Genomic DNA, 116,725 nt, shown 5'->3' with positions numbered 1-116,725 from the left:
TAGTTGGAGACCAGAGTCCTAGAGAGGAGTCCCCCCCCCCCGGGGGAAGGACAGCCCGGAGTGCGGGAGGAGTAGTTGGAGACCAGAGTTAGAGAGGAGTCCGCCCCCCCGGGGGAAGGACAGCCCGGAGTGGGGAGGAGTAGTTGGAGACCAGAGTTAGAGAGGAGTCCGACCCCCCCCCGGGGAAGGACAGCCCGGAGCTGGGGAGGAGTAGTTGGAGACCAGAGTTAGAGAGGAGTCCCCCCCCCCGGGGGAAGGACAGCCCGGAGTGGGGAGGAGTAGTTGGAGACCAGAGTTAGAGAGGGAGTCCGCCCCCCCCGGGGGAAGGACAGCCCGGAGTGGGGAGGAGTAGTTGGAGACCAGAGTTAGAGAGGAGTCCCCCCCCCCCGGGGGAAGGACAGCCCGGAGTGGGGAGGAGTAGTTGGAGACCAGAGTTAGAGAGGAGTCCCCCCCCCCCGGGGAAGGACAGCCCGGAGTGGGGAGGAGTAGTTGGAGACCAGAGTTAGAGAGGAGTCCCCCCCCCCCGGGGGAAGACAGCCCGGAGTGGGGAGGAGTAGTTGGAGACCAGAGTTAGAGAGGAGTCCCCCCCCCCCCCGGGGGAAGGACAGCCCGGAGTGGGGAGGAGTAGTTGGAGACCAGAGTTAGAGAGGAGTCCCCCCCCCCCGGGGGAAGGACAGCCCGGAGTGGGGAGGAGTAGTTGGAGACCAGAGTTAGAGAGGAGTCCCCCCCCCCCGGGGGAAGGACAGCCCGGAGTGGGGAGGAGTAGTTGGAGACCAGAGTTAGAGAGGAGTCCCCCCCCCCCGGGGGAAGGACAGCCCCGGAGTGGGGAGGAGTAGTTGGAGACCAGAGTTAGAGAGGAGTCCCCCCCCCCCGGGGGAAGGACAGCCCGGAGTGGGGAGGAGTAGTTGGAGACCAGAGTTAGAGAGGAGTCCCCCCCCCCGGGGGAAGGACAGCCCGGAGTGGGGAGGAGTAGTTGGAGACCAGAGTTAGAGAGGAGTCCCCCCCCCGGGGGAAGGACAGCCCCGGAGTGGGGAGGAGTAGTTGGAGACCAGAGTTAGAGAGGAGTCCCCCCCCCGGGGGAAGGACAGCCCGGAGTGGGGAGGAGTAGTTGGAGACCAGAGTTAGAGAGGAGTCCCCCCCCCCCGGGGAAGGACAGCCCGGAGTGGGGAGGAGTAGTTGGAGACCAGAGTTAGAGAGGAGTCCCCCCCCCCGGGGGAAGGACAGCCCGGAGTGGGGAGGAGTAGTTGGAGACCAGAGTTAGAGAGGAGTCCCCCCCCCCGGGGGAAGGACAGCCCGGAGTGGGGAGGAGTAGTTGGAGACCAGAGTTAGAGAGGAGTCCCCCCCCCCGGGGGAAGGACAGCCCGGAGTGGGGAGGAGTAGTTGGAGACCAGAGTTAGAGAGGAGTCCCCCCCCCCCGGGGGAAGGACAGCCCGGAGTGGGGAGGAGTAGTTGGAGACCAGAGTTAGAGAGGAGTCCCCCCCCCCGGGGGAAGGACAGCCCGGAGTGGGGAGGAGTAGTTGGAGACCAGAGTTAGAGAGGAGTCCCCCCCCCCGGGGGAAGGACAGCCCGGAGTGGGGAGGAGTAGTTGGAGACCAGAGTTAGAGAGGAGTCCCCCCCCCCGGGGGAAGGACAGCCCGGAGTGGGGAGGAGTAGTTGGAGACCAGAGTTAGAGAGGAGTCCGCCCCCCCGGGGGAAGGACAGCCCGGAGTGGGGAGGAGTAGTTGGAGACCAGAGTTCGAGAGAGTGGAGACCAGGTTAGAGAGGAGTCCCCCCCCCCGGGGGAAGGACAGCCCGGAGTGGGGAGGAGTAGTTGGAGACCAGAGTTAGAGAGGAGTCCGCCCCCCCGGGGGAAGGACAGCCCGGAGCGGGGAGGAGTAGTTGGAGACCAGAGTTAGAGAGGAGTCCCCCCCCCGGGGGAAGGACAGCCCGGAGTGGGGAGGAGTAGTTGGAGACCAGAGTTAGAGAGGAGTCCCCCCCCGGGGGAAGGACAGCCCGGAGTGGGGAGGAGTAGTTGGAGACCAGAGTTAGAGAGGAGTCCCCCCCCCCCGGGGGAAGGACAGCCCGGAGTGGGGAGGAGTAGTTGGAGACCAGAGTTAGAGAGGAGTCCCCCCCCCCGGGGGAAGGACAGCCCGGAGTGGGGAGGAGTAGTTGGAGACCAGAGTTAGAGAGGAGTCCCCCCCCCCCGGGGGAAGGACAGCACGGAGTGGGGAGGAGTAGTTGGAGACCAGAGTTAGAGAGGAGTCCCCCCCCCCGGGGGAAGGACAGCCCGGAGTGGGGAGGAGTAGTTGGAGACCAGAGTTAGAGAGGAGTCCCCCCCCCCCCGGGGGAAGGACAGCCCGGAGTGGGGAGGAGTAGTTGGAGACCAGAGTTAGAGAGGAGTCCCCCCCCCCGGGGGAAGGACAGCCCGGAGTGGGGAGGAGTAGTTGGAGACCAGAGTTAGAGAGGAGTCCCCCCCCCCCGGGGGAAGGACAGCCCGGAGTGGGGAGGAGTAGTTGGAGACCAGAGTTAGAGAGGAGTCCCCCCCCCCGGGGGAAGGGACAGCCCGGAGTGGGGAGGAGTAGTTGGAGACCAGAGTTAGAGAGGAGTCCCCCCCCCCGGGGGAAGGACAGCCCGGAGCGGGGAGGAGTAGTTGGAGACCAGAGTTAGAGAGGAGTCCCCCCCCCGGGGGAAGGACAGCCCGGAGCGGGGAGGAGTAGTTGGAGACCAGAGTTAGAGAGGAGTCCCCCCCCCCCGGGGAAGGACAGCCCGGAGTGGGGAGGAGTAGTTGGAGACCAGAGTTAGAGAGGAGTCCCCCCCCCCCCCGGGGGAAGGACAGCCCGGAGTGGGGAGGAGTAGTTGGAGACCAGAGTTAGAGAGGAGTCCCCCCCCCCCGGGGGAAGGACAGCCCGGAGTGGGGAGGAGTAGTTGGAGACCAGAGTTAGAGAGGAGTCCCCCCCCCCCGGGGGAAGGACAGCCCGGAGTGGGGAGGAGTAGTTGGAGACCAGAGTTAGAGAGGAGTCCCCCCCCCCCCGGGGAAGGACAGCCCCAGTGGGGAGGAGTAGTTGGAGACCAGAGTTAGAGAGGAGTCCCCCCCCCCCCGGGGGAAGGACAGCCCGGAGTGGGGAGGAGTAGTTGGAGACCAGAGTTAGAGAGGAGTCCCCCCCCCCCCGGGGGAAGGACAGCCCGGAGTGGGGAGGAGTAGTTGGAGACCAGAGTTAGAGAGGAGTCCCCCCCCCGGGGGAAGGACAGCCCGGAGTGGGGAGGAGTAGTTGGAGACCAGAGTTAGAGAGGAGTCCCCCCCCCGGGGGAAGGACAGCCCGGAGTGGGGAGGAGTAGTTGGAGACCAGAGTTAGAGAGGAGTCCCCCCCCCGGGGGAAGGACAGCCCGGAGCGGGGAGGAGTAGTTGGAGACCAGAGTTAGAGAGGAGTCCCCCCCCCCCGGGGGAAGGACAGCCCGGAGTGGGGAGGAGTAGTTGGAGACCAGAGTTAGAGAGGAGTCCCCCCCCCCCGGGGGAAGGACAGCCCGGAGCGGGGGAGGAGTAGTTGGAGACCAGAGTTAGAGAGGAGTCCCCCCCCCCCCGGGGGAAGGACAGCCCGGAGTGGGGAGGAGTAGTTGGAGACCAGAGTTAGAGAGGAGTCCCCCCCCCGGGGGAAGGACAGCCCGGAGTGGGGAGGAGTAGTTGGAGACCAGAGTTAGAGAGGAGTCCCCCCCCCGGGGGAAGGACAGCCCGGAGCGGGGAGGAGTAGTTGGAGACCAGAGTTAGAGAGGAGTCCCCCCCCCCGGGGGAAGGACAGCCCGGAGTGGGGAGGAGTAGTTGGAGACCAGAGTTAGAGAGGAGTCCCCCCCCCCCGGGGGAAGGACAGCCCGGAGTGGGGAGGAGTAGTTGGAGACCAGAGTTAGAGAGGAGTCCCCCCCCCCGGGGAAGGACAGCCCGGAGTGGGGAGGAGTAGTTGGAGACCAGAGTTAGAGAGGAGTCCCCCCCCCCGGGGGAAGGACAGCCCGGAGTGGGGAGGAGTAGTTGGAGACCAGAGTTAGAGAGGAGTCCCCCCCCCCCCGGGGGAAGGACAGCCCGGAGCGGGGAGGAGTAGTTGGAGACCAGAGTTAGAGAGGAGTCCCCCCCCGGGGGAAGGACAGCCCGGAGCGGGGAGGAGTAGTTGGAGACCAGAGTTAGAGAGGAGTCCCCCCCCGGGGGAAGGACAGCACGGAGTGGGGAGGAGTAGTTGGAGACCAGAGTTAGAGAGGAGTCCGCCCCCCCGGGGGAAGGACAGCCCGGAGTGGGGAGGAGTAGTTGGAGACCAGAGTTAGAGAGGAGTCCCCCCCCCGGGGGAAGGACAGCACGGAGTGGGGAGGAGTAGTTGGAGACCAGAGTTAGAGAGGAGTCCGCCCCCCCCGGGGGAAGGACAGCCCGGAGTGGGGAGGAGTAGTTGGAGACCAGAGTTAGAGAGGAGTCCCCCCCCCCCGGGGGAAGGACAGCCCGGAGCGGGGAGGAGTAGTTGGAGACCAGAGTTAGAGAGGAGTCCCCCCCCCCCGGGGGAAGGACAGCCCGGAGTGGGGAGGAGTAGTTGGAGACCAGAGTTAGAGAGGAGTCCCCCCCCCGGGGGAAGGACAGCCCGGAGTGGGGAGGAGTAGTTGGAGACCAGAGTTAGAGAGGAGTCCCCCCCCCCGGGGGAAGGACAGCCCGGAGTGGGAGGAGTAGTTGGAGACCAGAGTTAGAGAGGAGCCCCCCCCCGGGGGAAGGACAGCCCGGAGTGGGGAGGAGTAGTTGGAGACCAGAGTTAGAGAGGAGTCCCCCCCCCCGGGGGAAGGACAGCCCGGAGTGGGGAGGAGTAGTTGGAGACCAGAGTTAGAGAGGAGTCCCCCCCCCCCGGGGGAAGGACAGCCCGGAGTGGGGAGGAGTAGTTGGAGACCAGAGTTAGAGAGGAGTCCGCCCCCCCGGGGGAAGGACAGCCCGGAGCGGGGAGGAGTAGTTGGAGACCAGAGTTAGAGAGGAGTCCGCCCCCCGGGGGAAGGACAGCCCGGAGCGGGGAGGAGTAGTTGGAGACCAGAGTTAGAGAGGAGTCCCCCCCCCCCCCGGGGGAAGGACAGCCCGGAGTGGGGAGGAGTAGTTGGAGACCAGAGTTAGAGAGGAGTCCGCCCCCCGGGGGAAGGACAGCCCGGAGTGGGGAGGAGTAGTTGGAGACCAGAGTTAGAGAGGAGTCCCCCCCCCGGGGGAAGGACAGCCCGGAGTGGGGAGGAGTAGTTGGAGACCAGAGTTAGAGAGGAGTCCCCCCCCCCCCCCGGGGGAAGGACAGCCCGGAGTGGGGAGGAGTAGTTGGAGACCAGAGTTAGAGAGGAGTCCCCCCCCCGGGGGAAGGACAGCCCGGAGTGGGGAGGAGTAGTTGGAGACCAGAGTTAGAGAGGAGTCCCCCCCCCCGGGGGAAGGACAGCCCGGAGTGGGGAGGAGTAGTTGGAGACCAGAGTTAGAGAGGAGTCCCCCCCCCCCCGGGGGAAGGACAGCCCGGAGTGGGGAGGAGTAGTTGGAGACCAGAGTTAGAGAGGAGTCCCCCCCCCGGGGGAAGGACAGCCCGGAGTGGGGAGGAGTAGTTGGAGACCAGAGTTAGAGAGGAGTCCCCCCCCCGGGGGAAGGACAGCCCGGAGTGGGGAGGAGTAGTTGGAGACCAGAGTTAGAGAGGAGTCCCCCCCCCGGGGGAAGGACAGCCCGGAGCGGGGAGGAGTAGTTGGAGACCAGAGTTAGAGAGGAGTCCGCCCCCCCGGGGGAAGGACAGCCGCCGCCCCCCGGGGGAAGGACAGCCGCCGCCCCCCGGGGGAAGGACAACCGCCGGCCGGCACCTTGGGCAACAAGGGCTCGCGGGTGGGCGGGGCTATGACCTCACCCGCGCGCTGAGGCGGTTGAACGGCCGATCAGGAGCCACGTGACCCCGGAGCTGGCGGCGGCCTTTTAACACAGTGGGCGGGGCCCCCAGGCGTTGCGGGCTGCGATTGGTGAGCGCAGCTGTCAATCTACGAGTCGCAGCCAATAGAAGAGACGGACTCACTGAGGGACTTTAAGCGCGGGCTGCGTGGCCGCAGTGCGCATGCTCGGTGCTGCTCGCAGTCCCCGGATGAGGCTCCGGTTTGTGGAAGGAGATAAAATGGCGGCGGGACTGAGGAGCGGCGGATGGTGCGGTGAGTGTAGATCAGAGAATCTCCGGCATTTACAGCAGCGCCGGCCCCTCTCAGGCAATCTCTGGGAACCGGGGGTCGAAGCGGGGCCCGGGGGGGGGTGTTTGGGTTGACGTGCGCTCTTTGCGCTGCCTGTGTTTGTCTTCCGATTGCTCCCGCGAGGAGACTCGGTGTTCGGCGCCTTCCCGGATGCTTCTCCCCCACTTTGTGCGGTCTTGGGCCAGGGAGTCCCAGGTGTCAGTGGGGATGTTACACTTTTTCAAGGAGTCTGAGGGTGTCCTTGAAGCGTTTCCTCTGCCCACCTGGGGCTCTCTTGCTGTGTCGGAGCTCCGAGTAGAGCGCTTGTTTTGGGAGTCTCGTATCGGGCATGTGGACAATGTGACCCGTCCATCGGAGCTGATCGAGCGTGGTCAAAGCTTCGATGCTGGGGATGTTGGCCTGAGCGAGAACAACGATGTTGGTGCGTCTATCCTGCCAATAGATTTGCAGGATCTTGCGGAGGCAGCGTTGGTGGTACCTCTCCAGTGCTTTGAGGTGCCTGCTGTACATGGTCCATGTCTCTGAGGCATACAGCAGGGCGGGTATCACTGCTGCTCTGTAGACCATGAGCTTAGTGCCGGGTTTGAGGTCCTGGTCTTCAAACACTCTCTTCCTCAGGCGACCGAAGGCTGCACTGGCACACTGAAGGCCGTGTTGGACTTCGTCATCGCCGTCTGTCCTTGTTGACAGGCTCCCGAGGTATGGAAAGTGGTCCACGTTGTGAGACTATGCCCCGAGACTATGCCCCCTAGTTCTAGACACTCCAGCCCGGGGAAACAACCTCTCGGCATCTACCCTGTCAATCCCCTTCAGAATCTTACATGTTTCAATGAGATCACCTCTCATTCTTCTAAACTCCAGAGAGAATTGGCCCATTCTACACAATCTCTCCTCATAGGACAGCCCTCTCATCCCAGGAATCAATCTAGTGAACCTTCGTTGCACCGCCTCCAAGGCAAGTATATCCTTCCTTAGATAAGGAGACTAAAACTGTGCACAGTACTCCAGGTGTGGTCTGACCAAGGCCCTGTACAATTGGAGCAAGACTTCCTTACTCTTATACTCCAACCCCCTTGCAATAAACGCCAATATGTCACTTGCCTTCCTTATTGCTTGCTGTACCTGCACGCTAGCTTTCTGTGTTTCTTGCACGAGGACACCCAAATCTTTCTGAACACCAACATTTGAAAGTTTCTCACCATTTAAAAAAATTATGTTTTTCTATTCTTCCTACCAAAGTGAATAACCTCACATTTCCCCACATTACACTCCATCTGCCACCTTACTGCCCACTCAGTCTTATCTATATCCCTTTGCAGAGTCTTTGTTCTCCTTACCGTCCCACCTAGATTTGTATCGTCAGCAAACTTGGATACATTACACTCAGTCCCTTCATCTAGGTCATTAATGTAGATTGTAAATAGCTGAGGCCCCAACACTGATCCTTGTGGCACCCCACTAGTTACAGCCTGCCAACCTGAAAAAGATCCGTTTATCCCTACTCTGTTTTCTGTCTGGTAACCAATCCTTGATCCATGCTACTGTATTACCCCCAACCCCATGAGCCCTAATCTTGTGCAATAACCTTTTATGTGACACCTTATCGACTGCCTTTTGGAAATCTAAATATACTACATCCACTGGTTCCCCTTTATCTACCCTGCTAGTAACATCATCAAAAAACTCTAAATTTGTCAAACACGATTTCCCTTTCATAAAACCATGTTGACTCTGCCTAATGTTATGATTTTTCTAAGTGCCCTGATACCACTTCCTTAACAATGGATTCCAGTGTTTTCCGAATGACTTGTGTCGGGCTAACTGGCCTGTCGTTCCCTGTTTTTCCTCTTCCCTCCTTTCTTGAATAGCGGTGTTACATTTGCGACCTTCCAATCTGCTGGGATGATTCCAGAATCTTGGGAATTTTGGAAGATCAAAACCAATGCGTCCACTATCTCTTCAGCCACCTCTTTTACAACCCTAGGATGTAGGCCGTCGGGTCCAGGGGATTTGTCGGTTTTCAGTCCTATTAGTTTCTCAAGTACTTTTTCGCTACTCATATGAATTACGTTAAGTTCCTCACCCTCATTAGACCCTTGGTTCCCCACCATTTTTGATATGCTTTTTGTGTCTTCTACTGTGAAGACAGATACAAAATATTTGTTTAACGTTTCTGCCATTTCCTTATTCCCCATAATCATTTCTCCTGTCTCAGCCTCTAAGGGACCAATGTTTACTTTTGCTACTCTCCTCCTTCCTACATACTTGTAGACAATCTTACAATCTGCTTTTAGATTTCTTGCTCGTTTTCTGTCATTGCATTTTTTCCCTTTTTTATCAATTTTTGGTCACTCTTTGCTGGTTTCTGAAACTCTCTCAATCCTCAGGCTTACTATTATTCTTTGCAACATTATAAGCTTCTGTCAATCTAATGCTATCCTTACCTTTAGTTAGCCATGGTTGGATCACTTCCCGTGGAGTTTTTGTTTCTCAATGGAATGTATTTTAGTTGAGAATTATGAAATATTTCTTTAAATGTTTGCCACTGCTTATCTACCGCCATACCTTTTAATCTATTTTTCCAATCTACCTCAGCCAACTCGCCCCTCATACCTATGTAATTGGCTTTATTTAAGTTTAAGACAATAGTTTCGGACTTAGGCAAGTCACTCTCTCAAAATTAATGTGAAGTTCTAACATAGTAAAGGATCCAGTGGGGCAGAGTGATCATAATATGAGGTTGCTAATTAACCCGGTCTTATTACACAATACAAGTTCTAACATTGTTGGTTCCATGACATTTTGTTCCAGGAAAATGTCCCGAATGGATTCCATGAACCCGTCCTGCAGACTCTTGCTCCACAGCCCTGTAGGTTACGGCTCTTCAAGTGTACACCCAAGTACTTTTTAAATGTGCTGAGGGTCTCTGCCTCTACCACCCTTTCAGGCAGTGAGTTCCAGACCCCTATCACCCTCTGGGTGGAAAAAAATTACATCTGCTCTGCACCCTGTAGTGGATGGACTGGGGAGAAAGGTCTTTACTAGCCGAGGCATAGAATATAAGAGCTGGGAGGTAATGAGTGAACTGTATGGCTAGGCCGCAGCTAGAATACTGCGTGCAGTTCTGGTCAACACATTACAGGAATGAAGTGATTGCACCAGAGGGTGCAGAGGAGATTTATGGGGATTTTGCCTGGGCTGGGGAATTTTTGCTATGTGGAAAGATTGGATAGGCTGGGGTTCTTTTCTTTGGAACAGAGAAGGCCAAGGGGAGACTCGATTTGAGGTGTATCAATTTATTAGGGGCCTAGATTGAGTGGATAGGAAGGACCTATTTCCCTTAGTGGAGAGGTCAATAGCCAGGGGGCATAGATTTAAAGCAGATGGTCAAAGGATTAGAGGGGTTTTAAGGTGAGTTTTTTACACCCAGAGGGTGGTGGAGGTCTGGAACTCACTGCCTGAAAGGGTGGTCGAGGCAGAGAACCTCATCACGTTTAAAAACTGCTTGAAGTGCCGTAAGCTACACGGCTACGGACCAAGTGCTGGAAAGTGGGATTAGAGTGGATAGATCTTTGTCAGCCGGCTCGGACAAGATGGGCCGAATGGCGGCCTTCTGTGCAGTAAGTTTCTATGATTGTGTAACCCGGGGAGGATGGGCCCAGTGAGATCAGACAGTGTGTAACCCGGGGAGGATGGGCCCAGTGAGATCAGACAGTGTGTAACCCAGGGAGGATGGGCCCAGTGAGATCAGACAGTGTGTAACCCGGGGAGGATGGGCCCAGTGAGATCAGACAGTGTGTAACCCGGGGAGGATGGGCCCAGTGAGATCAGACAGTGTGTAACCCGGGGAGGATGGGCCCAGTGAGATCAGACAGTGTGTAACCTGGGGAGGATGGGCCCAGTGAGATCAGTCAGTGTGTTACCTGGGAAAGATTGCCCCAGCTTCGGTTTGCCTAAAGCACAGGGAAATTGTACATTTCTATCCAGAACCTTGGTGATTTGCTGGAAGCCCAGGCGGGCATGGCGGGGATCTGAGAAAAGGGACAACATCAGACCGAAGGACTCTGACCCAAACTTTTATTTTTATGAAGCAGAAGAAATGTCTATATTACATTACTTCACACTGTTGATATTGTTCTTTTCTGTCCTGCCATAATTAGATTTCCTGGTGAAAGACTGAGTGATTGAGAGGTTCACAGCTGAGAGTAAACCGGGATTGTAGACTGAGGAACGACAGCAGGTGAACCAACACAGGATTGTGAGCACCAACCGGAGAGAACTCTTCCGATTCAGAGATCGATTGGGGAAAAAGGTCAGAGAGTGTCCCATTGACTCAGATACACACTGGTCCTGGAGATGGACTGGGGAGAAAGGTCAGAGAGTGTCCCATTGACTCAGATACACACTGGTCCTGGAGATGGACTGGGGAGAAAGGTCAGAGAGTGTCCCATTGACTCAGATACACACTGGTCCTGGAGATGGACTGGGGAGAAAGGTCAGAGAGTGTCCCATTGACTCAGATACACACTGGTCCTGGAGATGGACTGGGGAGAAAGGTCAGAGTCCCATTGACTCAGATACACACTGGTCCTGGAGATGGACTGGGGAGAAAGGTCAGAGAGTGTCCCATTGACTCAGATACACACTGGTCCTGGAGATGGACTGGGGAGAAAGGTCAGAGTCCCATTGACTCAGATACACACTGGTCCTGGAGATAGACTGGGGAGAAAGGTCAGAGAGTGTCCCATTGACTCAGATACACACTGGTCCTGGACATGGACTGAGGAGAAAGGTCAGAGAGAGTCCCATTGACTCAGATACACACTGGTCCTGGAGATGGACTGGGGAGAAAGGTCAGAGAGAGTCCCATTGACTCAGATATTGAAATAAAGAGTTAATTATTTACAACTAAAACAATACAAATATAATATTTCAACAATTTTAAAACATTACTATCAATTTAAAAGTCCATTTTCAGTCGGTCGACCGGATATCTTGTTCGTGTCGACCTTGTTAACCCTGGTGAAATTCCTTGCCCTCCCACACCAGGAGACACTGAAGTATCTTCTGCAGGAAGGCTATCCATATCCCGATTATCAACGGTTTCCGGATTGGAAATCCCATCGGGAGGTAAACTGGGACGGTCATGAACATCCATCGAAGGCTGACTAATAGAAGTATAATTATCTGCAATAGGATTGGAAATATTTGTAGTATCTGTAACGACATCCACATTATCTGAATCATGACTATTGTTAATATCCTCAGAAGAGGGCTGGCCACCACAAGGAGCCAAGTCTTTAATTGAAACAGTACTTTCTTTCCCATCTTGGAATCGAATATGAACATATTGGGAATTTGCCTCCAACAGCTCCACCTCCTCCACTAAAGGATCATATTTTGGCAATCTAACATTGTGTCGAAGCAGCACAGGTCCCTGCATAGTAAGCCATGAAGGTACCGAATATCCCGTAGTAGATCTCCGTGGATAATTAAAGAGCCTTTCATGGGGGGTCACATTAGTAGCCGTTGAAAGCAATGATCTAATGGAATGCAGGGCATCAGGCAGTACCATTTCCCACTGTGTATTCTTAAGGTTCCGGGATGTCAAAGCCAACATAACTGCCTTCCAGATCACCCCATTGTATCGTTCGCACTGTCCATTACCCTGGGGATTATACGGGGTAGTTCTGCTAGTAGAAATTCCCCGACTCTGAAGGTATTCCTTCAACTGGGAAGACATAAAAGAACTTCCCTGATCCGAATGGATATACGCAGGCATCCCAAAGATGACAAAAAGTTGAGTCAGACATTTGATAACTGTAGCAGCTGATACATCTGCGCAAGGAAAAGCAAAAGGGAACCTTGAAAACTCATCCACAACAGTAAATATATATCGATTTTGAGTCGTTGAAGGAAGAGGCCCCTTAAAATCGACGCTCAAACGTTCAAAAGGAGAAGTAGCCTTTATAAGATGAGCTCGTTGAGGCTTAAAGAAATTCGGTTTACACCGAGCACAGATAGAACATGATGAAGTCATCCGCTTGACGTCTTCAACTGAAAAGGGCAAATTCTTACCGCGTACGAAGTGTATTATCCTCGTAACCCCAGGATGGCATAAGGCATTGTGAAGATTAATAAGCGTATCTCCGTGAATCACAGAACAATAAGCCCTCGACAGCGCATCAGCAGCAACATTATCCTTCCCCGGACGATAAACTATATCAAAATGGTAGCATGCCAACTCAATCCTCCACCTCCATTATTTTATCATTCTTGATCGTTCCAAAATGTTTGACATCAAACATAAAGGACACAGATTTTTGGTCAGTTACCAACGTAAAATGTCGCCCCGATAAATAATGTCTCCATTTACGCAGTGCTTCTACTGTTGCATACGCTTCTTTCTCTATTGAAGAATGTCTTTTTTCACTATTGTTCAAGGTACGTAAAAAAAAGGCCACAGGTCTTCCATTTTGGTTCAGAGTAGCCCCAATTGCAAAATCAGAAGCGTCCGTCTCAATCACAAAGGGAACCTGCTCATCAATAGAATGCACAACTGCTCCAAGGATATCCTTTTTAAAATTATCAAAACACGTCCTGGCCTCCCATGATAGAGGATATGTCGTAACCCGAATAAGGGGCCGGATCTTCTGTGAAAAGTTTGCAATCCAATTAGAATAATAAGAAAACAGTCTAACAACTCGTTGCAAAGCCTTAGAATTAGTAGGACAAGGTAAGTCAATCAATGGTCGCAGACGTTCTGGGTCTGGTTTAATCTTGTTTCCCGAGATAATATACCCCAGTAGATTTACCTCAGTGGTCAAAAAGATACACTTCTCTTTATTGAAAGTTAAACCAACTTTTTCCGCAGCTTGAAGGAATCTTTCTAAATTAGAATCATGCTCCACCCTTGATTTGCCACACACCGTGATGTGATCTAAGTATGAAAAGGTGTCGGAGAGAGAGTTATCACTTATAAAAGCATCCATTGCCCGTTGAAAACAAGCAACACCATTAGTAACACCAAATGGTATTTGGCAAAACTGATACAGCTTTCCGCCAGCCTCAAAGGCCGGATATGGTTGATCCCTCTTAACAATAGGAATCTGATGATAAGCACTCTTTAAATCAATAGTGCTAAAAACCTTATACTGAGATACTTTGTTGATAAGCTCATCAATCTTAGGCAAAGGGTACGCATCTAATTGAGTATACCTATTAATAGTTTGGGAGTAGTCTATCACCATTCGTTTCTTATGTCTCTCGTTAGTGGTGACAACTACCTGTGCCCGCCAAGGCGAACAACTAGGTTCAATGATTCCTTCCAATAAAAGACGTTGAACTTCAGAATGAATAAATTCTCTATCCTGACTGCTATACCTTCTTGACTTGGTAGCAATTGGCTTACAATCCGGCATCAAATTGGAAAAAAGTGATAATGGAGAAATGGAAGAGGTTAATCCACAAATAGATAAAGGTGGCTTAGTCCCTCCAAACGAAAGACTGAGAGACTCGTGTAATTGAAGCACATCATGACCAATCAAAATATCCGCACAGAGATTAGGCAGAACAGATAGGCGTATATCAGTATACGTATTACCTAGAAGAATCAATTTCACAAGGCAACAACCAGCTACTTGTGAAGTGAGAGTCGTCTGAGCCATACACACCTGATAAGTAACAGGCGAAATTTTCAAACGCTTCTCCTTCACAAACTGAAGACTTATAGATACGGGCAGTACCGAGAGTTTTGTAAGGGCCTTCACTTCTAACCCATTAACTTGGGCCGTAACTATAGCTTTGTTTAGGCCATGAGCAAATGCAGCAGAAATTGATGCAATAAACGCCCTATCTAAAGGCTGAATAGTCGCAGAGGAGGTAATTGAACCTGATGATTTACAAACACGTGCATAATGACCTCTCTTGCCGCATTTACTACACACAGCCTCCCGAGCAGGACACTTCAGACAAGGGTGCCGGACGTTCCCACAAAAATAACACTTCTGAATCCTAGAGGCAACAGCCGCCGAAGTAGAAACTGTTTCAGAATCTAGTAAACCACTCCTATTAAGTCCACATAATTCCTTTTCATCCGGAACTGCCGAAACCACAGTCACAGGCCGTTTAAAAAGAGCATAAGAATCCGAACTTCTCTGAGCCACATCCAATGTAGAGGCTTGCTCGAAAGCACTCTTAAGTTCCAAAGTCTTCTTTTCTAACAACCGCTGACGAATTGATCGAGACAGTAATCCATTAATAAAAGCATCCCGTACCGATTCTTCCTTATATTCTTCAGCCGTCACGGTCTTATAATTACAGTTAGCACTAAGGTGCCGAAGTGCTTGTAAATAAGTATCCAAAGATTCTCCCACCTGCTGCCTACGGGCAGATAGAAGGTGACGTGCAAATACCTCATTCTTTGGTTTAACAAAAATCTTTTCCAATGTAGAAATAGCCAATTCGTAAGTTTCACAGTCCAAAATATACTTATACACATCCGCAGCAATGTAGTTGATCAGCATATTCAGCTTATTTAGACACCCAAAAAGTTTTTTAATGTACGATACCAGTGTTTCCATTTATCATCCACTCCTGCAGAATTAGGGTCAGCATTGAATCGTTCCGGTTGAAGATATCGCTCCATTCTGACTTAAAGTTAATAAATTGAAATAAAGAGTAGATTTGCCTTTCTAAATCTAGGCTTTATTAACTTTAAAAATCCAGTAGCAGATCTTTCAACACCCAGTCCCAACCAAGGCTGCAGAGAACTGAATTTAAGATGGCCACCACAAATCACATGACATCAACTACCAATGAGTTTACAGCATATAGCTCAAGGCAGGAAAGAAACAACCAATTACAATACTTCTTACTAAACATAAAGAATAATCACCACAGATACACACTGGTCCTGGAGATGGACTGGGGAGAAAGTTCAGAGAGAGTCCCATTGACTCAGACACACACTGGTCCTGGAGATGGACTGGGGAGAAAGGTCAGAGAGAGTCCCATTGACTCAGATACACACTGGTCCTGGAGATGGACTGGGGAGAAAGGTCAGAGAGAGTCCCATTGACTCAGATACGCACTGGTCCTGGAGATGGACTGGGGAGAAAGGTCAGAGAGAGTCCCATTGACTCAGATACACACTGGTCCTGGAGATGGACTGGGGAGAAAGGTCAGAGAGAGTCCCATTGACTCAGATACACACTGGTCCTGGAGATGGACTGGGGAGGAAGGTCAGAGAGAGTCCCATTGACTCAGATACACACTGGTCCTGGAGATGGACTGGGGAGAAAGTTCAGAGAGAGTCCCATTGACTCAGACACACACTGGTCCTGGAGATGGACTGGGGAGAAAGGTCAGAGAGAGTCCCATTGACTCAGATACACACTGGTCCTGGAGATGGACTGGGGAGAAAGGTCAGAGAGAGTCCCATTGACTCAGATACACACTGGTCGTGGAGATGGACTGGGGAGGAAGGTCAGAGAGAGTCCCACTGACTCAGATACACACTGGTCCTGGAGATGGACTGGGGAGAAAGGTCAGAGAGAGACCCATTGACTCAGATACACACTGGTCCTGGAGATGGACTGGGGAGAAAGGTCAGAGAGAGTCCCATTGACTCAGATACACACTGGTCCTGGAGATGGACTGGGGAGAAAGGTCAGAGAGAGTCCCATTGACTCAGATACACACTGGTTCTGGAGATGGACTGGGGAGAAAGGTCAGAGAGAGTCCCATTGACTCAGATACACACTGGTCCTGGAGATGGACTGGGGAGAAAGGTCAGAGAGAGTCCCATTGACTCAGATACACACTGGTCCTGGAGATAGACTGGGGAGAAAGGTCAGAGAGAGTCCCATTGACTCAGATACACACTGGCCCTGGAGATGGACTGGGGAGAAAGGTCAGAGAGAGTCCCATTGACTCAGATACACACTGGCCCTGGAGATGGACTGGGGAGAAGGGTCAGAGAGGGTCCCATTGACTCAGATACACACTGGTCCTGGAGATGGACTGGGGAGAAAGGTCAGAGAGTCCCATTGACTCAGATACACACTGGTCCTGGAGATAGAGTGGGGAGAAAGGTCAGAGAGAGTCCCATTGACTCAGATACACACTGGTCCTGGAGATGGACTGGGGAGAAAGGTCAGAGAGAGTCCCATTGACTCAGATACACACTGGTCCTGGAGATGGACTGGGGAGAAAGGTCAGAGAGTCCCATTGACTCAGATACACACTGGTCCTGGAGATGGACTGGGGAGAAAGGTCAGAGAGAGTCCCATTGACTCAGATACACACTGGCCCTGGAGATGGACTGGGGAGAAAGGTCAGAGAAAGTCCCATTGACTCAGATACACACTGGTCCTGGAGATGGACTGGTGAGAAAGGTCAGAGAGAGTCCCATTGACTCAGATACACACTGGTCCTGGAGATAGAGTGGGGAGAAAGGTCAGAGAGAGTCCCATTGACTCAGATACACACTGGTCCTGGAGATGGACTGGGGAGAAAGGTCAGAGAGTCCCATTGACTCAGATACACACTGGTCCTGGAGATGGACTGGGGAGAAAGGTCAGAGAGAGTCCCATTGACTCAGATACACACTGGCCCTGGAGATGGACTGGGGAGAAAGGTCAGAGAGAGTCCCATTGACTCAGATGATGTCCCCACACTATTACTGCAGATTTCGTTCCCCCAATCTATACATAGCTTAAAATCCCCCATGATTACTATATTACCCTCGCTACATGCACCTCTAGTTCCCTGAATTATACGCCGCCCTACATTACAACTACAGTTTGGGAGCCTATAATCACCTCCAACCAATGTTTTCTGCCCCTTGCTGTTTCTTGGCTCCACCCAAACTGATTTATTTACTTTATTTTTGGAGCTAAGATCATTTCTCCCTACTGTCTTTATCCCATCCTTTATCGATATGAGACCAAAACTGTGCCCGGTACTCTGGGTGTTGTCTCACCAAAGCCCTGTCCAATTGTAGCAAGACTTCCTCACTGTTGTATCCCAACCCCTTGTAATAAAGTCCAACATGCCATCCGCCTGCCCAATTGCTCGCGGTACCTGCATGCTAACTTTGTCTCCTGTACGAGAACACCTAAATCTCTCTGAACACCAACATTTAATCATTTTTCACCATTTAAAAAAGGTTCTGTTTTTCTGTTCTTCCTACTAAAGTAAATACGCACACATTTCCCCACATTATATTCCATCTGTCACCTTACTGCCCGCACACTTAGACTGCCCATATCCCTTTGCAGGCTCTGTGTCCCCATAGCTTACTGTCCCACCTAGCTTTGTATCAGCAGCAAACTTGGATCCATTGCACTCGGTCCCTTCATCTAAGTCAGTAATATAGATTGTAAATAGCAGAGGCCCCAGCACTGATCCTTGTGGCACCCCACTAGCCTGCCAAGCTGAAAATGTCCTGTTTATCCCTACTCTCTGTTTTCTGTCAGTTAACCAATCCTCTATCGATGGTAATAGTCATAACGGCACAGAAGGAGGCCATTCGGCCCATCGAGTCCGTGCCGGCTCTCTGTAGAGCAATCCAGTCAGTCCCATTCCCCCGCTCTATCCCCGTAGCCCTGCAAGTTTATTTCCCTCAAGTGCCTGTCCAGTCTCCCCTTGAAAACATCGAGTGTCTCCACTTCCACCACTTCCGTCGGCAGCGAGTTCCAGGTCCTCACCACTCACTGTGTAAAAAGGTTTTTACTCACATTCGCCCCCTGTATCTCTTGCCCAAAACCTTAAATCTGTGTCCCCTAGTCCTCGTACCATCAACTAGTGGGGACAGCCTTTCCCTGTCTAGCCTATCCAAACCCATCATAATCTTGTACACCTCGATCAAATCACCCCTCAACCTCCTTTGCTCTAATGAAAACAGATCCAGCTTCTCCAACCTGTCCTTGTAACTAATATATTCCCCTCACCCCATGAGTCCTTATCTTGCACAGCAACCTTTTATGTGGCACCTTATCAAATGCCTTTTGGCAATCCAAATATTTGACATCCACCAGTTCCCCATTATCTATCCAGCTAGTTGCATCCTCAAAAAACACTAATAGCATGATTTCTCTTTCATAAAACCATGTTGACTCCGCCTGATCATATGATTTTCTAAGTGCCCTCTTACCCCTCCCTTAATGATGGATTCCAGCATTTTCCTGACGCCAGGCTCACTGGCCTGTAGTTCCCTGCTTTCTCTCTTCCCCTTTTCTAGAATAGCGGGGTTACTTTTTCTACCTTCTAATCCACTGGGACTGCTCCAGAATCTAGGGAATTTTGGAAGATCACAACCAATGCATCCACTCTCTCTTCAGCCACCTCTTGTAGAACCCTAGGATGTCGGCCGTCAGGTCCTGGGGATTTGTCGGTTTTTAGTCCCATTAGTTTCTCAAGTACTTTTTTTCTCGCAGGAACTGAAAGTAATTGATGTCAGTCCTTTCATTAGTCCCTTGGTTCCCTGCCATTTTTGGTGCGTTATTTGTGTTTTCTACTGTGAAGACAGATACAAAATATTTGTTTAAAATCTGCCATTTCCTTATTTCCCATTATAATTTCTCCTGTCTCAGCCTCTAAGGGACCAATGCTTACTTTTGCTACTCTCCATGTTTACTTACTTTCAGAAGCTCCTACAATTTTTAAATGTTTCTTGCTGATATACTCAGTCGATTTTTCTCCCTTTTTATCAATTTTTGGTCATCGTTTGCTGGTTAACAGAATTAAACTTCCCAATGCAATTTCACACACTAAAGATCTGCTTCTGTAAATAGCATTCAGGTACATTTATCGTTTATTACTCGCTCAGGAACAAAGAGTTCGAGGTTGATAGCATAGAAACTTGGGACCAGACAGCACAGAATGAGGCCATTGGGCACAACGTGCCTGTACCGGCTCTTTGAAAGAGCAGGCCAATGTGTCCCACTCCCCTGCTCTGTGCCCAGAGCACTGCTAATGTTCTCCCCTTCGTGTATTTCACTAATTCAGGTTTAAAAGTTACTATTGTCTCTGCTCCCATCACTCATTCAGACATTGCATTCCAGATCATAACACGATGCCTAAAAACAATCTGATCTTACCTCCCCTCTGGCGTTTTGTCAATTACATTAAATCCGTCTCCTCTGTTTACCGACCCTTCTGTCAGTGGGTACAGTTGCTCCTTATTTACTCTATGGAAACACCTTCATGATTTTGAGCACCTCTATTAAATCTCCCAATTAACATTTTTCTGCTCTAAAGAGAACCTGCGAGGAGTTGGCAGCAGCAGCGAGGAGGCATAAATACAGCGGGAGGCCGAGGACAGCGCGGACCTGCGAGGAGTCTGCAGCAGCAACGAGGAGGCATAAATACAGCGTGAGGCCGAGGACAGCGCGGACCTGCGAGGAGTCGGCAGCAGCAGCGAGGAGGCATAAATAGAGCGGGAGGCTGAGGACAGCGCGGACCTTCAAGGAGTCGGCAGCAGTGAGGAGGCAGATACAAGTCCGGCGAATTCCAAAAGTACAACAAAATCGAGGAGAGACGTCACAGGACTGCAGGAAAGAGTCTGAGAGCGGGAGCAGTCAAACTACAACTGCAAAACCGCTAAAGTGACGTCGCAACCAGGGAAGGAGCTGATTGGGAAGTAGGACCTGATGAATATTTCTACAGTCCTGTCGTTAAAGTAAAAGTAAGGTTTCTAGTTTAGCGTAAGTAGTGTTTAAAGGGAAGTAAGGTCCCTAGTGTATTTAATATTCTTTAAAGGGAGTAAATTAGGGGTAGGACATGGCAGGGCAGCTCGGCAGTGTGGAGTGCTCCTCCTGTGCTATGTGGGAAGTCGGGGACACTTTCGGTGTCCAGGGCGAACATGTGTGCAGGAAGTGTCTCCAGCTGCAGCTACTCGAAATCCACGTTTCTGAGCTGGAGCTGCGGCTGGAGTCACTGTGGAGCATCCGCGAAGCTGAGATCTTCATAGCTCGTCTAACGAGGTGGTCAGACGGAATGGGTGACCGCCAGACAGAGTAAAAGAACTAGGAAGGTAGTGCAGGGTCCATCTCCCTCGCCAACAGATTTTCCGTTTTGGATACTGCTGGGGAGATGCTTTCTTGGGAATGCAGCAAGAGCCCAGTCCGTGGCACTACGAGTGGCTCAGCTGCACAGGAGGGGAGGAAAAAGAGTGGGAGAGCAATAGTGATGGGGGATTCTATCGTAAGGGGAACAGATAGACGTTTCTGTGGCCGCAGACGTGACTCCAGGATGGTATATTGCCTCCTTGGTGCCAGGGTCAAGGATGTCACTGAACGGCTGCAGGGCATTCTGAAGGGGGAGGGCGAACAGTCAGAGGTCGTGGTTCACATTGGTACCAAGGACATAGATAGAAAGCGGGATGAGGTCCTGCAACAAGAATTTAGGGAGCTAGGTAGCAGATTAAAAAGCAGGACCTCAAAGACTGTAATCTCTGGATTACTCCCAGTGCCATGTGCTAGTGAGTATAGGAATAGGTGGATAGAGCAGATGAATGCGTGGCTAAAGAGTTGGTGCAGGAGGGAGGGCTTTAGTTTCTTTGATCACTGGCTCTTTTTCTGGGGAAGGTGGGACCTGTACAAGTCGGACGGTTTGCACCTGAACCGGAACGGGACCAACATCCTTGCAGGGAGGTTTGTTAGTACTGTTGGGAGTTTAAACTAACTTGGCAGGGGGATGGGATACAGAGTGGAGCTACAGTAGAGGGTGATGCACAGCCAAATATAGAGGAAAAAACAGGTCAGCCTGGAAGGCAGAGCAAATATGTAACGGCACAAGGGAGCATGGCAAGGCTGGATGGCATTTATTTTAATGCAAGGAGTCTTGCGAGTAAGGCAGATGAATTCAAGGTGTTGATGAACACATGGGAGTATGATATTGTTATCACAGAGACATGGTTGAGGGAGGGGCAGGACTGGCAGCTCAGTATTCCAGGGTATAGAATCTTCAGGCAAGACAGGGGTGTAAAAGAGGAGGGGGTGTTGCAATATTAATCAAGGAGTCAATTACTGCTGTAAGGAGAGATGATATCTTAGCAGGTTCTCATTGATTTATCTCCAGAAGGTTCCTGAACACTGGCGCTAGACTGATTCGCCTGTCGTTCATTGGTTTACCACACGCTCCGTTTTTAAACAAGGGGGTAACATTTGCAAATCCCCAGTCCTGTGGCACCACTCCCCTATCCAAGGAGGATTCAAAGATTGTGGCCAGAGCCTTCCTTCTCTCAGTAACCCAGGATGCATCCCATCCAGACCATGACACTTCCACTTTGAGCGCTGTCAACTGTTTCACTACATCCTCTTGGTCTATTTATATCCTGTCCAATTTCACTACCACCCTCTCCTTCACTGTAACATTGGCAGCATCCTCTTCTTTAGTGAAGGCAGATGCAAAGTACTCATTCAGTACCTCAGCCATGCCCACTGCATCCACCAGAAGATTGGCCTTTTGGTCCTTAATCATCGCACCTTTCCATTGACTCTCCTTTTAGGCTTTACATGTTTAAGAAAGATTTTAATGTTCCCTATTCTACTCCCACTAATCTTTCCTCAGTTTTTCCGTGCCCCTCTTAGTTTGTTTTTGATTTCTCCTCTGTACTTTCTGTATTCAGCTTGATTCCCTACGGTGCTGCTGTTGTTGTCGTGTGTTTATTATACCAGAGTCTGCGTGTGTCAAACAGCAGAAAACTCCATCTTACAAGGTCTCAAATTTGGTTATAACTTAATGCCGGCGAATAACATCAACTTAAGTTTGGAGAAATTACTGATCCGGGACTGAATCGCTTTCACATTTCCCCAGTGGGGAAAGGGAAGGACGCTGACTGAGTTTGTTAGACACACAGCGGGACATGTGCACACGTGGAGAATTATAATTGTAAAACAGCAGTCAGATCAAACCAGTTATGTATTTAAGAGGTTTCCAGATACTGTAAGACCCCTAAAGATATTACGTCACCAATCTGCTTAAAGTGACCCCACTGTTAATATTAGTGGAGCAGTGGTGAATGTCCTCGCCTCCGACAGTGCTCATTAGTCAAGTGCTGACACCATGAGCCATGTCCTCGGCTTTATTACAGGAGGAATAGCGAATAGCAGCAAGGAAGTGATGTTCAACTGTTAGAACAGACTGGTTAGGCCTCAGCTGGAGTCTGGTTTTCAATTCTGGGCACCACACTTTAGGGAGGATATCAAGGCCTTGGAGACAGTGCAGAAGAGATTTGAGAGAATTGCACTAAGGATCAGGGACTTCAGTTCTGGGGAGAGACTGGTTTGTTCTCTTTAGAGCAGAGTTGGTTAAACGAAGATTTTATAGAGCTGTTGAAACTCATGATTGGTTTTGATGAGTAAATAAGGAGGAACTGTTTCCATTGGCAGAAGGGTCAGTAACCAGACGATGCAGATTTAAAGTGAGTGGAGAAAGAGCCACAGGCGAGGTGAGGTAACATTGTTACACAGCGAGTTAGTGTGATCTGGAATGCATTGCCCGAGAGGGTGGTGAGGTAACATTGTGTTACACAGCGAGTTAGTGTGATCTGGAATGCATTGCCCGAAAGGGTGGTGAGGTAACATTGTGTTACACAGCGAGTTAGTGTGATCTGGAATGCATTGCCCGAAAGGGTGGTGAGGTAACATTGTGTTACACAGCGAGTTAGTGTGATCTGGAATGCATTGCCCGAAAGGGCGGTGAGGTAACATTGTGATACACAGCGAGTTAGTGAGATCAGGAATGCATTGTCCGAAAGGGTGGTGAGGTAACATTGTGTTACACAGCGAGTTAGTGTGATCTGGAATGCATTGTCCGAAAGGGTGGTGAGGTAACATTGTGTTACACAGCGAGTTAGTGTGACCTGGAATGCATTGCCCGAAAGGGTGGTGAGGTAACATTGTGTTACACAGCGAGTTAGTGTGATCTGGAATGCATTGCCCGAAAGGGTGGTGAGGTAACATTGTGTTACACAGCGAGTTAGTGTGATCTGGAATGCATTTCCCGAAAGGGTGGTGAGGTAACATTGTGTTACACAGCGAGTTAGTGTGATCTGGAATGCATTGCCTGAAAGGGTGGTGAGATAACATTGTGTTACACAGTGAGTTAGTGAGATCGGGAATGCATTGTCCGAAAGGGTGGTGAGGTAACATTGTGTTACACAGCGAGTTAGTGAGATCTGGAATGCATTGTCCGAAAGGGTGGTGAGGTAACATTGTGTTACACAGCGAGTTAGTGAGATCTGGAATGCATTGTCCGAAAGGGTGGTGAGGTAACATTGTGTTACACAGTGAGTTAGTGAGATCTGGAATGCATTGTCCGAAAGGGTGGTGAGGTAACATTGTGTTACACAGTGAGTTAGTGAGATCTGGAATGCATTGTCCGAAAGGGTGGTGAGGTAACATTGTGTTACACAGCGAGTTAGTGAGATCTGGAATGCATTGTCCGAAAGGGTGGTGAGGTAACATTGTGTTACACAGCGAGTTAGTGTGATCTGGAATGCATTGTCCGAAAGGGTGGTGAGGTAACATTGTGTTACACAGCGAGTTAGTGAGATCTGGAATGCATTGCCCGAAAGGGTGGTGAGGTAACATTGTGTTACACAGCGAGTTAGTGAGATCTGGAATGCATTGCCCGAAAGGGCGGTGAGGTAACATTGTGTTATACAGCGAGTTAGTGAGATCTGGAATGCATTGTCCGAAAGGGTGGTGAGGTAACATTGTGTTAAACAGCGAGTTAGTGTGATCTGGAATGCATTGTCCGAAAGGGTGGTGAGGTAACATTGTGTTACACAGCGAGTTAGTGTGATCTGGAATGTATTGTCCGAAAGGGTGGTGAGGTAACATTGTGTTACACAGCGAGTTAGTGAGATCTGGAATGCATTGTCCGAAAGGGTGGTGAGGTAACATTGTGTTACACAGCGAGTTAGTGAGATCTGGAATGCATTGTCCGAAAGGGTGGTGAGGTAACATTGTGTTACACAGCGAGTTAGTGAGATCTGGAATGTATTGTCCGAAAGGGTGGTGAGGTAACATTGTGTTACACAGAGAGTTAGTGTGATCTGGAATGCATTGTCCGAAAAGGCGGTGAGGTAACATTGTGTTACACAGCGAGTTAGTGTGATCTGGAATGCATTGCCCGAAAGGGCGGTGAGGTAACATTGTGTTACACAGCGAGTTAGTGAGATCTGGAATGCATTGTCCGAAAGGGTGGTGAGGTAACATTGTGTTACACAGCGAGTTAGTGAGATCTGGAATGCATTGTCCGAAAGGGTGGTGAGGTAACATTGTGTTACACAGCGAGTTAGTGTGATCTGGAATGCATTGCCCGAAAGGGCGGTGAGGTAACATTGTGATACACAGCGAGTTAGTGAGATCTGGAATGCATTGTCCGAAAGGGTGGTGAGGTAACATTGTGTTACACAGCGAGTTAGTGTGATCTGGAATGCATTGTCCGAAAGGGTGGTGAGGTAACATTGTGTTACACAGCGAGTTAGTGTGACCTGGAATGCATTGCCCGAAAGGGTGGTGAGGTAACATTGTGTTACACAGCGAGTTAGTGTGATCTGGAATGCATTGCCCGAAAGGGTGGTGAGGTAACATTGTGTTACACAGTGAGTTAGTGTGATCTGGAATGCATTGTCCGAAAGGGTGGTGAGGTAACATTGTGTTACACAGCGAGTTAGTGTGATCTGGAATGCATTTCCCGAAAGGGTGGTGAGGTAACATTGTGTTACACAGCGAGTTAGTGTGATCTGGAATGCATTGCCTGAAGGGGTGGTGAGATAACATTGTGTTACACAGTGAGTTAGTGAGATCGGGAATGCATTGTCCGAAAGGGTGGTGAGGTAACATTGTGTTACACAGCGAGTTAGTGAGATCTGGAATGCATTGTCCGAAAGGGTGGTGAGGTAACATTGTGTTACACAGCGAGTTAGTGAGATCTGGAATGCATTGTCCGAAAGGGTGGTGAGGTAACATTGTGTTACACAGTGAGTTAGTGAGATCTGGAATGCATTGTCCGAAAGGGTGGTGAGGTAACATTGTGTTACACAGTGAGTTAGTGAGATCTGGAATGCATTGTCCGAAAGGGTGGTGAGGTAACATTGTGTTACACAGCGAGTTAGTGTGATCTGGAATGCATTGCCCGAAAGGGTGGTGAGGTAACATTGTGTTACACAGCGAGTTAGTGTGATCTGGAATGCATTGCCCGAAAGGGTGGTGAGGTAACATTGTGTTACACAGCGAGTTAGTGTGATCTGGAATGCATTGCCCGAAAGGGTGGTGAGGTAACATTGTGTTACACAGTGAGTTAGTGAGATCTGGAATGCATTGTCCGAAAGGGTGGTGAGGTAACATTGTGTTACACAGCGAGTTAGTGTGATCTGGAATGCATTGTCCGAAAGGGTGGTGAGGTAACATTGTGTTACACAGCGAGTTCGTGTGATCTGGAATGCATTGCCTGAAAGGGTGGTGAGGTAACATTGTGTTACACAGCGAGTTAGTGTGATCTGGAATGCATTGTCCGAAAGGGTGGTGAGGTAACATTGTGTTACACAGCGAGTTAGTGAGATCTGGAATGCATTGTCCGAAAGGGTGGTGAGGTAACATTGTGTTACACAGCGAGTTAGTGTGATCTGGAATGCATTGCCCGAAAGGGTGGTGAGGTAACATTGTGTTACACAGCGAGGTAGTGTGATCTGGAATGCATTGTCCGAAAGGGTGGTGAGGTAACATTGTGTTACACAGCGAGTTAGTGTGATCTGGAATGCATTGCCCGAAAGGGTGGTGAGGTAACATTGTGTTACACAGCGAGTTAGTGAGATCTGGAATGCATTGTCCGAAAGGGTGGTGAGGTAACATTGTGTTACACAGCGAGTTAGTGAGATCTGGAATGCATTGCCCGAAAGGGTGGTGAGGTAACATTGTGTTACACAGCGAGTTAGTGTGATCTGGAATGCATTGTCCGAAAGGGTGGTGAGGTAACATTGTGTTACACAGTGAGTTCGTGTGATCTGGAATGCATTGTCCGAAAGGGTGGTGAGGTAACATTGTGTTACACAGCGAGTTAGTGAGATCTGGAATGCATTGTCCGAAAGGGTGGTGAGGTAACATTGTGTTACACAGCGAGTTAGTGAGATCTGGAATGCATTGTCCGAAAGGACGGTGAGGTAACATTGTGTTACACAGCGAGTTAGTGTGATCTGGAATGCATTGTCCGAAAGGGTGGTGAGGTAACGTTGTGTTCCACAGCGAGTTAGTGTGATCTGGAATGCATTGTCCGAAAGGGTGGTGAGGTAACGTTGTGTTACACAGCGAGTTAGTGAGATCTGGAATGCATTGTCCGAAAGGGTGGTGAGGTAACATTGTGTTACACAGCGAGTTAGTGAGATCTGGAATGCATTGTCCGAAAGGGTGGTGAGGTAACATTGTGTTACACAGCGAGTTAGTGTGATCTGGAATGCATTGTCCGAAAGGGTGGTGAGGTAACATTGTGTTACACAGCGAGTTAGTGAGATCTGGAATGCATTGTCCGAAAGGGTGGTGAGGTAACATTGTGTTACACAGCGAGTTAGTGAGATCTGGAATGCATTGCCCGAAAGGGTGGTGAGGTAACATTGTGTTACACAGCGAGTTAGTGAGATCTGGTATGCATTGCCCGAAAGGGTGGTGAGGTAACATTGTGTTACACAGCGAGTTAGTGTGATCTGGAATGCATTGCCCGAAAGGGTGGTGAGGTAACATTGTGTTACACAGCGAGTTAGTGAGATCTGGAATGCATTGTCCGAAAGGGTGGTGAGGTAACATTGTGTTACACAGCGAGTTAGTGAGATCTGGAATGCATTGCCCGAAAGGGTGGTGAGGTAACATTGTGTTACACAGCGAGTTAGTGAGATCTGGAATGCATTGCCAGAAAGGGTGGTGAGGTAACACTGTGTTACACAGCGAGTTAGTGAGATCTGGAATGCATTGTCCGAAAGGGTGGTGATGTAACATTGTGTTACACAGCGAGTTAGTGTGATCTGGAATGCATTGTCCGAAAGGGTGGTGAGGTAACATTGTGTTACACAGCGAGTTAGTGAGATCTGGAATGCATTGCCCGAAAGGGTGGTGAGGTAACATTGTGTTACACAGCGAGTTAGTGAGATCTGGAATGCATTGTCCGAAAGGGTGGTGAGGTAACATTGTGTTACACAGCGAGTTAGTGAGATCTGGAATGCATTGTCCGAAAGGGTGGTGAGGTAACATTGTGTTACACAGCGAGTTAGTGAGATCTGGAATGCATTGTCCGAAAGGGTGGTGAGGTAACATTGTGTTACACAGCGAGTTAGTGTGATCTGGAATGCATTGCCCGAAAGGGTGGTGAGGTAACATTGTGTTACACAGCGAGTTAGTGAGATCTGGAATGCATTGCCCGAAAGGGTGGTGAGGTAACATTGTGTTACACAGCGAGTTAGTGTGATCTGGAATGCATTGTCCGAAAGGGTGGTGAGGTAACATTGTGTTACACAGCGAGTTAGTGTGATCTGGAATGCATTGTCCGAAAGGGTGGTGAGGTAACATTGTGTTACACAGCGAGTTAGTGAGATCTGGAATGCATTGTCCGAAAGGGTGGTGAGGTAACATTGTGTTACACAGCGAGTTAGTGAGATCTGGAATGCATTGCCCGAAAGGGTGGTGAGGTAACATTGTGTTACACAGCGAGTTAGTGTGATCTGGAATGCATTGTCCGAAAGGGTGGTGAGGTAACATTGTGTTACACAGCGAGTTAGTGAGATCTGGAATGCATTGTCCGAAAGGGTGGTGAGGTAACATTGTGTTACACAGCGAGTTAGTGTGATCTGGAATGCATTGCCCGAAAGGGTGGTGAGGTAACATTGTGTTACACAGCGAGTTAGTGAGATCTGGAATGCATTGTCCGAAAGGGTGGTGAGGTAACATTGTGTTACACAGCGAGTTAGTGAGATCTGGAATGCATTGCCCGAAAGGGTGGTGAGGTAACATTGTGTTACACAGCGAGTTAGTGAGATCTGGAATGCATTGTCCGAAAGGGTGGTGAGGTAACATTGTGTTACACAGCGAGTTAGTGAGATCTGGAATGCATTGTCCGAAAGGGTGGTGAGGTAACATTGTGTTACACAGCGAGTTAGTGAGATCTTGAATGCATTGTCCGAAAGGGTGGTGAGGTAACATTGTGTTACACAGCGAGTTAGTGAGATCTGGAATGCATTGTCCGAAAGGGTGGTGAGGTAACATTGTGTTACACAGCGAGTTAGTGAGATCTGGAATGCATTGTCCGAAAGGGTGGTGAGGTAACATTGTGTTACACAGCGAGTTAGTGAGATCTGGAATGCATTGTCCGAAAGGGTGGTGAGGTAACATTGTGTTACACAGCGAGTTAGTGTGATCTGGAATGCATTGTCCGAAAGGGTGGTGAGGTAACATTGTGTTACACAGCGAGTTAGTGAGATCTGGAATGCATTGTCCGAAAGGGTGGTGAGGTAACATTGTGTTACACAGCGAGTTAGTGAGATCTGGAATGCATTGTCCGAAAGGGTGGTGAGGTAACATTGTGTTACACAGCGAGTTAGTGTGATCTGGAATGCATTGTCCGAAAGGGTGGTGAGGTAACATTGTGTTACACAGCGAGTTAGTGAGATCTGGAATGCATTGTCCGAAAGGGTGGTGAGGTAACATTGTGTTACACAGCGAGTTAGTGAGATCTGGAATGCATTGCCCGAAAGGGTGGTGAGGTAACATTGTGTTACACAGCGAGTTAGTGTGATCTGGAATGCATTGTCCGAAAGGGTGGTGAGGTAACATTGTGTTACACAGCAAGTTAGAGAGATCTGGAATGCATTGTCCGAAAGGGTGGTGAGGTAACATTGTGTTACACAGCGAGTTAGTGTGATCTGGAATGCATTGCCCGAAAGGGTGGTGAGGTAACATTGTGTTACACAGCGAGTTAGTGAGATCTGGAATGCATTGCCCGAAAGGGTGGTGAGGTAACATTGTGTTACACAGCGAGTTAGTGAGATCTGGAATGCATTGTCCGAAAGGGTGGTGAGGTAACATTGTGTTACACAGCGAGTTAGTGAGATCTGGAATGCATTGCCCGAAAGGGTGGTGAGGTAACATTGTGTTACACAGCGAGTTAGTGAGATCTGGAATGCATTGTCCGAAAGGGTGGTGAGGTAACATTGTGTTACACAGCGAGTTAGTGAGATCTGGAATGCATTGTCCGAAAGGGTGGTGAGGTAACATTGTGTTACACAGCGAGTTAGTGAGATCTGGAATGCATTGTCCGAAAGGGTGGTGAGGTAACATTGTGTTACACAGCGAGTTAGTGAGATCTGGAATGCATTGTCCGAAAGGGTGGTGAGGTAACATTGTGTTACACAGCGAGTTAGTGAGATCTGGAATGCATTGTCCGAAAGGGTGGTGAGGTAACATTGTGTTACACAGCGAGTTAGTGAGATCTGGAATGCATTGTCCGAAAGGGTGGTGAGGTAACATTGTGTTACACAGCGAGTTAGTGTGATCTGGAATGCATTGCCTGAAAGGGTGGTGAGGTAACATTGTGTTACACAGCGAGTTAGTGTGATCTGGAATGCATTGCCCGAAAGGGTGGTGAGGTAACATTGTGTTACACAGCGAGTTAGTGAGATCTGGAATGCATTGTCCGAAAGGGTGGTGAGGTAACATTGTGTTACACAGCGAGTTAGTGTGATCTGGAATGCATTGTCCGAAAGGGTGGTGAGGTAACATTGTGTTACACAGCGAGTTAGTGAGATCTGGAATGCATTGTCCGAAAAGGCGGTGAGGTAACATTGTGTTACACAGCGAGTTAGTGAGATCTGGAATGCATTGTCCGAAAGGGTGGTGAGGTAACATTGTGTTACACAGCGAGTTAGTGTGATCTGGAATGCATTGTCCGAAAGGGTGGTGAGGTAACATTGTGTTACACAGCGAGTTAGTGAGATCTGGAATGCATTGTCCGAAAGGGTGGTGAGGTAACATTGTGTTACACAGCGAGTTAGTGTGATCTGGAATGCATTGTCCGAAAGGGTGGTGAGGTAACATTGTGTTACACAGTGAGTTAGTGTGATCTGGAATGCATTGCCCGAAAGGGTGGTGAGGTAACATTGTGTTACACAGCGAGTTAGTGTGATCTGGAATGCATTGTCCGAAAGGGTGGTGAGGTGACATTGTGTTACACAGTGAGTTAGTGTGATCTGGAATGCATTGTCCGAAAGGGTGGTGAGGTAACATTGTGTTACACAGCGAGTTAGTGTGATCTGGAATGCATTGTCCGAAAGGTTGGTGACGTAACATTGTGTTACACAGCGAGTTAGTGTGATCTGGAATGCATTGTCCGAAAGGGTGGTGAGGTAACATTGTGTTACACAGTGAGTTAGTGAGATCTGGAATGCATTGCCAGAAAGGGTGGTGAGGTAACATTGTGTTACACAGCGAGTTAGTGTGATCTGGAATGCATTGTCCGAAAGGGTGGTGAGGTAACATTGTGTTACACAGTGAGTTAGTGTGATCTGGAATGCATTGCCCGAAAGGGTGGTGAGGTAACATTGTGTTACACAGCGAGTTAGTGTGATCTGGAATGCATTGTCCGAAAGGGTGGTGAGGTAACATTGTGTTACACAGTGAGTTAGTGTGATCTGGAATGCATTGTCCGAAAGGGTGGTGAGGTAACATTGTGTTAAACAGCGAGTTAGTGTGATCTGGAATGCATTGTCCGAAAGGGTGGTGAGGTAACATTGTGTTACACAGCGAGTTAGTGTGATCTGGAATGCATTGCCCGAAAGGGTGGTGAGGTAACATTGTGTTACACAGCGAGTTAGTGAGATCTGGAATGCATTGTCCGAAAGGGTGGTGAGGTAACATTGTGTTACACAGCGAGTTAGTGAGATCTGGAATGCATTGTCCGAAAGGGTGGTGAGGTAACATTGTGTTACACAGCGAGTTAGTGTGATCTGGAATGCATTGTCCGAGAGGGTGGTGAGGTAACATTGTGTTACACAGCGAGTTAGTGTGATCTGGAATGCATTGTCCGAAAGGGTGGTGAGGTAACATTGTGTTACACAGCGAGTTAGTGAGATCTGGAATGCATTGTCCGAAAGTGTGGTGAGGTAACATTGTGTTACACAGCGAGTTAGTGTGATCTGGAATGCATTGCCTGAGAGGGTGGTGAGGTAACATTGTGTTACACAGCGAGTAAGTGTGATCTGGAATGCACTGTCCGAAAGGGTGGTGAGGTAACATTGTGTTACACAGCGAGTTAGTGAGATCTGGAATGCATTGTCCGAAAGGGTGGTGAGGTAACATTGTGTTACACAGCGAGTTAGTGTGATCTGGAATGCATTGCCCAAAAGGGTGGTGAGGTAACATTGTGTTACACAGCGAGTTTGTGTGATCTGGAATGCATTGTCCGAAAGGGTGGTGAGGTAACATTGTGTTACACAGCGAGTTAGTGAGATCTGGAATGCATTGTCCGAAAGGGTGGTGAGGTAACATTGTGTTACACAGCGAGTTAGTGTGATCTGGAATGCATTGCCCAAAAGGGTGGTGAGGTAACATTGTGTTACACAGCGAGTTTGTGTGATCTGGAATGCATTGTCCGAAAGGGTGGTGAGGTAACATTGTGTTACACAGCGAGTTAGTGTGATCTGGAATGCATTGCCCGAAAGGGTGGTGAGGTAACATTGTGTTACACAGCGAGTTAGTGTGATCTGGAATGCATTGTCCGAAAGGGTGGTGAGGTAACATTGTGTTACACAGCGAGTTAGTGAGATCTGGAATGCATTGCCCGAAAGGGTGGTGAGGTAACATTGTGTTACACAGCGAGTTAGTGAGATCTGGAATGCATTGTCCGAAAGGGTGGTGAGGTAACATTGTGTTACACAGCGAGTTAGTGAGATCTGGAATGCATTGCCCGAAAGGGTGGTGAGGTAACATTGTGTTACACAGCGAGTTAGTGAGATCTGGAATGCATTGTCCGAAAGGGTGGTGAGGTAACATTGTGTTACACAGCGAGTTAGTGTGATCTGGAATGCATTGTCCGAAAGGGTGGTGAGGTAACATTGTGTTACACAGCGAGTTAGTGTGATCTGGAATGCATTGTCCGAAAGGGTGGTGAGGTAACATTGTGTTACACAGCGAGTTAGTGTGATCTGGAATGCATTGTCCGAAAGGGTGGTGAGGTAACATTGTGTTACACAGCGAGTTTGTGTGATCTGGAATGCATTGTCCGAAAGGGAGGTGAGGTAACATTGTGTTACACAGCGAGTTAGTGTGATCTGGAATGCATTGTCCGAAAGGGTGGTGAGGTAACATTGTGTTACACAGCGAGTTAGTGTGATCTGGAATGCATTGTCCGAAAGGGTGGTGAGGTAACATTGTGTTACACAGCGAGTTAGTGTGATCTGGAATGCATTGCCCGAAAGGGTGGTGAGGAAACATTGTGTTACACAGCGAGTTAGTGAGATCTGGAATGCATTGTCCGAAAGGGTGGTGAGGTAACATTGTGTTACACAGCGAGTTAGTGTGATCTGGAATGCATTGTCCGAATGGGTGGTGAGGTAACATTGTGTTACACAGTGAGTTAGTGTGATCTGGAATGCATTGCCCGAAAGGGTGGTGAGGTAACATTGTGTTACACAGCGAGTTAGTGTGATCTGGAATGCATTGTCCGAAAGGGTGGTGAGGTAACATTGTTACACAGCGAGTTCGTGTGATCTGGAATGCATTGTCCGAAAGGGTGGTGAGGTAACATTGTGTTACACAGTGAGTTAGTGAGATCTGGAATGCATTGTCCGAAAGGGTGGTGAGGTAACATTGTGTTACACAGCGAGTTAGTGAGATCTGGAATGCATTGCCCGAAAGGCTGGTGAGGTAACATTGTGTTACACAGCGAGTTAGTGAGATCTGGAATGCATTGCCCGAAAGGGTGGTGAGGTAACATTGTGTTACACAGCGAGTTAGTGAGATCTGGAATGCATTGTCCGAAAGGGTGGTGAGGTAACATTGTGTTACACAGCGAGTTAGTGAGATCTGGAATGCATTGTCCGAAAGGGTGGTGAGGGAGCATTGTGTTACCCAGCGAGTTAGTGAGATCTGGAATGCATTGTCCGAAAGGGTGGTGAGGTAACATTGTGTTACACAGCGAGTTAGTGAGATCTGGAATGCATTGTCCGAAAGGGTGGTGAGGTAACGTTGTGTTACACAGCGAGTTAGTGTGATCTGGAATGCATTGTCCGAAAGGGTGGTGAGGTAACGTTGTGTTACACAGCGAGTTCGTGTGATCTGGAATGCATTGTCCGAAAGGGTGGTGAGGTAACATTGTGTTACACAGCGAGTTAGTGTGATCTGGAATGCATTGCCCGAAAGGGTGGTGAGGTAACATTGTGTTACACAGCGAGTTAGTGAGATCTGGATTGCATTGCCCGAAAGGGTGGTGAGGTAACATTGTGTTACACAGCGAGTTAGTGAGATCTGGAATGCATTGTCCGAAAGGGTGGTGATGTAACATTGTGTTACACAGTGAGTTAGTGTGATCTGGAATGCATTGCCCGAAAGGGTGGTGAGGTAACATTGTGTTACACAGCGAGTTAGTATGATCTGGAATGCATTGTCCGAAAGGGTGGTGAGGTAACATTGTGTTACACAGCGAGTTAGTGAGATCTGGAATGCATTGTCCGAAAGGGTGGTAAGGTAACATTGTGTTACACAGCGAGTTAGTGAGATCTGGAATGCATTGTCCGAAAGGGTGGTGAGGTAACATTGTGTTACACAGCGAGTTAGTGTGATCTGGAATGCATTGTCCGAAAGGGTGGTGAGGTAACATTGTGTTACACAGCGAGTTAGTGAGATCTGGAATGCATTGCCCGAAAGGGTGGTGAGGTAACATTGTGTTACACAGCGAGTTAGTGTGATCTGGAATGCATTGCCCGAAAGGGTGGTGAGGTTACATTGTGTTACACAGCGAGTTAGTGAGATCTGGAATGCATTGTCCGAAAGGGTGGTGAGGTAACATTGTGTTACACAGCGAGTTAGTGTGATCTGGAATGCATTGCCCGAAAGGGTGGTGAGGTAACATTGTGTTACACAGCGAGTTAGTGAGATCTGGAATGCATTGTCCGAAAGGGTGGTGAGGTAACATTGTGTTACACAGCGAGTTAGTGAGATCTGGAATGCATTGTCCGAAAGGGTGGTGAGGTAACATTGTGTTACACAGCGAGTTAGTGTGATCTGGAATGCATTGCCCGAAAGGGTGGTGAGGTAACATTGTGTTACACAGCGAGTTAGTGAGATCTGGAATGCATTGTCCGAAAGGGTGGTGAGGTAACATTGTGTTACACAGCGAGTTAGTGAGATCTGGAATGCATTGCCCGAAAGGGTGGTGAGGTAACATTGTGTTGCACAGCGAGTTAGTGAGATCTGGAATGCATTGTCCGAAAGGGTGGAGGAAGCAGATTCTGTTGTAACATTGAAAAGGGAATTGGATAAATACTTGAAGGGAAAACATTTACAGGGCTATGGGGAAAGAGAGGGACAGTGGGAATAATGGGATCGCTCTTCCAAAGAGTCAGCACCGGTGTGATGGGCTGAATGACCTCCTGTGCTGTATTATATTATGGGTCTATGATGCAGCCTCGCCCAGTCAATGGAGGTGCCTGATGAGGCTGAATGACCTTTTGTGCTGTATCATATTATGGGTCTATGATGTAGCCTCGCCCAGTCAATGGAGGTGCCTGATGGGCTGAATGACCTTCTGTGCTGCATCATATTATGAGTCTATGATGCAGCCTCGCCCAGTCAATGGAGGTGCCTGATGAGGCGATCTCGGCACAGAGATTTCAATGCACCAGCAAATCCCAAGAAGCAGGTATTGAAACAATCCCATCTGCCTCCGGCGCTGCAGTAATCAGTTACTGTGCACCAGAAGCAGCATCATCGGTTCAATATTGGCCAACAGTATAGGTGTGGATAGAAAGACAAAAGTTAACCCATTGCTGGAGATTTGCGATCTGCGATCAGTGAGCTAGGGCAGGAAGCACACGAGGATCACTTTTATGGGATGGACAATGGAGGCCATGACATGGAAAAGAATGCCAGATGAGACTATATCGAATGCTGTGGGAAGGTGAATGATGGACAAGGAAGGGTTACACACCATGGTCACAGTCACAGAGATTGGAGTTTGTGACCGTTCGGGGCAGATTAGATTTACATCGAAACTGCAGCAGAGAAACAGTCCATTCGGCTCTAGTGGTCTATGCTGTGTTTATACTCCACGGGAGCCTCCTCCCACTCTCATTACAGCTTGACACCGTGTCCACATAGACGTTCGAGGGCGTTAGACTCGCGACACCAATATTAAATAACATTCAGAACGCCGGAGAACCCACCCTCCTGGAATGGATTGAGTGAGTTTGTCGCACTCCCCTCACTTCAGAAAGAAATGAGCTCATTCACGTTGGACCTAAAGGATCGATCAGAGAATGTTCTAAATGGTTAGAAGTTAGGAACTGTGGATGGGCAGAGAGAACGAGGGGTCCACGTAACCTTAACCGCAGAGCGAGGCCGTTCAGGGGTGATGTTACAAAGCATTTCTTCAGACACAGTGTAGTGGAAATCTGGAACACTCGCCCTCAAGAAGCTGTTGAGGTTCGGTCAATTGAAAATGACAAACTGCCATTGATAGATTTGTGTTAGCCAATGGTATTTAGGGACATGGAACCAAGGCGGGGAGATGGAGTTAAGATACAGCTCAGCCATGATCGAATTGAATGGAGGAACAAGCTGGGAGTGAATGAGTGGCCTACTCCTGTTCCGATGTTCCTGTGCCTCTATTTATAAAGCCAATGCTCCCATATACGTTTCTAAAAGCCTTATCGTCCTGTCCTGCCACCGTCAAAAGATTTCTGTATCTATACCCCAAGTTTTACTGTTCCTGCAACCCTTTTAAATTGTACCAGTTGGTTTAAATTGCATCGCCTCATTCTTCCTTCCAAAATGCAGCATTTCACACTTCTCTGCATTAAATTTCACCTGCCATGTGTCTGCCCATTTCACCAGTGTCTCTATTTCCTCCTGAAGTCTTCTGCTGTCCTCCTCACGGTTTACGACTTTTCCGAGATTCGTGTCATCGACAAACTTTTAAACTATGCCCTGTATACCTAAGTCCATGTCACTGAAATAAATCAAAGAGCAGTGGTCCTAATCCCGCCCCCTGGGGACACTGTAAACTTCCCTCCAGTGTGAACAATATCGGTTCACAACTACTGTCTGTTTTCTGTCCCTTCACCAATTTAGTATCCACGCTGCCACTGCTCCTTTAATATCATTGGCTCCAATTTTGTTCACCAGTCTATTATGAGGTACTTTATCAAAGGCCTTCTGAAAGTCCAGAAACAGAACATCAACTGCACTACCTTCATCAACCCTCTCCTATTTCATCCATTGGCTCATTCAAGTCAGCCAGGTTAGATTTGCCTTTAAATAAAATCCATTTTGTCTGTCGCTAATAAACCCATGTTCTTCCAAGTGACGGTTAATTGTGTTTCGGAAATAACACCGATGTTAAGCTGAGTGGCCTGTAGTTATTTGGTTCATCGCGCTCTCCTTTTTTGAACAGTGAAGTAACGTTTGCAGCCCTCCCGTCCTCTGGCACCTTTCCCATATCTAAGGATTGGAAGATTGTGGCAGAGCGGGTGACATTTCTACTTTGAGCCCTGCCAACCAATTTAGTACATTGTCCGAATCGATTTATATCCTGTCCAATTTCTCTACCACCTCCTCCTTTACTGTACGATTGGCAGCATCCTCTCCTTTAGTGAATACGCAGGCAAAGTGTTAATTTAGTACCTCAGCCATGTCCTCTGCTTCCACAAGATTGCCTTTTTGGTCAGTAATCGGCCCCACCTTTCCTTGGGCTATTCTTTCACGCTTTATATGTTTATAAAAGGCATTAGTGTTCCCTATTATGTTACCACTAATCATTTCTCACACATTCTCCCTGCCCCTCTGTTGCTTTTGTGTGTTTATTACACTAGTGGCAGCGTTTGTAAAATTCAGTACTTTGCTGTTTCACTAAGACTCAAACTGGTACTGAATTAACAATCGCTTTTACATTTCCACAGTGGGGAAAGGAAAGGCTGCTGATTGATAGTTATAATGCATGGGCACACACACAAATGGAGAATTATGATTGTAAAACAGCAGTCAAATCCACCAGTTGTATATTCATGGTGTTTTCTGAGATCCCAGAGGTTGGGTGATTGGGCAGAAGCGTGGCAGATGCAATATAACGTGGATAAATGCGAGGTTATCCACTTTGGTGTCAAAAACAGAAAGGCAGACTGTTATCTGAATGGCAATAGATTGGGAGAAGGGGAAGTGCAACGAGACCTGGGTGTCCTTGTGCACCAGTCGCTGAAGGTAAGCATGCAGGTGTAGCAGGCGGTGAAGAAGGCAAATGGTATGTTGGCCTTCATAGCAAAAGGGTTTGAGTACAGGAGCAAGGATGTCCTGCTGCAGTTGTACAGGGCCTTGGTGAGACCACACCTTGAGTACTGTGTGCAGTTGTGGTCGCCTTATCTGAGGAAGGATGTTCTTACCATGGAAGGAGTTCAGCGAAGATTCACAAGGCTGATCCCTGGGATGGCAGAAATGACGTATGAGGAGAGATTGGGTCGATTGGGCTTATACTCGCTGGAGTTTAGAAGAATGAGTGGGGATCTCATCGAAACTTATAAAATTCTGACAGGTCTTGACAAATTAGATGCAGGTAGAATGTTCCTGCTGGTCGGAGAGTCCAGAACCAGGGGTCATAGTCTAAGGATAAGGGGTAAGCCATTTAGGACAGAGATGAGGAAGAATTTCTTCACCCAGAGAGTGGTGAACCTGTGGAATTCTCTACCACAGAAGGCGGTTGAGGCCAAGTCTTTAAATATATTCAAGAAGGAGTTAGATATATTTCTTAAAGCTAAAGGTATCAAGGGATATGGGGAGAAGGCAGGGACCGGGTACTGAATTTGGATGATCAGCCATGATCTCATTGAATGGCGGAGCAGGCTCGAGGGGCCGAATGGCCTACTCCTGCTCCTATCTTCCATGTTTCTATGTAAACGGAGCAGGCTTGGGGTTTGATGTGGTAAAAGGCAAACGAGATGAGAACGGAAATAATCTAGAGTAAGAAAAGGCCCGAAAATTAAACAGTCTGGAACAGAACATCAATTTGTCTTCTCTTATCATGGAGAAATCAAATATGTGACACACTGTGTTTGAAACAAAGCTTATTTATTCACTGAAATAACAACAGAAAATGCTGGAAATACTCAGCAGGCCAGGCAGCATCCGTGGAGAGAGAAACAGAGTTAACGTTTCAGGTCTGGGACCCTTCATCAGAACTGGAAAAAGCTGGAGATGTAACAGATATTACTAAGGTAAGAGGCAGGAAAGTTATCCTGGGTGGATCTGAAACACGAAGGGTGGAAGTTCAGTTGGAATCCACGTGGAATAAGTTGGAACTGGAGACAGTTGCTGAGGAAAGAGATGTGGCTGTGAAACCGAGTCTTGGAAAATGTTGCAAATGGGGATGGCAAAATCATACAGCATGAAAAATGGGAGTAAGGGTCAAAGTCTGAAATTGTTGAACTCAATGTTGAGTCCAGAAGGCTGTAAAGTGCCTAATCGAAAGATGAGGTGCTGTTCCTCGAGCTTTATTTATTCACTATTTAAACAGAATATTCATCTCCAGCGCAGATACAGGAGTTATTACGATCAGCAGAAACAAACCATGACTACCAGAATGAACATGGTTCAGTCCTCAATCTGATCACAGTAAATCATGTTCCATTCACTAATCTGGTCTTCTACCCAGCATTCCCCGCGGTGGACCACGTGCCGCACCCAGACTACAAGAGCCCAGCGTGCAGGCGCGGGAGGGGGCCGGTATATTGAGCATGCGCAGTGCGTTACTGGAGATGGAGGGGGGCTGAAGCCGGGAGCGCGATGGTGCAGCGGGTATAAATCGCGACGGAGGGAGTAATGGACCGGTAGGTGGGTGGAGAGGCTTCATAAACAACTCGTGCAGGAGGCAAGCTCCCAATAATAAGCTGAAGATCCCGTGTTTGCAGTTGTGGGGATTTCTTCCCCTTACAGGCCCAGGTTAACGGCAGCCATCTTTGTATAGGAGAGCGGAAAATTTCAGTGCGACGTCACCCTATGCCTGAAACAAAGAGCCTTGTGTCCAATGCGGGGAATGAAGGCCCACAGCCTCCCCTGGCCCCGGGCCCTGAACAAGGGACTGGAGAAACTCGCTGCCCTGCGGATCAGACAATCAGCCGGCGCTGGTCCCGCCCCTCGGGCTCTCCGATTGGTTGGAGGGCCCGCAGCCCGCTCGCTCCTCCAGCCCTGCCCACTGGGTGCCGCTAGTCCCGCCCCTCAGGCTCCCCGATTGGAGAACCCGCCGCCGGCTCGCTCCTCCAGCCCCACCCCGCTCGCTCCCTGTGGTGATTATTCTGTTTTATAAGAAGCATTGTAATTGGTTGCCTGTTTCCTGCCTTGAGATATATGCTGTAAACTCATTGGTAGTTGATGTCATGTGATTTGTGGTGGCCATCTTAAATTCAGTTCTCTACAGCCTTGGTTGGGACTGGGTGTGAAGATGTGCTGCTGGTGTTTTAAGGTTAATAAAGCCTAGATTTAGAAAGGCAAATCTACTCATTATTTCAATTTATTAACCTTTTGCTAGAATGGAGCGATATCTTCAACCGGAACGATTTAATGCTGACCCTAATTCTGCAGGAGTGGATGATAAATGGAAACATTGGTATCGTACATTTAAAAACTTTTTGGGTTTGTTGGATCAAGAGTCTCTAAATAAGTTGAATATACTGATCAACTACATTGCTCCGGATGTGTATAAGCATATCTTGGACTGTGAAACTTACGAATTGGCTATTGCTACATTAGAAAAGATTTTTGTTAAATCGAAGAATGAGGTATTTGCACGTCACCTTCTATCTGCCCGTAGGCAGCAGGTGGGAGAATCTTTGGATGCTTATTTACAAGCACTTCGGCGCCTTGGTGCTAACTGTAATTATAAGGCCGTGTCAGCAGAAGAATATAAGGAAGAATCGGTACGGGATGCTTTTATTAATGGATTACTGTCTAGATCAATTCGTCAGCGGTTATTAGAAAATAAGACTTTGGATCTCGAGTGCTTTTGAGCAAGCCTCTACATTGGATTTGGCTCAGAGAAGTTCGGATTCTTATGCTCTTTTTAATCGGCCTGCGACTGTGGTTTCGGCAGTTCCGGATGAAAAGGAATTATGTGGACTTAATGGGAGTGGTTTACCAGATTCTGAAACAGTTTCTACTTCGGCAGCTGTTGCCTCTAGGATTCAGAAGTGTTATTTTTGTGGGAACGCTCGGCACCCTCGTCTGAAGTGTCCTGCTCGGGAGGCTGTGTGTAGTAAATGTGGCAAGAGAGGTCATTACGCACGTGTTTGTAAATTAATTGCCTCCTCTGTGACTATTCAGCCTTTAGATAGGGCGTTTATTGCATCAGTTTCTGCTGCCTTTCCTCATGGCTTAAACAAAGCTATAGTTACGGCCCAAGTTAATGTGTTAGAAGTGAAGGCCCTTATAGATATGGGCAGTACTGAGAGTTTTATAAGTCTTCAGTTTGTGAAGGAGAAGCATTTGAAAATTTCGCCTGTTACTTATCAGGTGTGTATGGCTTAGACGACTCTCGCCTCACAAGTAGCTGGTTGTTGCCTTGTGAAATTAACTCTTCTAGGTAATACGTATACTGATATACGCCTATCTGTTTTGCCTAATCTCTGCGGATATTTTGATTGGTCATGATGTGCTTCAATTACACGAGTCTCTCGGTCTTTCTTTTGGAGGAACTAAGCCACCTTTTATCTATTTGTGGATTAACTTCTTTATCCATTTCTCCATTATCACTTTTTTCCAATTTGATGCCGGATTGTAAGCCAATTGCTACCAAGTCAAGAAGGTATAGCAGTCAGGATAAAGAATTTATTAATTCTGAAGTTCAACGTCTTTTATTGGAAGGAATCATTGAACCTAGTTGTTCGCCCTGGCGGGCACAGGTAGTTGTCACCACTAACGAGAGACATAAGAAACGAATGGTGATAGACTACTCTCAAACTATTAATAGGTATACTCAATTAGATGTGTACCCTTTGCCTAAGATTGATGAGCTTATCAACAAAGTATCTCAGTATAAGGTTTTTAGCACTATTGATTTAAAGAGTGCTTATCATCAGATTCCTATCGTTAAGAGGGATCAACCATATACGGCCTTTGAGGCTGGCGGAAAGCTGTATCAGTTTTGCCGAGTACCATTTGGTGTTACTAATGGTGTTGCCTGTTTTCAACAGGCAATGGATGCTTTTATAAGTGATAACTCTCTCTCTGACACCTTTTCATATTTAGATGACATCACGGTGTGTGGCAAATCAAGGGTGGAGCATGATTCTAATTTAGAAAGATTCCTTCAAGCTGCGGAAAAAGTTGGTTTAACTTTTAATAGAGAAGTGTATCTTTTCGACTACTGAGGTAAATCTACTGGGATATATTATCTCGGGGAAACAAGATTAAACCAGATCCAGAACGTCTGCGACCATTGATTGATTTACCTTGTCCTACTAATTCTAAGGCTTTGCAACGAGTTGTTGGACTGTTTTCTTATTCTAATTGGATTGCAAACTTTTCACAGAAGATCTGGCCCCTTATTCGGGTTACGACATATCCTCTATCATGGGAGGCCAGGACGTGTTTTGATAATTTTAAAAAGGATATCCTTGGAGCAGTTGTGCATTCTATTGATGAGCAGGTTCCCTTTGTGATTGCGACGGACGCTTCCGATTTTGCAATTGGGGCTACTCTGAACCAAAATGGAAGACCTGTGGCCTTTTTCTCGCGTACTTTGAACAATAGTGAGAAAAGACACTCCTCAATAGAGAAAGAGGCGTATGCAATAGTAGAAGCACTGCGTAAATGGAGACATTATTTATCGGGGCGACATTTTACGTTGGTAACTGACCAAAAATCTGTGTCCTTTATGTTTGATGTCAAACATTTTGGAAAGATCAAGAATGATAAAATAATGAGGTGGAGGATTAAGTTGGCATGCTACCATTTTGATATAGTTTATCGTCCGGGGAAGGATAATGTTTTTGCTGATGCACTGTCGAGGGCTTATTGTTCTGTGATTCACGGAGATACGCTTATTAATCTTCACAATGCCTTCTGCCATCCTGGGGTTACGAGGATGATACACTTCGTACGCAGTAAGAATTTTCCCTTTTCAGTTGAAGACGTCAAGCGGATGACTTCATGTTCTATCTGTGCTCGGTGTAAACCGAATTTCTTTGAGCCTCAACGAGCTCATCTTATAAAGGCTACTTCTCCTTTTTGAACGTTTGAGTGTTGATTTTAAGGGGCCTCTTCCTTCAACGACTCAGAATCGATATATATTTACTGTTGTAGATGAGTTTTCAAGGTTCCCTTTTGCTTTTCCTTGTGCAGATGTATCAGCTGCTACAGTTATCAAATGTCTGACTCAACTTTTTGTCATCTTTGGGATGCCGGCGTATATCCATTCGGATCAGGGAAGTTCTTTTATGTCTTCCCAGTTGAAGGAATACCTCCAGAGTCGGAATATCTACTAGCAGAACTACCCCGTATAATCCCCAGGGTAATGGACAGTGTGAACGATACAATGGGGTGATCTGGAAGGCAGTTATGTTGGCTTTGACATCCCGGAACCTTAAGAATACACAGTGGGAAATGGTATTGCCTGATGCCCTGCATTCCATTAGATCATTGCTTTCAACGGCTACTAATGTGACCCCCCCCATGAAAGGCTCTTTAACTATCCGCGGAGATCTACTACGGGATATTTGGTACCTTCATGGCTTACTATGCAGGGACCTGTGCTGCTCCAACGCCATGTTAGACTGTCAAAATATGATCCTTTAGTGGAGGAGGTGGAGCTGTTGGAGGCAAATTCCCAATATGCTCATATTCGATTCCAAGATGGGAAAGAAAGTACTGTTTCAATTAAAGATTTGGCTCCTTGTGGTGGCCAGCCCTCTTCTGAGGATATTAACAATAGTCATGATTCAGATAATGTGGATGTCGTCACAGATACTACGAATATTTCCAATCCTATTGCAGATAATTATAATTCTATTAGTCAGCCCTCGATGGATGTTCATGACCGTCCCAGTTTACCTCCTGATGGGATTTCCAATCCGGAAACCGTTGATAATCAGGATATGGATAGCCTTCCTGCAGAAGATACTTCCGTGTCTCCTGGTGTGGGAGGGCAAGGAATTTCACCCAGGCTAAGAAGGTCGACACGAACAAGATATCCGGTCGACCGATTGAAAATGGACTTTTAAAATAATTTGATAGTAAGGTTTTAAAATTGTTGAAATCTTATACTTGTATTGTTTTAGTTATAAATAACTAATTGTAAATTGTAAAGGCTACCTAGGTTGGAGTATGTTTTAAAAGGAGGGGTGAATGTGGTGATTATTCTGTTTCATAAGAAGCATTGTAATTGGTTGCCTGTTTCCTGCCATGAGATATATGCTGTAAACTCATTGGTAGTTGATGTCATGTGATTTGTGGTGGCCATCTTAAATTCAGTTCTCTACAGCCTTGGTTGGGACTGGGTGTAAAGATGTGCTGCTGGCGTTTTAAGGTTAATAAAGCCTAGATTTAGAAAGGCAAATCTACTCATTATTTCACTCCCTATTGGTCGGAAGCTGCCGTCAATCAGGCCGCGGGCCCGGGTGACGTGTCCCCGAGGAGATCACGTGCACCGTCCAAGTGCTGCCGCTCGGTCCGGGGCCTCGCGGACTCTGAGGTTTTTCTATTTCTCTCGATTCTCTCCCGATCCACCCCGCGCCATTCTCCACCCAATCGGAGCGGAGAAAACACACTTCGCGTCACCGATCGCGACTCTGGAACCGACACCAAGGCCTTTCCCTGGAATGGCCCCGCGCCGACTCCGTCTGGCAGGATCCAAGTGCGCAGGCGCAGCTCCAAGTGGGGGAGGAGGGTTGGTCTCTGGGCATGCGCGGTCATTACCCTTTGTGACCGGGAGGGGTCACTGTGCCGGACTCGGCCCAAACCGCCGCTCCCAGTGCGCATGCGTGGGCTCTCGTCTGTCAATCAACCAACTGCCAGAAGAGGTCGCTGGTGAGACCAGTGAAGAAAGAAAGACTTGCATTTATATAGCGCCTTTCACCACCACCGGACGTCCCAAAGTACTTTACAGCCAATGAAGTACTTTTGAAGTGTAGTCACTGTTGTAATGTAGGAAATGTGGCAGTCAGTTAGTGCACAGCAAGCTCCAACAAACAGCACTGTGATAATGACCAGATAATCTATCATTTTTTATGTTGATTGAGGGATAAACATTGGCTCGGACACTGGGGATAATTCCCCTGCTCTTTCCCACATTACAACAGTGACTACTTCATTGTAGTACTTCATTGGCTGTAAAGCACTTTAGGATATCTGGTGGCACTATATAAATGCAAGTCTTTCTTTCCTGAAATAATGCCATGGGATCTTTTACATCCACCTGAGAGAGCAAACGGGGCCTCAATTTAACATCTCATCCGAAAGACGGCACCTCCGACAGTGCCGCACTCCCTCAGCACTGCACTGGACTGTCAGCCTGGATTTTTGTGCTCAAGTCTCTGGAGTGGGACTATGAACCCACAACTTTCTGACTCAGAGGCGAGAGTGCGGCCCACTGAGCCACTGGCTGACACTAAAGAGCAAGCAGTTCTGATGAATGGTCATCGACCTGAAATGTTAACTCTCACTCCACAGATGCTGCCTGACCTGCTGAGTAATAAAAACAGAAAATGCTGGAAATAAAGAAACGAGGGAGTGATTGCTGACGGGAAGAATGTTGGGTCGTCCTGCGCATGCGCACCTCCCTGGCGGCTGAGGCAAAACACTGACTCGCCCCCACCTGAGCCGCGCACGCGTACCAGATGTTGTGGCTCCGCATGCACGCCCGATGTTCCAACCGCGGGGTTTTGTGTGCTGAGCATACGTGTTGCGGACCGCTCGGGACGGGCGATTGTAGAGCAGGAGGGAGAGCGTGGGGGCCATGAGCACATGCGCGGGACTCAGTCAACAGAGCACTTTCTGCAGAGCCGGGGCCTTGTGGGTATTACAGCCGCCATTACTGCTGATCCTTTCAACCAACTTGTGCAGCAGCTGGGGCCTGAAAATCAGCTTCACTGCCCCTAGGTTCGGAAAGGGGAAAATTAAACAACAGTTTGCCTCTGATCCTTTTCTGATCTCAATTTACAGGGTTATAGAAGTGGAGCAGTTACAGGCGGGAAGCTCAGACCAAACATCACGTCAAGATCTGACAGAGTCGCTGGATTCATCAGGACTGAATATCGGCCTTTGCACATGGAAGGAGAGAGCAGGGATCGCAACGCAGACAAACCGCACACGTGTTCAGTGTGTGGACGCGGATTCAGCCGATCGCCTGACCTGGTGAGACACGTGCACCGTCACACCAAGGAGAAACTGGGTAAAGGTGGGGATGGCGGGAAGGGCTTCAGTTCCCCGTCTGCATTGAAAGTTCAACGGCGCAGTCACACCAGGGACAGTCTGTTCACCTGCTCCGTGTGTGGAAAGGGATTTGTTTGTTCATCCCACCTGCAAACACACCAGCTTGTTCACACTGAGGAGAGACCATTTCAATGTCCTGACTGTGGGAAGAGCTTTAAAAGCCCCCAGGAGCTGAAGGGACACTGGCTCCTACACACTGGGGAGAGGCCGTTCACCTGCTCCGTGTGTGGGAAGGGATTCACTAATTCATCCCACCTGCTGGTACATCAGCGAGTTCACACTGGGGAGACGCCGTTCACCTGCTCCGTGTGTGGGAAGGGATTCGTTTGGCCCTCCGGCCTGCTGGTACACCAGCGAGTTCACACTGACGAGAGACCCTTTAAATGTTCTGACTGTGGGATGAGCTTTAAAAGCTCCGGGGATTTGAAGAGACACCAACACCTACACACTGGGGAGAGGCCGTTCACCTGCTCCGTGTGTGGGAAGGGATTCACTCAGTCATCCAACCTGCTGGTACATCAGCGAGTTCACACTGGGGAGACGCCGTTCACCTGCTCTGTGTGTGGGAAGGGATTCACTCAGTCATCCAACCTGCTGGTACATCAGCGAGTTCACACTGGGGAGACGCCGTTCACCTGCTCGGTGTGTGGGAAGGGATTCACTAATTCATCCAACCTGCTGATACATCAGCGAGTTCACACTGGCAAGAGGCCCTTTAAATGTTCTGACTGTGGGAAGAGTTTTAAAAGCTCCGGGGTCCTCAAGCTACACCAACACCTACACACTGGGGAGAGGCCGTTCACCTGCTCAGTGTGTGGGAAGGGATTCACTAATTCATCCCACCTGCTGGTACATCAGGGAGTTCACACTGGGGAGACGCCGTTCACCTGCTCCATGTGTGGGAAGGGATTCGCTCGGCCCTCCAGCCTGCTGGCACACCAGCGAGTTCACACTGACGAGAGACCCTTTCAATGTTCTGACTGTGGGAAGAGCTTTAAAAGCTCCGGGGAGTTGAAGAGACACCAGCGACTTCACACTGATCATAGAATCTAACAGCACAGAAGGAGGTGATTCGGCCCATCATGTCTTTGAAAGAGCTGTCCAATTTAGTCCCACACCCCAGCTTTATCCCCAGAACTCTGCAAACTAGTCCTCTTCAAGGACTCGTCCAATTACTGTTTGAAAGTTCCAGTGGAACCTGATTCCAGCATCCTTTCAGATAGTGCGTTCCACATCTGAACAACCCTCTATGAAAACAATTCTCCTCATTTCCCCTCTAGTTCTTTTAGCAACTATTTTAAATTTGTGACCTTTGGTTACCGACCCACTTGCCAAAGTGAACAGTTTCTCTCTACTTGCTCGATCAAATCCCCTCATCATTTTGAACACCTCTATTAGGTCTCCTCTTAACCTTCTCTGCTCTAAGGGGAACAATCCCAGCTTCTCCAGTCTCTCCACATAACTGAAGTCCCTCATCCCTGGTACCATCCTGGTCGACCTCCTCTGCACCCTCTCCAAGGCCTTGACATCCTTCCTAAAGTGTGGTGCCCAGAACTGTACACAAGACTCCAGCTGAGGCCAAAACCCTGGTTAGACCACACCTGGAGCACTGTGAGCAGTTCTGGGCATCACACCTTAGGAAGGATATATTGGCCTTGGAGGGAGTGCAGTGTAGGTTTACCAGAATGATACCTGGACTTCAAGGGTTAAGTTACGAGGAGAGATTACACAAATTAGGGTTGTATTCTTCGGAATTTAGAAGATTAAGAGGTCATCTGATCGAAGTTTTCAGGATATTAAGGGGAACAGATAGGGTAGATAGAGAGAAACTATTTCCGCTGGTTGGGGACTCTAGGACTGGGGGCATAGTCTAAAAATTAGAGCCAGATCTTTCAGGAGTGAAATTAGGAAACACTTCTACACACAAAGGGTGGTAGAAGTTTGGAACTCTCTTCCGCAAACAGCAATTGATGCTCGATCAATTGTTAATTTTAAATCTGAGATTGATAGGTTTTTGTTAACCAAAGGTATTAAGGGATATGGGCCAAAGGCGGGCGTATGGAGTTAGGTCACAGATCAGCCATGATCTCATTGAATGGCGGAACAGGCTCGAGGGGCTGAATGGCCTCCTCCTGTCCTATGTTCCTAACTAGTGATTTGTAAAGGTTTAGTGTAACTTCCTTGTTTTTCTATTCAATGGCCCTATTTACAAAGACAAGTATCCCATACGCTTTCTGAACCGCCTCACCAACTTGCCGTGGCACTTTCAAAGACTTGTGAATATGGACCCCCAGGTCCCTCTGCCCTTGCACCCCCTCAAACTAGTCCCATTTAGATTATACGGCCTCTCCCTGTTGTTTCTCCCAAAGTGCATCACTTCACACTTATCCTCATTTAATGTCATCTGCCTTGTGTCTGCTCATTTCACAGTCTGTCTCTGTCCTTCTGAAGTCTGCTACTACTACACTCACAAAACTTGGCAACATAGTAAATAGTATCATCCGTAAACTTTGAAATTGTTCACCTATACCCAAGTCCAGGTCAGTTATATATAACAAGAAAAGCAATGGTCCTAATCCCGACCCCTGGGGGAGCCCACTGCCTACTTCCCTCCAGTCAGAAAAACATCCCTCAGCACTGCTCACTGCCTCCTCTCCCTTAGCCAATTATATACCCAAATTACCATCAGCCCTTTAATTCCCTCTGCTTCTATTTTCAGAGTAAGTCTCTTGTGGTATTTTATCAAATGCCTTTTGAAAGTCCATATATACAACATCTGCTGCACTACCTTCATCAACCCTCTGTTACTTCATCAGAGAACTCAATCAGGTTAATCAGACACGATTTACCTTTAACAAATCCACACTGGCTGCCCCTTATTAATCCACGCTTCTCCAAGTGAGAATTAATTTTGTCCTTGACAATGGTCTCTAGTCGTTAACCCACCACTGTAGGGGTCGCAAAATCCCCTCAGCCCCCGAAGATGGGGAAATATTAATCCACATCGTAGACGAAGACTTGTGTGATTTAAATTGTCTCTGGGTTGGGCAATGTTTTAAAACAGACCCAGAACCGCAAAAGGCTGCGTTAAAAAGCTCGTAAGCTCGGCAGCGCTTGGACACTGGAATCAAAGAACTTTGTGAAAATCGCACACTTTCAGATTGTACATTTTATTAAAAGATGTACTCTTGAGTTTTGGACTGTTTAAATTGCCCAGGGCATAAAAATGGCTGAACAGACTTCATGGAAACAGAATTTTAAAAGGCAGCAGAAAAGGACAGACAGGCTGTTAGCATATGAAAAGCTCAGCGCTGCCCTGTAGTAAGTTTGAATGGAGACCGAGCTGTCAGTCACCCTGTGGTATTGGGCGGGTCCGGTAACCTACAAGCTGCTTGTTTACACTGGCTGATTCAAATGGGCCACTCCCCAATCATCGGACGGCAAGCACAATGGGTTGCTAACACACATCCATTCACTGAAATTGACTCTACTACGTGATGTCTCCATGTATGAATGGAGGAAGTTAAATGCCCTTCTCTTGTGTATTCGGACTTTTCAGCGCAAAATTGCGCACGGACCTTTTCGGCGCGAAAACAGCAGGGACTCCCAGGAAGTCCTCTGCCCCCTTTTTTGTCTCTTACTCTTTGGACTGCAGGTGAGCAAGGTTTTGACCCACTAGCAAGACAATCTAGGGAGAAGTAAAGGGGTGGTAATTTAAGGGAAATGTTGCTAAGATTGTACGGTTAACATTGTAGCCATTTATCCCTCGTTTTTGCCGTCTGCCTTCCCCTGTTAAGCAATTTTACCGTGATTACTTTGATCGTGTGGTGTAGTTTCTTTAGTTTTAATAAAATTTGACTTTCTTGCATCCAGACCATTTGTCCGTTTTTAATATATCATTAATTATAAGTTCCTCAAGTCAGAACTGGAGGGTGGGGGGGGTTTAGCAATTCAAAACCGCTGATTGGAATTGGTCACAGTGCAGTGGCAAAGGCTGCCTGACCAGGTAAATTACCGTAACCAGGTAAAGGATGCCCACCTACACCACTGACATTAGACTGATTGGCCTGTAGTTACCAGGTTTATCCCTCTTCCCTTTTTTCACCTGGGGACAGCGCGTCACAATCGGCCCCAGCGCACCTGAGTTGGAGAGGAGGCCCCGCCCCCTTGCCGCACCACCATTGGTTGGAGGACCAGGCCGCCCAGGTCAGTCCTCCCAGCTCAGCCCTCTTCCTATTGGTCAGAGCTCCCGTCAGTCCCAGGCCGGGCCAGTCTCCATCCACCTGATTGGGCCTCTTCCTCTGATGATGTCACAATCGGCGATCCGTTCGGTGTCCGCGGAGGTCCCGCCCGCCCGACTCTCAGGTTTGGTTTTTCTCGTCTTTTACTTTATAATCTCGCTCTCCGCTCCCCCCTCACCTCGATTTAAATCGATTCCCCAACACTTGACTTTACCGCGGCCGCTGATTCCGCCTCTTCCCCGTGCCCGGCCTTCCGCCTCCTCCTCGGAGGCCCCGCGCAGGCGCACTGGCAGCCTGGTGTTGTGGTGAGGGGGCCGAATGAGCATGCGCGGCCCCGCCTCTCCACATTTCAAGGGACACCCACCCCCTCCACATTTAAAGGGACACCCACCCCCTCCACATTTAAAGGGACTCCGCCCCCCCCACATTTAAAGGGACATCCACCCCCTCCACATTTAAAGGGGCATCCACCCCCTCCACATTTAAAGGGGCATCCACCCCCTCCACATTTAAAGGGACACCCACCCCTCCACATTTAAAGGGACACCCACCCCCTCCACATTTAAAGGGACATCCACCCCCTCCACATTTAAAGGGGCATCCACCCCCTCCACATTTAAAGGGGCATCCACCCCCTCCACATTTAAAGGGACACCCACCCCTCCACATTTAAAGGGTCACCCACCCCCACTCTCATGTCCTCTACTGTGGAGGAGGAATTCCTGGAGTGTTTACGGGATGGTTTCCTGGACCAATATGTCGAGGAACCAACCAGAGATCAGGCCATCTTAGACTGGGTATTATGTAACGAGAAAGGATTAATTAGCAGTCTTGTTGTACAAGGCCCCTTGGGCCGGTGTGATCATAATATGATTGAATTCTTCATTAAGATGGAGAATGAAGTTGTTGACTCAGAGACTAGGGTCCTAAATTTAAATAAAGGAAACTAGGATGGTCTGAGGAGCGAGTTGGGTAGGATTGATTGGGGAATGGCAGTCAAAGGGTTGACGGTGGATAGGCAATGGCAAACATTCAAAGACTGCATGGATGAACTACAGAATTGTTCATCCCAGTTTGGCACAAAATAAAACAAAAAAGGTGACTCAACCGTGGCTAACAAGGGAAATTAGGGACAGCATAAGATCCAAGGAGAGGACATATACAGGAAACTTTCGTTTAACCGGAGGTTAAAAGTCCAGAAAGCTCTATCTACCAGCAAAATTCAGGAGCTGTTTTCTATAAGTTTTTTTACTTCTCGTTGCTTTTTTTTTCCCCAGTCAGGCTCTGCAAGGTCTGTAGCTAAGCAACAGCTTCAGCTAGAGACGCTTGCAGCTGCAGCTGACTGTTTTGAAGCTGTTGCTAAGCAAGAGGGTTTGTTGATTCACACGGAGCTGAAAAGCTCTGTATGTTTTAACATTCGCGCTGGTTTATACGGCTGTTTTGATCTAACGGCACCAGCTCGGTCCTGTCAGTGCCAGATAACAGAAAGTTTCCTGTAAATTGGCCAGAAAATGCGGTAAACCTGAGGATTGGGATCAGTTTAGGATTCAACAAAGGAGGACAAAGGGATTAATTATGAAGGGGAAAATAGAATATGAGAGTAAGCTTGCAGGGAACATAAAAACTGACTGTAAAAACTTTTATAGATATGTGAAGAGAAAAAGAACATAAGAAATAGGAGCAGGAGTAGGCCATACGGCCCCTCGGGCCTGCTCCGCCATTCAATAGGATCATGGCTGATCCAAACCTAGACTCACGTCCACTTCCCTGCCCGCTCCCCATAACCCCGAATTCCCTTATCAGTTAGGAAACTGTCTATCTCCGTTTTAAATTTACTTAATGTTGCAGCTTCCACAGCTCTCTGAAGTAGCAAATTCCATAGATTTACCACCCTCTGAGTGAAGAAGTTTCTTCTCATCTCAGTTTTGAAAGGGCAGCCCCTTATTCTAAGATTATGCCCCCTAGTTCTAGTCTCACCCATCAGTGGAAACATCCTCCCCACATCCACCCGATCAAGCCCCCTCACAATCTTATATGTTTCGATAAGATCGCCTCTCATTCTTCTGAATTCCAATGAGTAGAGGCCCAACCTACTCAACCTTTCCTCATAAGTCAACCCCCTCATCTCCGGAATCAACCGAGTAAACCTTCTCTGAACTGCCTCGAGAGCAAGTATATCTTTTCTTAAATATGGAAACCAAAACTGTACGCAATATTCCAGGTGTGGCCTCACCAATACCCTGTATAACTGAAGCAAGACTTCCCTGCTTTTATACTCCATCCCCCTTGCAATAAAAGCCAAGATTCCATTGGCCTTCCTGATCACCTGCTGTACCTGCATACTAACCTGTGTTTCATGCACCAGGACCCCCAGACCCCTTTGTACTGTAGCACTTTGCAGTTTCTTTCCATTTAGATAATAACTTGCTCTTTGATTTTTTTCTGCCAAAGTGCATAACCTCACACTTTCCAACATTATATTCCATCTGCCAAATTTCTGCCCACTCACTTAGCCTGTCTATGTCCTTTTGCAGGTTTTTTATGTCCTCCTTACTCACTGCTTTCCCTCCCATCTTTGTATCGTCGGCAAACTTGGATACGTTGCACTTGGTCCCCTCCTCCAAATCGTTAATATAGATTGTAAAGAGTTGGGGTCCCAGCACTGACCCCTGCGGAACACCACTAGTTACTGACTGCCAACCCGAGAATGAACCATTTATCCCAACTCTCTGTTTTCTGTTTGATAGCCAGTCTTCCACCCATGCCAGCATATTACCCCCAATCCTGTGATTTTTTATCTTGTGCAGACTGATTAAATGTTCTGACTGTGGGAAGAGATTTAAAAGGTCCCAGGATCTGAAGAGACACCAGCCTGGGCTGGGAAAGGGGGACATGAGACAACATTCTCCCTCTTACCCCCTTTCTAAACTCCAGGGTTTTAGAAGTGGAGCATTTACAGACAGGAAGCTCAGATCAAACATCACCTCAAGATCAGACAGAGTCGCTCGATTCATCAGGATCTGAATATCATCGGCCTTTGTACATGGAAGGAGAAAACAGCTGTAAGAACCGGGTCTTTCTGGTCCTCTTCTTGAGTTCCGTAGTACGATGAATTCCAGGCTCGAGGGTTCGGAGAGTTAAAACAACATCATTTTATTCATTACTGTTCGGAGTGGTCATACAGCATATCGACAGTACATTCGTGTCCCGAGGGTCACACCGGGTTAGACACGTGGTGCCAGCATTTACATCCCTGGGAGATGTCTGACCCTCTTGATGTTCCACACGCCTTCTGGCTAAGAGAGAGAGAAAATACCGGTGGGGAAGCCCCTATTATACCGTGGGACAAGGGTCACCACATCACTTTCCTGGCAACAAGTGTTTTGTTACATCACTTCCCTGGCAACAAGCGTTCTCCAATGGGAATCACTCAAGCCCTTTCGGTTTGACCATGATCTGGTCTTCAGTCTGGCAAGCAGGTCCTGACTTGCCTCACTGCTGTGGGCACTGAACAATGGCTAGTCAATCATTGTCTAGTCAGCAGTTAGGCCCTTTCAGTGGCCCTGATCTGGTCGTTAGCACTTCGTTAACACTTGGCCTCAGGCTGAGGCAGATTCTCTGTTCTGCTAGCTTTTGCACTTTGCACAGCTGGGGCTGCTTTTTAATCTAATCTAGACTTTCCTTGTGTGGAGCCATTTTTGTAAGCCAATTCATTGCCCATTTTATTCCCATTTCCACATCCAAACCATTTTTGTAAGCCAATTCATTGTCCATTTTATTCACGTTTCCACATCCCTCCCTTTGATTCTTTATACAATCTACAAGAATCATTATATACAAGGTATACTCTTGATAGTGCACTTTATCAAAAACACACCCTGTGTCTCCGTTTTGTTTGTGTTCTGGCCATGAACACAACCAAAAGGGTTTTAATTTCGAATTTACAGATAACTGTGTAGGGGGGCACGGTGGCATAGTGGTTAGCACTGTTGCCTCACAGCGCCAGGGACCCGGGTTCAAATCTGGCCTCGGGCGACTGTCTGTGTGGAGTTTGCACATTCTCCCTGTGTCTGCGTGGGTTTCCTCCGGGTGCTCCGGTTTCCTCCCACAGTCCAAAGATGTGCAGGTTAGGTTGATTTGGCTATGATAAATTGACCCTTAGTGTTAGGGGATTAAATACGTGGGGTTACGGGGATAGGGTGGGATATGTGTCGGTGCAGGCTCAATGGGCCGAAATGGCCTCTATCTGCACTGTGGGGTTTCTGTGACCGAACAGGCTTCCTCTGGGGGTTCCCCCTGCTTTGCTGTGTCTACTTCTACCCTAATTCGGGAGAGACGAGGGGGTATAGTAGCTCCTGCATGACTTATACAACATTTGATACTATTTACAATAATAATTCCCAAAATTACACCACTTATAACAATCAAACCATACAGTAATTTCTGTCCCAATGTTTTCAGCCATGTAAACCATCCTTCACCCCCTCCGGCTTCAATGAAGTCGGCCAGTTGATTTTTAATCTTGTCTATAGCGTCTTGGATATTTTGTCTCTCACTATTGACGTTTGTAATGCATTTGTCTCCTATAATCATACACACACCTCCCTCTTGTGCCAAGAGGTAGTCCAAAGCATATCGGTTTTGCATGCTAAAAAGACGTAGGGTTGCCATTTCCTTATTTATGGCGGTTAATGCTTTAATGGTGCTATTGCCCAGGAGGGTGATTCCGCACATTAGATAATTCCTATTCTTGGCTGCTATCACTCCTGCGCCCCCTCCCAATGATATGGCCGATAGAATACCGCACCCTACTGAGCTACCCAGTGTGGTCGGATCTCGCCAATCTGCACAGAACTCCTCGGAGACTGTCCGGCGTTTCCGTCTGGATGGTGTACTGGTGGGGCAGGGAACAGCTACGGGGGCGATTACTCCTACTGCGAAGAGAGAGGGGAGTTTTGGCGTCGCTGTTGTGTACGTTCCATTGAGGAGGAACGCAAACCCGTGCTTCGCTCGGTAACATTTGACCTCCCGGTTATTAACCTTCGCAAACTGTGTATAATAATAGTTAAGGGGGTCATTTGAGTTTCCCCCAGACCCGGACAGCTGGAATGTATCAAATGGGAAGATCCATTTACCGGATGATACATGGGTCCCGTTACACTGACCACAAATGAATTGTCTTCCTGCTGTGACATTAAAGCACCTTTGTTCCTCGCATGTACAGGCCAGCTGGCCCCTGTGTACCTGACAGTGGTGTCGGGCACATTGTTGTTGTATGCAGGTTTTGTCCTTGGGGATAAGGGCATATACGCATCCCCATCCTTTACCCGTAAAACACAGGATAGCTACCTGACGTTGTGCAATTCTCACCCACGAGCCCTCGGCAACCGGGGTCTGTTGAGCTTATTAGCTGCACGCATTGCCCCCGAACGCCCTGGCTATATCGACCCGTCTGGCCCTTGCATGTCTGTTTCGTTGTGTCGGCGGTATATAGTGGGAGGGGTTGCCAACCTGGTGTGGCTGCAAACAAGGATTCCACTGATGTGGCCAGGGGGTAGCATACACTCCGGTCTCCGTGTATCTGTAGGTGGGTCCGATAAAATAAGTTATTCTCTATGCCTCCTACCCATGTTAGAAAAGGGGTAAAGGAGATGGTTAGCAATATGTTGATGGGAATCATGATACACAATAAGTCCAATTTATTCTTCTTTTGGGGCTCCTGTCGTATCTCTTTTCACGTGTGACGCGTGTATCCAAGCCTTCTTTCCTTGTACTTTCACGGCTGCTCCTGTGGTCAACAGGATGACATACGGACCTTCCCACTTGTCTTCCAGGGGGGCTGGCTTTATTTTCTTTACCCAAACTTGTAGCCCGGGGACTAAACTGTGTCCTCCCGGTGGGGGTTCTTGCCAAGCTGCGCTGACCTGTTGGGAAGCAAAACTGACAGCATCTGTTAGATCTTTGCAATACTTTAGTACTGTGTCACTTAGAAGATGAATGTCAGCCCTACGTAGATCTATTGTTCCGGGTAGCGACATTGGTCTACCGGTAACGACCTCATAGGGGCTGAGTCCAGTGGTCCTATTCGGGGTGGCTCGAATACTACATAGGACAAGGGGTAGGGCCTGAGGCCATGGCACTCCTTCAGAGTGGTACTTAGTGAGCCGTTGTTTAATTGTCCTGTTTGCTCTTTCCACTTGTCCCGATGATTGGGGGTGGTATGGGCAATGCAATGACCATTGTATTTGTAGTAGTCTGCAAAGTTCTTTAATTATTTCCCCCGTAAAATGTGTGCCTTGGTCTGAGTCAATACATAAGGGCACGCCCCATCTAGGAATGTAATCTTTACACAAGACTTTCGCGGTTGGAGCAGCGGTGGCGCTTCAAACTGGGGTGGCTTCAATCCATCGTGAAAAGCAATCGACTATCACCAATACATCTGTATATCCCTGACATTTTGGCAAGGAAATATAGTCGACCTGTAAATGTTGGAAGGGCCCTGCCGGAGCAGGTGCTTTTAACATTGGTACTTCAATTTTTTGTCCAGGATTTACTTTCTGGCATGTCACACATTGCTCCACTATTCTTTGAGCTTGAATTCGAAACCCTTTTGCCCACCAGTTTCTCTGGAATCTGGCTGTCATTTGCTGTGCGGCTATGTGTCCACACGAGTGTATTTGTTGGGCCAAAAACGGCATCAGTTTCTTTGGGCATCCTACTGCTCCCGTTTTAAGATGTTGCCATATGCCATCTCTATTGGGTTGCAACCCATTTTCTAACCATGTCCATTGTTCCTCCCTTGGGGTCTCTCTTTGCATTAGTAGGATGTCCCCTTGGTCGTTGTTTGTCGTGATATATCGCACCTGGGGTGTTGGGGGGGGTAATGGTACGGGCGGCGTGTTTTGCTACTTTGTCTGCCCTAGCGTTGCCCCTAGCTTCAGGGGTATCTTCTTTGCTATGGCCCTTACATTTTAGTATGGCCACTTCTTCGGGTAACTGGATGGCCTCCATTAATGCTGTTACCTCGCTTCCATTTTTTATGGGTGTACCTGCAGCTGTCAGAAAACCTCTTTGTTTCCATAATTGTCCAAAGTCATGAGCGATGCCAAAGGCATATCTAGAATCGGTATATATATTGGCCGTCTTGTCTCGAGCATAGAGACAGGCTTGGGTGAGGGCGACTAGTTCTGCCTGTTGTGCTGAGGCCCCTCCTCCCATACTTCCTGCTCGTACTACTGCGAATTCTGTTGTAACCGCCCACCCTGCCAATCGGGTTCCTTTTTCCACAAAGGATGACCCATCCGTGTAAAGGACCATTTCGGGATTGTGTAAGGGTAGTTCCTGCGTCTCAGCCCTCTGCTGCGTGGCATCTAACAGGTTTACACAGTCGTGATCACTTTCTAGTTCTTCGGGGTTTGTCAGGGTAATCATGCTTGCTGGATTGCCCGGCCCGGATTTAGTAATGGTCAAATTATCTGTTTCCATAATCGTGGTCCATCGGGTCCATCGAGAGGCGGTCACTTGAGCTACCTTATTCATTCCTAACATGGCATGGACGGTGTGCGGGCATTGGACCACCAGCTTTTGTGATAAAACTACCGGGGCTGTAACTTCTATTGCTAGGCAGGTTGCTTGCATAGCTCTCAGACAGTTACCCCATCCTTGGGCCACCAAATCCAACTGGGTACTATAGTATCCTACGGGCCTGTGTCTATCTCCGTGGGCCTGGGTTAGTACTGCTGTCATATAGCCGTCCTTTTCGTGTACATAGAGGCGGAATGGCATCCGCGCATCGGGAATGGCTAAAGCCGGTGCACTACATAGAGCGCGCTTCAGTTCTTCGAACGTCCGCATTTGCTCTGGGTTTAATGCGATCTGATCCCTGGAACCCGGATTGTCCTTTAGCAGTTTGGTCAAAGGCTGCGCTTTTTGGCTGTATGATTCTATCCAGAGGCGGCTGAAGTTACACAGGCCTAGAAATGATCTCAGGGCTTTTACAGTTCGTGGGCATGCGGCCATTTGAATTGCCTTTTTTCTATCCTCCGTCAGTCCCCTATTTCCCTTGGATATCTGTTGTCCTAGGTATGTGACTGTGGTTCTATTAATCTGTGCTTTATCCCACGTTGCTCTGTGTCCTGCCCGCTCTAGGTGCCCTAGGATTATCAGAAGATCTTTTTGGTGTTGCTCTTTTGTTTTTGAGGCTATAAGGATATCATCTACATATTGGATCACCGTAGATTCCAGAGGGGGCAGTGTTCATAGGTCCGTCTGTATCGCTCGGTGGTACACCGTAGGACTACTGTGGAAGCCCTGTGGCATCCTTGTCCAGGTGTACTGTTGTTGGTTTACCGTAAAGGCGAACCACGGCTGCACCTCTTTGGCTAAGGGTACGGCCCAAAAGCCATTGGCCATATCTATTACTGAGAAGATTTCTTCCTCAGATCCCAAGGAGTTAAAGATAACTGATGGGTCCGCCACCAATTGGGTCTTTTGTTCTATGCACTCGTTGGCCTTTCGATAATCCATGGTCAGTCGCCATTGTCCATTGGATTTTACCACTGGCCACACGGGACTGTTGGAGGCAGAGTGTGTCTTAATTAACACCCCTCGTTTTTCTAATTGTTCGATTATAGGCAAAATGGCGGCGGGGCTTATAGGGTACTGTTTTGTGGAAGGTGGTGGCTTCCCTGTGAACGTTACGGGGTCTATCCGTAGGGTTCCGCACACATATTTATCTCGCGCCCAGATAGGATGGTCCTTCAGTCCCCACTCGTCCTTACTATTCTCTTTCACAGCTCTTATCCTGCGGGGGCTGTTTAGGATCGTCCAGCCTATGTCTCCATTCCCAGTGAAGTGTAGGCTAAAGTCTAGCTTTGTCAATATGTCCAAGCCTATGATGGGGGCGGTGACGGGTCCAATCCATATATGTTCCCTTGTTTCATGGGGGCCGAAACACAAGGTCATTTTGTGGGTTCTATGTAAGATGATGTCTTCTCCACTGGCCCCTAAGGCTTTCTCAGTTTTCCCATCTAGCGGGCAGTCTTGGGCATATTGTGTGGGGAAGACCGTCAATTCTGCTCCTGTGTCCAATAGGCAGTCTACTTTCAGTGGGGGTGAGTTATCTGTTTTTCCCACCAACAAAGTCATATAGAGGCCGTCCCTGGCTTGGGTGATTAAAGCTCTCAGTTGCCAAGGTACCTCTACCTTCGGGGGTTCGTTGGTGGGGTCTATTGTTTTTTTGCTTGCTGTCGGGCCATGCTATCGAAGGTTTCCCTTCTGGTGGAGTTTGAGTTCCGGTACATTTCTACCATCGCCATCTCTCCAGGGCTAAGGGTTGGTGGGGAGGGGGTAATTGTCTGGGTGTCATACAGGCCGGCGGCGCCCAGGGTCTGCCACGGATTTGTGCCGGGTTGATTATCTGGGACTGCCTGTCCTTGCCATTGTCCTCCCCACCTCTTCCTCCGTTATTGCTTCTTCCTCTACCCCTGTTGCCCACTCGGCATGTTCTAGCCCAGTGTCCCTCTTTCCCACATTTGTAGCAAGTGCCTGGTTTCTTATCTGGGTTTCCCGAGGGGGGTGCAGAGCTTGCTTGCTCCGGGGGGTTTAGTTTCATGACTCGGAGATTGGCACAGTGTTCTCTATCCTGGGTTACGGCTTGTTGGGTCAGGTTCGCAAAAGAAACTGCGTTTGTTTTCCAGTTTGCCATTGTTAATTTTACCAATTTTGCCAGGTCAGGTCTCAAACCATTCATAAATGCATTTTTCAATGGTTCATGGGTGCAGGCATCCACCTCTGCTTCGGTATTCTGTCCCATGCCAGAGTACTCTACCCACTGGTTAGCGAAACGAACGGCGAAGTCATTGGGGTCTTCTTTTTCTTTTTGGACACAGGAGGCTATTTTGGACCAGTCTGGATTGGTCGGGCCCCTTTCCTGTAGCCAATTTCTAATGGCCGTCCACCCTTCTGTCCTATCGGCTTCTGATTCTATCATAGCTAGGTCAGGGGGGACTATTAGGACTGGTGGAGCTGGAGGTGGTACGGCAGGGAGTGCGGCTCCGGCAGCTGGAGGTGGGTTGGCTGCTTGGTGCGCCGCTAATGCCGCTTGGTGTGCTTGTCTGGCTGCGTTAAGTAGGGCGTTTGCTCGTCTGGTGACGGCCATATTTACTATTGCCGTCAGGGCGGCCGACTCTCTTGCGCTAACTACTACTGCTATAACCTGGCATCCATCAAATGGGTGCAGGTTATAGATTGTTCTTTTTCGTTCCAAGAACTGCCAGGCTTTTACTCCGCTTTTCTTTGGGTGCGGCATATCAGTTGCCCATTGATCTATATCTTTTGGGTTGGCCGGGTAATAGGTATAAATTCGGAGATTTCGGCCGCCTACTTCATGTTTTTGTAACCTGATGGGGGCAAGGCGTGGGGGTGGTTTCTCGGTTATATCTTCTTCGTCTGATGAGTCCGTAAGAGGAGTATTTATTTTAGCAATATGGGCTTCGTTTGATCGGGGTTGGGGCGTGGGCTGTTCATATGCCGGAGGGGCTGTAGGGGGGGCTGCAGGATAGGTAGGGTACAAGGGCGTCGGGGTAATCGTCACCACTTTTGGGCTTTCCCTGTGTGCCTCCCTTTCCTTCTTGATTTTTGCCTTCCACTTTTCTGCTCTTTCGTTTGCTTTTTCAAGGCATTTTTGGTGTTTCTCTAACTCGGTTTTGTATTTTGTTATCTGTTCATGGAGAGCTGTTTTTTGTTCTTTTTCTTTGGCCTCTGCCGCCTTCCGAGTTATTTCTCCTCTGTGCCTACACTGTTTCAAGGTGGCCAATACCCAGCCCGTTTTTCTTTTCCCTCCTTTCATACGGGTGGTCTTGCCCCATGCTCTTTTTATATCATCAAGGGACCATTGTCCTTTTGAGGCACCAAATTTTTGTTCGATATTATATTCATGTTGTGGGACATCGAATGTACTTTCTATATACTGTTTAAGTTGGATTACTATTTCTTCTAACGTGGTTTCGGGAGGGGCTTTGCCTCCTTTTTCCGTCGTTGGTTTTTTACTTGGTTCTGTCATGTTGCCACAGGTCGTAGACTTAACGAATAAGTTTATCGATAGATCAGAGTCCTGGACTCTGTCGCGTGCTAGCAATGGGACACTGTGCTCCATTAACCACCAGCCAGAGGGTACGCTACCCGGTTGGTTCGTTCAATAAAGATCGCAGAGACAGGGTGCAAAAAGGGCACAATAAATTATAGTGCTTACCTTTTTCCCCTTTCTTGATGTCTTGCGATCCTGCCGATTACGCCAAGTTGTTAGAACCGGGTTTTCCTGGTCCTCGTCTTGAGTTCCGTAGTACGAAGAATGATTTCAGGCTCGAGGGTTCGGAGAGTTAAAACAACATTTTATTACTTCCAACTGTTCGCAGTGGTCACACAGTATATTGAGGTCTTTTACAGTACATTCGTGTCCCGAGAGTCACACCGGGTTAGGCACGTGTTGCCAGCATTTACGTCCCCGGGAGGTGTCTGACTCTCTTGATGATCCACACGTCTTCTGGCTAAGAGCGAATACCGGTAGGGAAGCCCCTTTTATACAGTGGGACAAGGGTCATTACATCACTTCCCTGGCAACAAGCGTTCTCCAATGGGGATCACTTAAGCCCTTTCAGTTTGGCCATGATCTGGTCTTCAGTCTGGCGGGCAAGTCCTGAGTGGGCTCACTGCTGCATATGCCTTCCTGAAGTACCGGATCGTGATTGGGCACCGCACAATAGCTAGTCAGTCATCTTCTAGCTAGCAGTTAAGCCCTTTCAGTGACCTTTATTGCTCGTTAACACTTGGCCGCAGGCTGGGGCAGGTGTCTCTCTTTTCTGCTAGCTTTGCACTTTGCAAAGCTGGGGCTGCTCTTTAATCTAATCTGACTTTCCTTGTGCAAAGCCATTTTTGTAAGCCAATTCATCGTCCATTTTATTCACATTTCCACAGTACTCAGTAAGATAATGGGACTTAAGGCGGATAAATCCCCTGGCCCTGATGGCTTACATCCTAGGGTCTTGAGAGAGGTAGCGGTGGGGATTGCGGATGCATTGGTGGTAATTTTCCAAAACTCCCTGGATTCAGGCAAGGTCCCAGCAGGTTGGAAAACTGCTAATGTTACGCCCTTATTTAAAAAGGGACGTAGACAAAAAGCTGGAAACTATTGACCAGTTAGCCTAACATCTGTGGTTGGTAAAATGTTGGAGTCCATTATTAAGGAAGCAGTAACAGGACATTTGGATAAGCATAATTTAATCGGACAGAGTCAGCATGGTTTTATAAAGGGGAAGTCATGTTTGACAAATTTGCTCGAATTCTTTGAGGATGTAACAAACAGAGTGAATAAAGGGGAACCAGTGGATGTGGTGTATTTGGACTTCCAAAAGGCATGTGACAAGGTGCCACACAAAAGATTACTGCACAAGATAAAAAATCACAGGATTGGGGGTAATATACTGGCATGGGTGGAAGATTGGCTATCTAACAGAAAACAGAGAGTTGGGATAAATAGTTCATTCTCGGGTTGGCAATCAGTAACTGGTGGTGTTCTGCAGGGGTCAGTGCTGGGACCCCAACTCTTTACAATCTATATTAACGATTTGGAGGAGAGGACCGAGTGCAACATATCCAAGTTTGCTGACGATACAAAGATGGGAGGGAAAGCAGTGAGTGAGGAGGACATAAAAAACCTGCAAAAGGACATAGACAGGCTAAGTGAGTGGGCAGAAATTTGGCAGATGGAATATAATGTTGGAAAGTGTGAGGTTATGTACTTTGGCAGAAAAAATCAAAGAGCAAGTTATTATCTAAATGGAGAGAAACTGCAAAGTGTTACAGTACAAAGGGATCTGGGGGTCCTGGTGCATGAAACACAGAAGGTTAGTATGCAGGTACAGCAGGTGATCAGGAAGTCCAATGGAATCTTGGCTTTTATTGCTTGGGGGCTGGAGTATAAAAGCAGGGAAGTCTTGCTTCAGTTATACAGGGTACTGGTGAGGCCACACCTGGAATATTGCGTACAGTTTTGGTTTCCATATTTAAGAAAAGATATACTTGCTCTTGAGGCAGTTCAGAGAAGGTTCACTCGGTTGATTCCGGAGATGAGGGGGTTGATTTATGAGGAAAGGTTGAGTAGGTTGGGCCTCTACTCATTGGAATTCAGAAGAATGAGAGGCGATCTTATCGAAACATATAAGATTATGAGGGGGCTTGATTGGGTGGATGCGGGGAGAATGTTTCCACTGATGGGTGAGACTAGAACTAGGGGGCATAATCTTAGAATAAGGGGCTGCTGTTTCAAAACTGAGATGAGGAGAAACTTCTTCACTCAGAGGGTAGTAAATCTATGGAATTTGCTACCTCAGATAGCTGTGGAAGCTGCGACATTAAATAAATTTAAAACTGTGATAGACAGTTTCCTAACTGATAAGGGAATTAGGGGTCATGGGGAGTGGGCAGGGAAGTGGACGTGAGTCTAGATTTGGATCAGCCATGATCCTATTGAATGGCGGAGCAGGCCCGAGGGGCCGTATGGACTACTTCTGCTCCTACTTCTTATGTTCTTATGTTCGTTTTCTCTTCACATATCTATAAAAGCTTTTACAGTCAGTTTTTATGTTCCCTGCAAGCTTACTCTCATATTCTATTTTCCCCTTCATAATTAATCCCTTTGTACTCCTTTGTTGAATCCTAAACTGATCCCAATCCTCAGGTTTACTGCTTTTTCTGGCCAATTTATGTGTCCTCTCCTTGCATCTTATGCTATCCCTAATTTCCCTTGTTAGCCACGGTTGAGTCACCTTTTTTGTTTTATTTTTGTGCCAAACTGGGGTGAACAACTTCTGTAGTTCATCCATGCGGTCTTTGAATGTTTGCCATTGCCTATCCACCGTCAACCCTTTGAGTGACATTCCCCAATCAATCCTACCCAACTCGCTCCTCAGACCATCGTAGTTTCCTTTATTTAAATTTAGGACCCTAGTCTCTGAGTCAACAACTTCATTCTCCATCTTAATGAAGAATTCTATCATATTATGATCACTCCGACCCAAGGGGCCTTGTACAACAAGATTGCTAATTAATCCTTTGTCGTTACATAATACCCAGTCTAAGATGGCCTGATCTCTGGTTGGTTCCTCGACATATTGGTCCAGGAAACCATAATTCCTCCTCCACAGTAGTGGACATGAGAGGGGGGGAGGGAGTCCCTTTAAATGTGGAGGAGGTGGGTGTCCCTTCAAATGTGGAGGGGGTGGGTGTCCCTTTAAATGTGGAGGGGGTGGGTGTCCCTTTAAATGTGGAGGGTGTCCCTTTAAATGTGGAGGGGGGTGGGTGTCCCTTTAAATGTGGAGGGGGTGGGTGTCCCTTTAAATGTGGAGGGAGAGGGTGTCCCTTTAAATGTGGAGGGGGTGGGTGTCTCTTTAAATGTGGAGGGGGTGGATGTCCCTTTAAATGTGGAGAGGCAGGGCCGCGCATGCTCATTCGGCCCCTCACCACAACACCAGGCTGCCAGTGCGCCTGTGCGGGGCCTCCGGGGAGCAGACGGAAGGCCGGGCCCGGGGAAGAGGCGGAATCAGCGGCCGGGGTAAAGTAAAGTGTTGGGGAATCGATTTAAATCGAGGTGAGGGGGGAGCGGAGAGCGAGATTATAAATTAAAGGACGAGAAAAACCAAACCTGAGAGTCGGGCGGGCGGGACCTACGCGGGCGCCGAACGGAGCGGATTGAGCCGCGCGGGGGGGCGGAGTGAGCCGGAGCAATGTGATTCTGACTGACAGGAGTGCTGACCAATCGGAAGAGGGCTGAGCTGGGAGGACTGAACTGGGCGGCCTGGTCCTCCAACGAATGGCGGCGCGGCAAGGGGGCGGGACCTTCCTCCGGCGCTGAGGCTGGGGCCCGATTGTGACGCGCTGTCCCCAGGTGAGAGCAGCTCAGTCAGCACAGAGCTGGGGCTGGAATCTGGGAGAGGGGCCGCAGGCAGCACAGAGCTGGGGCTGGAATCTGGGAGAGGGGCCGCAGGCAGCACAGAGCTGGGGCTGGAATCTGGGAGTGGGGCCGCAGGCAGCGGGCCTGGCAAAGGGGCACAAGCTTCACAATACAAGCTTCTTTCAAATGTAAAATTGTTTCCTACAGACAGCCTTGGTCACTCTGCAAAAAAAACTGTTTAACAATTCATCATAACTCTCCCTTGCTTTAGGAGAGGCGTAGAGTGCAAAAGCAAGGAAGTTATGATGAAACTGTGTAAAAGACTGGAGTCAGCTGTGGCTCAGTGGATAGCAGAGTCAGAAGGTTGTGGGTTCAAATCCCGCTCCAGGGACTTGAGCATATAAAGCGAGGCTGACACTCCAGTGCGGTGCTGAGGGAGCGCCGCACTGTCGGAGGGGCAGTACTGAGTGAGCGCCGCACTGTCGCAGGGGCAGTACTGAGGGAGCGCCGCACTGTCGCAGGGGCAGTACTGAGGGTGTGCTGCACTGTCGGGGGACAGTACTGAGGGAGCTACGCACTGTTGGAGGGACAGTACTGAGGGAGCTCTGCACTGTCGGAGGGGCAGTACTGAGGGAGCGTTGCACTGTCGGAGGGACAGTACTGAGGGAGCGCTGCACTGTCGGAGGGGCAGTACTGAGGGAGCACTGCACTGTCGGAGGGGCTGTACTGAAGGAGTGCTGCACTGTCGGAGGGGTTGTACTGAAGGAGTGCTACACTGTCGGAGGGGCAGTACTGAGGGAGCGCCGCACTGTCGGAGGGGCAGTACTGAGGGAGCGCTGCACTGTCGGAGGGGCAGCACTGAGGGAGTGCCGCACTGTCAGAGGGCTGTCTTTCGGAAGACACGTTCAGGTGGACATAAAAGATCCCATTATTTTGAAGAAGGGCAGGAGAGTTATCCCCGGTGTCCTGGCCATTATTTATCATGTAAATTGGCTGCAGTGTTTCCCACATTACAACAGCGACTACACTTCAGAAAGTACTTCATTGGCTGTAAAACCGTTGGTCGTGAAAGGCACTGTATAAAGGCCAGTCTTTCTTTATTTTCTCTCCTGTATTTACATTAATTACTTATATAAACCTCTTTTACCGTCTCCTGCAAGGGGAGGAATTACAGATGGGCAGCTTAACGCAAACTTCACACGAAGATCTGACAGAGTCACTCGATTCATCAGGACCTGAATATCATCGACATATGGAAGCGGAAAGCAGCAATCAGAGTGCGGGCAAACTGCACACGTGTCTTGTGTGTGGACGTGGATTCAACCGAACGAGCAGCCTGGGGAGGCACAAGTGTAACCAAAGCGAGGAGAGTCCGTGCAAATGTCGGGAATGCGGGAAGGGATTCAGTTGCCTTTCCGAGCTGGAGACTCATCAACGCAGTCACTCTGTGAAATGGCCGTTCACCTGCTCCGTGTGCGGGAAGGGATTCACTGAACAATCCGCTCTGCTGAGACACCGGCGAGTTCACACCGGGGAGAGGCCGTTCACCTGCTCAGTGTGCGGGAAGGGATTCACTACACAATCCATTCTGCTGAGACACCGGCGAGTTCACACCGGGGAGAGGCCATTCACCTGCTCAGTGTGCGGGAAGGGATTCACTACACAATCCATTCTGCTGAGACACCGGCGAGTTCACACCGGGGAGAAGACGTTTGCCTGCTCTCACTGTGAGAAGAGGTTTAACCAGTCTTGCCAGCTGTTGATACACAAGCGTGTTCACACCGGGGAGAGGCCGTTCACCTGTCCGTGTGTGGGAAGGGATTCACTCTCTCCTCCACCCTGCTGATACACCAGCTGGTTCACACTGACGAGAGGCCGTTCTCCTGCTCCAAGTGCGGGAAAGGATACACTCATCCCTCCTCTCTGCGGCTGCACCAGCGAGTTCACACTGACGAGAGGACGTTCACCTGCTCCGAGTGCGGGAAAGGATTCACTCGTCTCACCTCTCTGCGGGAACACCAGCTGGTTCACACTGACGAGAGGCCATTCTCCTGCTCCGAGTGCGGGAAAGGATTCACTCGTCCCTCCTCTCTACTGCTGCACCAGCGAGTCCACACTGACGAGAGGGCGTTCACCTGCTCCGAGTGCGGGAAAGGATTCACTCGTCTCACCTCTCTGCGAGAACACCAGCTGGTTCACACTGACGAGAGGCCGTTTAAATGTTCCGACTGCGACAAGAGTTTCAAATGCTCCAAGGGCCTGAAGAAGCATCGACGAATCCACACCAGGGAGAGGCCGTTCAGCTGCTCTCGCTGCGGGAAGAGGTTTGGTCAGTCATCGCACCTGGTGAGACACCAGCGACTGCACACCGGGGAGAGGCTGTTCACCTGCTCAGTGTGTGAAAAGGAATTCACCAGTTCAACTCGCCTGCTGAGACACCAGCGAGTTCACACCTGAGCGCACTGGTCCCATTCTGCTGTTAATCACATGAAGGACTGTTCTGTGTTAATAATGGCAATTACGGGGTTGGTGGGGTGGGGGGCGGTTTGAAGATGCTGATAACCCCAGTAACTAGGCTGGAGTTTAAGAGGGCTCAGCCTCGGCTCAGTGGGCGACACTCTCACCTCTAGAACATAAGAAACATAAGAACATAAGAAATAGGAGCGGGGTAGGCCAATCGGCCCCTCGAGCCTGCTCCGCCATTCAATAAGATCATGGCTGATCTGATCCTAACCTCAAATCTTCTATCACTCTCCATCCACCCGAACCCATGTGATCTCCCGGGAGAGGCGAAAAACCAGATAAAAGACCCAATGGCCAATTTGGGAGAAAAAAATCTGGGAAATTCCTCTCCGACCCATCTAGGCGATCGAAATTCTTCCAGGAGATCACTCTGTCCCTATATTTTCTACAGTACTTACCTTCTGTAAAGGCGATCTCCACCCCAGCCAGGAACAGGAATAAAACCATCTCCTGAAATCTAACACAGAATTAGAACACAGTAGGAGCAGAACCAGGCTACACGGCCCCTGGGCCCACTCCACTACCCACAGGGCCATGACCATTCCGAACCTAGACTCATGTCCAATTTCCTGCCCGCTCCCCGTAACCCTTAATTCCCTTTACTTCTAGGAAACTATCTATTTCTGTTTTAAATTTATTTAATGATGTAGCTTCCACAGTTTTCTGGGGCAGCAAATTCCACAAACCTACCACCCTCTGAGTGAAGAAGTTTCTCCTCATCTCAGTTTTGAAAGAGCAGCCCCTTATTCTAAGATTATGCCCCCTACTTCTAGTTTCACCCATCATTGGGAACATCCTCACCGCATCCACCCGATCAAGCCCCTTCACAATCTTATATGTTTCAATAAGATCGCCTCTCATTCTTCTGAACTCCAATGAGTAGAGTCCCAATCTACTCAACCTCTCCTCATATGTCCACCCCCTCATCCCCGGGATTAACCGAGTGAACCTTCTTTGTACTGCCTCGAGAGCAAGTATGTCTTTTCTTAAGTATGGACACCAAAACTCTATGCAGTATTCCAGGTGCGGTCTCACCAATACCTTGTACAGCTGCAGCAATACCTCCCTGTTTTTATATTCCATCCCCCTAGCAAGAAAAGCCAACATTCCATTGGCCTTCTTGATCACTTGCTGCACCTGCATACTAACTTTTTGAGTTTCGTGCACCAGGACCCACAGATCCCTTTGTACTACAGTACTTTCCAGTTTCTTGCCATTAAGATAATAACTTGCTCTATGATTTTTCCTGCCAAAGTGCATAACCTCACACTTTCCAGTATTGTATTCCATCTGCCAAATCTCTGCCCACTTACTTAGCCTGTCTATGTCCCTTTGCAGATTTTTTATGTCCTCCTCACTCACTACTTTCCGTCCCATCTTTGTATCATCTGCAAACTTTGATATGTTGCACTCGGTCCCCTCCTCCAAATCGTTAATATAGATTGTAAAGAGTTGGGGACCCAGCACTGACCCCCACGGAACACCACTAGTTACTGGTTGCCAGTCTGAGAACGAACCATTTATCCCAACTCTCTGCTTTCTTTTAGAGAGCCAATCCTCCACCCACGCCAGAATATTACCCCCAATCCCGTGATTTTTTATCTTGAGCAATAATCTTTTGTGTGGCACCTTGTCAAATGCCTTTTGGAAGTCTAAATACACTACGTCCACTGGTTCCCCTTTATCCACCCTGTATGTTAATTCCTCAAAAAACTCAAGCAAATTTGTCAAACATGACTTCCCCTTCATGAAACCATGCTGAGTTTGTCCTATTAAATTATGTTTATCCAAATGTCCTGTTACTGTCTCCTTAATAATGGACTCTAACATTTTACCAAGCACAGATGTTAGGCTAACAGGTCTATAGTTTCCAGCCTTCTGCCTACTACCCTTTTTAAATAAGGGTGTTACATTAGCAGTTTTCCAATCTGCCGGGACCTTTGCTCAGTCCAGGGAGTTTTGGAAAATTATTACCAATGCATCCACAATCCCTACCGCCACTTCCCTCAAGACCCTAGGATGCAAGCCATCAGGTCCAGGGGATTTATCCGCCTTGAGTCCCATTATTTTACCAAGTACCACTTCCTTAGTGATTTTAATCGTATTTAGTTCCTCCCCCCCTAGAGCCCCCTGTTTGTCCAGTGTTGGGATATTCTTAGTGTCCTCTACTGTAAAGACTGATACAAAATAATTGTTCAGTGTTTTTGCCATCTCCATGTTTTCCACCATTAATTTCCCAGTCTCATCCTCTAAGGGACCAACATTTACTTTAGCCACCCTTTTTCTTTTTATATAACTATAGAAACTTTTGCTATCTGTTTTTATATTTTTTGCTAATTTACTTTCATAATCTATCTTCCCTTTCTTAACCAATCTTTTAGTTATTTTTTGCTGTCTTTTAAAGACTTCCCAATCTTCCATCCTCCCACTAGATTTGGCTACCTTATATGCCCTTGTTTTTAGTCGGATACTATCCTTAATTACTTTACTTAGCCACGGATGGCTGTCTTTTCTTTTACACCCTTTTTTCCTCAGTGGAATATATATTTTTTGGAAGTTGTAAAATAACTCCTTAAATGTACACCACTGATCATGTACCGTCTTACCCTTTAATCTATTTTCCCAGTCCACTTTAATCAATTCATCTCTCATACCTTCATAGTCTCCTTTATTCAAGCTCAGCACGCTTGTTTGAGATCCAAGCTTCTCACCCTCTAATTGAATATGGAATTCAACCATGTCATGGTCACTCATTCCAAGGGGATCCTTTACTAGGACATTTTTAATTAATCCTGTCTCATTACACAGGACCAAATCTAAGGTTGCTTGCCCCCTGGTCGGTTCAGTTACATACTGCTCAAGAAACCCATCCCTAATACACTCAATGAACTCATCCTCAAGGCTGCTCTGCTCAATTTGATTTGTCCAGTTAATATGATCATTAAAATCCCCCATAATTATAGCTGTTCCCTTATTACAAGCCTCAACTATTTCCTGATTAATACTCCGTCCAACAGAGTTGCAATTGTTCGGAGGCCTATAGACTGCACCCACTAGTGTTTTTTTCCCCTTATTATTCCTTATCTCCACCCAAACTGTTTCACTATCCTGCTCCTTTGACCCAATATCATTTCTCTGTATTATAGTGATTCCTTCCTTTATTAACATAGCCACCCCAACTCCTCTCCCTTCCTGCCCGTCCTTCCTGATTGTTAAATAACCTGGTATGTTTAATTCCCAGTCATGGTCACCCTGCAGCCATGTTTCTGTAATGGCCACAAGATCATACCCATATGTCGTTATTTGTGCCGTTAACTCATTCATTTTGTTACGAATGCTACGTGCATTCAGATGAAGAACTTTCAAATATGTTTTGTAACACTTAGTTCCTGTTTTTTCCATTTTTAGTACTTTACTTTTTACTCCATACCTTCTGTCCCTTCCTGACATGTTCTGTTTTTTAATTCCCCCGCTGCTACCTAAGTCTATGACCTTCTCTGTTCTCATTTCTATTATTTGCTCTCTAGAAACCTCCCCCCCACTTATTAGTTTAAAGTCCTCTCTACAGCCCTAGTTATATGATTCGCCAGGACTCTAGTCCCAGCACTGGCCAAGTGGAGTCCGTCCCAATGGAACAGCTCCCTCCTGTCCCAGTATTGGTGCCAGTGTCCCAAGAAGCAAAACCCATTTCTCCCACACCAGTCTTTGAGCCACGCATTTAACTCTTTAATTTTATTTATCCTAGCCAAATTCGCTCGTGGCTCAGGTAATAACCCAGAGATTATTACCCTTGAGGTTCTGTTTTTTAATTTGACCCCTAGCTGCTCATACTCCTTTAACAGAACCGTCTTCCTTGTCCTATCTACATCGTTTGTACCAACATGGACCATGACAACTGGATCCTCCCCCTCCCACTCCAAGTTTCTTTCCAGCCCAGAAGAGATGTCCTTAACCCTGGCACCGGGCAGGCAACACAGCCTTCGGGACTCCCGCTCTTGATTGCAGAGAACCCTATCTATCCCCCTAATGATGCTATCCCCTACCACTACAACATTTCTTTTTACTCCCTCCACTTGAATGGCCCCCTGTACCACGGTGCTGTGGCCAGGTTGCTCATCCTCCCTGCAGTCCCCGCTCCCGCCCTTACAGGGAGTAAGAGTCAGAAGGTCGTCGGTTTGAGTCCCACTCTGGAGACTTGAGCACGTAATCTAGGCTGACACTCCAGGGCAGTACTGAGGGAGAGCTGCTCTATCAGCGGTGACATCTTTCGGATATGACGTTAAACCAAGGCCCCCTCTGCCATCTTGGGGGGGCGTAAAAGATCCCGTGGCCGTCATTTTGAAAAACGGAAGTGAGAAATGATCTCGACTCGGAAGATCAGGAAGTAGAATAAGGAGCTAAGGAATCACAAGGGGTAGAAAACACTGGTAGTAGTATATAGGCCCCCTAACCGTAGCTAAACCGTTGGACAGAATATTAATCAAGAAATAGCAGGAGCTTGCAACAAAAATAATGAAATAATCTTGGGGGACTTTAATCTTCATATAGAATGGACAAATCAAATTGGCAAAGGTAGTCTGGAGGATGAGTTCATGGGATGCATTTGGGACAGTTTCCTAAAACAATATGTCATGGAACCAACCAGGGAACAGGCTATTTTAGATCATGTGTTGTGTAATGAGACAGGGTTAATTAGCAATCTCATAGTAAAGGATCCTCTGGGGCAGAGTGATCATAATATAATAGAATTTTATGTTAATTTTGAGAGACACTTGCCTCAGTCCAAAACTAGAGTCTTAAACTTAAATAAAGCCTATTGCATAGGTATGAGTGGCGAGTTAGCTAAGGTAGATTGGAAAAATAGATTAAAAGATATGGCGGTAGATAAGCAGTGGCTAGCATTTAAAGAAATATTTCATAATTCTCAACAAAAATACATTCCATTGAGAAACAAAAACTCCACAGGAAAAGTGATCCAACCGTGGCTAACTAAAGAAGTTAAGGATAACATTAGATTGAAAGAAGAAGCTTATAATGTTGCAAAGAATAATAGTAAGCCTGAGGATTGGGAGAGTTTCAGAAACCAGTAAAGGGTGACCAAAAATTGATAAAAAGGGAAAAGATAGAATGAGAGAAAACTAGTAAGAAATATAAAAGCAGATTGTAAGAGTTTCTACAAGTATGTAAAAAGGAAAAGAGTAGCAAAAGTAAATGTTGGTCCCTTTCCTACATTGCAACAGTGACTCCACTTCAAAAAAAGTACTTAATTGGCTGTAAAGTGCTTTGAGAAGTCCGGTGGTCGTGAAAGGCACTATATAAATGCAGGGAAGCAGCTAGCCTCTGTATGATTGAGAGCTGACCATGTGGGGAATTGGTCACAAGAACCTATCTCCTCCTCATCATTGTCCTCCCTCTAGCCCCCCATTCACACCAGCTGCTACCTTATCTCACTGTACTTTGAGTTGTATGTCACGATGCTGATGAAAAGGAATAAAGCTGCCCATGTAAGTCCTGTATGTAATAGTAAGACCAACAGGCTGGAGTGTGTAGTCAGGATCTGTCTTATCTCAGGGTTGAGAAGATATCAATAAACAGCTAAAACCTGTTTTTTTGTGTTGTCATCTCAATCCCTCACTATGTTACTGCTTTGTACCACAGTGCAGCCCCTGTACTTTCCAACATATGTACACATGTACAGAGCTGCGAGAACACTGAATGTGGTGTGTAATGAATGGCTGAACAGGCGGCTGAAGGTAAGATGGGCAGAGTAGTGTACGGTATGTGTCAAACCTGGGGACTGGGTGTTTGGACCGTGTGTCATCTACTGCCCCCGGATATTCCTCATTTGACTTGTGCTGGTCAGATTCATTTTTGTAATTGAGAAAACCTGCCAAACATTGTTTTTAACATTGCAGACCCTTCAGTACAAGGCAGGCGTGTGTATACTGGCTCTGCATATTCCGGAACATGAACCCATCTATCGTAGAGGTAAAACAGCTTATCTTCCACTGTGAATGCAAATATTTTACTGGAATGATTAATCAGATATTTGAAGCTGTTGGTTCACAGGTAATAGATTCTGCTTGGACTGTGTTGTAATAGGTTTAGCCTATGTTTCTATAGGGACAGGGTACTGAGTTTGGATGATCAGCCATGATCTCATTGAATGGCGGAGCAGGCTCGAGGGGCCAAATGGCCTACTCCTCCTCCTATCTTCTATGTTTCTATGTTAGAGGCTGAGGCAGCAGAAATTATTATGGGGAATAAGAAAATAGCAGAAACATTAAAAAAATGTCTTCACAGTAGAAGACACAAAAAGCACAGCAACAATGGTGGGGAACCAAGGGTGTAATGAGGGTGAGGAACTTAACGTCATTAATATAAGTAGAGAAAAGGTACTCGGAAAACTAATGGGACTAAAAGCCGACAAATCCCCTGGACCTGGCGGCCTACATCCTAGGGTTGTAAAAGAGGTGGCTGAAGAGATAGTGGATGCATTGGTTTTGATCTTACAAAATTCCCTAGATTGTAAGAACATAAGAACATAAGAAATAGGAGCAGGAGTAGGCCAATCGGCCCCTCGAGCCTGCTCCGCCATTCAATAAGATCATGGCTGATCTGATCCTAACCGCCAATCTACTATCATAGAACCATCTCCTGAATCTAACAGAATTAGACACACGAAATAGGAGCAGGATCAGGCTACACGGCCTCTGGGCCCGCTCCGCTACCCACAGGGCCATGACCGATCCGAACCTAGACTCATGTCCAAATTCCTGCCCGCTCCCCGTAACCCTTAATTCCCTTTACTTCTAGGAAACTGTCTATTTCTGTTTTAAATTTATGTAATGATGTAGCTTCTACAGCTTTTTGGGGCAGCATATTCCATGTACCTCCCACCCTCTGAGTGAAGTAGTTCCACCTCATCTCAGTTTTGAAAGAGCAGCCCCTTATTCTAAGACTATGCCCCCTAGTTCTAGTTTCACCCATCATCGGGAACATCCTCCCCGCATCCACCCGATCCAACCCCTTCACAATCCTATATGTTTCAATAAGATCGCCTCTCATTCTTCTGAACTCCAATGAGTAGAGTCCCAATCTACTCAACCTCTCCTCATATGTCCATCCCCTCATCCCCGGGATTAACCGAGTGAACCTTCTCTGTACTGACTCGAGAGCAAGTATGTCCTTTCTTAAGTATGGACACCAAAACTGTATGCAGTATTCCAGGTGCGGTCTCACCAATACCTTGTACAACTGAAGCAATACCTCCCTATGTTTATATTCTATCCCCCTAGCAATGAAAGCCAACATTCCATTGGCCTTCTTAATCACTTGCTGCACCTGCATACTAACCTTTTGAGTTTCATGCACCAGGACCCCCAGATCCCTTTGTACTTCAGTACTTTCCAGTTTCTTGCCATTAAGATAATAACTTGCTCTACGATTTTTCCTGCCAAAGTGCATAACCTCACACTTTCCAGTATTGTATTCCATCTGCCAAATCTCTGCCCACTTACTGTCTATGTCCCCTTGCAGGTTTTTTATGTCCTCCTCACTCAGTACTTTCCCTCGCATCTTAGTATCATCTGCAAACTTTGATATGTTACACTCGGTCCCCTCCTCCAAATCGTTAATATAGATTGTAAAGAGTTGGGGACCCAGCACTGACCCCTGCGGAACACCACTAGTTACTGATTGCCAGTCTGAGAATGAACCATTTATCCCAACTCTCTGCCTTCTGTTAGATAGCCAATCCTCTATCCATGCCAGAATATTACCCCCAATCCCGTGATTTTTTATCTTAAGCAATAATCTTTTGTGTGGCACCTTGTCAAATGCCTTTTGGAAGTCTAAATACACTACGTCCACTGGTTCCCCTTTATCCACCCTATATGTTACTTCCTCAAAGAACTCCAGCAAATTTGTCAAACATGACTTCCCGTTCATAAAACCATGCTGACTTTGTCCTATTAAATTATGGTTATCCAAATGTCCTGTTACTGTCTCCTTAATAATGGACTCCAAAATTTTACCTACCACAGATGTTAGGCTAACCGGTCTATAGTTTCCAGCCTTCTGTCTACTGCCCTTTTTAAATAAGGGTGTTACATTAGCAGTTTTCCAGTCTGCCGGGACCTTTGCTGAGTCCAGGGAGTTTTGGAAAATTATTACCAATTCATCCACAATCCCTACCACCACTTCCCTCAAGACCCTAGGATGTAAGCCATCAGGTCCAGGTGATTTATCCACCTTGAGTCCCATTATTTTACAGAGTACCACTTCCTTAGTGATTTTGATCGTGTTTAGCTCCTCCCCCCCTATAGCGGTAGAATGGTCCCAGCGGATTGGAAGGTCGCAAATGTAACACCGCTGTTTAAGAAAGGAGGGAGAGGAAAAACAGGGAACTACAGGCCAGTTAGCGTGACATCAGTGTAGGATAGGGTGCACCTGTAGGATTTAGTAAACATTATTAAGATTCGATAACCATTCTAATATAACTATAATATGTGAAATTGTATGTTAAGAGCCTAAAAGCCTGTATAAAATGGAGAATGGCTGAGAGCAAAGCAGGATGGGATTATGCCAACCTGACTAAAAAGCTCTGTTTAAAATTACTGAAGTAATGGAATGTTGTGTTAACTTTACGGAGACGAGGAATTCAGCAATATTATGCTTAAAGAGATAAAACTAGAGAGATAGATAAGAGTTGGAGACGTCCTTCATTGGTCCAGCTATTGGATGGACCGACTGTTTTGTCAACATTCTGGGGAGTGTTCTGTGAAAAGTGAAGATCTGAGATAAGGGTACTTTGTTATGCATGGAGAAAAAGTCAGAAGGATCAAACAAGGTCATAAGATGGGTAAAGAGGGGAACAAGACTTTTTACCAGATGTTAGAGGGTTAATTACTGCCATGTCGGCAAAACGAGAGGGAAATGGGTATAAAGATACAGGTTTTGAACATCGAAAGCACGCACTGTGTAACCAGAGATTGATAGGAGCTTCGGTCAACAGAACACAGCAAGATACATCAGGAGACTTGCGCCGCGGACACTCGGAAGGAATGCCGGGGTTTGAACGAACAGACTGTGACTATCTTCTTGTTAAGTACTACTTCTTTGTACCGGATGTTTAATGCTTAATAAACCTGTTTTACTGATACACACTATACCTGGACCCAGAGTGGTTTGTGTAGTCATGGACACATTATTATAAGAGCTTTTGAAAGCTACATCAGTCATCGGGAAAATGCTGCAATCCATTGTTAAGGAAGTTGTGTATGTACCTTTAAGAGAGAACTGACTTTTTATACTGTAGTACCGGCAGTGACCACACCTGTATATAAAGCCATAGCAGGCTTCTGTACTTTCAGTTTAAGCTTACCCTCTGTTCAGTAAATACCTGTTATTATTGTTCTCCTGCAGTCGTGTATTATTGATATGCGGACACTACACTGGTGACGAGCAGGTTCGAACTCACCTGCAGTACTGCATCACCTCACGGGGATCTTTCCCTGAAAAGAAGCTTCTTGGAGGTCGAAGTCAGAGCAACGGGCGTCGACCGCGGGCAACCGCCCAGGGATCCATCGGAGTTCGGAGAATTACAGGGGAGGCTGTGGAGAGCTGGGCTTGGCTCCCCAGTCAAGGTGATCCAGCAAATCGTGCTGGTAGCAGGTAGTGTGCTGACCCTTCCGGACTGCGGCGGGCTCGAGCGGCTCTGCAAAGGGGCTGTGCAGCGTCGTCGGGAGGAAAAGAGAGAGAGGGTGGCGCGCACAAGAACCGGGCAGCGTAAAGAAAATAAAACGAGGGGAAGGGAAAGTGAGACGCGCCGAAGCCGTGGGTCGCCGCCATTACCCTGTAGAATGCTAGGAGTAGCGTGGCAGCAAGGGGAAGAAGGAAAAGCGCGGGAGGCACCATTTTATTCCATTGGGGAAGAAGAAAAAGCGCGGGAGGTGCCATTTTAAACCACCCAAGATGCCAAAGAGTGGCAGTATCACTGCTTTCGACAACGAGGTAGAAGACTGGACCACGTATGTGGAAAGAATTGAAGTGTACTGCAAGGCAAATGAGGTGGCCGATGGAAAGAAGGCGTCGGTATTATTAAATTTGATGGGCGCAAGAACGTACGGCCTATTACGGAATTTAATTACCCCAGCTAAACCAATGGAGAAAAGTTTTGAAGAGATTGTTAATATCTTACAGGAACACCTAAACCCTACACCACTGCTGATAGCAGAAAGATTCAAGTTCCATAAAAGAAACCAGCACAAAGATGAGAGCAATGCTGACTATCTTATGGAACTACGCAAGTTATCGAAGCACTGCCAGTTCGGAGCAGGACTGGCAGACACCTTAAGGGATAAGTTTGTCTGCGGGCTCCAGAGTGAAGGAACCCAGAAATGACTACTTTCGGAAAAGGACCTGACGCTAGAACAGGCTTTCAGCGTGGCAGTATCCTACGAAGCAGCAGCACGGGGAGCTGCGGAAATACAACAGAAACAACAAGAATACAGCGCTAACGAAATGGTGTATGGAGCAGAAAAGTGCTATCGCTGCGGCAGAACAACCCATGATCAGAAGGACTGCTGGTTTAAGGACAAAGTATGCAGGCAATGTGGGAAAATGGGACACATAGCAAGAGTCTGCAGGTCGGGAAAGAAAACCAACACTAAAAGAACTACTAAGGAAAAGTACAAGAAAGTAAAAAAAATGACAGACAGTAGTTCAGAAGGTCAGGAGAGTGATAATGACTCCGGGAGCAGGAGACTAAGTTGTCTAAAGTTACACAACGTGATCGCAAAGGAGGATCACCGAACCATTTGGGTCACCCTCATGATAGCAGGGTCCCAAGTAAAGATGGAATTGGACACAGGATCAGCCCTAACTGTCATGAATCAACGAGACTATGAGCGGCTATTCTCACACATACCCTTGAAGGACACGTCCATTGTATTGAAGACATACACGGGGCAAAAAGTCTACCCCAGAGGAAAAATAAGGGTGCCAGTTAAATACAACGGCAAGGAAACACAGAAACTATATATATATACTACAAGATGGAGGACCACCATTATTGGGACGTGAATGGATCCGAAAAATACAATTGGATTGGCATTCCATTCAGGCGCTAACTGTGACTGACAAAAAGGATGATGACGTCACACCTGGACGACTGTCAAAAATTCTAACTGACGCGAAAGAGGTGTTCCAACAAGGACTTGGGACTCTAAAAGGAGTAACGGCAATGATAAAAATCGAAGATAACGCAAACCCAAAATTTTTTAAGGCCAGACCGGTACCGTACGCGATCCGCCCAACCGTTGAAGCAGAGCTGGAGAGTCTGGAGCGTTCGGGTGTGCTGTCCAAGGTGGACTGGAGCGAGTGGGCCACACCCATCATTCCTGTAATGAAGAAATCATTAAGCAGCACGCCTGGGGAGCCGAAGAAGGTTCGCATCTGTGGGGACTTCAAGGTAACTGTGAACCCAGTCCTGCACACAGTACAATATCCACTTCCACGGAAAGAAGATATTTTCGCCTCACTATCTGGAGGGAAATGCTTTACGAAGATTGATCTGGCCCAAGCGTATCTACAAATGGAGGTGGAAGAAGCATCTAGGAAATACCTCACGATAAACACTCACAAAGGTCTTTACCAGTACAACCGACTGGTATTTGGGCTAGCATCAGCCCCGGCTATTTGGCAGAGGGCGATGGAACAAGTCCTGCAAGGGATCCCGGGGACCCAGTGTTATTTGGACGACATCCTGGTTACGGGCGAAAATGACAGTGAACACCTTGCCAACCTGGAGCAGGTGCTCACTAGATTGCAGGAATATGGGCTACGAGCCAACCGTCCCAAATGCGAGTTCTTCAGGAGACAAATCTCGTATTGTGGCCACATGATTGATGAGGAAGGGTTGCATAAGTCGCCGGACAGGATTGAGGCTGTAGTCAAGGCTCCAGCACCAGAAAATGTGTCGCAACTGAGGTCGTTCCTTGGGTTGGTGAACTACTACCATAAGTTCTTGCCGAATTTATCTACAATTCTGCACCCACTGAACGCCCTCCTTCAAACTGGTGTAACATGGAAATGGAGTGATGAGTGTAAGCGTGCCTTTCAGGAATGTAAATGCCAAATCACTTCAAAAGAAGTATTGGCCCACTACAACCCAACACTACCAATTCGGTTGCCATGTGATGCGTCACCTTACGGCATTGGAGCGGTGCTGTCACACAAATTCCGTGATGGTTCAGAGAGGCCAATAGCCTTTGCATCGCGCTCGCTAACCTCAGCCGAGCGTAACTACGCCCAGATTGGCAGGGAGGCCCTCAGCCTGGTGTGGGGGTGAAGAAGTTCAATCACTATCTGCACGGGCAGAAATTCACCCTACTGACTGATCATCAACCCCTGGTCTCAATTTTTAACCCAAAGAAGGGCGTTCTGGTGATGACGGCGCAACGGCTGCAAAGATGGTCACTTTTTCTAGTGGCACATCAGTATGACATAGAGTACAGAGGTACAAAACAACATGGAAACGCTGATGGGCTGTCGCGCCTACCATTGCCTACGGCGGAAGAAGCACCTGCAGTGGACCCGGTGGAGATATTCCATGCGACCATAGTCGAATGTTTGCCTGTTACAAATGCAAGTATTGAGAAGGAAACCCGAAACGACCCGACACTCTCTCGGGTCTATGATTTGATGGAGAAGGGATGGCCAGCATATGGCGACTCACTGTTGCCAGCATTCTCACCAAGGAGGGAACAGCTGTCAGTGTGCCGGGGAACCTTGATGTGTGGATCCCGAGTGGTAATTCCACCCAAGTTGAGAGATAGAGTACTCAATGAGCTTCACGAGGGTCATCTGGGAGGGGTAAAAATGAAGAGCCTAGCCAGGGCGTTTGTGTGGTGGCCGGGAATCGATAAAAAAATTGAGGATATGACCAAGAGATGCACAGGATGCCAGAAGGTCCAAAACGCTCCACCACAGGCCCCGCTACATCCATGGGAGTGGCCCTCATCTCCATGGCAACAGGTACACATTGATTTCATTGGTCCATTTATGGACTCAATGTTTCTAATCGCTGTGGACGCCCATTCGAAATGGCCAGAGGTCATTAAAATGTGCACCACCACGGAGAAAACTATTGCAGTCCTAAGGACCATCTTCGCCAGGAATGGGTTGCCAGAACAGATCTGTTCCAACAATGGCCCACAGTTTGTGTCTGAGGATTTCCGGAGGTTCCTGAAGAATAATGGGGTGAAACATTACACATCTGCCCCATATCATCCAGCCACAAATGGATTGGCTGAGAGGTTTGTTCAGACCTTTAAAAAGGCCATAAAAAGCAATGTATAATGACGACATACCACTGCAACACAAGGTGGATAACTTCCTGTTTGCTTACCGGAATGCGACACATGCAGTAACCAACCAAACTCCAGCCGTACTGTTTTTCAACCGGAGACTAAGATGTCGCTTGGATTTGCTCAAACCAAACATAAGACGAGATGTTGAGGATAAGCAGTTCCAGCACATAAATGAGAAGCCAACCAGGAGCTTCAAGATAGGGCAACCAGTCTTGGCCCGCGACTACCGAACAGAAAAATGGCAGCCAGGAACGATATGCACACAGCAGGGACCACTATTGTACACAGTGGACGTTGGAGAGAGCATCGTGAGACGCCATGCTGACCAGATTCTAGAGTCACAGGAACAAGCCAAACCCATACCACGAGCATGTGCACCTGGTAATGAACCCGAAGTACAGTTTGCGTCTACCTCAGAAGCAGTGGTATTGGAAGCTGACGAACCAACCAATGACAATGAGCCAGAATCGACTCCGCCACAAGAACAGGATACTTGAGAAAGGTGCTATCCAGTCAGGATCAGGAAGCCTCCTCAAAGACTGAACTTATAAATGATTATTTCAGTTGATGTATATAGTACAGAGAAAATTGTAATTGTAATTAGTTATTATTTAGTTGTTAAATGAATGTTATGTACTGTTTATCTAAAAGGGGAGGAATTGTTGTGTATGTACCTTTAAGAGAACTGATTTTATACTGCAGTACCGGCAGTGACCACACCTGTATATAAAGCCATAGCAGGCTTCTGTACTTCAGTCTTAAGTTACCCTCTGTTCAGTAAATACCTGTTATTATTGTTCTCCTGCAGTCCATGTATTATTGATACTTGGACACTACAGTGGGACTAGCTGAAGTGCTCTTGCAGAGAGCCGGCACGGGCTCGATGGGCCAAATGGCCTCCTTCTGTGCTGTAATTCTATGATTCAATGAGTTCTTTGACGAAGTAACAGGGAGGGTTGATGAGGATAATGCGGTTGCTATCTTGGATATGGATTTTCAAAAGGTGTTTGACAAAGTACCACATAATAGACTTGTTCGTAAAATTAAAGCCCATGGGATTAAAGGGACAGTGGCAGCGTAGATACAAAATTGTCTGAGGGACAGAAAACAGAGAGTGGTGGTGAACGGTTGTTTTTCAGACTGGAGGGAAGTTTACAGTGGTGTCCTCCCGGGGTTTGGTATTAGGACCAATGTTTCCCTTAATTTTTATTTTTGGGTGCACGGTCCCTTTAACGGGCTGTGCAGCCCATTCAAAATTTCACGTGCGAAATCGTTCAGCCGGTGAATGGCCTGTGCAGGGCCTCCAGGCATAGTGGGAGTGTTGGTTTGGACCACTGCTCTTTTTGAGATATATTCATGACCTGGACTTGGGTATACAGGGCATCATTACAAAGTCTGCAAATGAGATGAAACTCAGAAATGTAGTAAACAATGAGGAGGATAGTAACAGACCTCAGTGGGACACAGACAGGCTGGTAAAATGGGCAGACACATGGCAGATGAAATTTAATGCAGAGAATTCTGAAGTGAACATTTTGGTAGGAAGGATGAGGAAAGGCAATATAAACTAAATGGTACTATTTTAGAGGGGTGCAGGGATTTGGGGGTGTATGTACACAAATCTTTGAAAGTGGCCAAACAAGTTGAGAAGGCTGTTAAAAGACATACGGATTCCTTGGCTTTATTAATAGAGGCATAGAGTACAAAAGCAAGGAAGTTATGTTAAACCTTTATAAGACACTGGTTAGGCCTCAGCTGGAGTATTGTGTCCAATTCTGGGCATCACACTTTAGGGAGGATGTGAAGGCTTTGAAGAGGATGCAGAAAACATTTACTAGAATGGTACCAGGGATGAGGGACTTCAGTTATCTGGAGAGACTTGAGAAGCTGGAGTTGTTCTCCTTAGAGCAGAGAAGGTTAAGAGGAGATTAACAAGCATAATGTATCCAAATTTGCTGACAATACAAAGCTAGGTGGGATCGTAAGTTGTGAAGAGGACAGGAGATATAGACAGGTTAAGTGATTGGGCAAGAAGTTGGCAGGCAGAGTATTTTTTTTGTTTATGGGATGTGGGCATCGCTGGCATGGCCAGCATTTATTACCCATCCCTAATTGCCCTTGAGAAGGTGGTGGTGAGGCTTGCTGGGCCATTTCAGAGAGCGGTTAAGAGTCAACCACATTGCTGTGGGTCTGGAGTCACATGAAGGTCAGACCGGGTAAGGACGGCAGATTTCCTTCCCTAAAGGGCATTAGTGAACCAGATGGGTTTTTACAACAATCCGGTAGTTTCATGGTCACCATTACTGGAATATCTTTTTATTCCAGATTTATTTAATTAGCTGAATTTAAATTCCCCAGCTGCCATGGTGGGATGTGAACTCATGTCTCTGGATCATTAGTCCAATAATGTACCACTATGCTATCGTACCGTATAATGCAAGGAAGTGTGAAATTATCCACTTTGGTAGGAAGAATGGAAAAGTGGAATATTTTTTATAAGGTTAAAGGCTAGTAACTGTTGGGATTCGGAGAGATTTCGGTATGTTATGTTAGCCTTTCTGGCAAGGAGGTTGTAGTATAAGAGTAAGGAAGTCTTGCTGCAATTATATAGGGCTTTGATGAAACCACACCTGAAGTACTGTGTACAGTTTTGATCTCCTTAGCTGAGGAAAGATATAATTTCCTTAGAGGGAGTGCCGCGAAGGTTCACCAGACTGATTCCTGGGATGGGGGATTGTCCTATGAGGAGAGATTGAGTAGACTATGCCTATATTCCCTAGAGTTTAGAAGGATGAGAAGTGATCTCATTGAAGCGAATAAAATTCTTACAGGGCTTGACAGGGTAGATCTAGGGAGGATGTTTCCCCTGGCTGGAGAGTCTAGAACCAGGGGTCATAGTCTCAGAATAAGGGGTCGGCCATTTAGGACTGAGATGAGGAGAAATTTCTTCACTCAGAGGATGGTGAATCTTTGGAATTCTCTACCCCAGGGGGCTGTGGAGGCTCAGTCATTAAGTATATTCAAGACAGAGAACGATAGATTTTTGAATATTAATGGAATCAAGGGATATGGGGATAGTGCAGGAAAGTGGAGATGAGGTCAAAGATCAGCCATGAATGGTGGAGCAGGCTCGAAGGGTCAAATGGCCTAGTCCTGCTCCTAATTCTTATGTACTTATGATCGTGGGGAGTGTGGGTGGGATATTGGGGCATGCGGGTGGGATCATGGAGAGTGTGGGTGGGGAATGAGGAGTGGGATTGTGGGAATGGGATTGTGGGAAGTGGGGTGTGCTTTGTGGGTGGGGTGTGTGGGTGGGGAATGAGGAGTGTGGGTGGGGAATGAGGAGTGGGATTGTGGGAATGGGATTGTGGGAAGTGGGGTGTGCTTTGTGGGTGGGATCATGGGGAGTGTGGGTGGGGTGGGGATGGAGGGATGGGGAGTGGGGGTGGGAAGATGGGGAGGGAGGATGGGGGGATGGGGAGTGTGGGTGGGGAGTGGGAGTGTGGGTGGGAAGTGGAGATGGGGCGTGTGGTTGGGGAGTGGGGGTGGGGAGTGTGGTTGGGGAGTAGGGTTGGTGAGTGTGGGTGGGGAGGGGATGGGGAGTGTGGGTGGGGAGGGGATGGGGAGTGTGGGTGAGGAGTGGGAATGGGGATGGGGAGTGTGGGTGGGGAGTGTGGGTGGGGAGTAGGGGATGGGGGGTGGGGAGGGGGAGTGGGGGGTGGGGAGTAGGGGTGGGGAGTGTGAGTGGGGAGGGGGGTTGAGCTATTTTGCTCACTGAATCAGCACCAATCGTTTGGATTCCTTTCAGTATCAGAATCTGAAGAATAAAAAAGATGCTGTGATGCGGTGAGTGATCAATATTGTGAATACGGTGGACTTGGTGAGTATGGAGACTATGTTCACACTGATGGCAGGTTAACCTTCCTCTTCCACGCCTCTGTTAATGACTCCTCCTGCTAACAGCCGGGTCAAAATGAAATTGCCATTAAATGCGGTATTGTGGTCACTCTCAGTGCTTGAAACCTTTGGCCTCAGACATGCCGACTCACTGGCTCTCAGCACCCCCGAAAATCACTGAGGCCTTCACCCTAAGTCTGAAATATCTCGGTGGTCTGAGCCCTCTATATGTGAGTGATCTTCTACAGCTGTATTGCCCACACTCTGAAACTGGATAACTCTCTCATTGCAGAAAACCTCAGGTATTGCCATGCTGTGCTTTGCCACTCTCACCCAAAACCACTCTGTACCTCTCGCACCCTTCAAAAGCAGCTAAACACCATTTTCTTTGTTTGCTGTGCCTCCTTTTCTTATTTGCCTCCCTCTCCCGGTGTCCACTCTCTCAATCTCCCTGTCCTGCTGTCTGCTCTCTCTTTCCTAAGAGTATTTCCTAAATAGTGAAAGATTGGGGAATGCAGATGCTCAAAGGGACCTGGGTGTCCTTGTACATGAGTCACTGAAACATGGCCACAGTAAATAATAATTCTAATAGGTCTAAGAGCGTTAAAAAAACAAGCCTGAAGGCTTTGTGTCTTAATGCGAGGAGCATTCGTAATAAGCTGGATGAATTAGCTGCGCAAATAGAGGTAAACGAATATGATTTGATTGGGATTACGGAAACATGGCTCCAGGGTGGCCAAGGCTGGGAACTCAACATCCAGGGGTATTCAATATTCAGGAAAGATAGGCATAAAGGAAAGGGAGGTGTGGTAGCATTGCAGGTTAAAGAAGGGATTAACACAATTGTAAGGAAGGATATTAGCTCTGATGATGTGGAATCTGTATGGGTAGAACTGAGAAATACCAAGGGGCAGAAAACAGTGGGAGTGGTATATAGACCTCCAAACAGTAATGCGGAGGTTGGGGATGGCATTAAAAGGGAAATTGGAGAAGTGTGCAATAAGGGCACAGCAGTCATTATGGGTGACTTTAGATTGGGCTAACCAAATTAGTAACAATACTGTGGAGGAGGAATTCCAGGAGTGTTTACGGGATGGTTTCCTGGACCAATATGTCGAGGAACCAACCAGAGATCAGGCCATCTTAGACTGGGTATTATGTAATGAGAAAGGATTAATTAGCAATTTTGTTGTACAAGGCCCCTTGGGTTGGGGCGATCATAATATGATCGAATTCTTCATTAAGATGGAGAATGAAGTAGTTGACTCAGAGACTAGGGTCCTGAATTTAAATAAAGGAAACTACGATGGCCTGAGGCATGAGTTGGGTAGGATTGATTGGGGAATGTCACTCAAAGGGTTGATGGTGGATAGGCAATGGCAAACATTCAAAGACCGCATGGATGAACTACAGAATTTGTTCATCCCAGTTTGACATAAAAATAAAACAAAAAGGTGACTCAACCGTGGCTAACAAGGAAAATTAGGGATAGCATAAGATCCAAGGAGAGGACATATAAATTGGCCAGAAAAAGCAGTAAACCTGAGGATTGGGAGCAGTTTAGAATTCAACAAAGGAGGACAAAGGGATCAATTAAGAAGGGGAAAATAGAATATGAGAGTAAGCTTGCAGGGAACATAAAAACTGACTGTAAAAGCTTTCATAGATATGTGAAGAGAAAAAGATTGGTGAAGTCAAGCGTAGGTCCCTTGCAGTCAGAATCAGGGGAATTTATAATGGGAAACAAAGAAATGGCAGACCAATTAAATACATATTTTTGTTCTGTCTTCACAAAGGAGGACACAAATAACCTCCCAGAGATGTCGGGGAACATAGGGTCTGATGAAAGGGAGGAACTGAAATAAATCAGTATTTGTAGGGAAATGGTGTTAGGGAAATTGACGGGATTGAAGGCCAATAAATCCCCAGGGCCTGATAATCTACATCCTAGGGTACTTAAGGAAGTGGCCCTAGAAATAGTAGATGCATTGCTGATCATCTTCCAACCTTCGATGGAATCTGGAACAGTACCCATGGATTGGAGGGTAGCTAATGTTACCCCACTATTCAAAAAAGTTGGTAGAGAGAAAATGGGGAATTACAGACCGTTAAGCCTGACATCGGTAGTGGAGAAAATGCTAGAGTCCATTATAAAAGATGTAATAGCAGAGCACTTGGAAAACAGTGACAGGATCGGACAAAGTCAACATGGATTTACAAAAGGTAAATCATGCTTGACTAATCTACTGGAATTTTTTGAGGATGTAACTGGTAAAATAGATAAGGGAGAATCAGTGGATGTGGTGTATTTGGACTTTCAGAAGGCTTTCGATAAGGTCCCGCATAAGAGATTAGCGTATAAAGTTAAGGCACATGGGTTTGGGGGCAAGGTATTGACTTGGATAGAGAACTGGTTGGCAGACAGAAAGCAAAGAGTTGGAATAAATGGGTCTTTTTCCGAGTGGCAGGCAGTGACTAGTGGGGTACCGCAGGGATCGGTCCTTAGACCCCAGCTATTCACAATATATATTAATGATCTCGACAAGGGAACTAGATGTAATATCTCCAAATTTGCAGACGACACAAAGCTGGGTGGGCGTGTGTGCTGTGAGGAGGATGCCGAGAAACTCCAGGATGATTTGGACAGGTTGGGTGATTGGGCAGAAGCATGGCAGATGCAATATAACGTGGATAAATGTGAGGTTATCCACTTTGGAGGCAAAAACAGGAAGGCGGATTATTATCTGAACGGCAATAGATTGGGAGAAGGGAAATGCAACGAGACCTGGGTGTCCTTGTGCACCAGTCGCTGAAGGTAAGCATGCAGATGCAGCAGGCGGTTAAGAAGGCAAATGGTATGTTGGCCTTCGTAGCGAGAGGGTTTGAGTACAGGAACAAGGATGTCTTGCTGCAGTTGTACAGGGCCTTGGTGAGACCACATCTTGAGTATTGTGTGCAGTTTTGGTCGCCTTATCTGAGGAAGGATGTTCTTGCCATGGAAGGAGTTCAGCGAAGATTCACCAGGCTGATACCTGGGATGGCAGGAATGACGTATGAGGAGAGATTGGGTCGATTGGGCTTATGCTCGCTGGAGTTTAGAAGAATGAGAGGGGATCTCATTGAAACTTATAAAATTCTGACAGGACTGGACAGACTAGATGCGGGAAGGATGTTCCCGATGGCTGGGGAGTCCAGAACCAGGGGTCACAGTCTAAGGGTAAGGGGTAAGCCATTTAGGACAGAAATGAGGAGGAATTTCTTCACCCAGAGCGTGGTGAACCTGTGGAATTCTCTACCGCAGAAGGCAGTAGAGGCCAATTCATTAAATATATTCAAGAAGGAGTTGGATATATTTCTTAAGGCTAAAGGGATCAAGGTGTATGGGGAGAAAGCAGGGACCGGGTACTGAATTTGGATGATCAGCCATGATCGCATTGAATGGCGGAGCCGGCTCGAGGGGCCGAATGGCCTACTCCTGCTCCTATCTTCTATGTATCTATGACAAATTTGACACCGATCCAAATAAGGATAAATTAGGGCAGGTGTCCAAAAGATTGGTCAAAGAGGTATGTTTTAAGGAGCGTCTTAAAAAAGGAGAGCGAGGTAGAGAGGCGGAGAGGTTTAGGGAGGGAATTCCAGAGTTTAGGGCCTAGGCAAGAGAAGGCACGGCCATCAAAAGTTGAGCGATTATAATCAGCGATGCTCAAGAGGGCAGAATTAGAGGAGCGCAGATATCTCGGGGGTGGCGGGGGTGAATCTGAAGGAGATTACAGAGATAGGGAAGGGGACGAGGCCATGGAGGGATTTGAAAACAAGGATGAGAATTTTGATATCGAGGCGCTGCTTAACCGGGAACTATTGTAGGTCAGCGAGCACCGGGGTGATGGGCGAATGCGACTTGGTGCAGGTTAGGACATGGGCAGCCGAGATTGGGATGACCTCAAGTTTACGTAGGGTGGAATGTGGGAGGCCAGCCAGGAGTGCTTTGGAATAGTCAAGTCTAGAGGGAACAAATTCATGGATGAGGGTTTCAGCAGCGGATGAGCTGAGGCAAGGGCCTGTATCTCTTGTCCAAAACCTTAAATCTGTGTCCTCTAGTCCTTGTACCATGAACTAGTGGGAACAGCCGTTCCCCATCTAGCCTATCCAAACCTGTCATCATCTTGTACACCTCTATCAAATCACCCCTCAACCTCCTTTGCTCTAATGAAAACAAATACAGCATCTCCAACCTGTCCTTGTAACTAACCAGTGAGAGAAACTGAGGAACAGAAAGCAGATAGAGAGAAATACAAAGACAGAGATCAAAAAACGAAGAACGAGAGATAAAGGAGCAGAAAGAGAATTAAGGAGAGGTGGAGAGAGGTACCGAGAAAGATTGAGAACTAAAGATAAAAATACAGAGCGATTAAAATCGGGGATGCGCAAGAGGCCAGCACTGGAGGAGCGCAGAGATCTCAAAGGGCTGTAGGGATGGAGGAGGTTACAGCGATAGGGAGGGGCAAGGCTATGGAAGAACTTGAAAACGAGGGTGAGAATATTAAAATTGAAGTGTTGCCAGGCCGAGAGTCAATGTAGGTCAGCAAGGGACTTGGTGCGAGTTAGGAGTAACAAAGGCATGGATGAGGGTTTCAGCACCTCGCTCTGTAATTTCACATCAAATACCCACTGGGTCGGTCCAGCATTGTGAGGTACAGGTTAATGCTCTCTCAATGCTACCCATAAAACATCAGCTGGGCAAGTACAGCACGGGTTAGATGCAGATTAATCCTCTGAGCATCTATACTGTCTAGCCCCCTCAGAATCTTATATGTCTCAATAAGATCACCTCTCATTCTTCTGAGTATAGACCCAACCTGCTCAACCTTTCCTCATAAGACAACTCTTTCAGCTCAGGAATCAACCTAGTGCACCTTCTCTGAACAGCCATCCATGCAAGTACATCGCTCCTTAAATAAGGTGACCAAAACTGTACGCAGTACTCCAGGTGTGGTCTCGCCAACGCCCTGTACAGTTGTAGCAAGACTTCCCTACTTTTATACTCCATGCCCCTAGCAATAAAGGCCAACATTCCATTTGCCTTCCTAATTACTTGCTGTACCTGCATGCTAACTTTGTGTTTCATGTACGAGGACACCCAGATCCTTCTGTACCACAGCATTCTATCGTCTCTCTCCATTTAAATAATATTTTGCTTTTCTATTCTTCTTCCCAATAAGATGCTTTAGACTGGGAATCAGTTTAGTGCCTCCTCCTCCTCTGCACCCTTTCCAAAGCCTCAATATCACCCACCATGTGAGGAGACCAAAACTGGACACAGTATTCCAAGTGCGGCCTGACTAAGATCTTGTACAAGGACAAAACAGTATGCCTAGTCTTGTACTCAATTTTCCTATAGATACAACCCCAAACCCTATTTGCTCTAGCTATCGCTAAACTTTGCTCATGATCTTTAAGGATGTATGCACTAGAATGCCCAAGTCTCTTTCTATCTCCGCCATCTTTTAATGCCTTTCCCTGAAGGGTGTATGAATGTTGAGCATTTGCCCTGCCCACATGCATAACATTGCGCGTATCTAAGTTATATATCATTTTCCAGTCTTGAGCCCAATCACCCAGCACATTAAGATCTGCCTGAAGCAGACGAGCATCATCTACAGTTCTAACACTCGCACAGATCTTGGTATCATCTGCAAATTTGCAGATTGTGCCCAAAACACCTACATCCAGATCATTAATAAAAGTAGTAAAGAGGAACGGTCCCAACACTGATCCCTGCGGGACAGCACTGGTGACCGGTCCCCAAACAGATCCAAATCCATCTAGAACTACTTTTTGCCTACGTCCTGTCAGCTAATTCTGAATCCAGCTCAATATATTACCACTTTGATCTTATAGAGAAGCCTCTTATGTGGTACCTTATCAAAAGCTTTTTGGTAATCTAAGTAGACAATGTCCACTGGACTTCCCTCATCACCAACTTTGTAACTTCTTCAAAAAATACAATTAGATCTGTAAGACATGACCGGCTTTTTATGAAGCCATGTTGGGTGTCTCTAATATGGCCCTCTCTATCCAAGTATTCATATATTGCATCCCCAATGATTCCTTCAAGCATCTTCCCTATTACTGATGTTAAACTAATGGGCCTATAGTTACCCGGGTCTGTCTTGTCACCTTTTTTTAAAGATGGAGACTACATTAGCCTCCTTCCAGTCTATAGGAACCATTCCAGAGTGCAGTGAGCTATTAGAAATACAGGCTAGGGCTGGCACAGCACATGCCCCATCTCCCTGAGGACTCTCGAGTGGATATCATCCAGCCCGGCTGCTCCATCTATTTCCAAGTTCTTAATTCTTTCTAAAACAATCTGTTCATCTATGTTAATACTGGTTTTGTTAGTAAAATTGTTAAATTCTAATAGTTGAGCATCATCTTCAAGGGTGAAGACCGATGCAAAGTACTCATTTAATATTTCCGCCACACCCAATGAGTCCTTTGTAACCTGTCATTGAACACTCTTCAATGGCCCAATACAGACTTTGATAGTTCTCCCACTCTTCACAAGTGAAAAAGCTTTTCCCATTGCTTCCACAGTTGTCTACAATCCTTTTTTCCATGAGCCAGTCAGCCACCTTGGCTTTTTCTGACCACATTTTCTTCTTTTTGACTTTGGGTTCATATTTGTTTTCCACATTTTTTAGCTTGTTCTTAAAAACTTTCCATTTATATTCTATTATATTACATTAAGGGATAGATCAATAGAGATGCAGTGGCAGATATTTAAGGGGATATTTCAGAATACACAGAATATATACATTCCAACGAAAAAGAAAAATTCCAAGGGGAGGACCCACCATCCGTGGTTAAGTAAAAAAGTTAAAGATAGTATCAAACTTAAAGAAAAAGCATATAATTGCACAAAGATGCGTGGCAGGTCAGAAGATTGGACAGAATATAAAAAACAGCAGAGAATGACTGAATGAAATGATTAATAAGGAGAGAAAAATTAGAGTATGAGAGAAAGGTAGCTAGATATATAAAAACAGATAGTAAGAGTTTCTATAAATATTTCAAAAAGAAAAGAGTCAACAGAGTGAGCACTGGTCCTATAAAAACTGAGTCTGAGGAATTGATAATGGCAAATAAGGAGATGGCAGCTGAATTGAACAGGTATTTTGCATCGGTCTTCAATATAGAGGATACAAGTAAAATCCCAGTAACCTCCCTCACACTGTCACTCAGTAACCCTCTTCCCAGCACCCTGTGTTACTGACTGTATCTCTACTGATGTTAATCCAGCTCCCTCACACTGCCACTCAGTAACCCTCTTCCCCAGCGCCCTGTGTTACTGACTGTATCTCTACTGATGTTAATCCAGCTCCCTCACACTGCCACTCAGTAACCCTCTCCCCCAGCGTCCTGTGTTACTGACTGTATCTCTACTGATGTTAATCCAGCTCCCTCACACTGTCACTCAGTAACCCTCTCCCCAGCACCCTGTGTTACTGACTGTATCTCTACTGATGTTAATCCAGCTCCCTCACACTGTCACTCAGTAACCCTCTCCCCAGCACCCTGTGTTACTGACTGTATCTCTACTGATGTTAATCCAGCTCCCTCACACTGCCACTCAGTAACCCCTCTTCCCCAGCGCCCTGTGTTACTGACTGTATCTCTACTGATGTTAATCCAGCTCCCTCACACTGCCACTCAGTAACCCTCTCCCCCAGCGCCCTGCATTACTGTATGTATCTCTACTGATGTTAATCCAGCTCCCTCACACAGTCACTCAGTAACCCCTCTCCCCCAGCGCCCTGCATTACTGTATGTATCTCTACTGATGTTGATCCAGCTCCCTCACACTGTCACTCAGTAACCCTCTTCCCCAGCGCCCTGTGTTACTGACTGTATCTCTACTGATGTTAATCCAACTCCCTCACACTGCCACTCAGTAACCCTCTCCCCCAGCGCCCTGTGTTACTGACTGTATCTCTACTGATGTTAATCCAGCTCCCTCACACAGTCACTCAGTAACCCCTCTCCCCCAGCGCCCTGCATTACTGTATGTATCTCTACTGATGTTGATCCAGCTCCCTCACACTGTCACTCAGTAACCCTCTTCCCCAGCGCCCTGTGTTACTGACTGTATCTCTACTGATGTTAATCCAACTCCCTCACACTGCCACTCAGTAACCCTCTCCCCCAGCGCCCTGTGTTACTGACTGTATCTCTACTGATGTTAATCCAGCTCCCTCACACAGTCACTCAGTAACCCCTCTCCCCCAGCGCCCTGCATTACTGTATGTATCTCTACTGATGTTGATCCCCTCTCATTCTTCTAAACTCCAATGAGTATAGGCTCAACCTTTCTTCATAAGACAACCCCTTCATCTCCGGAATCAACCTCGTGAACCTTCTCTTAAATAAGGAGACCAAAACTGTACGCAGTATTCCAGTTGTGTTCTCACCAATGCCCCGTATAGTTGTAACAGGACTTCCCTACTTTTATACTCCATTCCCTTTGCAATAAAGGCCAACACTCCATTTGCCTTCCTAATTACTTGCTGTTCCTGCATGCTAACTTTTTGTGTTTCATGTACGAGGACACCCAGATCCCTCTGTACCTCAGCATTTTGTAATCTCTCATTTTGCAGCAAATGTTGGTACAGGGTAAATCTCTCTCTACACTGTGCCATCAAACTCTCCCAAGTCAAGTACAGCACGAGTAAAGCTCCCGCTACCCAATCCCACCAAACACACCCAGGGCAGGTACAGCATAGACCTTCCCTTTTGTTCTTTCCTCCCATTCCCCCCTTTCCCTGCCTCTATATTTGCTTAAAAACTGTTCCATCTGTAACATTTTCCTGTTCTGATAAAAGGTCATCGACCTGAAACAGTAACTCTGTTTCTCTCTCCACAGATGCTGCCTGACCTGCTGAGCAATGTTCCCTGTAAGGTGCGTGGGTGCGCGGCAATCTGTAAGGTCCCGTGCACTGAAATTCATAGGCTGCGCAGTGAGCTGGAGCGGTGATGCAGTGATGTGGGAGCTTTACTCTGTATCTAACCCGTGTTGTTCCTACCCTGTGTGTTTTTGATGGGCTGGTTTAAAGAGAGCTTTACTCTATCGATTCTGTAGCAAGTCCGGGGATTCAGTGCATACACAGCGCAGACGGAAACACGGAACTTGTGGGGCCTCTACCAAGGCCTAAGTCGTGGTTATGGAGACCATGATTTCAGGGCCATTATCTTTGTTTGATGTAATCCTTCACTCCTGTGTATACAGACAGTGAGTCTCACGGCTTAAAATTCATTCAAATCTCAGTAAGAATACCCAGAACAGACTTTAATTGTCTTTTATTTGCTGCATTTTTCTAAGGTGAACCCAGATATCTGCAGACCAACATTCGTCCACATGTGAGCCCCTCCTCTCCATTTAAATCAAATCACGGTAACACTTTATTATTTAATCTACAATCACTGAGGTTCAGTATTGAAATATACCAGGAGATCCAGGCACGTTTTGATAAAGCAGATTTACAATGAGTTCAGTGGGGAAACAACAGCAATTCCTTTCGGCTCACTGGACTCACTGAAGGGAGTTTCTGTTCCACAGCAGCAGGTGTACAAACCAGAGTCCGACAGACCCCCTCACTATAACTGTGAACATTATTTCATAAATAGTGTGAGGGAACTTTAAACACAATCCGTGCTGTTACTATGCTGGGAGTGTGTGATTCGACTGTGTGGAAATATCTTTAATCTGTATCGAAACAGTGATGTATCTGACCTGTGAGTGTTTCATGGGGCAGTGTAGAGGGAGCTTTACTCTGTATCTAACTGCTGCTGCAGCTACCCTAAGAGTGATTGATGGGACAGTGTAGAGAGAAATTTACTCTGTATCTAACCCATGCTGTACCTGCCCTGGGAGTGTGTGATGGGACAGTGTAGAGGGAGTTTTTACTCTGTATCTAACCCATGCTGTACCTGCCCTGGGACTGTTTGATGGGAAAGTGTAGAGGGAGCTTTACTCTGTATCTAACCCGTGCTGTACCTGCCCTGGGAGTGTTTGATGGGACAGTGTAGAGGGAGCTTTACTCTGTATCTAACCCGTGCTGGACCTGCCCTGGGAGTGTTTAATGGGACAGTGTGGAGGGAGCTTTACTCTGTATCTAACCCATGCTGTACCTGCCATGGGAGTGTTTGATGGGACAGTGTGGAGGGAGCTTTACTCTGTATCTAACCCGTGCTGGACCTGCCCTGGGAGTGTTGAATTGGACAGTGTAGAGGGAGCTTTACTCCCTATCTAACCGGTGCTGTGAAATCGCTGCCGCGAGTAGATGTCATTTAAACTGGCCGCCACAGATAGATATCTCTAAAAATGGCCAGGCAGATGGATAATTCTTAAAATAGCTGCCGTGGATGGATATCTCTTAAAATGGCCGCCACTGTTCCCCATAACCCTTGACTCCCCTGTAGCTCAAGTTTCTGTCTATCTCAGCCTTGAAAGGCAGCTAAGAAGGCAAATGGTATGTTGGTCTTCATAGCGAGAGGATTCGAGTACAGGAGCAAGAATGTCTTACTGCAGTTGTACAGGGCCTTGGTGAGACCACACCTTGAGTATTGTGTGCAGTTTTAGTCATCTTATCTGAGGAAGGATGTTCTTGCCATGGAGGGAGTGCAGCGAAGATTCACCAGACTGATACCTGGGATGGCAGGAATGACGCATGAGGAGAGATTGGTTCGATTGGGCTTATATTCGCTGGAGTTTAGAAGAATGAGAGGGGATCTCATTGAAACTTATACAATTCTAACAGGACTGGACAGACTAGGTGCAGGAATGATGTTCCCGATGGCGGGGGAGTCCAGAACCAGGGGTCACAGTCTAAGGATAAGGGGTAAGCCAATTAGGACAGAGATGAGAAGGAATTTCTTCACCCAGAGAGTGGTGAACTTGTGGAATTCTCTACCACAAAAGGCAATTGAGGCCAATTCATTAAATATATTCAAGAAGGAGTTCGATATATTTCTTAAGGCTAAAGGGATCAAGGAATATGGGGAGAAGGCAGGGACAGGGTACTGAATTTGGATGATCAGCCATGATCTCATTAAATGGTGGAGCGGGCTCGAGGGGCCGAATGGCCTACTCCCGCTCCTATCTTCTATGTTTCTATGAATATATTCACTGACTCAGCCTCCACAGCTCTCCGGGGTAGAAAATTCCAAAGATTCACGATCCTCTGAGAGAAGAAATTCCTCCTCATCTTCATCTTAAATGGGCGACCACTTATCCTGAAACTATGCCCCCTAGTTCTAGATTGACCCATGAGGGGAAAATAACTCTCAGCATCTACCGTGTCAAGCCCCCTCAGAATCTTGTATGTTTCAATAAGATCACCTCTCATTCTTCTAAACTCCTATGAGTATAGGCCCAACCTGCTCGACCTTTCCTCATAAGACAACCCTTTCAACTTGGGAATCAGCCTAGGGAACCTTCTCTGAACAGCCTCCAATGCAAGTATATCCCTCCTTAAATAAGGTGACCAAAACTGTATGCAGTACTCCTGGTGTGGTCTCGCCAACACCCTGTACAGTTGTAGCGAGACTTCCCTGTTAAGTCTGTGTGTTCCAGTTGTATTAAGGTTAATTACTGACACAGACTACAAGAATAAAGTTCAACAGGTCTTTACTAGTTGGAGGTCAGGACTATACTAAATACAATATCACTACACAGTACTTATATACCGGTGGTCACCACCGGTATTACGTATACAGCAGCCAGAGAAAGTAGTACATCTCTTAAGGTGGAACAGGCTTAAGTTCTCTTAAGGTGGAACAGGTTACATACACCACAATCCTCCCTTTTTAGCTTAACAGTCATATCCCCATTTAACATAACATAATAACAAATATACATATATAACTTCAGGTATAAACAGTGCAAAGGTTCAGTCTCTCAGGAGGCCTTCTGATTCGGTTTGGATAACGCCTTTCAGTGGTCTCTGATTCTTGTTGCTGAGGTGACTCTTCTTGTTGGTTTCCTATGTATTGGACGTCATCATCAGGTACAGTCCCTGCCGAGGTAGATGCTTCAGGTTCATTAACGTCTTCCACAGTTGTCTCTGTCGCAACCATGGGTTCGACCCTTGCTCTTGATTCTACCAGTTGATCCGCATGACGCCTTATCACATTGTTACCAATATCTACTGTGTACATCAGAGGTCCTTGTCTGGCCCGAATTGTTCCGGACTGCCATTTTTCGTTTCCATAGCCCCTTGCCAACACTGGTTGTCCTACGTCGAAACTTCGAGTGGACTTGTTATTAATATGCTGGAACTGTTTGTTTTCCACTTTCCTCCGCACATTTGGTTTTAACAAGTCCAACCTGGACCGCAACCTCCTGTTATAAAACATCATGGCAGGACTTTGGTTAGTCACTGCATGAGCGGCGTTTCGATATGCATTAGGAAATTGTCCACCTTGTGTTGTAACGGAATCTGATCATCGTTCATGGCCTTTATTGCCTTTTTGAATGTTTGGACAAATCTCTCGGCCAACCCGTTTGTCGCCGGATGATATGGGGCAGAGGTATAATGTTTCACCCCATTCTTCTTTAAGAATTTTTGGAATTCTTCCGACACGAACTATGGTCCGTTGTCTGAACATATCTGTTCTGGCAATCCGTTCCTTGCGAATATTGTTCTTAACACCGCAATTGTTTTTTCTGAAGTAGTGGTATTCATCTTGATCACTTCTGGCCATTTGGAATGTGCGTCCACCGCAATTAGGAACATGGAGTCCATGAATGGACCAGCAAAGTCAATATGTACGCGTTGCCATGGGGCTGAAGGCCATTCCCATGGGTGTAGCGGTGCGATCGGAGGTGCATTTTGCACTTTTTGGCACCCAGCGCAGCTTTTTGTCAACTCCTCTATCTGTTGGTCAATGCCCGGCCACCATACATAAGCCCTAGCAAGACTTTTCATCTTAACTCCCCCCAGATGACCTTCATGCAGTTCCTTTAGAACTCTTTCCCGTAACTTGGGAGGAATAATCACTCTTGTCCCGTACATCAAAGTACCATGGCAGATGGACAGCTGGTCTCGCCTTGCCGAGAATGCCGGTAACAGAGGATCACCATGTGTTGGCCATCCTTTCACTGTCACCTCGTAAACTCGGGACAGTGTCGGGTCGTTCCTGGTTTCTCTTTCAATACTTGCATTGGTGACTGGTAAACAGATGATGGTCGAATGAAATAACTCAACAGGGTCAACTTTCGTCATCTCTTCTGCTTCAGGTAGTGGCAGGCGCGACAGCCCATCAGCATTGCCATGCTGCTTTGTACCTTTGAATTCTATTTGATACTGATGTGCTCCTAGGAAAAGGGACCATCTCTGGAGTCGCTGTGTTGTCATCACCGAAACACCCTTCTTAGGGTTAAAAATGGATACCAACGGCTGATGGTCTGTCAGAAGTGTGAATTTTTGGCCCTGCAGGTAATGATTAAACTTCTTCACTCCCCATACAAGGCTGAGAGCCTCCCTATTGATCTGCGCATAGTTGCGCTCAGCGGAGGTCAATGACCTGGATGCAAACGCGACTGGCCTTTCCGTGCCATTTGGCAACTTGTGTGAGAGTACTGCCCCAATACCATATGGAGAAGCATCACAAGCCAACCGAATAGGCAGTGTCGGGTTGAAGTGAGCCAACACTTCCTCTAAGGTGATCAATTCTTTGCTTTTGCGAAATGCCTTCTTACAGTTTTCGCTCCATTCCCATGGTACCCCCTTCTGTAAAAGAGCGTTCAGCGGGTGCAGTACCGTGGATAGATTCGGTAGAAACTTATGGTAATAGTTAATCAATCCCAGAAACGACCTCAACTGAGAGACATTATCCGGAGCGGGAGCCTTTACAACTGCCTCTATCTTGTCAGGAGACTTATGAAGCCCCTCAATGACATGACCACAGTACGAGATCCGCTTCTGAAAGAACTCACATTTCTGCCGATTAACTCTAAGTCCATACTCTTTCAGTCTGTTGAGCACCAGTTCCAAGTTTGTGAGGTGTTCTTCATCACCATCACCTGTAATCAGAATATCATCCAGGTAACATTGTGTGCCTGGAATTCCCTGTAATACCTGCTCCATGGCCCTCTGCCAAATTGCCGGAGCCGATGCCACTCCAGAAACCAGCCTATTATACCGGTACAAACCTCTATGCGTGTTGATCGTGAGGTACTGGCGTGACTCTTCATCAACCTCCATCTGCAAGTACGCCTGCGCCAGATCTATCTTGGTGAAGTGTTTCCCGCCAGACAATGAAGCAAAAATATCCTCAATCCGCGGAAGCAGATACTGCACCGTGTGAAGCACCGGATTAACGGTGATCTTGAAATCTCCACAGATGCGAACCTTCCCTGGTTCTCCTGGTTTGTTGCTCGAAGGACGTTTCATAACGGGAACAATGGGCGTAGCCCACTCACTCCAATCTACCTTAGACAGTACACCTGAACGTTCTAGCGCTTCCAGTTCCGCTTCTACAGTAGGTCGTATTGCATAGGGTACCGGTCTGGCTTTGAAAAATTTTGGTTGTGCATGTTCATCAATCTTGATGTTTGCCGTAATTCCTTTCAGTGTTCCCAGTCCTTGCTGGAACACCTCTTTAGCATCATCCAATATTTTGGACAATCGTTTAGGTTTGACATGCTTCTCCGGAATCTACCGTTAGTGCTTTTAAGGAGTGCCAGTCCATATTCATTTTCCTAATCCACTCCCGTCCCAGTAGCGGTGGACCTCCTTCAGGTAGCACATATAAGTCCATTACTTGGCTTTCTTCGCCCTTGTGGACCACTTTTACCTCTATCTTTCCGATGGGGTACACTCTTTGCCCCGTGTATGTTTTCAATATAATCTCCGTATCCCGTAGGGGAATATGTTGGAATAACCTTTTGTAATCTTTCTTATTCATGACCATCAATGCCGATCCAGTGTCCAATTCCATCTTTACTTGGACTCCTGCTATCTGAAGAGTGACCCAAATTGTCTGGAGATCTGCATCTGCAATAGAACAGATGAATGCGTGGCTAAAGGGATGGTGCAGGGGGGAGGGCTTTAGTTTCCTGGATCGCTGGGTCTGCTTCTGGGAAAGGTGGGACTTGTACAAGTCGGACGGTTTACACCTGAACCAGAGGGGAACCAATATCCTTGCGGGGAGGTTTGCTAGCACTGCTGGGGGGGGTTTAAACTAACTTGGCAGGGGGATGGGGTACAGAGTGGAGCTATAGTAGGGGGTGATTTACAGCCAAATACAGAGGGAAAAACAAGTCAGCTGGGAAGGCAAAGCAAATATGTGAAGGCAAAAGAGAATATGGCAGGGCTGGAAGGCATTTATTTTAATGCAAGGAGTCTTGCAAATAAGGTGGATGAACTGAAGTTGTTGTTGAACACATGGGAGTACGATATTGTTGCTATCACGGAGACATGGTTGAGGGAGGGTCAGGACTGGCAGCTCAATATTCCGGGGTATAGAATCTTCAGGCAAGACAGAGGGGGGTGTAAAAGGGGAGGGGGTGTTGCAATATTAATTAAGGAGTCAATTACTGCTGTAAGGAGGGATGATATATTAGCGGGTTCCTCTAATGAGGCCATATGGGTAGAACTTAAAAACAAAAAGGGGGCAAGCACTTTGCTGGGAGTGTACTATAGGCCCCCAAACAGTCAGGGGGAGATAGAGGAACAGATATGTAGGCAAATCTCAGAAAAGTGCGAAAATAATAGGGTAATAATAGTGGGGGATTTCAACTTCCCCAATATAAATTGGGATAGTCAGAGTGTGAAAGGCTTAGAGGGTGCAGAATTCTTAAAGTGCATCCAGGAGAGCTTTTTGAGCCAACATGTAGAAAGTCCTACAAGAGAGGGGGCGGTACTGGACCTAATTCTGGGGAATGTAGCCGGGCAAGTGGTGGAAGTGTCAGTAGGAGAGCATTTTGGCGACAGTGACCACAATTCGGTGAGATTTAAGGTGGTCATGGAAAAAGACAAAGACGGCCCGGAAATAAGGGTTCTAAATTGGGGGAAGGCCGATTTTAATATGATAAGGCAGGATCTGGCCAAATTGGACTGGGAGCAGCTACTTATAGGAAAATCCGCATCAAAACAGTGGGAGACTTTCAGAAGGGAAATAGAGAGAGTACAACGCCAACATGTTCCTGTAAAGGTCAAGGGTGGGACCAACAAGCAAAGGGAACCTTGGATGACAAGGGATATACAAAAATGCATTAGAAATAAAAGGGGGGCTTTTGGCAGTTACAAAAGACTAAAGACGGAAGAAGCCCTAGAGGAGTATAAAAAATGCAGGGGCATACTTAAAAAAGAAATTAGGAGGGCGAGGAGGGGCCATGAAATAACACTGGCGAGCAAAATAAAGGAAAATCCTAAGATGTTTTATAAGTATATTAAGGGCAAGAGGATAACCAGGGAAAGGGTAGGGCCCATTAGGGACCAAAGTGGCAATCTGTGTGTAGAGCCAGATGATGTAGGCGGGGTTTTAAATGAATTTTTTGCATCTGTGTTCACTATGGAGAAAGACGATGCAGACATAGAAATCGGGCAAGGGGGCTGTGAAATACTTGAACATATTAGCATCGAGAGGGAGGAGGTGCTAGCGGTTTTAGCAGGCCAAAAAGTGGATAAATCCCCAGGCCCGGACGAGATGTATCCCAGGCTGCTGTGTGAGGCAAAGGAGGAGATTGCAGGGGCTCTGACACAAATTTTCAGAACCTCTCTGGCCACAGGGGATGTACCAGAGGACTGGAGAACAGCTAACGTAGTACCATTATTCAAGAAGGGTAGCAGGGATAAACCAGGGAATTACAGGCCAGTGAGCCTAACATCTGTGGTAGGGAAATTATTGGAAAAAATTCTGAGGGACAAAATTAGTCTCCACTTGGAGAGGCAAGGATTAATCGGGGATAGTCAGCATGGCTTTGTCAAGGGTAAATCATGTCTGACAAATCTGATTGAATTTTTCGAGGGGGTGACTAGGGGGGTGGATGAGGGAAATGCTGTGGATGTGGTTTACATGGACTTCAGTAAAGCTTTTGACAAAGTCCCGCATAGGAGACTGGTCAAGAAGGTAAGAGCCCATGGGATCCAGGGTGCCTTGGCGCGTTGGATCCTAAACTGGCTGAGTGGCAGGAGGCAGAGGGTGATGGTCGAAGGTTGCTTTTGTGACTGGAAGCCTGTGTCCAGTGGGGTACCTCAGGGATCGGTGCTGGGTCCCTTGTTGTTTGTGATCTACATAAATGATTTGGATGAGAATGTAAAAGGTATGATCAGTAAGTTCGCAGATGACACGAAAATTGGTGGGGTGGTAAATTGTGAGGAGGAAAGCCTGAGGCTGCAGGACGATATAAACGGGTTGGTCAGATGGGCGGAAAAGTGGCAAATGGAATTTAACCCTGAAAAGTGCGAGGTGATGCATTTTGGACGGACAAATAAGGCAAGGGAATACACAATGAGTGGTAGGACCCTAGGAAGTACAGAGGGTCAGAGGGACCTTGGTGTACATGTACATAGATCCCTGAAGGCAGCGGAACAGGTAGATAAGGTGGTTAAAAAGGCATATGGGATACTTGCCTTCATTAGCCGAGGCATAGAATATAAGAGCAGGGAGGTTATGATGGAGCTGTACAAAACGCTGGTGAGGCCACAGCTGGAGTACTGTGTGCAGTTCTGGTCGCCTCACTGTAGGAAGGATGTGATTGCTTTGGCGAGGGTGCAGAGAAGATTCACCAGGATGTTACCTGGGATGGAGCGCCTCAGCTATGAAGAGAGGCTGGACAGGCTGGGGTTGTTTTCCTTGGAGCAAAGAAGGCTGAGGGGGGACCTGATTGAGGTGTACAAAATGATGAGGGGCATAGATAGGGTAGACAAAGAGGAACTTTTCCCCTTGGTGGGGGGGTCAATAACAAGGGGGCATAGATTCAGGGTAAGGGGCAGGAGATTTAGAGGGGATTTGAGGAGGAACTTTTTCACCCAGAGGGTGGTTGGAATGTGGAACTCAATGCCTGAAAGGGTGGTAGAGGCAGGAACCCTCACAACATTCAAGAAGCATTTGGATGAGCACTTGAAATGCCATTGCATACAAGGCTATGGACCAAATGCTGGAAAATGGGATTAGACTGGACAGGGATGGATGGGCGGCGCAGACACGATGGGCCAAAGGGCCTCTTTCTGTGCTGTAAAACTCTATGACTATGACTATGACTATCCTTACCAATGTTGTGTACTCTTAAGCTACCCAGTTCATTACTGCTAGCGTCTGAATCTGACTTCTGTTCATTTGAACTGGTCTTTGTCACTTTGTGCACCTTTATGTATTTTCCTTGCGGTGACTTTTTGTTGCTGGTCTTCTTTCCTGACCGGCATACTTTAGCTATGTGGCCAAGCCTGCCACACGTTCTGCATTCTTGGTTTTTAAACCAACACTGGTTCTGATCGTGTGTTGTCTTTCCACAACGATAACATTTTACAGTACTCAAACCCAATTTATTTGTACTGAGTTCCGGCGACCGTAGCTGCATTACTGCCGTGCCTCTCGCTGCGGCTTCGTGTGCTGCTGCCATAGTGACCGCTTTCTCAAGCGTCAGCTCATTCTCCTCGAGCAGTCGCTTTTGTGTATCTTCTTTTAATAATCCACACACAAATTTATCTCTTAGCGCTTCTGTCAGTCCCGTTCCAAACTGACAATACTTTGCTAGCTTACGCAATTCCATTAAATATTCAGCATTGCTTTCATCCTTCAGCTGCCTTCTGCTGTAAAATTTAAATCATTCCGCTAGCATCAGCGGCGTGGGGTTTAGATGATTTTTCAGGACAGTAACAATCTCCTCGAACGTCTTATCCGCCGGTTCATCTGGTGATAAAAGGTGTTTCAATTGCCCGTATGTCTTTGCACCCATTAAGTTCAATAAAGTTAGTGCTTTCTCTGCATCTGGGATTTTATTTGCTTTACAATAATTTTGTATGCGTTCTACATACATGGCCCAATCCTCAATGTCGCTATCAAAGGTATCAATGTTCCCATGTTTAGGCATCGTTGCAATTTATTTTATCCCAAGATGGTGGCTTCCCGCTCTTGTCTTCCTCCTCCGCCTACAAAATGGCGGTTTTCCCGCGCTTGGCGGTCTTCACCCACTGGCTGCAATGGCGTTTGGCGTGCCGCTGCTGCTCCCCTTTCCCAGCGGTTAGTAACTCCCCCGACGCTGTCTCCGCTTCACCGCGGCTCCCTCGGGCATTCGCGCTTCCCCGATGTCGCACCTCGCAGCCCTTCTTGCAGCCCGGTTATTAGCACCGGCTGCGTTCGCCTTCACCACGGCTCTCGCGCCTTCAGTCGCCCCAGATGCTGCGCCTTTTTGGCCTGAAAGCGGCCCGGCCCTTATCACCAGCTGCGATCGATGTCCCCGCGCTGCGCCTTTCGGCCCGAATGCGGCCCGGCCCTTATCTCCGGTCGCGATCGATCTCACCGCCCTTATTCCTCCGTCTTCCTCCCCCCGTCTGTACAGCCAATGCGGCTGACTTTCTGCTCGCGTCGCTGACCGGCTTACCTGCCACCGAGGTAGAAAGAAGATAGCTGACTGCCGCTGATGGAGGCTTCGAGTTCAGGATGTCTTCTGCACTCCGGGTTCTCGATGCCTGCCGCGCGATGTGTCTTCCAGCAGGGTGATGAGGGTGGATGCCTCTCTTCGACGCCCGTTCTGTGGACGAAGCCGCCGTGGATATAAACTGCCGCAGGGTAAGAATCGGACTCGTCACCACTGTTAAGTCTGTGTGTTCCAGTTGTATTAAGGTTAATTACTGACACAGACTACAAGAATAAAGTTCAACAGGTCTTTACTAGTTGGAGGTCAGGACTATACTAAATACAATATCACTACACGGTACTTATATACCGGTGGTCACCACCGGTATTACGTATACAGCAGCCAGAGAAAGTAGTACATCTCTTAAGGTGGAACAGGCTTAGAAGTATGGGGCCCGCTCAATCACCATAGCTACACTAAATGGGAAAAACACACAATAGAAGCCCTACATGCAGAATTTTGCCGAAGCATCCTTCGCATCCAAAGGAAAACACCAACAAATGCATGCAGAGCCGAACTAGGCAGATACCCACTGATAATAAACATCCAAAAACGAGCACTAAACTTCCTAAATCACCTCAAATCTAGCTCCCCAGACACCCTTCATTTTAAAGCCTTCCAGACCCAAGAGCTAAACCCAGAAAAGAGTCCCCTGAGTCAGCTGCTACTGAAACTAAGTACTCCTACTCAGCCAGACCCTGACCAGTCCCAGACCAACACTGCCGTCCAAACACCAATCCGAGTGAACCAAATCATTAAACAAAGCAAAGAAACCTACCTGGAACTTTGGAACAAAGTAACCAAAAGCCAAAGCAGATTAGAATGTTACCGGGCCCTAAAAAGAGAATATAAACTGGCAGACTATCTCTCGACCATCAGAGACACAAAACAGAGACAGACCCTCACCAGGTACAGACTAAGCGACCACCAACTGGCAATTGAAAAAGGAAGATACAAGAAATCCTGGCAGCCTAGAGAGAATAGAATATGTGATCAATGTCTGGCCGGCGAGATTGAGACAGAGATGCATTTCCTCCTAAAATGCGAAAAATTCAACACATCAAGAAACATATTATTTGACAAGCTCAGCCAAACAACCCCAGATTTCAAGGAATTGGATGACCTGTCAAAATTAAGATTAGTCCTGGGAGAAGGAGACAGACTATACCTTGGTGCCAAATATGTAACAACATGTCACAACCTGAGGACTGTTTAAAATTAATACTGAATGTACCCAATGATGTACAAAGACTGTTTAAATTAATACTGTTTAAAGTAATATTGTATGTACCCAACGAAGGTCAAAATTGTTTGACACCTACAGAATGTTGGAAAACTACGTTTTGTTATGTAAGCTTTGGCAATATGGTTACCTGTAAACTTTCATGCCAATAAAGCATTTGAATTGGATTGGAATTGGCTTAAGTTCTCATAAGGTGGAACAGGTTACATACAGCACATTCCCTACTTTTATACTCCATCCCCTAGCAATAAAGGCCAACATTCCATTTGCCTTCCTAATTACTTGCTAACTTTTTGTGTTTCATGTACGAGGACACCCAGATCCTTCTGTAGTCTCTCCATTTAAATAATATTTTGCTTTTCTATTCTTCCTCCCAAAGTGGATAACCCCACATTTCCCCACATTATACTCCATTTGCCAAATTCCTGCCCACTCACTTAACCTATCTATACCCCTTTGCAGACTTTGTGTCCTCCTCACAACTTGCTTTCCCACCTATCTTTGTATCGTCAGCAAATTTGGCTACAGCACACTCGGTCCCTTCATCCAAGTCATTAATGTAGATTGTAAATAGTTGAGGCCCCAGCACTGATCCCTGTGGTACCCCACTAGTTACAGTTTGCCAATAGAAAGTTGCAGCACGGAAGGAGGCCATTTCGTCCCATCGTGTCCGTGCTGGCCAACAAAGAGCAATCCAGCCTAATCCCACGTCCCAGCTCTTGGTCCATAGTCCTGCAGGTTACGGCACTTCAAGCGCACATCCAAGTACTTTTTAAATGTGGTGAGAGTTTCTGCCTCTCCCACCCTTTCAAGCAGTGAGTTCCAGACCCCCACCACCCTCTGGGTGAAGAAATTTCCCCTCAAATCCCTTCTAAACCCTCCACCAGTTACTTTAAATCTGTGCCCCCTGGTTTTTGACCCCTCTGCTAAGGGAAATAGGTCCTTTTTATCCACTTTATCTAGGCCCCTCATAATTTTATACACCTCAGTAAGGTCTCCCCTCAGACTCCTCTGTTCCAAGGAAAACAGACCCAGCCTATCAAATCTTTCCTCATAGCTAAGATTCTCTACTCCCGGGAACATCCTTGTACATCTTCTCTGTACCCTCTCTAGTGCAATCACATCTTCCTGTTAGCTGCACACATTAAGGGCTATTCAACTATGGGAGGCACATCAGGCAAGCACATGGCTGCATTCATTAAGGGCCCACTCCTGCCCTGGGAGTGTTTGACAGGACAGTGTAGAGGGAGCTTTACTCTGTATCTAACCCGTGCTGTATCTGCCCCGGGAGTGTCTGATGGGACAGTGTAGAGGGAGCTTTACAACCACGGGTTAATTGAGTGTTAATGGAAACAAGAGTTATGTAATGATTGTTAAAAATTGCAGGAAGCTACTTTAGAAGAAACCACTCTTCGTTTATTGAGAAAGACACAGAAAAATACTCCGATAATGTACAATTCGATTTGGTTTGAATGTTTGAAATAGCAGATTAAAAATTGTGAGTACAATGAAGTTTGCTTCCTGCTATTAATTACGAAGTACCTAAAATAATTCAACACTCCTCGTGATAAGAGCAGGGATTAATATTGTGGAGAATGTTTGAGGGGAAAACATCAGAAGCGAAATTGGTAAATTATAAATCTTTACATCAACATATGAGTGAACATTTCCAAGTCAGTCTGACGTCTTTCTTCCTGGACAGCAAAACCAATGTTTATTTCTGTTAAGTCATAGCTTTTCCTGCTTTTTGTTTATAGTTCAGTGACACAAATTGTGTGTATATTTGTAAATTGTAAAATAACAAAAATAAATCACATTTCTGTGACATTTTTATGTCTTAAACGATTCAAGTTGTGGCTCGGAATCTGTACTCTTTTTTTTCTCTTTCTTTCTTCTGTCTCCTCCTCTTCCTCCTCCAGTTCTCATTTTTTTTTCCTTCTTTCCTTCTTCTTTTTCTTTCTTTCTTTCTTTCCTTCTTCTTTTTCTTTCTTTCTTTCTTTCCTTCTTCTTTTTCTTTCTTTCTTTCTTTCCTTCTTCATTTTTTTCTTTCTTTCCTTCTTCTTTTTCTTTCTTTCTTTCTTTCCTTCTTCTTTTTCTTTCTTTCTTTCTTTCCTTCTTCCTTTTCTTTCTTTCTTTCTTTCCTTCTTTTTCTTTCTTTCTTTCTTTCCTTCTTTTTCTTTCTTTCTTTCTTTCCTTCTTCTTTTTCTTTCTTTCTTTCCTTCTTTTTCTTTCTTTCTTTCCTTCTTCTTTTTCTTTCTTTCTTTCCTTCTTTTTCTTTCTTTCTATCTTTCCTTCTTCTTTTTCGTTCTTTCTTTCTTTCCTTCTTCTTTTTCTTTCTTTCTTTCTTTCCTTCTTCTTTTTCTGTCTTTCTCTCCTTCCTTTTCTTTCTTTCTTTCTTTCCTTCTTCTTTTTCTTTTTCTTTCTTTCCTTCTTTTTCTTTCTTTCTTTCTTTCCTTCTTTTTCTTTCTTTCTTCTTTTTCTTTCTTTCTTTCTTTCCTTCTTCTTTTTCTTTCTTTCTTTCCTTCTTTCCTTCTTCTTTTTCTTTCTTTCTTTCTTTCCTTCTTCTTTTTCTTTCTTTCTTTCCTTCTTCTTTTTCTGTCTTTCTTTCTTTCTTTCTTTCCTTCTTTTTCTTTCTTTCTTTCTTTTTCTTTCTTTCTTTCTTTATTCTTTTTCTTTCTTTCTTTCTTTCTATTTTTTTCTTTCTTTCTTTCCTTTTTCTTTCCTTCTTCGTTTTCTTTCTTTCTTTCCTTCTTCTTTTTCTTTCTTTCTTTCCTTCTTCTTTTTCTTTCTTTCTTTCCTTCTTCTTTTTCTTTCTTTCTTTCCTTCTTCTTTTTCTTTCTTTCCTTCCTTCTTCTTTTTCTTTCTTTCTTTCCTTCTTCTTTTTCTTTCTTTCTTTCCTTCTTCTTTTTCTTTCTTTCTTTCCTTCTTTTTCTTTCTTTCATTCTTTCCTTCTTCTTTTTCTTTGTTTCTTTCCTTCTTCTTTTTCTTTCTCTTTCTTTCTTTCCTTCTTCTTTTTCTTTCTTTCTTGCTTTCCTTCTTTTTCTTTCTTTCCTTCTTCTTTTTCTTTCTTTCTTTCCTTCTTCTTTTTCTTTCTTTCTTTCCTTCTTCTTTTTCTTTCTTTCTTTCTTTCCTTCTTCCTTTTCTTTCTTTCTTTCTTTCATTCTTCCTTTTCTTTCTTTCTTTCCTTTTTTTCTTTCTTTCTTTCCTCCTTCTTTTTCTTTCTTTCTTTCTTTCCTTCTTCTTTTTCTTTCTTTCTTTCTTTCTTTCTTTCCTCCTTTTTCTTTCTTTCTTTCTTTCTTTCCTTCTTTTTCTTTCTTTCTTTCCTTCTTCTTTTCCTTTCTTTCTTTCTTTCCTTCTTCTTTCTCTTTCTTTCTTTCCTTCTCTTTTTCTTTCTTTCTTTCTTTCCTTCTTCCTTTTCTTTCTTTCTTTCTTTCCTTCTTCTTTTTCTTTCTTTCTTTCTTTCCTTTCTTTCTTTCCTTCCTTCTTCTTTTTCTTTCTTTCTTTCTTTCCTTTCTTTCTTTCCTTCCTTCTTCTTTTTCTTTCTTTCTTTCTTTCCTTCTTCTTTTTCTTTCTTTCTTTCCTTCTTCTTTTTCTTTCTTTCTTTCTTTCCTTCTTCTCTTTCTTTCTTTCCTTCTTCTTTTTCTTTCTTTCTTTCCTTCTTCTTTCTTTCTTTCTTTCTTTCCTCCTTCTTTTTCTTTCTTTCTTTCTTTCCTCCTTCTTTTTCTTTCTTTCTTTCTTTCCTCCTTCTTTTTCTTTCTTTCCTTCCATCTTTTTCTTTCTTTCTTTCCTTCCTTCTTTTTCTTTCTTTCTTTCCTTCTTCTTTTTCTTTCTTTCTTTCCTTCTTCTTTTTCTTTCTTTCTTTCCTTCTTTTTCTTTCTTTCTTTCCTTCTTTTGTCTTTCTTTCTTTCCTTCTTCTTTGTCTTTCTTTCCTTCTTCTTTTTCTTTCTTTCTTTCCTTCTTCTTTTTCTTTCTTTCTTTCCTTCTTTCCTTCTTTTTCTTTCTTTCTTTCTTTCCTTCTTTCCTTCTTGCTTTCCTTCTTTTTCTTTCTTTCTTTCTTTCCTTCTTCTTTTTCTTTCTTTCTTTCTTTCCTTCTTCCTTTTCTTTCTTTCTTTCTTTCCTTCTTTTTCTTTCTTTCTTTCTTTCCTTCTTTTTCTTTCTTTCTTTCTTTCCTTCTTCTTTTTCTTTCTTTCTTTCCTTCTTTTTCTTTCTTTCTTTCCTTCTTCTTTTTCTTTCTTTCTTTCCTTCTTTTTCTTTCTTTCTATCTTTCCTTCTTCTTTTTCGTTCTTTCTTTCTTTCCTTCTTCTTTTTCTTTCTTTTTTTCTTTCCTTCTTCTTTTTCTGTCTTTCTCTCCTTCCTTTTCTTTCTTTCTTTCTTTCCTTCTTCTTTTTCTTTTTCTTTCTTTCCTTCTTTTTCTTTCTTTCTTTCCTCCTTCTTTTTCTTTCTTTCTTTCTTTCCTCCTTCTTTTTCTTTCTTTCTTTCTTTCCTCCTTCTTTTTCTTTCTTTCCTTCCATCTTTTTCTTTCTTTCTTTCCTTCCTTCTTTTTCTTTCTTTCTTTCCTTCTTCTTTTTCTTTCTTTCTTTCCTTCTTCTTTTTCTTTCTTTCTTTCCTTCTTTTTCTTTCTTTCTTTCCTTCTTCTTTGTCTTTCTTTCTTTCCTTCTTCTTTGTCTTTCTTTCCTTCTTCTTTTTCTTTCTTTCTTTCCTTCTTCTTTTTCTTTCTTTCTTTCCTTCTTTCCTTCTTTTTCTTTCTTTCTTTCTTTCCTTCTTCTTTTTCTTTCTTTCTTTCTTTCTTTCCTTCTTCTTTTTCTTTCTTTCTTTCCTTCTTTTTTCTTTTTCTTTCTTTCCTTCTTCTTTTTCTTTCTTTCTTTCTTTCCTTCTTCTCTTTCTTTCTTTCTTTCTTTCCTCCTTCTTTTTCTTTCTTTCCTTCTTCTTTTTCTTTCTTTCTTTCCTTCTTCTTTTTCTTTCTTTCTTTCTTTCCTACTTCTTTTTCTTTCTTTCTTTCTTTCCTTCTTCTTTTTCTTTCTTTCTTTCCTTCCTTTTCTTTCTTTCTTTCTTTCCTTCTTCTTTTTCCTTCTTTCTTTCCTTCTTCTTTTTCTTTCTTTCTTTCTTTCCTTCTTCTTTTTCTTTCTTTCTTTCTTTCCTTCTTCCTTTTCTTTCTTTCCTTCTTCTTTTTCTTTCTTTCTTTCTTTCCTTCTTCTTTTTCTTTCTTTCTTTCTTTCCTTCTTCTTTTCCTTTCTTTCTTTCTTTCCTTCTTCTTTTTCTTTCTTTCTTTCTTTCCTTCTTTTTCTTTCTTTCTTTCTTTCTTTCCTTCTTCTTTTTCTTTCTTTCTTTCTTTCCTTCTTTTTCTTTCTTTCTTTCTTTCTTTCCTTCTTCTTTTTCTTTCTTTCTTTCTTTCCTTCTTCTTTTTCTTTCTTTCTTTCCTTCTTCCTTTTCTTTCTTTCTTTCTTTCCTTCTTCTTTTTCTTTCTTTCTTTCTTTCCTTCTTTTTCTTTCTTTCTTTCCTTCTTCTTTTTCTTTCTTTCTTTCTTTCCTTCTTCTTTTTCTTTCTTTCTTTCTTTCTTTCCTTCTTTTTCTTTCTTTCTTTCTTTCTTTCCTTCTTCTTTTTCTTTCTTTCTTTCCTTCTTTTTCTTTCTTTCTTTCCATCTTCTTTTTCTTTCTTTCTTTCTTTCCTCCTTTTTCTTTCTTTCTTTCCTTCTTCTTTGTCTTTCTTTCTTTCCTTCTTCTTTTTCTTTCTTTCTTTCCTTCTTCTTTTTCTTTCTTTCTTTCCTTCTTTCCTTCTTCTTTTTCTTTCTTTCTTTCTTTCCTTCTTTTTCTTTCTTTCTTTTTTCATTCTTTCTTCTTTTTCTTTCTTTCTTTCTTCTTTTTCTTTCTTTCTTTCTTTCTTTCCTTCTTCTTTTTCATTCTTTCTTTCTTTCTTTCCTTCTTCTGTTTCTTTCTTTCCTTCTTCTTTGTCTTTCTTTCTTTCCTCCTTTTTCTTTCTTTATTTCTTTCCTTCTTCTTTTTCTTTCTTTCTTTCTTTCCTTCTTTTTCTTTCTTTCTTTCCTTCTTCTTTTTCTTTCTTTCTTTCTTTCCTTCTTCTTTCTCTTTCTTTCTTTCTCTCCTTTTTCTTTCTTTCTTTCCTTCTTCTTTTTCTTTCTTTCTTTCTTTCCTTCTTCTTTCCCTTTCTTTCTTTCTCTCCTTCTTTTTCTTTCTTTCTTTCTTTCCTTCTTTTTCTTTCTTTCTTTTTTCATTCTTTCTTCTTTTTCTTTCTTTCTTTCTTCTTTTTCTTTCCTTCTTTCTTTCTTTCCTTCTTCTTTTTCTTTCTTTCTTTCTTTCTTTCCTTCTTCTGTTTCTTTCTTTCCTTCTTCTTTGTCTTTCTTTCTTTCCTCCTTTTTCTTTCTTTCTTTCTTTCCTTCTTCTTTTTCTTTCTTTCTTTCTTTCCTTCTTTTTCTTTCTTTCTTTCCTTCTTCTTTTTCTTTCTTTCTTTCTTTCCTTCTTCTTTCTCTTTCTTTCTTTCTCTCCTTTTTCTTTCTTTCTTTCCTTCTTCTTTTTCTTTCTTTCTTTCTTTCCTTCTTCTTTCCCTTTCTTTCTTTCTCTCCTTCTTTTTCTTTCTTTCTTTCTTTCCTTCTTTTTCTTTCTTTCTTTCTTTCCTTCTTTTTCTTTCTTTCTTTCCTTCTATCCTTCTTTCCTTCTATCCTTCTTCTTTTTCTTTCTTTCTTTCTTTCCTTCTTCTTTTTCTTTCTTTCTTTCCTTCTTCTTTGTCTTTCTTTCTTTCCTTCTTCTTTGTCTTTCTTTCTTTCCTTCTTCTTTGTCTTTCTTTCTTTCCTTCTTCTTTTTCTTTCTTTCCTTCTTTTTTTTCTTCCTTTCTTTCCTTCTTTTTCTTTCTTTCTTTCTTTCCTTCTTTTTCTTTCTTTCTTCTTTTTCTTTCTTTCTTTCTTTCCTTCTTCTTTTTCTTTCTTTCTTTCCTTCTTTCCTTCTTCTTTTTCTTTCTTTCTTTCTTTCCTTCTTCTTTTTCTTTCTTTCTTTCCTTCTTCTTTTTCTGTCTTTCTTTCTCTTTCTTTCCTTCTTTTTCTTTCTTTCTTTCTTTTTCTTTCTTTCTTTCTTTATTCTTTTTCTTTCTTTCTTTCTTTCTATTTCTTTCTTTCTTTCTTTCCTTTTTCTTTCCTTCTTCGTTTTCTTTCTTTCTTTCCTTCTTCTTTTTCTTTCTTTCTTTCCTTCTTCTTTTTCTTTCTTTCTTTCCTTCTTCTTTTTCTTTCTTTCTTTCCTTCTTCTTTTTCTTTCTTTCTTTCCTTCTTCTTTTTCTTTCTTTCTTTCTTTCTTCTTTTTCTTTCTTTCTTTCCTTCTTCTTTTTCTTTCTTTCTTTCCTTCTTTTTCTTTCTTTCATTCTTTCCTTCTTCTTTTTCTTTGTTTCTTTCCTTCTTCTTTTTCTTTCTCTTTCTTTCTTTCCTTCTTCTTTTTCTTTCTTTCCTTCTTCTTTTTCTTTCTTTCTTTCCTTCTTCTTTTTCTTTCTTTCTTTCCTTCTTCTTTTTCTTTCTTTCTTTCTTTCCTTCTTCCTTTTCTTTCTTTCTTTCTTTCATTCTTCCTTTTCTTTCTTTCTTTCCTTTTTTTTCTTTCTTTCTTTCCTCCTTCTTTTTCTTTCTTTCTTTCTTTCCTTCTTCTTTTTCTTTCTTTCTTTCTTTCTTTCTTTCTTTCCTCCTTTTTCTTTCTTTCTTTCTTTCTTTCCTTCTTTTTCTTTCTTTCTTTCCTTCTTCTTTTCCTTTCTTTCTTTCTTTCCTTCTTCTTTCTCTTTCTTTCTTTCCTTCTCTTTTTCTTTCTTTCTTTCTTTCTTCCTTTTCTTTCTTTCTTTCTTTCCTTCTTCTTTTTCTTTCTTTCTTTCTTTCCTTTCTTTCTTTCCTTCCTTCTTCTTTTTCTTTCTTTCTTTCTTTCCTTTCTTTCTTTCCTTCCTTCTTCTTTTTCTTTCTTTCTTTCTTTCCTACTTCTTTTCCTTTCTTTCTTTCTTTCCATCTTCTTTTTCTTTCTTTCTTTCCTTCTTCTTTTTCTTTCTTTCTTTCTTTCCTTCTTCTCTTTCTTTCTTTCCTTCTTCTTTTTCTTTCTTTCTTTCCTTCTTCTTTCTTTCTTTCTTTCTTTCCTCCTTCTTTTTCTTTCTTTCTTTCTTTCCTCCTTCTTTTTCTTTCTTTCTTTCTTTCCTCCTTCTTTTTCTTTCTTTCCTTCCATCTTTTTCTTTCTTTCTTTCCTTCCTTCTTTTTCTTTCTTTCTTTCCTTCTTCTTTTTCTTTCTTTCTTTCCTTCTTCTTTTTCTTTCTTTCTTTCCTTCTTTTTCTTTCTTTCTTTCCTTCTTCTTTGTCTTTCTTTCTTTCCTTCTTCTTTGTCTTTCTTTCCTTCTTCTTTTTCTTTCTTTCTTTCCTTCTTCTTTTTCTTTCTTTCTTTCCTTCTTTCCTTCTTTTTCTTTCTTTCTTTATTTCTTTCTTTCCTTCTTGCTTTCCTTCTTTTTCTTTCTTTCTTTCTTTCCTTCTTCTTTTTCTTTCTTTCTTTCTTTCTTTCTTTCCTTCTTCTTTTTCTTTCTTTCTTTCCTTCTTTTTTCTTTTTCTTTCTTTCCTTCTTCTTTTTCTTTCTTTCTTTCTTTCCTTCTTCTCTTTCTTTCTTTCTTTCTTTCCTCCTTCTTTTTCTTTCTTTCCTTCTTCTTTTTCTTTCTTTCTTTCCTTCTTCTTTTTCTTTCTTTCTTTCTTTCTTTCCTACTTCTTTTTCTTTCTTTCTTTCTTTCCTTCTTCTTTTTCTTTCTTTCTTTCCTTCCTTTTCTTTCTTTCTTTCTTTCCTTCTTCTTTTTCCTTCTTTCTTTCCTTCTTCTTTTTCTTTCTTTCTTTCTTTCCTTCTTCTTTTTCTTTCTTTCTTTCTTTCCTTCTTCCTTTTCTTTCTTTCCTTCTTCTTTTTCTTTCTTTCTTTCTTTCCTTCTTCTTTTCCTTTCTTTCTTTCTTTCCTTCTTCTTTTTCTTTCTTTCTTTCTTTCCTTCTTTTTCTTTCTTTCTTTCTTTCTTTCCTTCTTCTTTTTCTTTCTTTCTTTCTTTCCTTCTTTTTCTTTCTTTCTTTCTTTCCTTCTTCTTTTTCTTTCTTTCTTTATTTCCTTCTTCTTTTTCTTTCTTTCTTTCCTTCTTCCTTTTCTTTCTTTCTTTCTTTCCTTCTTCTTTTTCTTTCTTTCTTTCTTTCCTTCTTTTTCTTTCTTTCTTTCCTTCTTCTTTTTCTTTCTTTCTTTCTTTCCTTCTTCTTTTTCTTTCTTTCTTTCTTTCTTTCCTTCTTTTTCTTTCTTTCTTTCTTTCTTTCCTTCTTCTTTTTCTTTCTTTCTTTCCTTCTTTTTCTTTCTTTCTTTCCATCTTCTTTTTCTTTCTTTCTTTCTTTCCTCCTTTTTCTTTCTTTCTTTCCTTCTTCTTTGTCTTTCTTTCTTTCCTTCTTCTTTTTCTTTCTTTCTTTCCTTCTTCTTTTTCTTTCTTTCTTTCCTTCTTTCCTTCTTCTTTTTCTTTCTTTCTTTCTTTCCTTCTTTTTCTTTCTTTCTTTTTTCATTCTTTCTTCTTTTTCTTTCTTTCTTTCTTCTTTTTCTTTCTTTCTTTCTTTCTTTCCTTCTTCTTTTTCATTCTTTCTTTCTTTCTTTCCTTCTTCTGTTTCTTTCTTTCCTTCTTCTTTGTCTTTCTTTCTTTCCTCCTTTTTCTTTCTTTATTTCTTTCCTTCTTCTTTTTCTTTCTTTCTTTCTTTCCTTCTTTTTCTTTCTTTCTTTCCTTCTTCTTTTTCTTTCTTTCTTTCTTTCCTTCTTCTTTCTCTTTCTTTCTTTCTCTCCTTTTTCTTTCTTTCTTTCCTTCTTCTTTTTCTTTCTTTCTTTCTTTCCTTCTTCTTTCCCTTTCTTTCTTTCTCTCCTTCTTTTTCTTTCTTTCTTTCTTTCCTTCTTTTTCTTTCTTTCTTTTTTCATTCTTTCTTCTTTTTCTTTCTTTCTTTCTTCTTTTTCTTTCTTTCTTTCTTTCTTTCCTTCTTCTTTTTCTTTCTTTCTTTCTTTCTTTCCTTCTTCTGTTTCTTTCTTTCCTTCTTCTTTGTCTTTCTTTCTTTCCTCCTTTTTCTTTCTTTCTTTCTTTCCTTCTTCTTTTTCTTTCTTTCTTTCTTTCCTTCTTTTTCTTTCTTTCTTTCCTTCTTCTTTTTCTTTCTTTCTTTCTTTCCTTCTTCTTTCTCTTTCTTTCTTTCTCTCCTTTTTCTTTCTTTCTTTCCTTCTTCTTTTTCTTTCTTTCTTTCTTTCCTTCTTCTTTCCCTTTCTTTCTTTCTCTCCTTCTTTTCTTTCTTTCTTTCTTCCTTCTTTTTTCTTTCTTTCTTTCTTTCCTTCTTTTTCTTTCTTTCTTTCCTTCTATCCTTCTTTCCTTCTATCCTTCTTCTTTTTCTTTCTTTCTTTCTTTCCTTCTTCTTTTTCTTTCTTTCTTTCCTTCTTCTTTGTCTTTCTTTCTTTCCTTCTTCTTTGTCTTTCTTTCTTTCCTTCTTCTTTGTCTTTCTTTCTTTCCTTCTTCTTTTTCTTTCTTTCCTTCTTTTTTTTCTTCCTTTCTTTCCTTCTTTTTCTTTCTTTCTTTCTTTCCTTCTTTTTCTTTCTTTCTTTCTTTCCTCCTTTTTCTTTCTTTCTTTCTTTCCTTCTTCTTTTTCTTTCTTTCTTTCTTTCCTTCTTCTTTTTCTTTCTTTCTTTCCTTCTTCTTTTTCTTTCTTTCTTTCCTTCTTCTTTCTTTCTTTCCTTCTTCTTTTTCTTTCTTTCTTTCCTTCTTTTTCTTTCTTTCTTTCCATCTTCTTTTTCTTTCTTTCTTTCTTTCCTCCTTTTTCTTTCTTTCTTTCCTTCTTCTTTGTCTTTCTTTCTTTCCTTCTTCTTTTTCTTTCTTTCTTTCCTTCTTCTTTTTCTTTCTTTCTTTCCTTCTTTCCTTCTTCTTTTTCTTTCTTTCTTTCTTTCCTTCTTTTTCTTTCTTTCTTTTTTCATTCTTTCTTCGTTTTCTTTCTTTCTTTCCTTCTTCTTTTTCTTTCT

At 46.0% G+C, this 116,725-nt stretch overlaps 1 protein-coding gene and 1 pseudogene across 13 annotated transcripts; one reads left to right on the top strand and one right to left on the bottom strand.

The window, feature by feature from the left end:
* The first annotated feature begins 5,772 nt into the window (after positions 1-5,772).
* LOC147081169 (uncharacterized) lies at positions 5,773-94,605 on the top strand. Of its 13 annotated transcripts, XR_015076802.1 has the most exons (8): positions 5,781-6,144; positions 10,341-10,492; positions 19,444-19,870; positions 45,588-45,779; positions 73,484-73,556; positions 84,750-84,787; positions 93,762-93,797; positions 94,218-94,605. XR_015076802.1 is itself a non-coding variant. In XM_085980917.1 (4 exons), exon 4 carries the CDS (start codon positions 45,693-45,695, stop codon positions 46,908-46,910), a length of 1,218 nt encoding a protein of 405 aa, XP_085837043.1. In that variant the 5' UTR covers positions 5,777-6,144; positions 10,341-10,492; positions 19,444-19,870; positions 45,588-45,692; the 3' UTR covers positions 46,911-49,731. The 13 variants fall into 13 exon arrangements, 4 of the variants coding, with proteins under 4 accessions (XP_085837045.1, XP_085837044.1, XP_085837046.1 ...); XR_015076803.1 differs by lacking the exons at positions 84,750-84,787; positions 93,762-93,797; positions 94,218-94,605 and adding an exon at positions 76,585-76,985 and having other exon boundaries at positions 5,782-6,144; XR_015076804.1 differs by lacking the exons at positions 73,484-73,556; positions 84,750-84,787; positions 93,762-93,797; positions 94,218-94,605 and adding an exon at positions 53,033-53,166 and having other exon boundaries at positions 5,782-6,144.
* Positions 53,231-55,215, bottom strand: LOC147081170 (syncytin-1-like; annotated as a pseudogene).
* Positions 94,606-116,725: the final 22,120 nt, after the last annotated feature.

Source organism: Somniosus microcephalus, unplaced genomic scaffold, assembly GCF_052327205.1.
Source record: "Somniosus microcephalus isolate GS21.2 unplaced genomic scaffold, FLI_Smic_1.0 scaffold722, whole genome shotgun sequence".
NCBI classification, from domain to species: Eukaryota; Metazoa; Chordata; class Chondrichthyes; order Squaliformes; family Somniosidae; genus Somniosus; species Somniosus microcephalus.
This window is presented reverse-complemented; position numbering and strand designations above follow the sequence as displayed.

Bases quoted from the DNA above. Each gene is read 5' to 3' on its own strand.
- LOC147081169 (XM_085980920.1), top strand. From the start codon at position 45,693: ATGGAAGGAGAGAGCAGGGATCGCAACGCAGACAAACCGCACACGTGT.